The following is a 121,471-nucleotide window of genomic DNA, read 5'->3' as shown; positions in this document are numbered from 1 at the left end:
CAAACTGGAAGTCGTCTAATTTTTCCATTATGAGAGGCCCCTTTTCGTGGTTGGCATTGCTGCCCCACATATTTATACCATCAAATACAGTTCCTCTTTCTTTCTCCCCCCACCCTGTCCTCCTCCTCATCCCATCCTAGTAACATGTCCTGAGTGGAACAAATGAAACAAGAGCATTTCAAAAAAGAGCAACTTGCATCTTTGCCTTTGCAAATATCCAAGTCTTGCTCAGAGTTACCCAAGTCTGAGTATTACCTCCTTCTATTGCTTAGTTTCTGCTTTTTTTTTTTGGGGGGGGGGGTTGGGGTGTTAGATGTTTTTTTGTTTGTTTGTTTGGGGGTTTTGTTGGGGGTTTTGTTTGTTTAGTTGTTGGTTGCTTTTTTTTTTTTTGCTTTGAGTTTCACAGGCAATTTTCAGCTCTTCTAAATGAAAAATAGGGGCAAATGTCCCAAGAAAATATGAACAGCAGTGACTTTCAGTAACACAGAATCATAGAATGGTTTAAGTTGGAAGGGACCTTGAAGATCATGGAGATCCCACCCCCCTGCCATAGGCAGGGACACCTCCCACTAGACTAGCTTGCCCAAGGCCACATCCACCCTGGTCTTAAACACCTCCAGGGATGGGGCCTCAACAACTTCTCTGGGCAACCTGTTCCAGTGCCTTACCACCCTCAAAGTGAAAAATTTCTTCCTAATGTTTAATCTAAACCTGCTCTCTTCCAGTTTAAAGCCATTCCCCCTCATCCCATCACTACATGCCCTAGTAAAAAGTCCCTCCCCAGCTCTCCTGTAGGCCCCCTTTAGGTACTGGAAAGCCGCAATAAGATCTCCTCGAAGCCTTCTCTTCTCCAGGCTGAACAGCCCCAACTCTCTCAGCCTCTCCTCATAGGAGAGGTGCTGCAGCCCTCAGATCATCCTCATGGCCCTCTTCTGGATGCGCTCCAACAGGTCCATGTCCTTCTTATGCTGGGGACTCCAGAGCTGGATGCAGTACTCCAGGTGGGGTCTCACAAGAGTGGGGGCAGAATCACCTCCTTTGACCTGCTGGCCACACTTCTTCTGATGCAGCCAAGGATGTGGTTGGCCTTCTGGGCTGCGATCGCACGTTGCTGGCTCACATTGAACTTCTCGTCGATCAGCACACCCAGGTCCTCCTCAGGGCTGCTCTCCAGCCAATCCCTGCCAAGGCTTATTTGTGCTTGGGATTGCCCTGACCCAGATGTAGGACCTTGCACTTGGCCTTGTTGAACTTCATGAGGTTGGCATGGGCCCACCTTTCCAGCCTGTCCAGGTCCCTCTGGATGGCATCCCTCCCCTCCAGTGTGTCTACCTCGCCAAACAGCTTGGTATCATCGGCAAACTCGCTGAGGGTGCACTCGACCCCACTGTCCATGTCACCGACAAAGGTGTTGAACAGTACGGGTCCCAGTACTGACCCCTCAGGAATGCCACTCATCACTGGTCTCCGCTTGGACATCGAGCCATTGACCTCAACTCTTTGAGTGTGACTGTCCAGCCAGTTCTTTATCCACCGAGTGGTCCATTTGTCGAATCCATGTCTCTCCAATTTAGAGACCAGGATATCGTGTGGGACGGTGTCAAACGCTTTGCACAAGTCCATGTAGATCACATCAGTTGCTCTTCCCTTGTCCACTGCTGCTGTAACCTCTTTGTAGAAGGCCACCAAATTTGTGAGGCATGACTTGCCCTTGGTGAAGCCATGCTGGCTGTCACCAATCACCATCTTATTTTCCATGTGCCTTAGCAGTTTCCAGGAGGATCTTCTCCATGACCTTGCCAGGCACAGAGGTGAGACTGACTGGCCTGTAGTTCCCTGGGTCTTCCTTTTTTCCCTTTTTGAAAATAGGCGTTATGTTTCCCCTTTTCCAGCTGGCAGGAACCTCACCAGACCACCACAACTTCTCAAAAATGATGGCTAGTGGCTTAGCAACTTCATCTGCCAGTTCCCTCAGGACCCACGAATGTATCTCATCAGGTCCCATGGACTTGTGCACCTTTAGGTTCCTCGGGTGGTCTCGTACTTGATCTTCAACTACAGTGGGTGGTTCTTCATTTTCCCAGTCCTCACCTTTGCATTCTGCATCATGGATAGTGTGGCTGCAGTCCTTGCCAGTGAAGACTGAGGCAAAAAAGTCATTGAGTACCTCAGCTCTGACTCTGTACCAGGTAACCAGTTCTTGCGTTTCCTTCCGGAGAGGGCCCACGTCTTCCCTAGTCTTTCTTTTCTCGATGACATACTTAAAGAAGGATTTTTTGTTTGTCTTAATGTCCCTGGCCAGATGTAGTTCTATCTGGGCTTTAGCTTGTCTAACCTGATCCCTGCCTGCTTGAACAATTCCTCTGTGTTCCTCCCAGGCTACCCGCCCCTGTTTCCACCTCCTATAGGCCTTTTTGCTTTTGATCATGTCGAGGAGCTCCTTGTTCATCCATGCAAGTCTCCTGGCTTTTCTGCCTGCCTTCCTCTTTGTAGGGATGCATTGCTTCTGAGCTTGGAGGAGGTGATCCTTGAATATTAACCAACTTTCTTGGGCCCTTCTTCCCTCCAGCGCTTCATCCCATGGCACCATACCAAGCAGATTCTTCAAGAGGCCAAAGTCAGCTCTCCCAAAGTCCAGGGTGATCAGATCAGTTTGCTGTGCACTTTCCTCGCTGCCTCAAGGATCTCGAACTCGACCATTTCATGGCCTGTTATTTCTTGAGCTATGACTTTGTGTCTCCAAACTTGTGTAAATGGACAGTGTGAAGGGACAGAATCAGGCCACAGCTGCCAGACACGGTAATTTCAACTGGGAAACCCTATTTAACCCTCATTTCACTCTACTGACTCCCAAGTAGTGACAAAAGAAAAGGGTTTGTTTCAAGAGATCCTAGAGCAAGTTGCTAACCTACCAGTCCTGACCTACAGAAACATGTTACTTAGGCTGTTTGTGTTTGCGAAAAACATCTGAACTGCCAGGTGAAAATAATAAACCCAATTCTGTGTAGCTGCTAGTGCTCAAAAAGGTACATTTCTGGAGTATCTTCTGTATCAACAGCTTCACCAGGAGTACCCTGGTGGACTTGGCAGTGTTAGCTTTATAGTTGGACTCAATGATCCTGAAGTTGTTTTCCAACATAAATTATTCATAAATCATTCTATGATTCTGTGATATTCAAGCAGCACCTATAGGAACTTCAGCCATAAGCTGGAATTTTATGTGCCAGTTTCTCTATTCATCTCAAAGCCCCGTGACAGAAGCAGGACGAGGGGTCCAGCTTCAGATGACAGTGATTTACTAGACAGTACATGAGATATCTAAGTAAAACATTCACCTTCCAGTAATCCAGCGAACACACCACATAACAGGCCATTTCTTTTGCCTACTTTGCTGCTGTGTCCAAGCTCTGTTGTGTCGATGAGTACCCATCAATGCTGCTTCTGATCCATGTTCAGTATGTCTGTTTCTAGGTAAATCTGCCCCTGCAGAAGCTGTTTCTCCAGCAAGAGAACACAAACAACTGGACAGCACATCTGTCTCCTACATTGCTCATGAGGGCCCAAAGTGTAGAAAGGAGGAGAGCACAGGCCCACACCTCAGTATCTCCTCTTCCTGCTTTTGTCTGCAGTTTCTTAACCAAAGGACCTACACATTTTTAACTTTCTGTGTGTGCTTCTTGAACTTTTTCATATTAAATCAAAACCTTTTCCTGCAGCTTGACATGACGTAATGCCTTGTCCCCATGAGGATTCTCATACATTTTACAAAACAGCCATCTCTTGCATCCTTTCCCTCAATAAAAAAGGCTAACTTGGTCTTTCTTACCTACCGAGGCATGCATTTGCATGACATTTGTAGGAATATTATCTTCACACCTCTGTCATAGATGGCCATATCTGGTGAGTTCATTTCATATGTTGAGGTTGTCTAACATACAGACACACTGAAGTGGTAGTATGTCTTGCTTACATAGAAATTTGGACAAAATAAACTCAAAACAAGATGCTGCTTTTTTTCTGGATTTATTGGTGGTTTTTTTTTTTTACAATCTTCTTTTATAACTAATGGCGTTGAAGGCCTGAGCTAGTTCCCTGCGATTGAGTTTTTATTCTTGTGAATGTCATGAGACCATAGGAAGCTCTAGAGGAAAATGGACATGGGGCAGGAGCTTTTTGAGACAGTACCAAAATTTTATCTAGCATCTTCTTTCTTCTTTGTAAAGGGAATCAAGATGGGCAAATACATTTCTTTCTGTGTGCAGCGATCCTCTTTTATACATAGTGCTTGAGGTGTATATACATAGAGATATATATATGGAGGCCTGTCCAGGTGGGGAATCACTCCCCTTCACTCATGGGACCCTCGTCCACTATTTCTGTCCTCTCTTTGGCTCCTCTTCCTAATCCTCAAATCGGTTGCCTTTCTTTTTTCCTCCATTCAGTGGAACTGCAAATCTCATGGAAAGATTTTTGCAGAGAATGTACATGGACTCGGATTAGTTGCTCATCCCCTCTGTATCTGACCTGCATACTGTTATTGCTGCTCACAGAACACACTATGTACTGAACATTTAAAAATTGAGAGAGGGGAAATGGAGGAAGATGAAGAGTAGAAAGAAAGAAAGAAGAAAAAATGGCTAGATTTTCTGCTCTCCTCTATGACTCTGTATAGATTTTGAAGTAAGGGAGTCAGTCAGGCACGGGTGGCTACCTCCCCTTGTAGACTTAAATGTGATTTATGTTTAGTTGTTACTTTGTAAACTCTGTAGCTGCTCCTTTTTTTTATGTCTGAGTTGTAACTCCCAATAAAATGTAATCTCCTAGTTTTATATCACATGCATACATCTGCAACAGCTTTATGGGACTGCTCTTGTTCTCTGGAAAACAGCTACTGTAGTTTCTTTGTGTCTGTCTGCAATTGCATCCACCCTTCATGTGATTCTGAGATTATACAGTGGGTCTTGTTTTCTAAATATGTGAAGAGAACCAAAAACAGGGCCAAGATTGTTAAGTGCTTAGTGAAAATAATGAATCTTGGTTTTCAAATAATTGTAAGCACGCAGTTGATAACCCTAGTATTTTCACTGACTACAAACAGAAGGATGGATTTTATGCTCTTTTGTATTTGCCATTTTCTGAAATTCTTGCTTCCTAACTCAATTCGTACAATGCATTTTTGTATTCCTACCCCCAACAGGCACACCCCTGCTCCTCTGAGGTTCAAGGCTGTAATTCTGCTGTTTGCCTTACTGACTTCTCTCAGCACCTTAAGTGCCACAGACTTGTAGTCCCTGCAGACAAGGCTGCCTCCAGCCTTCTCATTTTCATCCAGTTCTGCCCCATGTTTGAGTACAGGGTCCAAAAGAGCATCTCCCCTAGCTGGTTCATTCACCACCCTCATCATGAAATTGCCTTCAAACCATTCCAGAAACCTTTTGTGGTGGTCATGCCCAGAGACACTGCTCTCCTAGCAGATAGTGAGGTGGCTAAATCTACTCATGAGTACTCAGGTCTGTGGCTGCAAGGATTTCTCCAAGTGCCTAAAGAAAACTTAATCCATCTCCTCTTCTTCATCAGGTGGTCTGCAGCAGACACCTACTACAACATCAACTGTGCTGATCCACCCCCCGAACCCTCACCACCCTTTGTGTGGACACTAGGTGCAGGCACAGCTGGCTCTGAGACATTCCTGGCAGGTCTTGCTCATCCTCACCAGTGCCCAGGAGAAGACATCTATTAAACAAAAGAAGAAAAAACATTTGTTTTTCTAGATTAACCCAGGTCATGTACGTGAGCAACAGCCCCCACTGTGTTTGACATTCTTCAATTGTGGTAAAATGAGACACAAAGGGGAAACTTTCTGAAGAAAAAAGCAAATGTTCATTTGATACCATATTTTAGCAGCATTTCCTGGGATTTAAGCCATTAAAGCCAACTGCTCCAGGATGTTTAGAGAGTCATCATGAACACACAAGTGCAATCTGAGGCTTTGCATACTTTTTCTTATTTTAATATTCTGGTGTTAACCTTTAAGTCCCCTACGCTATTGCAGTTCTTATTTACTTAGCTCCCTGATTTTATACACAGCATTTGCGTGCTTGTAAATTGTTGTTTGCTAACACATAGGAGGTACTGTTTGGAGTTTCTAGAATTTTATTTTAAACAGCCACAAGGATTTCCCAATCTACAGCATTATTGAAACCTTGCCAGATGCAGGCCCATGTCTGTGACCTTGTGTTTTTTCACTAGAGCTCAAGATCCTTAGAGGATGATGACATCCCAGAGATGCTACATTGTTTAGATGATACATTGGTGGGAAAAGGAGCGGCCAGAAATGGAGGTGGTGGTTCCCTATCTTCCAGCTGGTCCCACGCAACACAGACTGCAGAGAAGCTTAGAGGAGCCACCCTTAATGCCACCAGCAGGGCATTAGCATGATGCAGCATGCTTTTGTTGGTAGGCCGAGGGCCAGTTTTTATTCTGCTCTGCACAGCAGAGGTTTTGTAGAGAAAGACCACCCAAGGGAACAGTGTGCTCCTGATGCTCTGTCCCAGCTGCAGGTTACTCCTCACCAAGGCTTTGCTCCTAGAGCCAGGCATGAGCCTGCTTCCCCAACATTTCTAATAATCCTCCCAAAGTGTTAGTTTAGATCTCACTGGTGCACAGACCCTTGCTCCAAGTTTTATTTCCCCTCTGCTCAAGATCTCCCTTCCTAGGACAAGTTTGAGCATGCTGGCCTGAAGAAACAGCAGGTATACCCCAGGGGTCCTGTGCCAAACTGATCTGGCTGCACAATTTCTTTGGGTCTTTGAAGTTTGCCCTTTCGAAATGGAGGCCATACTTACGAACTTGTTAATATTTTACCTTCAGTTGCTCAGTGGAGGCTTATTGTCTAGTGAGCTTTTCTACAGTGCCCTGAGAGTTCACCACTTCTTGAGATGCTCCGTCCCAACAGGGTGAAAGCCCAGGGCTTCCAGCTGACCATTTCTGGGACTCCTTGCCACCGTGCAGTGGGTGGAAGAACCATCTCAGGCTTTTCAATACCAGGGGAAGTGAAGGTGCCCAGGACTCTCCCAGAGGTGCCAGGTAGTAGCAACACAAGATTCTAAGCGAACCCAGCAAGCAAAAAATGGGTGGACAGAGAGGAGACTGAGTAGGGAAAGGATGGACTGAAACCCTTTCTCCCAGAATACTTCCCCTTTTGCCAGTTTCACAATCCTCGCTTTTTGTGTCTTTCATTTCTTGCAGCACATTTTTTCCATGAAGCCAGTCAAGACAGCTGAGTCCCAAACCTCGTTGACTCATTGGGAAGAGCCTTTGCATAGTGAAGCAATTGCATTCCAGCTCCCTGGCAAGGCAGGACCCTGGAGAGGCAGCTGATGCCTCTGTGATCTGCAGTACATGCTGGATAATCCTGAGCTATTTTTGTGGAGATTTCAAACCATCTTTAGTTTCGTAGCCCGGGGTCGGGAAAGAGTTAAAACACACAGTTTGTGTCTTTGGAGCTTCGTGGTGAAATACAGCAAGAGCAGAATGACCCAGCTGCATTTGTTTTATTTTCTTGTCACCAGAGAAACGAGAAGGAAAAACTTGCAGTGGTGTTTCCACGAAATTAAGAGAAAAAAACCACATAGTTTATAGAGGAAACCTCATTCCTCTCCCCAGCCTTATACCAGTGATGGTTCAAAAAAATGTACATTTTTTAACTTAGTCACATCCCGCCGCACCCAAGGTCCTTAACGCCATGTACAGACCTAAGAAAGAGATTTCAGTTTCCTTCTTTTGCTGATGATCTTCTATCTAAACATTTGGTTTTTCACTGCTGGAGCCTTTTCCACTGCCTCCCCATGAAATGACTACACTGACTAAGGTTACAAAAAAAATAACGACTTTCTCTGTTAGATTTCAGCTAACTATGAATAATATTCCCTCAAGACATACTCATTATATTGAACCATAAATCTACTGGGGGACACTTTTGCAATGACTAATGGGTATAAATAGAAAGGAAAGGAATTAATTAGTGCCTTATCCTGGGAAAAGAGGGGGCTGAAAGGGATCAGATAGGGAAAATAAGCCTTTCCTCTGAATGTGGGGTACAGCAGTGTGGGCTGCTGGGGTGGGAGGAGGCTGGCCCTGGTTGGAGTGACTTCCCGCAGGAGTCTGGTGGCCTGGCAAGGATGCATTAGGGCTCAGCAATTGACCTGATTTATTTGAAATGCTAATCTTGTCTTTAATCCCAGCTTTGTCTCTCTGTAACCACACTGTTCTCCTGCTCTTGAGTCTTAAACAAATGTTTCCAACATCAGCCCTTGTATAGAGCTGAATCCTTGAGACAGATTATGTGTAATTCCCATTCCACAGGACCAGTAAAAAGGAATTAGAGAGAAAATATAAGAAAACCCAAAACATTGAAGCCAATGAGAGGCTTTTTACTGGCTTTAGGGACCTCTGATTCAGGTCCCAAATAATGATCTGTGATTTCAAGCTTGCAACTTGTAACTAAAGATGCTCACCAAGAGAAAACATTAAGTTTAGTTTCTTGAAAAGCCCTAACCCTCACAACCCCCCAGGTGCTGAGAAATGAGCTTGGGATGCTTTAGCACACAGGTGCAATAGTGTAGCGGTCAAATATGAGCCCAGGTTAACACTGAAGGCAGCAGGTAAGGTCTGCCAACATATCACCATGCTGGCACATTGGCAGCAGTACTTCCAACGCCGCCTGAAAGAGATTTGCGTTGCCTTCCAGGAGCACAAAGCCACTGAAAAGCCTTCTCTTGAGTCTCTCCCTAGCTACACAGTAAGCTTTTAATTTTTATCTTATTGAGGTTAAAGGAAAATATAACCCCCCTCTTTTCAAACCACAGGACCTTTTGGCTGCAGGCAGCAAGGAGGCCAACAAGGGTCTAGAAGAGCATCTGATTGATGCTTGCATGAATCAATGGATTGACGGGCAAAAGGCACTGCACAGGTAAAGGACTGAAGTAAGTTCAGCAAGTAAGACTGAACAGTAGTATCTTCTGGATTTTCTGCAGTGGTAAAGAACTGTATCTAGCTATTCACTAACAACATTGCCCATCAACTCTGTGGAAGATGAGTGTAGTCCTGGAGCAAGGGATTCCGCCATGACCCTTTTCATGACCTGAATACAGGGCCAAATTTGTCACAGGTTAAACTAACAAGAGTTTGCAAAAACTTTGCACAAATTTGCAATCATTATCATTTGCAAAATAATTTGCAAAACCAAAATTTTGCAGCTAATTCAAGTATTGCTAAAAGTGTATGCCACGTGCATACAGATGTGCCTCTGAACTGGAGTGACAGAGATCTCCAAAATTTGTGCCCACTTCAGCCACCATGTCATGAAGCAAAAGCCCAACATGTCTCCAGCCCTGCTGGGACTTGCTTTCCTCCACTGGGTTAGAGGCTGCAGGGTGCTGCCCTGCTCTCCACACATCCCTGTCCCAGGGAGTATGGTGAGCAGCCACCCAGCTGCTGTTCCTTGGGTTGCTTGATGGCTGCTGCTTTTCACATATTTGATGTGAATCCAGGGAACCCTGTGCAGCTCTTCGGCCCAGCTCCCCGGGTCACGTACAGCAGAGCACTGCTTGTCTGCTTTTGGCACGATGCTAAACACCTCTCTTTCCCTTATCCATATGCTCAAAATTTTGCTTAAACACAAAACGTTTGTGCCCCTCATTTCATTTGTAGTTATAGATTGACATTCAAGAAATTCATAATTCTGTAAGGAAATGTCCTCCTGGCCAAATACAACATCTCAATAAAATTCCCCTCTAACATCAGGCAAACTTGCTCCTACTGATAACAAAAATGCTAGTGGCACTGAGTGTCATAAAAATTTGAACAGGAGTTTTATGCATGTAAGAAATATAAAATAATTAGATACATAATCAGTGTTAAGAAAAAGATTCTTATACGAGTTGGTTTCAAAGGTTCTCCTGCAAAGTAAAAAAAAGCAAGCAAACAAACAACCCAAACCCCCAAAATATGCTGCATTATTAACTTGCAATTCTCTGAGACAAAACAAGCAAATACTCTGCAGAGCAAGTCAGCAATACAGAGGTACAGAAGGAGAGCAATATTCCATCCTTCCTTGGATTCTTTTTTGATGATACCTTAAATCATCCCAAGAGATCAGGGTCACAAGGAAGTTAAAATAGTTGTGCCAGGGATGTGACATATCCTTTTACCAGGGTAACTGAATGTCTGTGCTCTACATTTAAGCTTTAATGTGAGCCCAACCTCCAACATCAAATGAAATAATTTTGATCACATGTACACAATAAATAATATCTTATGTTTATACTACTTTTCCTTAAGACTGCCAGTGGAACTAGAATGCTTATTTCCAGTCCAAAGAGGCTTGAGATTTTCCAACTTCAGTGTGTAATAAACAAAATTAACAGTGGTGACGTGACAGTGCAGGCATGTACTCACTGTCTTTTACATACAGTTCTTCTTTTACATACAGTTCTTCTTGCTCCCTTCTGTCCCTCATCCATCCAGACTCTGACAGCCTCCATCTACAAACATAAAAATATAAAGAGAGAAGCAGAAATGAACAAGAAATAATGCATTATTTGTTTCTTTTATAATTATCTTCTTGGGCACAGCAAGCAGATTTTCATCTTACATTGAGATTTCCCCTGCATCACTCTGGCAGTCTAAACGTTCCTGAAATTTTTGGCATTACCTACCCAAGTACCTCTTCACACCACAGCATAACTAGTGTAATCACATTAAAAATGCCATGAAGTCACAAAGTAAATTCTTTGTGCCTATCCTAAACTCATGGTAGTGATTGTGGCAGGCTCGCCAATCTCCTCACAGGAGAAGCTTCAAGGCTTAACAACTGAACCGTGTATGAGATCAGGCAAAAGTGAGCATCCTTAAAAGCAGCCTGCTCATGTATGCACACCTTGCTGCCTTGTGAATGCAGAATCAACGTCCTGTCTGCTTAGCACATGTCTGTCAGACATTAAAAAGTGAAAGGTGTATCTGTGACCAAGATATGATCTAGCATAGCCCACCCTCAGGGAGGCACAAGGACAAGCACAGGGAGAAAGGGTGAAGGATGCTGGACAAGGGAAATAGGGAAGGAAGGACTTGCAGGGAGCTTCTGGAAACCCTGTGGGGAAATCAGCCTCCCACATCCCTTCTGGAGAATCCAGATAATTGAAGGCTGTAGGAGTGCTTGATTGAAAACCCCAGACCAGGGACAATTAAGTTCTCCAGGCCTCTCATCAAGAACACATGGATCCCATCGAGAGACCGCAGATATCTCCCTGGGCGAGGACTGGGGGCTGGCAGCATCTGGCAACAGGACACAGCAGGCAGCATTTTTTTTTTGCAAAGCCTCTGTCATGTTTTGTCTGTGCGAGCAAACAGCAAGCTTGCCTCTGGTCTGGGATTTTGCTCTTGAAACCTTTGGGAAGAGGCAAGGGAGCACTGGATGTGCCAGGTCTATGTTTACCCCTCTGCAGCCTTGATTCTAGATGTTGCAGCCACCACAGAAACCTGTGTGGGCTCCCTGCCCGCCAGCAGAAAGAGCAGGGTCTGGTGCTGGCTGGTATGGAGCACGCTGGAGAGGACCCGAACCAGAAATGCCAGTAAGGATTACAGGCTGGGTTTGCTACCTGTCCTGGTTTGAGGTAAAACAGGACCAATTTTGTTCAGTAACTTTGCTTCTCAAGCTGGGCCTCTTCTAACTACTGAAATTAACAGCATAATGTGCAGACAGTGCTCACTCTCTCAGAGTGATAAGACCAATTGTTTATAGCTGATGCCCAGGCATGGTATGCAGAGAGGCTCCTGCTTACACTTATTGCTATAACACTCAAGGCCAAACAACTTTGTTATTTGCCACGTTGGAGGGTCGGAAGCGGAAAAGCATAGTGGGGTCCCACCTGCAGGGAGGAGCGGACAGGACAGGTGACCCAAAACTGACCAACAGGGTATTCCATCCCATCTGCCTCATGCTCAGTATAAAAGCTGAGGGATCAAAAGGTCAGCTCTCTCTTCCTTCAATGGCTGACGTCTGAGGAGGACTCTGTTCGTCTGCCTGTGATCCCGATCCTGAATGCAGATCCTGAATCCAGTTCCCATCCGTCACTGAGTCCAGCCTGGGACTGCCCCAGTGTCAGCCGGTGACAAGATTGTCATCTCGGGAGCTTGATACAGTTTAGTATATTTTTCATGATTTCTTTTTATTTTATTATTAATATTTCATTAAAGTAGTTTAGTTCCTTCTAAACTCATACGTCTCTTTTTCCCTCCTCTGCCTCTCTCTTTGAAGAGAGGTAGAAGGGAGCACCTGTTGGTCCCATCTGGTGTCCCCCAGGTCCCCAGTATTGTATTTGGCCTAAACCATGACAGATTAATTGGTGCCCAACGTGGGGCAGAAGCAGTGCTTGACCAGAGCTGTGATAAATTGCCTGAATAGTTTGAATTCCAGCTTGCTCAGAGATTAGAACAAACAGTTTACATCATGTCATTCTTAAACAAAGTATTATATCATGCCTTTAAACAGCTTTGTTTGAACTTAATTCAGTCAACTCTGTTTAACCTGCCAAATGCGTTACAAAGTTTATTTATTATTACAAAGATATGTGAAGGTTTAAATGTGCTGTTTTGGTGTGGTTCGTAATTCACAGAATCACAGAATCACAGAATTATCAGAGTTGGAAGGGACCTCTAGAGATCATCTAGTCCAACTCTCCTGCTAAAGCAGGATTGCCTAGAGCACATTACTCAGGACTGCATCCAGGCGGGTCTTGAAAATCTCCAGGGAAGGGGACTCCACAACCTCCCTGGGCAGCCTGTTCCAGTGCTCTGTCACCCTCACCGTAAAGAACTGTTTCCGTGTATTTGAACGGAACTTCCTGTGTTCTAACTTGTGCCCATTGCCCCTCGTCCTGTCACTTGGAACCAATGAAAAGAGCCTGGCTCCATCCTTCTTCAACCCACCCTTTAGATACTTGTATGCCATAATAAGGTCTCCCCTCAGCCTTCTCTTCTCCAGGCTAAAGAGTCCCAGCTCTCTCAGCCTTTCCTCATAAGGGAGGTGCTCCAAGCCCTTAATCATCTTAGTTGCCCTTCGCTGGACTCGCTCCAGCAGTTCCCTGTCCCTCTTGAACTGGGGAGCCCAAAACTGGACACAGTATTCCAGTTGTGGCCTCACCAGTGCCGAGTAGAGGGGGAGAATGACCTCCCTTGACCTACTGGCCACACTCTTCCCTATGCAGCCCAGGATTCCATTGGCCTTTTTGGCGACAAGGGCACATTGCTGGGCCATGGATAATTTACTGTCTACCACAACCCCCAGATCCTTCTCCTCCAAGCTATCTCCCAGCAGGTCAGCCCCTAACCTGTACTGGTGCCTAGCATTCTTCCTCCCCAGGTGCAGGACCTTGCACTTGCTTTTGTTGAACCTCATTAGGTTCTTCTCTGCCCAGCTCTCCAGCCTGTCCAGGTCACGCTGGATGGCAGCACAGCCCTCTGGGGTGTCAGCCACCCCACCCAGTTTGGTATCATCAGCAAACTTGCTGAGGATACACTCTGTCCCCTCATCCAGGTCATTAATGAATATATTAAACAAAATAGGACCAAGTATTGACCCCTGGGGGACACCACTGGTTACAGGCCTCCAACTAGACTCTGTGCCGCTGATCACAACCCTCTGAGTCCTGTCCCGCAGCCAACTCTCAATCCACCTCACTGTCACCTCATCTAGCCCATACTTCCTCAGCTTCCTAATGAGGATGTCATGGGAGACAGTGTCAAAAGCCTTGCTAAAGTCAAGGTAGATGACATCCACGACTTTCCCCTCATCCAGCCAACCAGTTATAACATCATAGAAAGCTATCAGATTGGTCAAGCACGATTTACCCTTGGTAAATCCATGTTGACCACTTCCAATAACTTCCTGTTCCTCAACGTGATTGGAGATGACATCCAGAATGAGTCGCTCCAATACCTTCCCAGGGACAGAGGTGAGACTAACCGGTCTGTAGTTCCCTGGGTCCTCCTTCTTGCCTTTTTTGAAGATTGGAGTGATGTCGGCCTTCCTCCAGTCCTCAGGCACCTCTCCTGTTCTCCATGACCGTTCAAAGACGATGGAGAGTGGTCTAGCAATAACATCCGCCAGCTCTCTCAGCACTCGCGGATGCATGCCATCAGGGCCCATGGACTTATGAATGTCCAGCTTGGCCAAGTGGTCTCTGACCCGGTCCTCCTCAACTGAGGGAAAATCTTCCACTCTCCAGACCTCCCCCTTTGCCTTCAGAGGGTGGGATTCATGAGGGACAGCTTTAGCAGTGAAGACCGAAGAAAAGAAGGCATTCAGTAACTCTGCCTTCTCTGCGTCCTCCACCACTAGGGCACCTGTCTCATTCACCAGCGGGCCTACATTTTCCCTAGTCTTCCTTTTTCTATTGATATATTCAAAGAACCTTTTCTTATTGTCTTTGACTGCAGTGGCCAAGCTGAGTTCTGATTGAGCTTTGGCCCTTCTCATTTTCCCCCTACATAGCTTTGTTATATCTTGATAATCCTCATAAGTTGCCAACCCCCTTTTCCAGAGAATGTAAACTTTTCTTTTTTTCCTGAGGTCCAGCCAAAGTTCTCTATTTAGCCAGGCTGGTCGTCTTCCCCGTCTGCTCGTTTTTCGAGACAAGGGGATGGCCTTCTCCTGAGCTTTTAAGAGCACCTGTTCAGATGTATAACATGATGAGTTGGGTAACGGCTCTACCTGTGTATCTTGGGCATCATGTGATGGATTCTGTTATTAATTGCATGTTCGGTTCTACCTTGAGAAAGTTTACTTTGCCCTTTGATAATTATACTAACGCAACACCACAGGAGCTCGGGCATGGAAACCTCCTGGGCTGTGACGATAGGGATTGTTACCTTCTTAAGATCGTGATTTTGTTGTTGGTGCTCCTGAATGTGTTGCAGGGGTGGTTTCATGTGAAATATCGGTGCAGGGGGAGCTGTAGGGTACCGCATGCTGCCGCTGCTCAGACCCGTGCAGCCGCTCCGCCACCTGCAGCGGTGCAAACCATGGCCCTGCCCGGCCCGGCTGCAGCCGCCCCCCCCACCTCAACGGCACTGGCACCACCATCAGCTGCCCCCCCCACTGCCACAACACCGGCCCCTCCACCGCCTGGCCCAGCACAAGCTACTCAAACTCCATCCAAATTGGTACAAGCTGCCCCGGTAACCAGGAAGAAGAGAAAGAAGTCTGCTCGCTCTCCTGTCGCTTACGACAAGGATCAGCTCAAGCCAGACAGCTTGGGAGAGAGTTCTGAGGGAGACCCAGGAGAAGGCCCTTCTAGATTAGATCCAGGAGAGGGTCCTTCAAGACCAGACAAATGAAAGAGGCCTTTTAAAACAAATAAAGGAGAGAATCCTTCTAGATCAGATCCTGGTGAGGGTCCTTCTCGGGCAGCCTCACCTCAGGAGGAGTCAGATGTAGAGGTAGTTGTTAAATTCTTCTCTATGAAAGATCTGAGAAATATTAGGAAGGACTTTAGTCGTCATGAAGGTGAAACCCTTATCTCCTGGTTGCTCCAATGCTGGGATAGTGGGGCAGATACCATAGACTTAGATGGCAGAGAAGCTAGGCAATTGGGAAACCTGGCCAGGGATGGAGATATTGATAATGGAATTGGGAGAAAGACAAGCACTCTCAGTCTCTGGAGGTGACAGGTGCCAGCCATAAAGCACAGGTATCCCTTTAAGGACGATACCGAATGCCGTCCAAGTAAATGGACAAACATGGGAAAATGGTATTAAGTACCTGAGAGAATTGGTTGTGTGAGAAGTGATTTATAGTGATTGCAGACCCTGATGAAATGCTATGCAAATCATCTATGCTAAATAGTTTGTACAAAGTACACCATCAACATATTCCCACACATTGTCAACAATGGTCTGGGGAGGATCTGATACCGACACACCAACTGTAAATGAAGTGGTTAATAAGGTACAACAGTATGAAGACAGTCTCTCTTGTCCCTTCTCTGTGGCAGCCGTGGAAAAGCTGGCTGTGATAACCATGAGCAGCATCAGCCCCAGTTTCAGTAGCATCATGGTGACTTAAGAGTCCTGCTTTCAGGGAAAAGATGTTTCCAGAAGAACTTTGGGCTTTGGGAACATATTTAAGAGAAGTCATTTGAATATACATTCATTACAAAGTCTTTGAACATCATCACAGCCTTAACATACATGTGCTACAAACTCTACCTTTCTTTCCAGACAATTCAGATGGACATGATAATGCTGTGTCCATGTGCTCAGCAACAACCCCCCTCACCCTACAAAACACCAAAACAAAGAAGTTTAAACACATATACATTATTATCTCCACTACTTGCCCCTATGGAGCAGGATACAGAGTTTACATTGTAATAAATGATATCCCTTGCCTGTGCAGAACAGACATCCCAGAACATGACAGCTGCTTAAATATTCACCTGTTGAAGACTCCACATGCTGACCCTCCGTGGGGGTATCCCCTTTGCAGGAACAGCAGGATTGATCTGCTGCTCCACATATCCATTCACTAGTCCCTCCCCTGCACAGGACACCATGGGTCCCAGCAGCCTGGTCTCATGAGACATCAGCTGCATCCCACCAGCTCCAGTGTCCCAGCATCCACTGTAGCCACTGCAGGAGCACTTCCCCATTTCCCTGTCCCAAGTGTTGGGGTCTCCCTTCTGGGGGGGTTGCTACCCCCCTCTCTGTTTGCTCCTGCAGCAGCTCTGGGGGCAGCTCCAGTGCTGACTCCCAACCAGGACCCCCCACTAATGCCCCTGTTAGCAGCTCATTGCACGCCCTAAGGCCATCGGTTGGACTCTCTGGCCCTGCCAAGCAGCCCTGTCTGGCTGGGGCAAGCCCCGGGCTCCCCCACAGCAAAGCAGCAGATGTTTCCTCACTCAGCACAGCCCTGCTGGAGCTCCCGGGCTGGTGCCTCTGGATCCTGCATACGGTGATGGTCCCAGGTCCAAGCCACTGGGGTAGGAGCTTGGAGCAGGACCCATTCCAGGTCTGGCTTCCCAGGAGAGCACTATGGGGTCTCCCACATCACTGAGCTTCTCTCCCATTCTCCTCTCTACTCAGGTGAAGAAAGGACTGGGTAGGACTCGAGCTTTTGAGAATGGGATAGTGCACATACTCTCTGCACCATGAGACATGGGGTGAGGGATGCTACATGACATGATGGTTTTAAATGGCTCCTGTCTTCTTTTCTTGAAGTCTTGTCATAACACAGGCAAGAAAGCCAAGAGCTGTAGACAGGACTTCATCAGCAGGGCCAGGCAATAACAACACGTTTGTTCTTCCCACGGCGGCTCCCAGTTCACAGGAGCTGAATGCTCTGATTGTAGAGGAATTGGCTCTGGCAAAGATTAGGCTTTTTTGGTTGGAAAAATTGATGGTCTGTTTTCAAAAGATTTCTCCAGAAAACACAGGTTTCTACAGAATATGCAGAACTGAGCCAAACATTTGAAAGGAAACAATTCAGACATGGAGAGGTTATCCATAAACTGATGAAGAGGCAGCTGCCAAGTCAGTGCTCCAGTTTTTGCACCCTTTCTGCCTTGCTGGGGGAAGGAAGGGGAGCCCCACTCCTCCTGCAGTCAGCTCTGGCCGGTCAGTCCAGGTTTCACTGAGGCACGTGCTTAATTTCCACAAAAGTACTTGGAGCAGGAGCAAAAAGCACAGGGTTTTCAGTGCCTTGCTGAAATCTGTCCTTAAATGAAAGATCAGTTATTTTTCCAATCTAGTGTCCTGGGTGAGAAAAATGATATTTTTTTTCTCAGTTGTTGTAAGCCCGCTGCTCCACATTAGCCATGTGAGCAGGGAACGGAGCATGGGATGGAGAACTGGCAAGCGAGACAAGGTGTGAGAGCAAGATGGGGGTGCCACATCCTAGTGCTGTTCCTCCAGAGGCTCCAGCCCCAGCCACCACAATAAGCACACAGCAGGCACATCCCTTTTCCAGCTCAGGTCACGACTCTGCTTCATCTGCCCTAAAGATCTTCATAAGCTGGGAATACTTTTTTTCCACAGGCTTGCTGGAGCACACTGCATCATAAACCTGCACATCTGTAACGTATGGAGGAAATGTGGATCCCACATGCTGTCTCTCTCTCTAACTGGATCCTCTCTTCCTGGAGGCCAGCAAGGACTATTCAGGAGCTATGGCTCTGGGAAGAGGTTGGGCACAGCCCTGAGGATCTCCAGCACAGCTGTCCCTTCTCCAGTGTTCCTGGCAGGACCAGGCACAGCACCCAGCTGCTGGCAGGGACAACCAGGTCAAATGGCTGCAACTTTCTCCTTCACAGCATATCTGAGCTGTGGGCAAGGAAAATATTGACAACCACAATGACATCTGTGCTCCTGCCACCAGACAGGCACAGCACCTGCTTCTGGCCAAAATGATCGCTAATGAATCCCTTGAACATCCTGGGTGGTGTGCTTCTGTAAGAGATATACTTGAAATGCAAGGGATGAATACTCACAGCTGGTTTCTTGCAACGTAAACTTATGGTCTCCTCTTTTGGAGGCTTTTCATCTGTGTGGTGATTGGAGGCAAAGGGAAATAAAAATCCCAGCCATAAATGGAAACATTTGCGAAGGAAAAGGGGTAAGACCAGCTGCCAAGTTGCAGTTGCTGCAGCATGACTAAGCAGCAAAATCAGCACAAGACACTGTACTTTCTGTAAGCTGATGCTCTTTCACACAGACAAAACCCATGCAGCTCCCCCCTGCCACTCCTCCACTATCCCCAGCTAGAGCTTGGTAACCAGAAACACAAAGACAGTGAGAGCTAGTAAGCAACATGGTGCCTGGCTCCTGAAGCCGGGCTCTGGATGCTCTGCAGCAGGGGCAGTCCCAAATCCAGCAAGATTACCTTGAAATAAGAAGTCAATAAGAATCATTTCAGAGTTTATAAATCTTAACCCCCACTTTCTGAATCCCTTCTGAGCTAAGCTGATGCACTAAAGAGGGGCAGAGATCTCTTTAATTTTCCTCTGCCTCATGTAATGCCTTAGGATTGTGGGATGCTTTTTTTCTAAAATCCTTATTAGCTCAGGGACCTGCAGGGAGGCACAGCAGATGACTGTTGCCTCTGGTAAAATGGGGACCAGCAGAATCACAGCTGAATGGCTGAAGCTGGCAGTCACCTCTGCAGGTCATCCAGTCCAACCCCCAGGCTCGAGCAGGGTCAGCTAGAGCTGGCTGCCCAGGACAGTGCCCAGCTGGGTTTTGAGTATCTTCACAGCTGGAGACTACACAACCTCTCTGGACAACTGGTTCCAGCGTCTGAAAACCCTCACATTAAAAAAAGTGTTTCCTTGTGTTCAGGTTGAGTTTCATGTGTTTCATTTTGTGCCTGTTGCCTCTTGTTCTTTCACTGGGCACCACTTCTTCATTACTTCCTATCAGGTGTTTAAACGCATGGATAACATCCCCCCAAGTCTGAATAGTCCCAGCACCCTCAGCCTCTACTCTTTAGGAGAGATGCTCCAATCCCTTCATTATCTTGCTGGCCCTTTGTTGGGCCTTCTCCAGTATGTCCATCTCTCTCTTGTCCTGGGGAGCCTGACACTGGACCCAGCACTGCAGTGCTGAGCAGAGGTGAAGGTTCTCCTGCCAGCAGCAATCCTAATGCAGACCGAGATGCTGCAAGGCTTTCTTGGCTGCAAAGGCATATTGCTGGCTCATGTTCAGTTACAGAACTCATCCCATCATGTTGGGCAACTATAAAGTCAGAACTGGTATATATTTAATGACATAGACCTAATTCTGGTAGAAACCATCCAGATTGGGAAAGAAGATGAACAAAAATATTCAGTTAGAAATATTGTCTTCAATTCTGCAGTGAGTTCCTTACAAAATCCTATTAAAAGCACTTGTTTACTAAATTTCTTCTAAGGTACCAGTAAGAACTGTCAGGCCCCCATTAATTGAATTATTATTAAACATATAAGACAATTTCAAGTGTTTTAATAGAATTAAAGGGACTTTTTGGACTGTTTTGATGCAAATTTCCTGGAAAAAAAATGTGCAAAGTAATAAATCTGTTTTTACTAATGCAGCACATATGTTCTCTCCAGTGGCTAACAAGCAACCATTCATTTAAGTGCAATAAGAAAATAGTGTTTGTGGGTCAACTGAGTACTTTGGTTCTAATTTCGCAACTGCACAGTGAACACATGTTTTTAATTTGGCTATCAAAATCAATGGAGTGTAAAAACCCTGGAGATACAGTGGCTGCAGATTTGATTCAACTATCTGAGTTTATGAAAAATTGTACAAAAACAGGTAACACTGCACAAGAGCTGAAAGGTAGTGTCTACTCCTGGGATCATAAGTAGCCATGTACTTCTGAAACAGCCACCATGACCCCCTTTGTAACCGGTGGAGAGAAATGGCACTTGTATTGACCAGTTTATCACCCTCTGATCTGTCTGATAGGGTTCTCATTAGTTTTACTTCAGACAGGTTTATTTCTGGTCCCTGCTACGAAGAGGTCCTAAATCATTAGCTTAGACTAAGGTGTCTTCACTGAAGGTAGCTGAAGCTATAGGAAATGAATACCTCCCAAAAAGACCTATAAAAGAAGGCATCTGGCCTGACAGTGATATACAGGATTCACCCAGTATAGGCATCTCAGTAGGGTGCTTCTATGCTCCATGCACAATGGAGAGAGAGCAGAAATCATTAAGCAGAAGTGTGTCTGAACAGGAGATTAACTTTTTTGTGCACCACTGCCTTTGCCTTGTGTCCCCTGTGCACTCAGGATGGTTTTCACAGAATCTCTTGCACATGGGAATCAAGGGAGAGAGGTTCAGTTCCCATATCTCACACAGATTTGGTCTTGGGCAAACTCTTAATTTCTTTGTTTTGCAACACCCCACCAACAAAATAGCCCCCAAAATATTTTTCTAGCTCTTGTCTTTACCTAATAACCCACCAGACATCACAAGCAACAAATATTATGCAAACATCTTTGTTAACCACCTTGTTCAAAGTATCTTCTGGCATTGCCTGTAGAACAGGCACAAGACTGTCAGAAACTGATCTTCTGATGTCAAAGCAGAAGCGTTTGAATTGTGCAGTGCCTCCCTGAGCCCATACAGATATGACATGGTCATATGTGTTTTTGCTATGCAAGCCAGACACTGCTGTGTTGCAGTTTCTCACACTAAATTGCCTTCTCTTGAGAATTCCCTTCCCTACACCAAAGAGGACACAGAAAAGCTTCCCAGACAGCACACTTTCTGCCTTCCATGCTTGAGTGGTACCTGTCTAGGAGCCAGACTGAGTCTACCAGAAAGTCCACACAACAGCCTGTCATCAACTGGATGAGACAGCTCCTGGGATGTGGCAATGCCTATATTCTGTGTAAAGAACGCCACAGTTGACTCACCATTTAGTCACACAGCATCTACCAGCAAACTATTTCTTGGCCACGTCTTGACATATGCATGAGGGGCTTCTCATGTGAACCCAAGGGACCCTGAATTCGCAGGAAATCCAAAATCCCCTTGTGACTATTAATAGTGGAGCGACTCAATCTGGGTTTGATACCACTAAATTCCCAGTGCCCACCCACTTGCAAATGAGTGGACAAGACAGCCAGCTTGCATAGCAAAAGGGACAGCATAGGCTAGATGATGAGACATCGACCGAAACTGGAAACCGCAGGACCCTGACATCCTTGGCCAGATTGCACAAGCTTGAAGCACATGTGGCCTCAGAGCAATATTGCCATCTTTGCATGCAGCCCTCCTCCTGCAACCATGGGGAGCATGTGGTCTTCCAACACCCAGTGTGGGTTTTCCCATGGGATGCGACCTGTGAGACCCAGGGATGTTGCAGAGGGAAATTTATGCAAGGCTAGTCTGCTCCTGTCTTGCTTTACAAAGGAGTAAATGAGACTTTCAGCAAGACCCCACTGCACTCCAGGGACGGCGTTCTGGTCGCATCCCGAGCTGCTGTTGGGACGGCTGGTTTTGAGTGTAGTAATCTGCCACATATTCTCATTTCCTCCGCACGCCAGACCCCTTTTGACACACTTTTCAAAGGAGCTGCGGAGCTCCAGATGGGACTCATCCAGCCGCCCTCGGCTGTGTCTCGTTAAGTACGTGCCCAGAGCTTCCACGTTAGGCTCTTGGAGCCAGAAAAAACTGCAGTCTGCTGCTCATGGCCTGAGTTTTATCTGGGACAGGCTTGCCCTAGAAAAGCAACATGCTGGTTTTACAAGCTGCCTTTGAAAAATCTCAACTACTTCAGGTCGCATGGAAAATACTGTATGTAACTATGTTTAGCTCTCACATTAACCAAGACATAATTTTATATGCAGGGATAATTTTATAGCCAGAGGTACTATCAGAAATCCAAAGCCTTCAGAAACATTCCAGGATGAATTTTCCATTGATGTAGAAATAAGCACAACTCAGATGAAGGAGCGAATGCTTTGTGGCTCCTGAGCGTTTGGATTCTTTTGGGGCAAGAGGGATTTGCAGGGATTTCAGAAGCTATAGACAAGCACTTTGAGCTAATATCCGTGTTTATGAAGGTTTGAACTGCTTTCTAGAATTGAGCCAGGAAAGAAACACCAGCCAGGGTCTGACAGATACACCTTTTCTTTGTGCTTTCAGAGCAGTGAAAAACTGTGGGATCTAGGTGCTGACCATGAGTGCTTATTCCTGCCCTGTTTGCTTTCTCTTAAGCCATGAAAAATGCTGGTTGAGGGGCATGAGATTTGGTTGTTGGGGCAGAAGAAAAGAGACAGAGAAAAACTTTAAGGGCAACCTTAGGATCATGTTTAGGATCACATGACACCAGATTTGTGCAAAGTAGAAAAGCCTGCTTTCAAAATGGGGTGCTCCACACCCACACTGCCTGCAGTCTGTCCTTCCACTGCCTCTCCCCATCGGCTGTCTCAGGCCAGGACCAGGAAAGTAGCACACAGGTGAAAGGGGCTGCAGGCTCCTTGCTTGCCTGTAATACCTGTTGCAAGACATATCTTGAAACTGCTGTCTGACCTCCAAGGGCAAGGACCTCCTGCTGCCAGGGCTAGTCAGTGTCTGCAATGGATATGCCTTGAACGTGCCACGCAATGCAGGACTAGGCATCTGATATCTCATTTGGCTCAGTCTGACTACAAGAGATGCATTTGTGACATGCAGAAATCCCTTTCTGGCTTACAGTAGCATTTGAGGTTTAATACGCCAGTAGGACTTAATCCCCCAGTCCTAACATGAGAAAAGCTTGTTTCTGGAAAGCTGGAAGAACATCAAAGAGCCATTACTGCCCATGGCCCTCCAGCAGGGCAAGGAGGGATTAACAACAAACTAGTGATTTTCAGCCCAGCAGCCAACAGGGAGGCATCCTCAGCAAAAGGAAAATACACGGTAGCAGGGTTGATCATGAGATCAACTCAAGAAAGGATAGGGTCTTTCAGGGAGGGAGCTTGAAAGACAAGGTTTGGTAAGATGGGAGGCCTTGCCCTCCCAGCAGAGATGCTGGATGAGGCCAGGGTACCAATGCTTGTCCCAGCCAGTCTATGAAACACATAATTCTGCTCTGGTATTTCATTTCATGTCTCCCTGAGGGGTCAGAATGAAAACTGGTGTGCTTAGGAAGGACAAGTTCTGGTAAGTGCCTGAAATTACTGTGAGGCTTTGGGGGCTCTCACATGCTGATGTAAAAACTGTTGTAGGCATGTTTATTTTGTTCCATTTCATGCAGAGTTTATCCTCTTTGCAGAGGCTTTTGGGGCCACTGGCAGTGATGCTCCATGCTGTAGCAGCCTGCAGTCCTTCCCCCATGGGACACAACCACAGCAGGAAATCACACCCTGATACGTAGGAGAGGAAGCATTGGCAGACCCAGGTCATTGGAAAGCTGAAACATCAGGCTGGCCACTTTGAAACTAAGCGATTCAGGAAGCACAAAGTCCACTGATGGCTTTCGATCCTTGGCTTCTGGGCTCCACTGTCCCTGGTGCGTTGCTGCAGCAGCCAGACTCACCACGGTGCACATCTGAGGGATGTGGGTAGGTCTGGCAAACTGCCTCTCCTCCTCAGTTTGAACCCGCAGAAGGATGCTATTTATTTCTTTTTGTCAAGCATCTCCTGGCCTTGCCTCTGTGACTGGGAGCTCTCTGAGGGCCTTATTTTCCAGGATAACAGGTCAGATTTCAAATTTCAACTTCAGAAATTATTTGCTGCTGGCTGGCATAAGCTTGTTACTGAAGACAGCTAGCTCTGAGCATGTTCTACTGATCCATATGTAAACCAGAGGTTACCTTCCACAAAGGTTGTTTCAAAGCTACAGACAATTTGTGCCTTAATCCCTTCCTAAGAGACTAGGAAGAGACTAGGACAACTGTGCAAAACAAATGTCTGGAGGTTCTCTTGCCAGAATTATAGTCTGGTTTATTAATCTGTTCCACAGGTGCTCAGAAAGGCTTTGCCCTGTCCCTACAATACCTTAATGATGCGTAGAGGTCTCCATATTAAATAATCATTGTGTTACTAACCCACGGGCCAAGTGGAAAATGAAGGTTGGCCATGCAGACTGTTCAATAACATATGGAAACAACTCCAAACAGACCCAGGACCAAGGAGTTAGGGGACTCCCACTGCCATCAGACCCCTTACCAGTTTTGAGAAGTTTATCCAGATTGCTGCTGTGATGACCATGTCTGCTATGAGGACCTTCTCCATAGGTGCCATGGGTGGGAACAGGCTTCTGGACTTTTTGCCATAGCCTTACCTTCAAGTGCTCCCGCAGGCTTCTGGCACTGGGTGTCCAGGTCTTGAGAGGAAAAACAAAACACAAATAAGAGCTCTCAGCTGATAAATGAATCTGTAAGGGAAGGAGGAATGTGATCTCTGTGTCCACAGTGCAGATGACAAGAAGTAACAGGCTTAATGGCAGCACTTAGGCTGGACACTAGGACATGTTCTCCAGAAGTAGCCCCAGCTCCCCTATTTGCAGCACTGTAAATAGCAGCAGTGATTTGCACTAAAACAGACTGTCTGCAGACGTGGCAAAGCTTCCATGTTCAGAGCTTTTTAAGATTTAAAGGGAACAAATATGCAGCCTGTGGGGTAAAACATACTGTTTAAGGTGGAAAACAGGCTTAATGACTTCTTCATGCCTTATTTCTCAGTGCTTCAGTGACTAAAGAAACTTAAGTTTGATGAGGCAGTATCTTCTATTCACAGATTGTGGGGAAAAAAAAATGAAGTTTTTAGGCAGAGGCTTTAGTCATTGGCTATGCGGGGACTTGTACAGTGTATGCTTTGTGCAGTCAAATCAGATGATGTTGTGAAAATAGATGGCCCACAAAGTTTCTTGCATGACTTTTCTCCACTGGAAAACTCTTCTCATTTCAAGAAACAGTTTATCTCCCAAAACCTTTGGAGTCACCCAGAACAAAGTGCCATAACCATAAGTGAAGAAAAAGGAACAAAAAAAATGTCTCCAGAAGCATGATAGATAGGATGGTGTAGGATCCGTCTGCATTGTTTCCAGCTTCTGTTATTTCATTCTTTTTTCCCTTTTAATATATTATCATCAAGAAGAGATACCCCAGCTGCATTTTCATTTGGTTCAGTGTTTTGAACATTAAACTAACATTTTCACAGGGATGACAAAGATGGGAAGTGTTTCCTGTGGGTGTCTGCAGCAATGGATGGGACCGAGTGCTGCTCTGCTGAGATGGTGGGCAGGTGGAAGGGCTGCAGTGATACTTCACGGGGATAAGTCACTCCACACATTCCAAGTCCTCACTGGAAATGCCATGTCATTGTCTCAGGGTTCTCCTGTGAGCACCTCTGTAGTTTCCATGTCTGACAGGGATGACCTCATGTGTAAGAAACTGTTTAAATGAAACAAGAAAAACAAAAAAATAGAAATTAAAGACCATCGATTGCTCAGTTCAGCAGTATATCAGCAGTCCTCTCAATTTCTTGATGAGGCAACTGCTGGGCCACCTGGCTGCAGCTTTCCTCCTACCATACATCCTCCAGAGCTCTCTGCTGCCACAGGTCCCAGGAGCTCTGCCAAAACCTGCCACAGGCAACCCAAGGAATTGGGCTGATGCAGTGTATGATTTCTGCAGAAAAACATGGAAAGCAGGCCCTCTGGGCCCAGCCCCATCTCCTGACAGACAGTGAGGAGAAATTTTGAAAGGAAAGACCCTAGCAGAGCATGCTTGTTGTGTGTGGGCTTAGATAAGGGGAGCCAAAGAAGCCACTGTTAAGTGTAGATCTAAAAATTCATTGTTTGTCTAATTAACATTTTAGCCTAACCAGAATACAACTACTTATTTAGTCTGGTTATTATATAGGTACCTATAATTCAAATGACTTAATTATTGATAGGAATTAGCAAAACCTAAAATTGTTATATACGTGTCTCCCAGAGCTGCACCATGCTTTGGTGATGTTCCCCTGTCCTATGCAACATTATGGGAGGCCATCAGCTTCTCAGATCCTTTACCTGGAGAAGTATGATGATGATAGTCTGTGTTGGGGGAGGAGGGGATCGTCTTTCTCCATGGTTTGCTCAGAATTTCTTCTGTGCGTCAACCCTGTATTTCTTAATGGGTTACAGTCTTTCCTCTGCCTTTTGCCCACAAGTTTATGGACACCATGATTCTTTCTCCTTATACAATAGGATTTCTTTTAAGGAGGAGATCCATGCAATTGGACAAAATAGTGCAAAACTTAAACTAAACCACATTTGGGAATGATAGAGTTAAAACAAACCCCAAAGCCTAGGATAGTGAGAGGCATTTGAACATTCAGTTACTATGCTGTTACAGCTAGGAGAGGCTAGACAATGGACCTCTGCTCCTTGGGAAATCCATAGGCACAGGAAAGGCTCTTAAATAATTTTGAAAATGCAATTCAAAATCATCCTAGAGCATCTATTTAATGTTATATAGCTTGAGGTCTAGCGCTACCACCATCAACAGCAATTTGGCTGGGCTACAGGGCTGTAAGATGGGGGAAGCATTGCCCTGACAGCCCTGTGGTCTCCAGCAGTCCTGTGCTGTCCAGGGCACTGCCTCTGGGGAATGGGGCTGCCCAGGAGTATGGAAATAGTGTTCTCGATGCTACCGTGCCTTCCCATCAGTGGTGGGAGCAAGCACTGACCACAGTACAGGGAAAAGACTTGGACCTCAGGGTTGAGTACACTACATGGTACCGGGCAGGCCCTCATGCCATACTTGATGCCCATGGAGACACAATGACCAGGGCAATCAGCTAATCTGCAGGCCTGCTCCAGAGCTGCAGTCACAAAGCTGGGTCGGTCTGGACAGATGATCAGTGCCAGTGGGTGGGTGTAGCTGAGCCTCTTGCAGCTTCCCAAGTACAAGCAGTCGTATATTCTCATTTACAAGAGCTAAATGGGTAGGATATTTATCTCTCACTTACCAGTTTACCTCTTTTACATCACTTTTTGCTCTGCCCTTTAGGATTGCAATCCCACAGTACTGTCCCAGCCTGTTGTGTTGGTTTTTTGCATTGCTTGTTCTAGATGTCCTAGCACATCGGTAAAATGGCCTCAGTGATCCCCTCCTTACCCAGCCATTCCTTCCATGAAGGGTTGTAAATCAGTGTTGCCTCAAATGAGGAGAATTTAGTCAGAGGAAAACAGAGAAATGTGGCCCAAATTCTGCTGTTGTTACATAAACACCCCTGCTGAACATCTGGAGAACATCTGAAGTTTAACAAAGCAGGCCCGCAGGCAGAGCATTTTTGACCTTCTGTGTAATGGAAGCATAAAAATCGAGACTGAAAAGAGGGGAATAAATATAACCAGAAATGGAAGACAAAATGCATCCAGCATATCAGCTCCTACTTTGGCCCGAACACCCAAGGGCTCCTGTGATCCTACCTGGACAGTGCACAAGCATGGGTAGAGACAAGGCAAACACACCTAAACACAAGGCATTGGGCACTGATGAAAAATCCCTGCTGGTCCCTGTCTTCTGGGGAAGACAGCTCTTCACCAGGCTTTGTCTAAATCTGTGTTTCTTCTGGGCAAACTGGAATTTAAAGGGAACATTTAGATTTTTCTCGTGGCTAAAACTGAAAAACACTCCAAAACTGAGGCTTGGAAACCAAAAATATTTTCTGGTCTGGGATTTTGCTCCCCTTCCAGTAAAGGGAAAAAGGAAGGGCATGGTTGGGAGGGGCAGGGGGAAAACACATGGAAGCAGGAAAAATCCCTCCTGCCACCTGCTTTTTTAGCAAAAATTTGTAAACCAGCTAAAGGTCAGAAAGAGCTTTCTCCAGGTGTCTTTTGCATCCCTGCATTTGACATGGCCCAGCTGGAGTCTGAGGGGGGCATACCCCCAGGAGGGTGCAAGAGCTGTGCAGGATTGGGCAGCCACTTTTTCCCACGCCGCCTTGCTGGCAGCAGTGCATGCTGCTGGCTGGGCAGCCCTAGCAGTAGGTGTGTAACCCAGGCACTTGTCCATATCATCTTCCCTTCCTTCATGGATGACTCATGCCAAGGACTGCAGTGGACCATTAAGAAATATTTCCTTAGCTGTAACAATAACCATCTTTATTAGGGCAGATGTGAAGGCATTTTTTCCTAACTTTCTGTGGAGAGGAGAGTGGGACATCTGATACAAACTGTAGCCACTGGCAGAGCCTCCCCAGAGGTGCTCCTCAGACTTTCCAGTGGTGAGTGAAGTGTCCCTGGCACTGCAGGGCAGCCGGAGAGCACAACAAGCATCTTAGCTGAGACGCTTGGCCAGGAGGGAGCATGACTAAGAGGAGGACATGAGACAAGGGGGAGCAAGGTAGTGCTTCTCCATTACAGAAACAGGACATGAATGTGGTCCAGTCTGGGGAGCAAGTGACTGTGCATGCATCCACAGTGAAAGGCTTCAACAAGCCCCTGGGACATACAGGTATTGCCTGGGAGCTTCCCTAAAGACAGGCACCGTTTAGAGCTCTCTTAGGATGTAAAACAAATGTTTGGGGAGCACTGAGCCTGGCAAAGTTGGATGAGATGTTTGATATCTCCACCAGTAGTGCTGTCTGCAGAGCAGTTATCCCCACATGCCCAGGAAATAAGGTACTAAGGAGAGATGCTGAACACAAGCAGAAGGCAAACGCAGCTTACCTCTGCACCTAGTCTTCTGGAAACAACAGTACCTACCTGTATGGGGGCTTTGTCTTGTTGTTTGCTTGTTTGTTTTTTTTTCAACCAAAAGGCAAATGGAAGCTGCATAGGCATTTCCCATTCTTTGAGAACTCAGTGCTCTTCTCATAATTTTTTTTTTATGCACTACTTAATAGATGAAGAGAATTCAGAGTATTTCTCAAATCCATGGCATTCAGTAATAGTCAGATTTGCAATGTAAAAGCAGTAGATCTCTTCTCTTCTACCCCTTGCAATTTTATGTGAGAAGTTCTGCTGGAGTCCTCCCAGACCCCAGCAACCTCTATTTTACCAAGTGACTTTTTGAACATTTGGACCCCTTGAAATTCAAGTCAGACAAACTTCCAATGAGATTGTGGAAAACAATTTATTTGGCAGATTTCTGAAGTGGACAATTTTAGTAAAACACAGACGTAAAATAAAACTAACTCGTACACTGGGTTTTTGGATACAAAGTAAAGAGTTAGGGATGCCGATACCTGGCAATCACTGTTGCTATCTCAGAAGTGTGTGAATTCATAGCAAGAGCACCAATGGAAGCGCTGAAATGAAATCTTACCCAGCCAAACCACGTCTTCAGTGTGGTCCTGGAAACAACTGTGTAAACATCAAGCGCCTGCAACACCCATGTAGTGATAGCACCTTTGTCAGTATATCTGTAGGGTGTGAGTCAAAGACCCTGGCAGATAAAGGCAGCCTTTCCCTTGACTTTGCTGGGCTGTGGATGAGGCCCTCATTCAATGTATAGTACAGTTAGCAGGTTTCCCTAGAGCCCAGGTGCCTAACTCCTAGATGGTCCTATAGAAACTGTACTCACAGAGAGCTCACCAGGAATTAGACAGCTTGGCACCTTTGAAAAAATAAAAATAAAAAAAAATCCCACTAACTGGGCTCAGAGAGATTTTCCAGAATGGAGCTTGGACCATAACACAAGTCATCAGGTTATTCATGAGGTTCCTGGTTTCACTGTAGGACCATGACATTAGTTAGTGAAGGAGTGCAGTTATGTAGCTTCTTCTAGGGTTTCCCCCCTCCCCAATGGCTGCTGTCCATCTTTCATTTGGTTGGTGCCTAGCCTCCCTGCCCTGGATGGGAGTGTCAGTGCTGAGGGATGCTACACCATCCACCTCCACCCCAGCCCTGGGAAGGCAGTGCCCCATCCCATGGCACGGAAGGCCAGAGATGCTTCTACCCGGCTTGGGTAATGCAGTCCAGCCGTCCCCCCCAGGCATGGGTGATATGAACCAAACTCGTCAGCCATGACAATGATCCCCTCTCAAAGCTTGCTGAAGCTTTGAACATTTCACTTGAAGTTGGGTTAGGACCATTGTGAGCTGGGCAAGTGCTCAGCTGATGAATGAAAGAAAGAAGCAAATTAACAAAAAACCCTGTATCTGAAAAGAGCATAATAAGCCTTATGACATCAGGCTAGTCCTTAGTGGTAAAAAATCTGATTCTTTCTTGGCAAAAAACAGTGGGATGAGGTTGCTATTGGTGTTCTGGCAGCTTATTGCTAGGTGTGCTTGTGTTTGCCTGCTGTGGGGAGGGAGAGGCAGTCATGGGCAGGGAGGGAAGTTTGAGGCTAACAGAGTAGAGATGCAGATGATGAAGCAGGGGGAGAAGGAAGGAGACTATGCACAGCCCGGCTGTGGCACTATGGCTATCTGCATAGATGCAAATTCCTCAGGTTGGTCAAGAATACTGTTAATTTTTTTGTTTTGCTTTGTTGGTTTTCATTTTCAGGTGAGACAGAAGCAGGCATGGCCTTGGCAGAAATCCACCCAGACACTCAGTCAACAGCTATCTTCCTGGAGACGGTTTGGTAGAAGACACCGCGCAGCAGAGAGGTATAATCAGGCACACGGAAGAGGTGGCGCTCTCCATAGACCACATCATAATCTGCGCTCTTCCCCGTGACCAGGACACGGATGTTGGGCTCGTTGGCTTGGCTGCCCACTGCCAGCACATAGATCTCGATGCCAGCCTGTTGAGCTTCCTGCACAGCCCTCTCAATGGCCCTCGCAGTAATCCCTTGAGAGTTGCCATCAGAAAACACCAGCACCCTCTTCTTCGCCCCAGCACGGGAGGACTGCTGGTACAGCCCTGTGACATACCGCAGTGCGGCGTTCACGTCTGTGGCATCGTTAATGAATTCCATGTTGTCGATGGCTTTGGCAACGACCGTGTAGTTGTACTGGAACTGAGCTTCCACTTTCTGCTGGTTCCTGCCGCTGTACTGGACCACTGAGACACGCACAGAATCATCGGCAGGCTTGCCGGCCTCCAGGAACCGCTCCGCCAGCCGCTTCACGAACTTCTTGGTGGTCTCGAAATTCTTGCTCCCCACACTGGTGGAGCTGTCCACCAGCAGCGTGATATCCGCCAGCCCAGCAAAGGTGACTGCAAGGGGAAAGGCCCAGGGCTTGTTACGCTGCGTTTCTTCTCATGCCTCTTCCATGGAAAGTCGGTGAAGTCACCGGCTGTCTCTCAGGCTTCCGGCCTTGTCAGACTTGGGAAATCCCCACTCTCTGGGTATTTGCTAGCTTGGTTTACCCTACCCCAGTGCTATTCTACACTTGTCCTTTTACCCTTTCATTCCTTCTTTTATTTGATTTATGAAAGCCTGCATGGATAATCATTAGATAATCTAGTGACATTTGTTGCTTAAATACAGTGCTGTCCTTGCATGTCTGGGGAACCACTTCCTCTCCCGATCTGGCTTCCTTCCATGATGAGTCTGAGGATTGCATACCCTTCTAACTTGGATGTTTACCCCACTAAATTCCTCCCTGTACTCACTTTTCAAGCACCTTTCTCAAATATCCCTGCCACAGAGCTGATTTTTCCTCGTGCTCCCACTACCACATAGCAATTGATCTCATTACCTGCCTCAGCTAAAGCCTGTGAGGGCTAAAATCTGGCACAGCCTCCTCTCTAGGTTTGAAGTCCCAGAAAAGCAACTGTCTAGGATTTTCCCCTGGATGCTTTGGGCTGGCATGTGTGTGAGAGACCCTGCAAGTGTCTGACAAGGCTTGCTCACTTCTCCAGCCCAGGAGCCTCCCTGTTGCAAGACGTCTCCAAGCTATGCATTCCCACGAACACAAACTCCCACTTCCCCCACCACAGCACCCACAACCCCTTGGTGTGACATGAGGAGTCAATACTCACTTGGGCAGGTGTAGTCCGGACATTTCTTCTCTGTTAAGAAAATTAGAAAGAGTAACATCACCAGCTCACCCAGGAAAACCGCTTCTCCTATAGCTTCCCATGGAGCCAGAGAAGGCAAGAACACTCACCTCGGTCACAGTCACATTTTGCAAGGCACTGTGCAAAGGTTATAAATGTGCACCCTAAAGCACAGAGGTGCATGCTTGAAAAATGCTGTGAACAGAGATGTCATGCAGCAGGACAGGACCTGGACCTGGCTGCAAAGTGTTCTGAGACATGAGATGTCCTTGTCCCTTATTTAACTAAACCTTGAATGCCATTCTCTTTCCTCAACAACTGCCTAAGAGCATGACTGGAGCACTACTGGCAAGGTAGGGTAGCCTGCATCCCTCACCCTTTGGCTGAGGTAATCCTCACTAACTTCCTTATTGCCTCCAGCCACAACCTTTCACCCACCTTGGCAAATGTACGAGGTGATGTTCTGCAAGAAACTGTCATCCAGGAGCTCAGCGTAGTTGTCCCTTTGAATGGACAGTCCTGGCCTGGTTGGTCTACTTAAACAAGCGATGTCATTCAGGTGATCTGGATTTGGAGGGTTCCGGAAAATGTCGCCTATCCCAAGGGAAACCACCTGCAGGGAAGTTAGAGTCCCTCACCGGATGCATTCATCATCTAATGCATTCATAAACTTGAACGCCGGTTACTTTGTGAGAGTGCTCCTAGTGACAGGCATCCCCCCTGCCCTAGCCTTGAGTAGCAAAGACACAGAGTCCCCCAGAACACCTGCACTACTCTAATGCACAGCTGCTGTGTTGTGGTTCCCTGCAGACAAGGTGCTTCCCCTGTGCCCTTACTGGGGTGACATCGCACAGAGAGTTGAGTGGGGTAGGGTCCCGCAGCGTGTCAGAGCGTCCGTCCGTGATGACGATGGCAACGCGCTTGTCAGAGGTGAATCTCCGCAGTAGGTTATCTTTGGTGAACTGCAAGGCTTCTCCAGTGTAGGTGCCCCCAGCTATCCATTTCAGGTTCTTCACTGCCCTGCAAGCACAGACACCAGTGAGCCTGCAAGCCCTGCCCCATGGATACTGAAGGAGCCCCTGGAAACACGCATCTCTGACATGCTTGCGAGGCAGGGCAACATTCCTGCACAAGGCTTTGGGTGGAAAATTGGCAAGTTCCTTGGCCTCAGCACTACCCACTGCTCCTTTCCACTAAAGAACACTTAGCATCCTTGCAGTTGCAGGAGCTGCTGGCCTGGAGATGGAGGACAGGAGGTGAGTAGGTGTCCCTGGGTCAGGTCTCTGCACAATGTGCCAAGACCCCACAGACTCACTGTTTGAGCGCCCCAATGTTGTCTATGTTGGCATCCCCCATGGCCACCAGCTCCTGTGTGTTGTCATGGCTGTACTGCACAACGCCCACACGGGACTCCCCAGCTTCAAACTGTTGGGAAAAACAGAAGCCAGTTAGGTTCAGATACCCTGGAGAGCTCAGAAATCCTGCTGGTGGTTTGTACTGAATGCCTTCATGGCAGGCTCTGCAACTCTCCTCTGCGTTATTCCAGGCAGAAGGAGCCCCAACAGGAGTGTATGCACACGAGGACCAATTCGGTGAGCCAGTCAGTGAAACAAGACCCAGACCCAGGTTTCCTGGCTCAGTGGTCTCAACACAAGCCATTGGCCACGCTGGGTGGCTGGGAATAGATCTTTTTTCAAAACTTATATTTTTCTTCCAACACAGTAGTTTTGCTGCCCAGCTCTAGCCTTTCTGCTTGTTATTGGCTCCTTGCCAGCCAAAGAGACCCATGCATGCCCACACAAGTGTCCAATGGCAGGTTGTTGTGGCTTTACAGCCTATGTGCTACAGATGTGTCTAGTTATACCTTAAGGAAAGACTGGATCCCAAACATCTCTTCCAAATCACACAGGTAAACATAATTTCCCATGCACAACATGTTACCAGGGAAGAGCCAGGAAAGTAAGTGTTTCACGGAATCACGGAATCTTCAGAGTTGGAAGGGACCTCTAGAGATCATCTAGTCCAACTCCCCTGCTAAAGCAGGATTGCCTAGAGCACATTACTCAGGACTGCCTCCAGGCGGGTCTTGAAAATCTCCAGAGAAGGGGACTCCACAACCTCCCTGGGCAGCCTGTTCCAGTGCTCTGTCACCCTCACCGTAAAGAAGTTTTTCCGTGTATTTGAACAGAACTTCCTATGTTCCAAGTCGGGCCCATTGCCCCTTGTCTTGTCTCTGGGAACCACTGAAAAGATCCTGGCTCCATCCTCCTTCAACCCACCCTTTAGATACTTGTATGCCATAATAAGGTCTCCCCTCAGCCTTCTCTTCTCCAGGCTAAAATTTGTGTTCCACTTCAGACTGAAATACTCACTACTTGGGACAGTATTGCTATTTTGGGCTGCAAAGGTCCTTTTTAGTAGTGTGCTTGACTGGTAACCTAAACCCAAGCTTGGGGGCAGACAAAGGTGCCTGGAGGGCTGGCCATCAGGGAGCTAGGGGAAGTCACAACACACCTCATGTGTTGTCTACTCCAGGCACCTGAAATGCTCATCAGGACAGGGAATAGACTGAGAGACTGATTGAATGCTTTATGAGCCATCTGCTCTGGGACATGAAGGAAGAATTCTCATCCATAGCAGGCGGACTCCTTTTGCCCAGAAAGAGTGAAATGTCTATGTTTTGGGACAACAAGCTGCTGTCTCATCTCCATCATGTTATGAATCTGGGAGGAATCAAGACCCACACCGGTTACACACTTGAAGCTAAGCCTTGTGGAGGCTCTTTGGAGTGGAGGCATCTCCCTATTTTTCTGGTTGTGGTGAAAAATAAGTGAGTGCACAAAAGTGTATCCTGGCACTCCGTGGAAATCTCACCTTCACACGCTCATCCTTGCTCAGGCGGTCGATGACTTTGATGATGAAGTCCTTGGCAATCTGGAAGTTCTGCAGGCCAATGCTCTCCGAGCTGTCCAACACAAAGAGGAGGTCGACAGGACCGCAGGTGCACTCTACAGTAAGGCATAGGAGTGGAGGGGCTTGTGTTTTCTCTTTGAGCAGGTTGCTCAGAGCAGCACGTTTTGCAGGAAGGCATACCAAAACAAGCTGTTAGTCCTGGCCAGGTGGGTGCCTGTGCTCTACCTACCCGCAAAGCATGGTGTGAAATAAAGTGGCAAAATAGCTGCATAGGAGACTTGAGAGGCAATTTGCTAATTTTTCCATTTGCAGTTTGCTCAGCGCCCCTTATAAGACATGTAGCATTTCCAAGCTGTGAGTACCCTTAAAACACACAGTAATTATCTACACCCCATTTCCTCATAAGTTTTCTCATTTCTACCATTCACCCAGCTCAGGAGGACAGAGGTAGGCTAGAGGATACTGGCTCAGCTTGCTCCCCCCTTTCCCATGGCTGAAGGACATCATGTGCCCTTGGCTCTTCAATCAAGCTTTTGGACTGCAAACCCAACCCATTGGGACAGCATTAGAGAAAAAAAGCCAGCACATTTCTCTGCAGACCTGCACAGGATTTGGGAGGAGGAGCACAGAGCTGGATTCACAGTGTGCCCTGAACTGACATCCCTTTCAACTCCAAAAAGGGTAGAGAAAATCCACCTGCAGTTTACTGGCACAGGGCACCTTGACGACAGTTTTCCAGTTGTAGGACCCAGCTACAGCAGCCTCAGAATCTGTGCAGCACCCTCAGGGACAGCTCGCTGCCCTCCCCTCATGCTCGGTCCTCCCTCGCAGCCTCTCACCATGTTTCCATAGCAGAAGGCAAGGTGCAGGGAAAGGGAGGGGTGCAAGCAAGGAGCATGGCTAGCAAATGTTTGCAGAGAAACTTTTCCAAGTAACACTCACCGCAGCAAGCTAGAGGAGAAGGGAGAGAAAGAGAGAACATTAAAATGCTTGATAAGAGAGTTTTTCACACACTAATGCAGACTGAAGGTTTGTGTTTCTGCAAACCTAAAGACACCTGGTCTGGACAACTGAAGCTCATGGAGGTTTCCCTCCTGTTTGAAATATCCAGACCTCTCTCCTCTTTCAGATTGTGTTGCCCCAACCCAGAGCACTGCATGCAGCAGAGCTCTGTTTCTGCTCATGCTGATGCACTCTTATTTAAATAAAAATAAAAGTTAATCCGGGAGGGATTAAGTAAATCACCAGAGTACGGAGCTCAAATTCAGTTTCCTAAGTACCCTGTGTCCTTCCAGCACTTCATTACTGCCTGTGGGCCAGAAACCCTTTGCAGCACATGTGTACTCCTGCTCCCCATGGCAGGACACTCCAGAACAGGCCTCCCTTTCCCAAGGCAGAAAGTCAGGCCCTGCTATTTAAGAAAAATATATTGTAAAATGCTCCACACAAAGATTTTACATAACTTTGCTCATATTTTCCGTGAAGGATAATTGTGTACGTACAGAGCCACAGAGACAGCAAACCAGCCTGCAGTAAGCATAAGTGAAACACAGTTGCGTGACCTACTCTAGAGATCAAGCTGGAAGTCCCTGCGTCACGAGATGGGACAGCAACTTGCAAAAAGATTTCCCTCTTTTGGGTTGCTGTCCCAGCTGCAGGGAGGACCTCTCATCTCTCCCCCAGCTTGTTGACTTAATTGTGACTCGTGGAGGGGGAGTGATGCCCATGACATCCCTCTGCATGCTGCCTGGGGATGGCCCTGCTCCCTGGGGGCCAGAGAAAAAGCAGCTACCTCCCGCTCAGCAAGGAGTCGAGCAGGGTGGGAGGAGCGGTACAGGGATACTCACAGCACATCTTCATGATGATGTCCAAGATTTCACATTCCTGAAAACAGAAGTAAAGAAACATCTGATTAACAGTGAAAGCAGCTTCCTGGCTCCCAGGTGCTGCCCACCCCCCACCCCCACCCCCGCTGCTGCTTTGTACACGCAAAGCAAATGAGTGACATGCAAGTGGGGCACACTACAGAGGGGACTGGCTGTTGATGGGGTGGCATGAAAGAAATCTGGCCAGTGAGACTTGCTGGGACAGTAATGGGGGGCAGCCACCACCCAGCCTGGGAGCACAAGACTCCCCCAGCAGTAACCCCCTCCCAGGAGCCATCAGGCGGGGCAGGGGAGGCACAGACCAAGCAAGCAAGCAGCGCCCTGATCCTCTCCCACTCACATCTGGTCCTGGAGGCCCCACAGGTCCTGGTGGTCCCTGTCAAACAGAAGTGTGGAGAGAGCAGTTAGAACAGCAGCTAGTCCTATCTGCAGTGTACTCTGCTGATACCTTGCTAAGCAATGTGGAGTCTAGAAAAATCTCTTGGCTTCCCAGTTGCTGGCCCCTGCACTAGGCTTTGAGCAGGTACATCTGCTTGCTTGTACAATGCCCTGGGGCTGCATGGGGGTGGGAGGAAGGAGACCCGCTTCCACTTGTACCATGCACACTGAGGTGGGAAGGCAAGTTCTTGCTGCAGGCAGCAAGCACACACACCATGTGTGACATGACTTGGCATTGCCCCCACAGCACCCAAGGGATGGATGGATGGATGCCATTTGCTTGAAAGGTGCCTCTCCTGTAGCCTCCAGGCCAACGTGAGGCAGCGCAAGCAAGTGGCGACTTAACACAAACACTTTCATGTTCAGGTTGGCCACTCCAAAAGGCTGCTTGCCTGATCATATGAGAATGCTTTGCTCATGAAAAAGCATTAAGTGTCTGTATTTTCTGCCCTGATTTGGGATGAACGTGATTTCAGAGACCCATGTACCAGGCTGCAGCAGTGGATTTTCAAACTGCCTTGCTCCGGCTGTGAGCAAGGCCAAGCACAGCAAGTCTGTGGCGAGGAGCCCTGCTGTTGGCAGCTCTGTCAGCCTGGCACACTGCTCTCATCAGTGCAAACCCTGCCAGGGTCCTTGCTTACCGGGAGGCCTTCAGGTCCCCTGTGGCCCTTCGCTCCTTTGGTGCCCCTGGGGCCAGGGTTTGGGTTCTGGAATGAAAACAAAAACAAAACCCACAAATCTGTGTGTGTCAGGGTGCAGCACCTTCCCCTCCAGATGTCTGCTGAGCCCTGTTTAACCGCAAAAATGTTATCTGAGATTTCTGTACCCAACCAAATGAGCTAGGACTTTGCAGGGTTGGGATGGACACTGGGAAAACCTCCCTCCACAGGACAATGGTGCAGCGTAAGTGCAACCATTGGTGCTACCTGGAAGCACACAAAATCTTGCAGAGATGATATGAACTCAATGTAACAGATCTGGAGGTTTACCAGTCATAAGCTATAGGACACAAAATGAACATCTGGAGAGATCTGGAGAGCTCCCCTTGCCACCAGACACCAGAGGCAAGTGCTTGTAGACTTACAAAGCCTGATAGGCTCTGATGCACAGGCAAGGTAGTGTCACAGATTCAGCCCAAAGCTCTTGCACTGTGTTCACAGAGAAAGATGATTCAGCTTTACACAGATTACTCACATCATTTCCAGGGTCTCCAGCTTCTCCTTCATCACCTTTAGGACCAACATAGCCTTTTGTTCCCTGAAAAATAGCACAGAAGTGATTTCTGTATGGACAGCTGTTGTTAGCGTGAAGTTCGTGCTGACATGCAGTGACCTTGTGAGAGCTGGTTTGGGGGGCGGTGTGGGGTATGAAAAGCGGCATATAGGCTCCCTAGCAACAAACTGCAGTGCTATTGAGGGACAGAGCTTCTTAGGTGGCTTTCACTGCTATAGCACCATCCAGTTTCCGCTGGGTGGCATTCCCAACCCCAAACTCTGGCTCCAGGGCTGTATCAGAGAGCACCCATCCCAGGTTGTGGCCCTTGGGTGTTACTACCAGTGCACCAAGGCAGGACACTTCCACCAGAAGCATCCACTGCAGGGTGAGATGGGCAGAAGGAAAAGAGGGCTTTGGAGGAGCAGGCTGCTTCAGGGAGCCTATTTCACCAGGCAGCTGATGAAGAGGCTCTAGGTGCCAAACCACCAGCTAGGGCAATTTCTGTCGGGTGTATGAGAAACCAGCACACTTACATTAATGCCAGGGTCACCTCTGTCTCCTGGCTGCCCCTGGGGATGAAGGAACGGAAGCACATTAAGTCGGATGAGCAGAAATAATGGTTTTACAGTTTCAAAGCAACACAAGCAACTTACCGGGGCGCCTAGGAATCCAGTTGTGCCATTCCCAGGAGGGCCATCCTCCCCCTGGAAAGCAAAGGAGAAATAGATGAGATAATGAAAAGCAGACCCCTTAGATAGCACAGTAGCAGGATTCTGCCCTCCTTGGAGAGTTTATCTCCACAGCAAAATGTCTGTGCAAAAAATATGCAACTGGTGGTTTGGACACTGGTGCAGGCAGATGAAAAGCCTACCTTGCTTGCCTGTGACCTGCACAACCACTGTCCCTGTCAGAGACTGGGGATATGGCCACAGGCTGGGAACAGACTGAGAAGTATCAGGTCTCTGTTGCTGGGAAGTATATCCCAAAATATGGCTCTTTAAGTCTGCAGATGTGGTGCATATTCAAAATCAGGCTGCTTGCAAATTTTCCCAGCATCTCAGCTGTATGCGAATGCAATTTCTTTTCTCCCCGAGTTGGATCATGCTGTGTGGAACCAGCCTGTTGTACATCCTTTCCACATGGCACACAGTCCCCCCCAGACAAATACCACTCACCCTTTCTCCCATCAGGCCAGGGTCTCCAGGCAGCCCAGGTGCTCCAGGCAATCCCTTTGGGCCCTGGAAGGAGCAGAAGCAGCAGTCAAGCACTGCACACCATCCTTTGAGCTGGGAAGACAATGTCTTCTGAGGCAACCAGCTACCGTCACAAGCTCATCATGGGAGGTATTTTGCTCATACAAGAGCAATCCAAAGCCCACAACTGGGCTTGGGATTCAGCTTGCTTCCTGCCCTGGGGATCAAACCTGCTGGCAGATTCAGGTGGCTGCCCTCGGAGAGCATGTTCCCCAGCTTCTGTGATGGGAAGCCACGTGACTTGTGGCTATACTCTCTCCACAACAAGGCCTCTCGGAGGTAGGGAAAAAGGCAGCCATGGCCTTAAGGACCCATGAAAAATGCCTCGATGTGTCTGCCAGGAGGCTAACGCCTGGGTTTGTACCTACAAAAATTTTCCAAGAGCCACAGGATTTGGGGACAGCCCTAACAGGCAGCATCTTCTGGTCTTCCCTTCATTCCCTCCCCCCAGAAGATGCGGTGATGAACAGCACTGACCTCATTGCCACGGGGGCCGTCATCTCCTCTGTAACCCTTGGGTCCTGGAGGTCCAGCCTCGCCCTAGGAAAACACAAAGAGCTCTCACAACAAGGATTTTCTCTTGGTGCTGCTCCTGCCCTGAAGGGCCAGTCTTGTCATTTTGTGATGTGGTGGGTGGGGGCATCTGCCTCATGCCTTGCACCCATCAGTGAGTCACCTCTGCCTCTGCCAGCCTCACAAGAAAGGACCTATTGACCGGGGTTAAAGCAGGTGGAGAGATGCTTCAGGAGTTGTGCCTGGCTCCCCTTGTGCTCCCCTGCCTGCACAGGCTGCAGCTCCCCACACTTCCTTATGCCCTGCTTCCTCTGCAAAGCCCCATCAGAGCCCTGGCCAGATCACTGCTGAGTGCAAGCAAAAACTAGAAGCTTTCTGGGCCAAGGTGTGACACTGCAGGCATGGGTTGAACACTATTTGCTTTCAGTGGAAGCTGGGCTGTGGGAGAGAGCAGCCTTCAAGCAGAGCCTCCAAGGCCCTAAAAGCCATCCATCTCCTCCACACCTCAGCCCAGTAATGGAGGACCTGGTGGGGAAGAGGACCAGGGAGGCAGGGATGATGCTTTCTAGCAGCAAAGCACAGCTGGGTTGCACAGTGACATCTCATGGGCTGTGACAGGGGTGCCCCAGGGGCAGAGAAGGGTCCTTGGTGGAGCACATCACCCTAAAGGAGACACAGACCTCCATCCACAAAGACCCTCCCCATGCCTCAGGGCTCGGACATGTCTGAGTCATAGCCAGGCTGGCAGAGGTCCTTTTGTGGCTCTAGGGAGTTTCTGTCCTCAGGAGGCTGCAGAGCTCTGGCAGTGTGCGCTGGAACAGACCAAAGCTGTCAGTCTGCCATATCCCATCTGGGCAGCTGCAGCTCCCTCTGTGAGCTGCAGGGTTGACCAGAGACAGCCAGGGACAAGAGAGGAGGTGGGGGGAGTTTTTTTTCTCCGAGAGCTTCAATAGATGTCCAAGGGAACTCCTCCACCTTCTGCTTCGTGCCAACAGCCCTTCATGGGGTTTACTAGCCAGAAGATTGGTAATGATGGTGGGTAGCAATTGGGTAACGATGCTTTTGCCCACAGCTCCAAATGCTTGAGCAAGGTAGCATCTCATGCAAAGCCAGGTGTGCAGCTGGTCCCTGGGTGATGGAGATGACAGGGCTGGGCAGAGGGAAGGCAGAGAGCAAGCTGTGGTGGGAGCAAGTGATGGCTCATCAGTTGGCCTTTCCAGCACCGCTGCTGCAGGCAGTGGTCATGGCAGTTCAAGACTCCTGGCCTCTGAAATGCTTCCTGCGATGAGACACGTGACTGTAGACTCCTGGCAGGCAGAAAGCAGCAATCACTCGATGATACCTGAGCTTCAGCATCACAGCAACATGTGCCCAAGAGCTTCCTTTGTATTTTCAGTGCATCATCAGTACCTCTGAGCTTTTGGGGAGCTGCCTCATCGTGGTGGCTCAGCCTAGCCCAGCTTTACAGTGGCTCTCTTGCCGCTCAAGAGCTGAGAAAGCTGAAATCCTTTCATGCTGTCATCTCTGCTCCTCTTCACATGACAGCGGCTGGGAGAAACTTTTGCCAAACATCCATACATGCCATAAACACCCTTTTTTCAGGGAAAGGTGTACAGGTGGGGGCAGAGGACTTAAAATTACACAGTGCAGAGCACTAAACTGCTCAAAGGCATGTGATCTTATTTCTGCATAAAAGCCCAGAAGAGAGAAAGCTGGGAAGGAGGGACAGGAACTCGTGATCATTCAAACATCAGCCAAAGCTGGATCCACGGCACCCTTGGCTCACACTGGCTGTACACAGCCTCACTGTAGCACACAGCGCAAATCCCTCACAGCCCTGGAGGAGTTTATGAAAATGCAGGATTTCGGATTGGGAAATCTTTAACACCTCCCTGTCCATTACCTTTCTGGGTGCAACAAGAATTGCAGTAGGGATGGGCACCAAGGAAAAGAGAGGGATCACCAAACCTGCCTGTGAGGATCAGGGAAAGAGCGTGCTGACCTTTAGATTCTCTCGGATAGAAAGAGGATGAAAAGGAGTCACAGGTTAGTGGGAGCACTTTCCCATTGCCAAGAGAAATATGCTGCAAGAGCCAGAGCTTGCAGATAACATGGCTTGAAAAACACTTGTTTGCCAAAGTCCTTCTCTTGCCCAAGCCCAGTTACTCATTTATTTTTAATTTGGCCAAGCAAAAGCATTCTTCCTCAGCTTATGGAAAAAAAGTCCTCGCTTTGCAACTGCTTTTGAAATCTCCCTGGAGCAGTGGAGGGGCTGGGGCAGTCTCTAGTCTGGGGAGGCATCGGAGCTGCTTCTGTAATGCTTCGCTCTCTGACAGGGGTTTGACTCAAGTTCAGTGCTCACCAGAAGGGAAGACTGGTATCCCACTGTCACGGCTGTCACGGCTCAGTGACAGCAGGGAGACCATTCTTGCTCTTTTCTCCTCCTCCTCCCCACCAGTGAAGGCTGGCTGGAGGCAGGATCTACCCCAGCCTGGCTCCCCACTATGCTTGCACGGCTTCAGCTCCCAGGCTTACATCAAATCTCCACCTTAACTTTTGTCTTCTTCTGCACAGTAATCCTCCTGCTTGGAATAAGCCTCTGCCACACAGAGAGTAGCTTCAGTCCTTCCTCCTTCGCTGGTGTCAGCCTGCAGCTCCAGTCCATTACACACACACCCCCTAAGAGCTGCTCTCTTACCAGGGACACCTCCTGAAACCTCACCTCTCACCACAGCAGTGCCCAGCAAGCTGGAGGCTGCCAGACACTCTTTGGTTGTGGCAGGAGCTCAGATCAGCTACAGACAGTAGGATCTGGACAATTTGGTGCTCTTCACTAGCATGAGACAGGCTCAAGGGAAGCCCAACTCTAGGCAAACACAACCATGACACAAGCACATCTTCTCCCCAGGCTGTGGCATGGTGCAGGTCTGCCGTAGGGGTCACCCATGATGGTAATAATGGGAATGCAACAGTGGCCCCTTCATGGCTGTCCTGCGCTCCAGATCTTCAGGGCTTTTCAACACTTGGTTGGCGATAAAGCAGTTCAAAAGCTGTATCATCTTTGTCCACACATTGGTCTCCATGTTTCACCCCTTGGGGAAGACCTGTTCCACCAGTGCAACATTTATCTCAGTACTTCCCTGTATCCTGGGCTCAATCAAAACTCTGATGGTATGGGTAGGAGGGGAGTTTTCCCATAGAGCCCCGTCCAAGGGTGATGTCAAATAATGCTTGCTCAGTTGGAAAGATCCCGTTGGCCATTGCAATCAGTGCGATCGCCGTGAAGGATTAACCCAGCAACACCTTCAGACCCAGAGTTACCAACTGGGAGCAGAGCATGTCTTTGGGAAGAAATGCCTTTAATTGTGCAGAGGACAGAAGCCTTCTTCAGGCTGGGGTACCCAGCTTTACTCCCCAGAAAGGCAATGGGGTCTGAGATCTGTTCCTTGAGGCACAAAAGGACAAGCAGAAGGGCCAGACCTTGCAGTGAGCAGACCTGAGGAATGCTGGCTTTGGGACAGACCATATCTGCAGATGTCAAGGGTGTCAGGGACACCACTGGGGCCTCATCAGGCTATCCTTGCTGACACAAGATGTCTCATTGACTCCCTTAACTGAAGTCACTGGCATCTGTCCCCAGGCCTGAACATTTTGTGCGATGCTACAGCTCGCACTTGCCAGTTTCCAAATCTGTCAGACGTGTTGACATCTGTTTCCATGGGATTGGGAAATGGCGTGGAGGTTGCTCTGTCTCCAACCCAGCAGCCAAGTTTCCATTTTTTTAGCCCTGTTCATCAGAATATGATGTCCTAGAAATCCCTGCCCTTCTTCACCAGCTTTGCTATTCAGCCTGGAAGGTGCTGAGAACTTGCCCCAAGATACTGTGGCATCAGTTACATACCCCACTCTTCCCACTGCCCCAGCCAGTTCCACCTAGGATCCAGAAAGTTAAACCAACCTCTTACCTGATCACCAGGTGGTCCGAGGGGTCCTTCCCGTCCTTGGTCACCAGGTGGTCCAGGCTCTCCCTGAAAATGCACACAAAAGGTGTGAAAAACTCAAAGTGGGACAAGCATAGAGTGCAAAGGGCCCTGCGTGCAACAGGGAGCAGGGATGCAGCACCAATAGCACATGCTGGATAGGAAGACAGCAATCCAAACAGGGATGTTTTCGAGGCAGATTCAGGAGCTGAGTAGGAAAATATCAGAGATATGGGGAGAGAGAGATGGGCTAGTGTGGCCATCTTAAAGCCAAGAGGAAGACCTGAAGGATGGGAGTGTCTGCCTCTGGGTGATATGTTTCAGCCCATTTTGTGCCAGAAAAGCAAATGCCTGGAGAGATCAATCTTGCAGTGATTCTGCAGATACACAGATCTGGCCCTGGCCCCAAAGCCATGTAGTGGTTCTTCCCAGCCACGGTCTGCAACCACAGCTGATTTCTAGAGCAGCTCCTGCCCTGGGCAGTCTGCTTGGAGAGGAGATGCTGTCCCCATGCATGGACAGAGACTCCAGGCTAGCAGCCTCCTTCCTCCATGCCCGCTTCCTCCAGCCTGCCGTCCCTGTGGAGCTAAGGGGATTTCCAAGGGAATGAGGCAGCAGATGGGAAGGGACTTCCTCACATCTCCCTCTTGATGGTCTCCCCTCTCCTTTGCTAAAACTCAGCACCCTGAGCTGGGTTAGCGCTCTTTGCAGAGAACTGACATCCCAGGAGAGCCTGGAAAACCTGAGCCAGCATGTTTTTGCATTCCAGCAGCTGCAACAGAAGGAAATGACTGAGGGCTGGACATGGCTTAGTTCCACTTTCACTTAACCAGCGTGGACAGGGACAGCCTTCCACCAGTCCAGCAGAGCTGTGTCCCAACAGGGCAGTGTGTCTGCCAGACCCAGGCTGGCTCCAGGACACCCTCCCCATCTAGACCCATGGCCAGAAGTGAGCAAGCTGGAGAGGCAAAAGGAGAGCCAGGAGGCATGGCCCCCAATCTCTGCAGCCCAAGGGCTTACAGCAAGTTCTTGGCAATTCAGCAGAAAGCTTTCCCCTTTGCAAATTGGACCATTACCCCTTACATCAGCCCTTCAGGGCTGAATGACAGCTAAGCACAGAGCTTTGCACCTTACAGCCAAGCCAACCCCGAGATCAGCCAGCATCACAAGCTGCAAGATGAGCATCTTTGCACAAGGTGCTGCTCTGCCTGCAGCCCTGGGATGTGGGGCCAGTCAGCCCCCAGCCTGCAGGGAAGAGAGGCAATCAGAAACTTCTCGTGACAGTCACACCTGACTTAAAACTTTGAGGAAAGTGGTTGAAAGCTTGGCGACTTAAAAGTGGTGTTTGCAAGCTTGAAGCCTCCAGATACCTAAGCCAAACAGTAAATATAAAACACAACTTCCAAAGGGCCCTGAGCACCAGTGGAGACGTTTCTGGCGAGGTTATGCAGCCTCGTGCTCAGACTAAAACTTGGAAGAAAGCAGCCCATGGTCTGCTGAACAATTTAATTCCAGGACACTGGTGTGCCTTCATCTCCCGTGCACATCTGCCCCGCACACCACGTGTGGCAACATGGCTGCTCCCCGACCAGTAAACAGGAAAGGGGGACACTGCCAGCAGCCCCTTGCCAGAGCTTCCCCCTTCCCTAGGCAGACCTCTGCCCCTGCCTCGGAGCTGGTGGTGGGTACTGGCTGTCCTCACGGCAGGGACAGGGGAAGATTGGTGCAGTAGTGGCCGCCCATCAGTGCCAGGACACAGCTGGCCACCCATCAGGATGCTGCTGCTAGGAATGGTGTTCCCCCTCCCATTCGCCCCCATGCACACTGCCCTGCCGCTAATGGCACCTGTGCCCTCCTTCCCAAGTCACTGGCACACCATGTAGCCCCCCAGCATCCAGAGGAGGACACCTTCCCTCTTTGCTGTCCATCAACTGGTTTTGCAGCCATGAGGCGGGGGCTGACGCCTTTCCGCCTGCTCTTGGCTTGTTGGGCATGCTCTCCTCTGAGTTTTGGCTGTTTGGTGACTAGCTGCCAGCATAAATGGGTGACTGCTGTGTGACAGTGGCAGGTCCCCCCAGGCTGGCAGGTAAAGGCACTGAGCTTGCCTGCTGGCCCACAGGCTGGCAGAGTTAGCCACTGGAGTTAGCCAGACCCTGGCTGCCAACATGACCCTGTTTGCAAGCAGACACTGAAAATTGCCCTGCAAAGGCAGTTACCGGCTCTCCTCTTGGCCCACGGTCGCCTGGTGAGCCTGGGGGGCCTCTTTCTCCATTGCTGCCCTGCAAAGAGATGGTGGAAACACAAAATAAGGACGTGCTCCCAGCAGGAGCAAAGCCCTCCCTCATTTCCCACCTCTGAGCAGGCTCACCCCCAGCCCTCCTCCTCCTGTACAGGATACCAGCCCCTGCCCATGCCCTGCCAGTGCAGTGCCCGGCACCAGTGCCTTCAAGTACCCGTTCTCCAGGAGGACCATCTGCACCCGGAGCACCCTGTGGAGAAACAACAGGGGTGGTCAGGTGGTGGGGATGGTGGTCAAGCATGCACGGGGGGCGTCGCGGACATGGGCAGAGGACTCACCTCATCACCCATCTCTCCTGCTGGTCCAGGCTCACCCCGGTTTCCAGGCGCACCCTGTGGGAGCAAGCCACAGGGGTGCAAATGAGAAAAGTCAGTAGGTTTCAGAGCAAAAACTTGTGCACTTGCAGGGCCTTGCACAAGCTCTGCTTCAAAACCAAGGCTGGATCAGGGGACCTCTCCCACTCACAGAGGGAAGACGGTGCTCGTGCACAGGCATTTCACCCACCTTTTCTCCAGGACTGCCGGGAATCCCCTGTCGGCCAGGTTTTCCATCGTCCCCAGGCTCCCCCTTCATAAGGACACAAGGCACTGTCAAGACCGCATCCAGTGCCCAGTGGTGGATTTCAGCTCCTACAGTGCAGAGGCCCTAAGGAGCCCCAGTGCACCCCAAGCCCCTTTTTGTTCTGTGGTCTCTACCTAGGGAGCTCCCCATCCCCAGTAGATCCCTCCTACTCCACCTGCCCAGTACAAGCCACCTTTTCACAGCAGCACCCCAATATCTCAGGGATGCTTGTGCCAGGCTTGTGGGCACCCGCTAACCTTGGGCATGCGGGGAGTCACACCATCCAGGTCTTACTGTGGGTGATGGACAGCATCCTCTAGCGTAGGCTTGCCCCCAGGCAGTGCAAGGGCGCTAGCGATGGGTCAATCGCCACCTCTCCCTCTTGCAATAGAGAGGTCCAGCATCCCTTCTTCCACGTGAGGCTGGGCAGAGTGGCTCACCTTTCCTCCCTTGGGTCCATAAGCACCGGGGTCTCCCTTTGGTCCAGGTGGGCCTTGAGCTCCCTGTCGAAAATAAAGGCAGCATCACTGAAAACCAAGCCAGTATCATTATCTGCGGGAAACTGGGCATGGACTGAGCATCCCAGCAGCCTGGCCTGCAGCTCCCCAGTGGGATGGACAAGAGGGACATATACTCAGGAGCAATGCAGGGATGACATGGTACTCTTGTACCATGGAGCCATGCAAGCAATGCTGCGGCCACGTTGCTGAAACATTGCAAAACTGAGTGTTTTTCTGCATGGCAGAAAAGGTGGTTATTGGGCTGCTGTGGCTGGACCACAGTGATACTGGTGACACCACAGATGTGTCATCCTGGGAGCACAGAAATAAGCAGGGAAACCGGAGAAATGCAATGTCAGAATAATGTTTTCCAGAGCCCTCTGGAAAACCCAGCATTTTCGGAGTGGCTGGTCAAAGCAGGCTGAAATTGGTTAATCCTTGGCTTGCCTATCTGGAACTGAGTTCTTCTTTGCTGAGTTCTCTGTGCTGAACATTCTCCAGCCAACACTCCCCCAGCATGCATCTTCCCAGGCAGCCCTGTGCAATGGGGGACAGCTTCCAGGCAAGGACAAGGCAAACTGCCCTGGGGATACCCCCAAGTTGCCATGCCTGGGATGAGCAACTGCATATCTAGAGGCATATTTCCAAGAGCAGCAACTCCCTCCCCTTCTTGGGGGGATCCCCGTTTCCATGCGCCATCATGGCAGACGTGCTGCACTGGTTCCTTTGCATGCAAGAGGCACCCACAGGGTACATACATCGAATCCAGGTGAGCCTTTGCATCCAGGTAGACCAGGGTATCCAGCTTCACCCTGTCAGATAGACAAAGCAGGAGTCTCTATGAGTGGTGCCCTTGGGAAGACACCATCCATCATCCCAGAGCCCTGAAAGGAACATCCCAGCCCTGTCCCTGGCTGACAGGTGGACAGCCCTGCAGGGAGGGAGCCCCACTGCCCCGCCTGGGACACTGGCTTTATTCCTGGACCCCACAATGCTTTTGGAGGGGCAAACACCAGGGTCCTCAGACTGAGCAAAGTGTCCCAGAGCAGAGATTTACCTTCATGCCGTCGATGCCATCAATTCCACGCCTGCCCTTCTCACCCTGAAACAGAGAATAGGCACCATGAAGAAGTGATTTCCAATGACCCTTTTTCCCCCAGGCATCAACCAGAAAGAATAAATGGTGCAAAAGCAGAGGCTGACCTTGGCTCCTTTGGCTCCTCTTGAGCCCTGCAAAGGGAAGGAGAGAGATGTTAGGCCGCTATGCAGAGAAGATCCGTGCCCCCAGCATGCTGTGGTCCCCATGCCAGCTGAGACCGAGGGTGTAGGCATTCACCATGCCCCTGCACACCACCAATCTCTCACGTTCTGCCTGACTGTGCTCACTGCATGGTACTTGTCTGATACCCAAGGCTGTGTCAGCTGCAAACTGGCTGATCCTATCGGATCCCCGCTCCTGACATGGGCAGTGCCGACAGGATGGACAGATGTACGGGCATGTACCAGACCACAACACCACACAGGTTCAGGAGCAGCCCAGGGTAACCAAGCAGGGGAACACAGAGATCTCCCGCAACATCCTTGATGTCCTCACCTTTTCTCCTCGACTTCCTTTGTCACCCTAGAGATGAAAGGAGAGAGGAAAACAGGAGAATGAAAACTCTTGCAGCACAAAGCCTGTGACTCATCTAGGAACCATGCCAGTGATCCTGCAGCCCCACGTACCTTCATTCCTTGGTAGCCAACAGGTCCCATGTCCCCTGGTCTGCCCTAGAGGACAGAAACATGGTGTTATGGAGGCAGATACTGTCACCACCATCACCATGGGGCAGTTTCCCCCAGGCTCTCGATGTGAGGCTCAGGCCCCAGCTGCCATACCCTCCTGCAGGAAGCTCTCCCATAACTCCGCTCCTCATTTGCCCTTTCTGGGAGCACGGGATCATTGTGGAGGGCAGAGGGGACATGCCTTCACGTCCACCATCTCCAGCCCTTCCTGAGGGTGAGGGGAACTGGGCGCTTAGGGACACATCATCTGTGATGAAAGGGAAGGGCAGAAAACCCTTGGGAAGGAAAAATGCATGGCATGGGGTTTCCAAATTGAGAATGTACAAGATGAGCAACTGCACACTCATATGTGTGGGAGAAACACACCTCACAAAAATAAGTGTACCTAGTAAAAAAATAAAAAAAAGGAGTAGGAGGGAAATAGTTTCCTCATGCTATTAGCTTATTATTTACCAAAGGTTTCCCTGTAACACTGCTGTGCTTGTTGTGTCAGAGGACGCGGGAGGGAGCCTAGAGTCCACCCCTGGCTGGCATACATGAGTCAGAGATGTGTCCTCCAGGAGGAATGGATATTTTGGTTGAGGAACAAGGAAGCCTTGTAACAACAGAGGTGGGGGCCACCCCCCTGCTCACCAGGAGCCACTCCTTGGCACGGTGGCTGTGGAGGGGGACAGCTGGCACCGACCCCACTGACTACCCCATGGAAACAGGGTGATGCAAGGGCAATGGCTGGTAAGGATGCGTCCAAGAGGTCTGGCCAGAAGTGGCCAAAAAATAGCCCATGTGCAGAGTCACTAGGGCTGGTCCTTTACTTACTGGGTCTCCAGCCTCTCCTTTCTGTCCAGGAAGACCTGGCTTGCCTCTTTCTCCCTGCAATATAGAACAGGAATAAAGTTAGCTTATTATCCCCAGGAACAGAACGAAGACCTGTTGAAAGGAGAGCAGGGAGGATGGTAGCAGCTATGCTCCATGGATGTGGGGAGCAGATGATGTGTCCATGGTGTGGGTCATCATCCACCTCTCCATGGGGATGGGTGGGGTGCTGAGGACCCTTGCCCCACTGGTCTTTGAGCATCCCCAACAAGGCTGTCCCACCATCAAGGTCCCACAGCATGGCCACAGCCAGTCCCTCACCTCATTGCCTGGGTCGCCAGGAGGTCCGAGGGGCCCTCGGGGAGGCTGCGAAAGAGAAGTATGGGTTAGACCAGCCACTGAGGCAGAGCCTGGGGCCATGGGGATGTGAGGGAAGGGCACAGGGGGTCTCAAAAGCCCAACTCACCTGGCACTCAAAGGAGCAGCACTGCCCAGAGAGAAGGAGAAAACAGCATTAGAGGCAGCAGGCAGCACCAGGGCCAGGCTGCACCCTGCTTGAGGGGAGATCCCCAGGCTGGCAGGAGCCAGGCAGGGGCTCCCTGCAGGACAGGGTTGCGCCACTGAGACCGCACTTGGCTGTGGGTGACCCACAGAGTGTGGGCTCAGGCACAGGAAGAGGGAGGAGCAGGGTTCTGGGGGACACTCACTGATTGCTCCGTGTTAACTTTCTGCAAGACAAGAAAGCAAAGAGAGAGGGTTTGAGAGGGATGGGTGAGCCTGGGGAGGGGGTGGACTGGGGAAGGGGCAGGTGGTGCTTACAATCATGTCAATGATGGTGTTGATGGTATCTTCCACATCAAGCTCCCGGGTTGGCTTCAGGCTGGTGGCAGTGAAGTTGCGGCGGTAGGCATGGTCCGTGGCAATGATGTTGAGCCGCTGGTCCTACAGTTGGGGGATAAACAGGGCAGAGTGAGACCTGCAGGCACCTGTGCAGAACCCGCTCCCAGAGGCCACCCTGGAGACCCACATCCTCGCTCTGGGCAGGGGCTCTGAAGGGCACTCAAAGCCTCCTGCACCATGCTCGGGGTCCTGTGGCCCCACTTGGGACACCTACAGGGAGCATCCCCAGCATGTGGTCCATACCAGGTGGTTGGGGGAGATAGCAACGGAGAACACTTTGATCCCTAAATGTTTGGCTTCATTGGCAGCATCATCCAGGCCTCCACAGGGCTCCTTGTACCCTTCCAAGGGGTGTCCATCGGTCACCACGATAAGGTATTTATTCTCCTTGTGATGCGAGCCACTGCGAGGGTTTAAGCACAGGATTTAACGTTACCAGGACTTAACAGATTTAGCTGGAGAGCTTGGGCACCTCTGAACACTGACCCCAGGCAGTGCCCCAGCCTATGGTCAGGGCACACATCATCCCAGCAAAGCCAGAGCACTAGCAACCTGCCACCCCTGTGCCTATTTTGTGCCTAGGTGACCTCTTCTCCCACCCTGGGGACAGCTCTGCACAATGCCCAGGGACATCCTAACCTAGAAACTCCCAATTTCCATTCATCATGGCCATACTACCAGCATCACCCTCTCCACCCACCCCAGCCCCTTGCCTTACCTGATGAGCAGCTCCTCAATGCCACGCTTTATGGCGCAGTCAGTGTAAGTGCCCTTCCCAATGTAGTTCACAGCTGAGACACGGTTCTTCAGCTCATTCCGGCCGCTAGGCATCGAGGTGAGGCTCTTGATGAGCACGACTTCATCACTGTAGTGTAGTGCCCCAGCATTCCACACCAGGTTGCGGTCACAGCGGTAGTACCTGCACGGACACACCAGGACACATGCTTTCAACACAGCTCCCACGTTCGCTTCACTTGCGCCAGCCGCCATGCAAAATGCAAACCCTCTGACAAATACTGTGATGCTTTGCAAGGGCTTCCTGATTTCTTGCAGGTCTGGAACATGCTTCACACACAAAGCCCAGCCATTGGAGCAGGGATGTTTTTCCAGCAGGTGGAATGGCAAAGGAGTGCAGCTGGTGGCTATCCACAGGGGTCAGATAGTTTGGCAGAGAGGCTTTCTGAAGAGGTACCAGGCTTCAGTGGCTGGAGCTGAGCAGGAGATGCTGAGCCAGACAGTCAGGTGTGTGTGTGCAAAGCAGGTAACCACCAAAACACCCCACACAGGACTGCGGTGAGTTTTCCACTGCTGGATGAGTTAAAATCAGAGGGATGCTTCCCTCTGAAGGATGCTTTGACTTGGAGATGGATGACTGTGTGTATTGAAGCCCTGTCCTGTGCGCTGACACAGCCTGCACCTGTGACTCCCTGGGACAGAGGCATCACGACTACCTGTGCTTTGGCCAGTGCCCCAGAAAGGGTCTTTTTAGTATGCAGGGGCCAATCCCAAAGGGATGGGGTTGCACAGCTTCCTCATTTCCTCAAGTTCATCTTCTCTTTGCCCAGCAGGATATTTCCCAAAGCCACCTGACCATTGCCCACTGCTGTCCCCTCCACCCCACTGCTGCCATTTGCCTCGTCATCACCTGTGCTGACCACGCCATGCACACTCTGGGTGCCTGGCAGCATAGGGTGCACGGTCACGGCTTGCAGAGCCAAAGCAGGTAGAGAGGGGCCGGACGGGCACAGGGGTGTTTGAGGTGGGCTTGGGAGGTCCATCTGTCTCTCTGCATGCAGCAGGGGCTCTGGACAAAGCCCAGAGTCTGGCTTAGAGAGAGTCATGCTGCATTGATGGAGGCCTGGCAGGTTGCTCCAAAGAACAAGTCTTCTGGTCACTCAATGCCTTGTAAGGTAGCTCTCCTGCCTGGGCAACAGGCAGGTGAGTTGCTAACCCCCTTGCACCCGTCTTGAGATGGGGCCCAGCTTGTGCAACACTGGGACATCCCCTCCAGGCACCAGCACACATCTGCTGTCCCAAGGGGCTCAGCAAGGTCCATGTGCCTCCAGGACTTGTGGTGCTCCCGTGCATCCCTGGATCTCCTGCCAGCAGGTGAGCCATGGCCTTTGCCTGCAGCTGTTCCCAGCATCACCCCCCTCCGGGTTCTGGGAGCTTTGGTGCTACTGGGCATTCCTGGGTCACCTCACCCTGGGAAAGCCAGGGTGAGACCTTGGTTGGTGGCTTGCAAGGGTGAGTGAGGAAAAGACAGATAAAGAGTTGAGCGGTGGGGTGGATAAGGGGCACCCAAAGCTGGGTTCAGTGTTGCAGGTTGTCCTGGGGTATGCCAGTTGCAAGGGAGGGATTTCTCTGCTGGGTTGCCTATGAGTGCTGGGTTTAATATCAGAGATGCCCTGCTGCCACCCAAGCACCTGGGTTGTTCTGGGCCTGAGCAGCCGGTGGTAAGGGGATCAGCATTGCTTCAGCAAGAATAACCACCGGGCTAGCCAGAGGTGGTGGGGCTGGGACGCAGCGTCTGCCGCTCCGGGAAGCCCTTGTTTTCCTGAGGGCGGGCTAAGGCAGCCCTGCTAAAGGCACGCTGCTGCCCTCAGAGCGGACGGAGCAACAACCGCGGACCCGGAGAGGGAGATGTTCCCACTCCCCACTTTCCCCTCCCCAGCATCCCTGCTTTCTTCCTCTCCCTCTGCGGATGAGGGTGCAGGGCGGTCTCAGTATCCCACACAGCACCAGGACCCATCCCTAAAGCCGCCTGGACAAAACCCCAGGAGATGTACCTGTTTGTCAGCTTATCAATGAACCGGTTGGTGAAATCTTTCACTTGGGCAACCAGGTCCCCAAAGGGCTTCACCCTCAAGGCAACGCTCTCTGAGGTGTCCAGTACAAAGAACAGGTCCACGGGGCAGTCTGGGAAGAAGCGGAGAGGCAGGAGTCGAGAGACGGCCTCGCTGCATGGCCTCCCCCTCCCCGGGCTCCCTGCCACCGCCGGCACACACGGCTGCAGCCCAGCTCCCCTCCCGGCAAGCTCTTTCGCATCCTCACCCCACACAAAACACGCAAGCACACATGCACGGGTGAGGTTGCTTATTTCTGTTTTGGCATCAAGGGTAAGCTGTACTGAGCATATATTCAGAAAACTTTGGTTTGTGGCATTTAACAGCTTCCTGTGCATTTTTTTTCCATTTACATTAAGAGAGTGTCTTTGCAAGACCAGTACTATTTTACATAATAATAAGAAATAACATGCAGCTGCAGCAACCACTTAAAAAATAAAACCAATACGTGATAGCAATTAATACAGTGGAAAAGTAATGATTTTCTGACACGCCCTAGCACAAATATCATTGCAGAGGAGAGCAAAGGCTCCTTAACAGACAGTGCCAAACCAGTATCTTTCAGAAAGCTAAACTGGTATCAGCTGCTATGCACTCCCCTACTCCCCCCTTGCCCCCACCCCCCCATCACATTGCTACTGGTAACAGCTGACAACACAGAGCCAAGGAAAAAAAAAGCATTAAAAGTGAATACGTCTTGCAGATCCTCTCTAATCCTACATCATTTTCCTCAGCAAACACAACTCTTCCCCCAAATGTCCCAAAAAAGCTGTGGCAGAGGAGACTGCAGAGAGAACCACCCAGGAGGGAAACAGCAGCCCGACTTCTCTGCTGATCTTGGGGAGGAAAAACATCCCGGGAAGCAGCCCGGGCTTACCTTCTGCGTTTGCAACCCGGGTGGTGATTTCTGGGCGCTGAGCCCATGAGCCCCCCCCCAGGAAGACGGCCGGGAGCAGCAAAGTGAGTAGAAAGCCTCGCAACCTCATTTTGCTTGGTTCAGATCACCATTGAGCTGGACTGAAGATAAAAGCAGGGAAGGAGAACCCGGCAGACGAGAGAGGCCGCGGTCTGGAGGCAGGAGTTGCTGAAGATATTTTTTTGCCGCTTTCCCCTTGGTTTCCGTGGGAGGAAGAGCAGGCAGAAGGGTAGGGGTGAGGAGGAGACTTCTCCAGCCCGAGGACGACGGAGGGAGGGATCAGGGGCTGTCAGCTGTGAGTCAGAAATGAATGAGGCATTTCTTCTTACACTTTTTCTGTACCTGCAATGGTACCCTGGCCACCAGTGCCTGGGATTTCTGCAAGCCTTACAGGGAGCCCTGGCATGGTCAGTGCCCAGCATCAGCATCCCCCTTGGGGGTCAGCCTGCTTTGTGGGGTGGGGCACTCAGGGCACCTGCCAGATTGCTCGCTCCTGGGCCAAGAAAGCTGGGCCGGGGGGCCAGGCATTCCCATCGCATCCTCACCTGCATGACAGTTTGCCTGTGTTGTCTTGCTGACCAGGGGATTCCCCACCACAAGGCAGAGCTGGAGCTGTCCCATGGCCACCCAAGGATGGGGGCACAGTGAAGGCACCACATTTTTGGAGAAGCACCTTCCTCCCTGACTTTCAGGGCTTTCTACTCAACCCAGCTAGGAACCTGAGGGGCAAGCTGAGAAAAACCCCACAGGATTCCCCACAGACTGGGAATGACACCCCTGAGCCATGCTCAGGGCAGGAAGCAGGGATGGGGTCAAAGCTGTAGAGCCCAAGAGGTAGAAGCAGGAGCCCCAAGCCCTTAGGGGTGCCTGGATATGAGCATCTTCCCATGCTGCAGGATGGTAGGAGAGCCTGAGGACCTGCAGCAGCAGGGAGCTGGACCCCCACAGCAAGGCACCCCAAGGTGTTGTAGACTATCTGTTCTCCATGGCCAGCACTGGAGATGAGTCCTGTGCTGCTGAACTCAGACCCAGAAGCGGGTACTGCCAAACCCCTCATCACAGTGGGAGCATTAATTGCTATTGGGGAGAGAGGTGAAATGCCTGAAGGCTGATCCTGCGACAGCTGCAGCTGTAACCTGCTCCCCCAAGTACAGGAGGAAGCTAAAGGCTGTCATTAAATAGCAAAATGATGGGTTGTCCAGGCCAAGGAGGCACCTTGCCTTTGAAAGCTGAAATGAAGAAAGGCTTGATCCGGGCCAGCCAGAGCATCCTATGGAAGCACATAGGGCCAGGACAGCAATAAGAGGCAAAGAGTCCACAGCATGAACCCAGCCAGTACAAATGGTTCACGCACAAGTTGGTTGCACGAAAGCATCAGGAGACCTGCTGCGCTGCTTTGTGGGACCACACAGGGCTGCCTCCTCCATTACCCTGCCTTTCATGCACAACTACTCATCTTTGTGTGAACGATCAGGAGAAAAAATTGTAGGCTTGGCTGTAGGAACTTGTTTGAAGTTGAGACAACTGAAAAAAAAGCTGTAGCTCCACTGATTACAAATTACATCAGTGGAGGAGCCTGTCCACACTATCGAGGCAGATGCATCAAATAATGACTCTTTGGAAAAACAACATCCAAAGTCAGTGGCAAAAAAACCCACAGACTGTGCTGAACTGAAACCTTGTAAATGCAAGAGCACAAGAGGCACTGTTTTTCACACCAACACAAATTTAGGTGCATCTGTGGAAGCTGATGTTAAAACAAAAGAGGAGAAACTGGTGGTCTCAAGGAGGGGCAGGACTGCTGCTGGGCTTTGCTCCACCCTGTCCCTGCAGCTCCTCCAGGTCTTTGGAGAGCCTCAGGGTGCCATATGCTTTCGCTGAGGGTCAGCCAGACCAGCAGGGCTCCTTCTTGGAGAGATGTTGGGCAGTGTTAGGGGGTGACACCAAAATGTGAAACAAAACTCTGTGTGCATTGGGGGTAGAAAGAGACACCCCAGACCCAAAAGAGCCAGGTGTTTGTTGTGCTAAAGAAAGCATTCTCTCCCTCCTCCACCCCCCCCCTCCCCCCCAAAAAACTTTAGTACCAGCATGAACCTGTAAATAACCACTGAGGTACAGAGATGGGTCGGCTTTGCAGAGCTGTGCTGGTGGCACCAGGAGATGAGGACACCAAAAGGCAAATTTTAAAGGCATCTCAAACCTGCTGAAGATACACTCCAATAGATCAAGCCTGTCCAGGGACAAATCCTCCTGCATCACAGTTCACTGGAGGGTCAGACCTGATCTAGCTCTCCAGCATGCTTCCTCGGGGCTCCCATTCTGAGTTTTGAAAAACAGCCAGAGGCTCCCAGGAAGGAGGGTGCTGGGAAGGGGCGTATCTTCATGTATCAGCTCAGCAGAGGCATCCTGTGAATCCACACACCAGAAACATTTCCTTTTTGCTTTATCCCTTCCTCTCTCCCCATCCCTCCCAAGCAATTACCCTGAGCAGCAGAAGAGCTGACATCGACCCCCTCTTACAGGAAGGGAAAAGCACATCCATCTCAGGAACAGTCCAGCCACTCCTCAGAGCATTGCAAGCTGGACGCCAGTTGACTACGCCAGCAAAGACTTAATGATAATGGTATGGCTTGTGCAAGGCGCCTGCTGACCGTATATGGCTTTGTGCAGCTGCAGCCTGTCAGACCCCGTGCACCCTTGCACAGGGAGCTGGCAAGGCTTCCCTCACCCCGCTGGGGACCCTGGTCCCTGCCCAGCACCCAGCTGCCAGCCCCAGGGGCTTTTATCAGGTGTGATGTCCCAGATGCATCCTCTCTGCTGTCCAACCAGACCACTGGCTTGGATCCATGTTCAACTTCAAAAGCATTTTAAAGCATTGCCTTTGCCAGGTCTGTGGTGCTAAACCAGGGCCAGCAGCCAGCAGTGTTCCCAGAGCATTGAATGGCCATTTCCTTGGAAAAGTATGGACTAGTTTTGCAGAAATCCATCTGATCCATTGGTAGCAGCGGTTTGCAGGCTGACCCCAGGGGTGGTTCAATCACCGGGCCCAGCAGCATGCCATCATGTCTCAAAATCTAAAGACACATACCTGTGAAGGATGATCCCTTTCCCTTCTTCGAACAAGGCCAGGAAAGCTGAGCCCAATGGCTCTGCCACACTGGGTCCTCCAGGAGTGGGGGACCCCCTCCATCTACTTGTGTGGAGCTGGCATCCCTGCAGAGAGCCATGCGGATGGGCAAGTGGAGCCCCTCCATGGTGCCTATACGCCCCAGGGGATGAGCATTCCCCATCCCAAGTCCTAGCCCACATCACTGTATTGCACAGCAAGCAGTAAACTTTTAGTCCAATTCCAGACCAAACTGGGGTGCAGAAAAAAGAAGTACAATTGGGACAGAATTTTTGCTTTTTCTCCTCCCAGAGATTGAGAAAATAATGAGTTTACTCCATTTTTCTGCTATTAACTCTTTCATGCAGCATTTCTTTCCCTTTAATCAAGTCCACTTAGAAATGGAACATGCTCCTTCCATAGGAAATAAGGAAATGAGCTGAAATTAATTCCCCTAGGAAAAAACAGGGTTGAACCTGCCAGCACACTCATAACCAAAGGGTGCTTTGGAAAGCAGGGAAGGATCGAGTGCCAGGTTTTCAGCTCCATCTTCTGCAACTGGGGCTACTTTGTCATCTCACACAGTCCTGGGAGATGCCACAATTAACAAGCACTGAAATTTCCCTGTTTGCAACCACATGAAGCACACCAGCACCCTGCCAGCTGGCTGTTGTCACCTTCCCCCCACTCCTGGGGACGTGAGTGCCCAAGACTTGCTAAGTGTTTGGGATGGTGAAAGCATTTGCTAGGAGAGGTTTCCATGTGCTCTGGTTAACACAGGCTGCACCTCCCCACACTGGCTGTAGGATCCCGGCGCCTCAAGATGAATGACCCACCTTGCCCATGGCTCAGCCACATCCCTACTGGATCCCCATCTCCATGCTCAGACCTGCACAATGGGAGCAGCCAAGGTCTGGGACAAGCACTGTGCCAACCAAAACCCTGCTGGAAGGTGTGGCTTATGGTGTTGCTGCACATGATAATTTAGCTTCCCACAGAGGATCTCTGCAGGAGGCGGCAGCAGAGAAAGCCCCTCCAAGTAGGAAAGTATCACCTCTCCCAGCACAGGCAGGTAGTGCCTTGCAAGCATCCTACCAGGGTCATAGAGCAGGCTCAGCAGCACCAGAGGAGGGTCTCACACTCATCCACACACCTGCAAAAAGGCACAGTGGAAGAGCCAGCCCATGCCATGCAGCATCTTCCAAATCCCTTGACATCCCTACTCAAAGTGGCACCTTGGCACCTTTACTTTAGCTGGTGCTCTTATTGACCCTGCAAGAGGCAGGACAGCCAGGACGTGGCGCTTATCCTCCACTTGAATTGCTGGCTCATCTGACCTGGTGTGAACTTCCCGGTTGTGCAGTTTGCCAGTTGGGCTTTTCTCCTACCAGTTTGAGCTGGCCTGGGGGGGGGGAGCTTTCCCTCCCTTCCAGCACCGTTTAGGGACATGCTCTTCCCTTCCCCATCAAAGCCTTCCCAAGCCACTCCACAGGGCTGCTGCTGGTCTAAGGGCCAATCCAGCACGCATGGGGTGCAAGTGTGTGTTCCCCCCACTCCTCCCTCCCCCACAGACCCCTTGCATGCTGGCACAGCCAGGGCATGGCACAGCTTCACGAGCAAAGCCACAATCCCATGCCCAGGCTGGTGCGGGGTGGGTTAATATTTTCCCCGTTACCTCACGCTGGCCTTGAGTCCTATGGAAAAAACAAACCATCTGGTAATAATATTTCTCTAATAGCTGTCTGGTTCTGTGGGAAAACTTGGCTCGGCTTCTTAGGAAAGAAGAACGAGTTGAGCAAGAGGGGAGGTTGTGGATGCGGCGTGGGAGCTGGAAGAGAGGAGATAACGCTTTCAGGCTCCTTTTTCTGCCCCCTCCCAGCTCCCACAGGGGTGCTTTACTCTTGGAGGTGCCTCAGGATGCCAGGACGTCACGTATTCGGGATACTGGGAAGGTCCTCCACGCACTATCCTGTGAACCAGAGCCTCACCGTGGAGGCTTGAAGGTGAACAAAGCAAAACTCACTTTCAAGGCTCCTTTTTTCCTTTTCTGTAGGGAAAACATGCACTTTTCTCTCAGAAAATGGAAGCAGCCCAAAGCTCAGCAACACCTGCAATGTCCTCCTGTTCTTGGAGAGAACAAAAGTGGGGTGGGGGTGGGGTGTGTGTGTGTCTGGTTTTCTGACAAAGCTCTAGAAGAAACAACGGGAGGTCTTGATGCTTGAGGGTCATTGCTCGATAGCTCCTGGCCAAGCCCTTGGCAGGCAACTGTGCTTGCCTCAGCCAGCCCACGTGTTGTCAGCAGCACCCCAGGACATGCCACCCCCAGCCTGGGGACACCGCTGCCAGGGCAGGGGACAGAGCACCCACCTCTCCCACACAGCCTCTCATGGAACATGTCCATCAGGCACAGCATGAAAACTGGGTGGAAAAACATGCACTGAGCCCTCCGCAGTTGGGCGGAGAACATTTTCCATTTCTATGCAATAAAACATGTCGCTTGGGCAATTCCCAGGGAGCGGAACGTGCTCGCCGGGCTGGGCAGGACACATCTTCCTGGGGAAAGGAGGCACTGAGTGCTCGAGGAACAGCCAAGCAGCTGCCAGACACAGCCCTGGCTCCAGCCGGGGGGGAATGGAAGCGCTAACTCCCACCCAGCCCCACACCATGGGACAGCACAGGGCTCCCCTGCCTTGTGGTTTGCAGAAGCCGAGCCAGCCTGCATCACCGACCTGCAAAGAGACAAGTTACGCAGGCAGAAAACCTGGTTTTCCCCTGCAACGGGTTACAGCACCACTTCCAAAGCACCTTCTCTGCATCCGTGTGGATACTTGGCAGCTCACCGGTGCACAACAGTGCCCAAGACTGGTGGCACAAGGCTGGCAGCACTCCCCATCCTCTTGTGAAACCACACAGCAAAACCCGTGATGCCCACATGGTGCCATGCTTCTCCTTTCATCCCACACCCATTTTCCACCAGCTTGTCTTGTCCTGCAAGCTGCAGTGGTGCTATAGCACAGCTCATCTCTTCTCCCATGCAGCCAAAAGACCACCCCTAATTGCTTTTCATTTCATTTCTGCCTTCTCTCAAGTGCCCTCCACTCCCCTAAACATGCTTTCATTTTCCCTGGGCATTGGCAGAGAGCCCCAAAGCCCTAGGAAGCACAGAGGTCTATCTTGCTCATTGGATACCCTCCAGATAATGTACCTCAGCCGGCTTCATGGGACAGTGCAGCACAGAGCCAATCCAACCCCTTTCCATGATTTTCAGGGGGATGATCCACCCCTACCCAGGAGTTTGAACATGTCTGGCAGACTCCCCAAGGTCCCTGTTAGTCCATGCCCAGACTGTTTCTGCTCCCAGTTTTTTCAGTATGCACTGTTTATACTCGTTATTTTTGTCACTCCAGTAGCCATCACAGCTTCTGGGATGGCTGTGCCCTTTGAGAGCAGTCCTAGGATGCAGCAAGGCTTGCAGCAGAGCTCTCTTTACACCAGAGCCAGAGCCAGATGCAGCCTGCAGCCTTCTCCTAGAAGTATAAAACAAGTCAACTACCCTTCCTGGCAGGGACACCTTCCCAGCCCACTCTGACCACTGCCAAGCATCCTCTTCAGATCTTCTGCAGACAACAAAGAGCAAATGTAAACCATCCATCCATTTTGCTGTCCTCAAGGCTATTTCCCCTACTCTGTGTTTAGCCATGGCTGAAACTGCAGCAACAATGCTGAGCTAGAGGAGAAGCAGGGAGGACAGCTGTCCTTCAGGGTCACCACTGAGGAGGAGCAGCAGCAGTCTTTGACTGCGGGACAGCCCTTGGTTCTGTGGGCAGGCACCCCACCACGGAGGTCTCTAGCACAACCCCCCTGCAAAGGGACAGGAGTAGCCACCTTTTAAAAGACACCTGACCACCAAGCAGGCCAGGGAACTGGCACACAGTGCACACAAGGAGGGGCTGAGCTACTCCATCCTGGAGCAGGAGCAGGGGTTAAAGAGGAGATGGCAGACCAGAGGCCCCAGAGCAAGCTGCAGCAAGGGAAATCCCAGCAGGTCATGAAGATAAGCATGTCTCCTTCACTGCTTTATTTTTTCAGAGGAAGAGCCAAAAGTAAATATGCTGTTTCAAATCTCCAAACACTCACCCTCTCTGGAGGAAGCCACCTAGCTCTGCAACCAGCTGCCCTGCTGCAGCAGGCCAGAGGCAATGAGGAGGGGTGTAGGGTGTCCTGCATCCTTTAATACCTTCACAGGGGCACAGATACTTTGTGTTTCAGCTGACATATCTTGCAGATGAAAAGCCAGTGCATGCAGATGAAGGACATGGGTGGTTAACATTCCTCCACATTCCACCCTCCAGCCCGAGCAGGGATTCAAGCCCTGTGGGTAGGCAGCAATATTTGGGGCATGTGTTTGCACTCACAGCTCCATCAGCTCCTTCCCTAAGACTGTTCCCAGTCCCAGCTGTCTCTACCTCTGGCAGTGTCTCCAATCACTGCGCGAGGGTGTACGGCCATGTAAGGTGCTTGTGGATGGCCCATTGCTTGCAGGGAGGTGGGAAAGGAGTGCTCAGCCAGGCTGGCCCATGTTTCCCAGAGCATCGTTCTCAGTTGGTGACAGCTTTGGGAGGGTCTCCACAGTGCTGCTGCTCTGAAGAATAGGACAGGAGTGGAGACAGGGATTTTTCTCTAAGCCAAAGCATTTGTCTAGCTGCTGGGGCAGGAGAAATCCAGAAAACCTGTTTTTAGTGAAAAGTGGATGCCAGGCCTGGAGCTACATGTTGGAGGTGGCTTTGTGGCTTGCCTGAGCCAGGCACCAAGCCGGGCTGGCTGCTGGCACCCCAGACACTGAGAGACCACAGGAACCAGCACAGGTAGCAGTATGCATCTTCAGCCTCTAGCAAGTGGTGCCTTTGTTGTGTCACCTCATCCAAAATAGATTTGTGAAGGAGAGCAGGAGCAAAATGATTTTTTCTAGGCAAATTCCCATCTCAGGCAAGACGACAGCATGCTTTTAAGGATGGCACCAGTTGACTTTTTACTGTGGAAGCTCCCTGGCTTTCTGCAGGCCGTCAAGGGTGGCTTTTTCTCCTGGAGATGCTCTTGAATACAGATGCTGGAATGGGTTGGGAATGAGCACCTTTTTCGCCCATGGTCCCATAATGCTGACTATGAGCTGACCAAGACCTCCCCAGATGGTGCCACTGGCTGACACCAGTGCAGTCAGACGTGGGACTGGGTCCCCAGCAAAGGGGATGTCAGGGGTGGCACAGATGAGGGGAGGATGACTTCCCACTTGGAGGCATTTGGGGCAAGCACCAGCACCCATACAGATTTGGGGCTAGTGCTCCCTGGGGAGCAGGGGTGAAAAGCAGCCTCCAGCAGAAGCACTTGAGCTCAGCCAGCTGCTGAAACCCAGAGGGGCTGTCTGCCTGCCAGCAGCCCTTTCACATGGCCAAACCGGAGCAGGGGTGACGGACACTGGGGAAAATAAAACTCCAAATGGAGAAAAAGGTCGAAATGGACATTTTTGCCTTCGTTTCTCCACAAGGCAGAGGTCCAGGTAGGCAGTGCTGGCTTCTCCTGGCTGCCTTGCTGTGTTTCAGCCCTGGGGCTGGACCAGCTGGGGATGGACACCCCCCAGCTGCATCAGGTTGCTAGGCAGGATAGGGGGGTTAACTGGCAGATCCATTTCTGATCATCACGGGGCGATATGCCCTGCTCAGAGCCAGCTTTACCCAAGGGCATGAGCACGAGTGGGCATGGGTGGGCATGGAGGGGCACTGGTGGGGCTTGCCGTGTGGCAGGGAGGAGCAGCGCTCTGGCATCGCTTCTCAAGTGGGAAATGAAGCATCCCGGAAAAAACACATGCCCCGATGCAGCCCAAAATAGTGCTGAGACTGCTTTAAGGCCCAGGGCTAGTGCATGGTGGCCCGGGGGGGCTAGCTGGAGACCTGCCATTGTGTGGGGCTGGATGGGCAGCTGTACCCTGTCCTAATTTCTGGCGGCCCCTGCTTTGGGCTGCTCCCATCCAGGGGCCCGGCAGTGACTCATGCTTGCTATAAACACATCTCTTGACGGATAATGAATCCCGGCCGTCACTGCCTTTGGGGAAAGCTCTGAATTTTCTTTGCAGTGCTCCCCCTGTCCCGCTCCCCCTCCCGTCCTGGCAGCCCCCTCCCGCGCAGGATCGTTTCCTGATGCAGAGCAGAGCCAGGGCTGTGAGGCCCTTTTTCCAGCCGGCTGTGGTTTGCTTCACTGGCTGTGTGGGCTGAGTTTCCCCATTAACCCTTCCGAGGTGACAGAGGCTTCTGCGCTGCTGGGCGGCCCCACAGCATCCCACCACCCTCCGTGTGGGTGCCCCGCTGCCCAAGCCATGGCTGTGCCCACTGAGCAGCCTAAGCACCTACTGGGGACCCCCCTTTTTGCTCTCATCCCAGCCTCCTCCCGCTAACCATGGAGGGTACCTCAAGCAACAAAAGCTTTATTGCAATTGCACAAATAAGCCGCGAAATACATTGAAAAGTGGCAGGGGAGTGAGAGATGATAAAGAAGCGCGGAGAGGGGCAATGGGGAAATACTGGCTTGCAGAAGAAGGTACTGCTGCATGGTGGCTGCAAGCTGCTGTCCCTCTGAGAGCTGTTGCTCAAGCCCCCCGGTCCTACCACTGCCCCATACCACAGCCAAGAAGAGCAGGGTCTGTGCAGCCATGTGCAGGGGACTTTAGGCAGCTGCCCAAAGGGTGCCACGGAGGAGAGGGAGAAGCTCACAGGAAGCTGGCAGCATCTTCAGGGGGAACTCAAGCGTCAGCCACTGGCACCACGTCTGCTGAGGTGCTCCGGTCAAGCGGTGAAGGTGTTCCTCCCGTGTGGATCAGGGTCTGGAGAGCTAGGGCATCAATCAAGGGAGATGATCAGGGCTCAGCCGAGGCTCCAACACCAATGCCTCCCCCTCCCATCCCCAGTCACGCCTTGGGCTACGTGGACACGTGGCCCCGCACAACACCCTGATCAACTCTCCAGCATGATGCTGAAATCACCCGCACCCTGAATCCTGGGGTGAGCCGTGCCCAAGCTGAGCTCTGCTACACCAACACAAACATGCCTTTGCCACTGGCGCTCGCATCCAAACCCATCCTACATGAGCACCCTGAGCTGCCAGGAGAGACGAGGTGGTCACTCGCTGTGCTGTGGGTTTGCCTTGTGTGCTCTTACTGGGTGCTGAGAATGGCTTTTTGGGAGCTCCAGAGGAGCCATCCAAACGTATCAGGGCCACAGGCTTTGTACAGGGAAAATGCCGCAACCCCACACTGCGTGCTGTGGGCTGTCCCGGGGCTGAACATTGCCCCTGCGAACCTGCCTGCCTCTCTCTGTCCTGCAAATGTGGCTGCAAGGACAGTGACTGAGGAGAGCTGGTGCTGCTGGCCCCCATAAGGCCAGGCAGCAAGGTTTGTGGGTGATGGCCAGGGTAAGTGCATCAGGGGGCTGGGGGTGATGGGCAGGAGCCAGCAGCCGGGATAGGAGCACTGGGGAAGGGTGCACAGCCCTGCCGCACCTCTGCCTGTGAACAGCAAAAAGCCTGTGAGTCGGTTTTATACTTGGTGTTGCACTAAGGGAAAAAAAAGCACATACTGCCCATGTTCTGGGTAACAAGGAGCTGGGGTCACGCAGCTCCAGGCTTTCCCAGCACAGCAGGGACAAGCATCACAGGCTGAATTTTGCACTCCAGGTACACAATAACATGCACATAAGCAAATGCTTTTTTCAGTTAAAAAAAACCCTCTGAGCGTTGCTCTATTTAAAGATGTGCTGCACCGTACAGTGCATCTTGAAATCATTGCATTTCAGCCTGAAATATTTGGAGGAGAAATCTACTTGAGGCAAGAAAATAAATATTAGTATGCAACTGAAAGTTTGTTTTAAACACAGAGATGGCGGTTTCTCTGGAGTGTCACGTTTGCATCTTTAACTGTTTTTTTATAAGCAGTGAGAAGCAGTGCACTGTTCCTCTGCATCACTCCCATAAGAAATTTGGGAGCATGGCTGTGTGCTGAGTAGCACACAGCAACATCCCTTGGGAAAAACACAGCACCGGCTGCAACAGTAGCCCCCGGTTATGTCATTGCAGTGTCTGGGTGGGAGCTCTTCCCCGAAGAACCCCACCAAAAAAAAAACCCCACTGCTAAATGAGAGCTTCAAGCTAAGCACGTCATGAAACTGTCTTGCTCTCCTTTGCACTGGGAAATCCTGTTGGATTTCCATTGTGGTTTGACCCTACACCATGCATGCAACCCTGAATTCAGGAGTAATGTTGCTCCATCCCTCCAGCCCACTGTCCCTGAGCTCTTCATGGTTAGCCTAGCCATGCTGCCAGCTGACTGGTGGCCCGCCACCAGCACACCACTATGCATGCGCTTCCCTGGAGCATCCCGCACCCCAGAGTCTCATCTGAAGTATCAAAACCTGGAGATGCTCCAGAGTCAAGCATTGCTCGTCCCCTTTTTGGTCCAGATGCATATGCTCTTAACACAGGACTTCCTCTAAGAATAAATAATGCCACTAAGATGCTGCCCGCAGGGAACCAGAATACAGCACTCCGGGAGTGCTTCAAATACTCGAGTCCTCATGCACATCCCGGCTTTCCTTTTCGGGATCAAAGCAGTTCCTTCTAGAAACAGCACGCATGTTTTAAATCAGCAACAGGCCACGGTTCAGCATGGGTCTCAGAAACCAAGCCTCCTTCTGCCACTTCATTTTTATCTCTCTCATCTCCTAGCTGGTTTTGCTCCTCATGTGCAGAGCCAGCGCAAGCATCGTTTCTGGGAAAAGACATCTCTGCAGTTAAACTGCCTAAACAGGGACGTGGGAATCCAGAGCCAGTCTGGTTTTACACTTGGCTAGATTTAGTCTGCGGGATGCTTTCTGAGCAATCCGGTCTCTCCTGTTCCTCTTTGCAGGACAACTGTGCTGAGGCAGAGCGGTAGGGGGGCTGCACATCTGGAGTTGAAGGAGTTGCACATCTGGTACATTCAGTACTTCCTAAAAGTCACTGCCACGTTACCCTTTGGATGGAGGCCTGGGACTCGATGAGTAGCACAGTGGATTAGGATCCACAGCTGCACTTTTTTTGAAGGAAAGCAAAAATAACACTCTCAGAGGAGCCCTAGCTCCCCATGATATCCAACATGGGAGCAGGGGAATTGCAGCAAGACTGTGACCTTTCTGCAAGTCATTCCACCCTGTGCTCACACCAGCTGCAGACACTCCTGCCGTGAGCTGAGGCACAGCACTCTGCCTGTACACGCCAACCTCCCTGGGGACAGAGAGGACTGGAGATCTCCAGCAAAATCTTGTCCTTCTCTTACGAAATGCCAGGCTAGTGAGACCAAATAGGTTTGGGCCAGCATAAGGTGGAAGTTTAGTGCCACCAACCTCATCCCTTGGTGCAACTGGTATAACCAGAGAGCATGGGGACATGATTGGCCAAGGGAGCTGCTAGCCATGACTGCTTGCCCAGATGGGCTAGGGTGTCTCCATGAAGGTCCCAGCATTCATGGACCCTCCCTGCAGTGGGACACAGTGCCAGCTGCCTGCTAGGTGGATGTCGCCGCTGGTCACGGGTGAGGGGGACACAAATACCCACTCCTTTCTCACGTCCAGCAGCGTGGCACGTCTTCTGCAAGCGCAGCGGAGGCTGGAAGCACCCAACATTCAAATGCTGCCCACGCCCTGATTGGAGCAGGCTGCATGCAAAAAGCTGGTCAAGGGGGACACCTAGTGACCAGCCTGAGGGTGCCTCCCCGGGGCTGGGGGCTGCAGCTAGGCAGGGGGCTGCAGCCAGGCAGGGTTAGGAGAGATGGGCTGCTGGGCTCTCATCTTCTGCAAACGGCATGAAAAATGTGTCAGAAAGGGTTTGTGCCAAGCACACACCATCCTTCTACCCCTGTGGCCAAGGAGAAAATGAAATTAAAGATTCATCCCCCCACAGCACAGAGAAATCCCCCAGAAACCCTACCTCTGCCAGCACTGGAGGGGTGAAATTACCCTTGCTAATGGACCATAAGCTTGAAATTAGCATAATGAAAAGTGACTAGCATGAATACATAAAGAAAACCTGAATTACAACTAAAAGAGAGTATTAAATTTAAAGAGTCTCCTTGATGAAAGTCACTTTCCCTTAGGGGAAGCAATCTTTTTTTTTTTCAACCCCATTATGTACTAGATTTGCAAATACAGTCTAGGGAAAAAATGTACATAACAATACATGGGAGCATGACCTGGGAAGGATATGAGGGGGAGTGGAGACCTTCAGCGGAAACCCAAGGGGCCAAGCGCAGACCTCAGCCAGTCCCTCTCTGATGGAAAGCCACTGTGCTCTGGGGGCAGGGGGAGGCATCAGACCAATACTTTCCTGCCAAAGTAACAATTTCCCACAAAATAATGCATTCCCAAAGAGTTTAACTGAGTAATTCTGGGTCGGTTCAACAGAAATGTTGAATCATTCTGTCGGGATAAAATGCGTTGCTTTGTGAGAGAAAAGGAATGCATTAAAGCTATTCTGTTGATTAACTAGGACTTTCACCTTATGTTGAATATTTACTCCAATATTAGAGATGTGCATATATTTTTCCCAGTGGCATGGATGTGGATGCATTACTGAAGCATTTTAAGTTCATGTAAAATGCAAACCCAAGACATATCACAAGTAAAATCAAAACATTGAGGCTCCTTCCAAAGAAAACAGCAGATCTCCTTTTAAGCCATACCAAAGATATCAAAGCCAAGTTTGATACATTCCTTGTGATTTTGTTGTTATCATTGTTGTCACCAACATGATCCTGGGAAATGCTGCAATTACTTAAACACCTCTTTTTCCAGGCTTCACTCAAGCCCAGATGATGATGGATAAGCTGCTAGATGCCCACATAACACTGCAGTTTCGTTTCTTTTTTTTCTTTTCATTTGCAAAATAACCTGAGAAATGTGATCCCAAAGAGAAGCCACAAAGTCAAAGGTAATCTCAGAAGTACGGATGCATCGTCCACGCCAGTGCAACTGCATCCTTCACTGCACCCCCTCCTGCAGCATCCCACCTCATGCTTTCCACAGGCTCCCCACTCTCGAGCCCTACAGTGAAGGGCTCAACTCCTTCCCACTCCCTCTAAAACATAAATGCACAGGGGGGAGAGGAAACAGGCCAGGCTGTATCTCTCCCTTCGCTGAGGATGGGTTTCCTGAGCAATGAGAGGTGAATAAGAATTTGCTTTGTAGGGGCCTGGCATAGATTTATCATTTTTTGCATGCCCAGTTTGAGAAACCCCCGGCTTTGTTTGCAGGAGGGCTGGCATTTCCCAGCTAGAGTTGCTCAAGTGTCTTTTTCTATTAGAAATGGTCTCCAGAGAGCTAAAAGATAAAAGCATCCTGTATCAGAGCAAAAAGCAGAATTATGATCAGTTTGGTACATCAAGGCTCCTTTGCCTGCTCAAATCCCTTGGACATACCTCAAGATTTAGCGATCAAACAAACAGACATCATTTGGATAAAGCAAGCTGAAATGCCACAGAGAGAAGGCAAAACCCAGGCCCATGCTCTGACCTCCAGGATGGCACATTTCAGCAGCAGTCGAGACTGCAAGGATGCAGCGTTGCTGTAAGGTGGCCGCTACTGCTGGGACGGTCCCTTGCTCCCCTGTGGCCCTGTGCACCATTCCCCGGAGCCATGGGGAATGGCTTCCCATGAACCCAGGTCCTTGCTGCAGCATGTGGCTTTACAGGCAGCTCGGATACCTGCCTGATGCCAGAATAATGCTCATATCTGACCCCCCCCTCCTTCACCATCAATTCCTGCGGTGGCTTTACTGGCAGGCACAGTCTCGCTGGGAGACAGACACATTGCAGCGGGCTGGGATGGGGATGGTACCCAGAGGGGCATGTTATCTGCAGGTTCAGTGGCAATGGAGACGGGTGTAGAGGTATTGCTGCAGTCTGCTCCTCCTCTCTAGTAGCTGCTGAGCTCAGTTGCATCTGGCAGACCAATCTGGCATTTGCTATTTTGGGAAGTGCTGTCTCAGTGGAGGTAGGGAATAGTGTGGGGAGCACAGCATGGACACAGCAAAGAAATTCAGGGCAGCTGCAATCTGCAGAAACTGCAGGTCTCTGTGCAAAGCCATTTCCACATTCATTGCAATTAGAACACTATTAAGGTCCCCTGCCTTTCTCAGGGCATAAGCGCCTAACAGATGTACGAAACCCACAAATGCGTTGGCTTGTGATGGACTTCTTAGTCTTGGTTGACATGCTGCTGATCATGATTTCTGGCTGCACCCTGTGTGCCAGAACTTCAAAGTTCTCCTGCGTGACAAGCAAGCAGTGCAAAAGAGGCAGGCTGCTCCTGCCATGCACCTTGGTTGCTTTCCATGTGCCTCCATCAACTACAAGATCTCATGCTATGGTTTGTGCTACAGCCCCATGGGAGAGCTGAACCACGGTGGGATGGGCTGGCTCTCTCTAGGTACCATCTGTCTTTGAGGGTGGCATAACCCCAGGCCACTGGCTGCCATCACTTTGCTTTGAGGGTGGTGGCAGTGGGATGTGGAGTTTTTGCTGGCTGTCAGGTGCGCCAGACTCAGCACCCAGGCTGCTGGGGTGGCTTTGGCAGGCTGACGGGTGGTTATTTTCATACTGGGTCTCACACACAGATATTTTGCTGTTTCAACAAGAAAAATACTTGTGCTAGACCAGAGTAAGGAACAGGAGAGGAGGAGTAGTGCCAGTTGCCCACAGCTGACTTACCACCTTGGCAGGTGGCTCTGTGCTTGCTCTGGCCAGTCAGCAACTTGAGGTAGGCAACCTTTGGTGCCTGGGCTAGCCCCCTCCTCCAGCATCAGCACGAATAAAAGGAGGGGCTGCTGCCAGGGGAGGTTACTGCCTCCACCTGAACCCCCATAGCACTGCCCAAAGCATCTGTGCTGCCCTGGATGGGGAGTTAAGGGAATGTGCTTGAGCATGTTTGGCTACTGCACCACTTGAAAGGCACAGCTGAATTCAAACTGTCTGGGAGAGCAGCAGGAGATGGCAGCCACATCCACCTTTCTGGAACTTTGCCAACAGTGGGCTCCTGGGCTAGGGGAATGGATCTCTATGGGATGGTGATGCTGCCTGATACACGCAGATAGCAGGCACGGGATGTCTTGCTCAAGCAAACTCACTCCCTTTGCCCTCTCTGAGCCATGCTATCATCCCTGCCAGCTGCCGAGCTGGAGACCATAACTCCCTACCCATCCCTGGCTCCACTGATGCGGTGGCATCACCCAGAGTCCCCATCGTAGCCTTGTGTGAGTGCTGAGCAGTCAGTGCTGCTGACAAGAGGAGAAGCGGTCCAGCATCCCAGAGCTGCCAGTGGTGCCTGCCGGCACTAGGGGCGGAAGAGAGGGAAAGGCCATAAAGTCTTGGGGCTCACCTGGAAAAACAATATATTTCCCGTGTGCTACAGAGCAGCATGTACATGTATACATACACATGTATCGTGTGGCTGCTTTAGCTGCTTGGGGACATGGTGCATCATGATTCCTTCATTTGCAATATGAGAAAAACATGTACCATACGGAAATTCACAGATGGAAAATATATTTGTTTCCCTGTTTGAGAGGTAGGAGAGAGAAGTAAAGCCTGGAGGGAGAAGGCAGGGCTGGGCATAGAGGGTCTTGGGGAAGGGTGTGGGACACAGACATGGCAGATCTGCCCAGACAAGGGGACAGTGATAGATGTTTGTTGTCACACCATAACTTGTAAATTAATCTTAGGGAAAACCAAAGCATTATGCAAGCCAAGTACCTTCCCTTTTAAAAAAAGAAAGCTTAGAATCATTCAGGAAGTGCATCGGTCATGGGGACCTTCTCTAAATAAAATGAAAAATTATGCTGATGCTGATGATGCTGATGGTGCTGATGATGCTGATAATAATAATAATAATAATAATAATAATAATAATAATAATAATAATAATAATAATGAAGTTTTGTATACAACCCCCATTTCCCTCCAAGCAGCCAAAAAGGTGTGGAAGGATGCAGAGGGAAGGATGGGGCTGGAGATGGCGGGGCCACCCAGGAGAAGAACAGTCGGAGCCCATTGGTAGCAGAGCTGCACAGACATTTATTGAACACAAACAATGACAAACACAGCCGGCTCACAGAGCTTCCTGAGCTATCGTCCAAAGGTTTTGCTCATGGGGATTGTCAAAAGAGTGCTTTCAAAGGCCCCTGGGGGTGTGAATCCCGTACAGCTAAATTCTTCCCACTTTCAGTTGCTCATAAGTTAAAAAAGAGGACCATTTGTGTGTGTGTGTGTGTGTGTGTGAAAGAGAGCGAGAGATTCCCTTCATTTAGTATGAAAAATGGCTTGTCTGGACCCTGCCATGTTGCAAAGAGAGAAGTCTGCAAGTGAACCCGTGCAGGCATGTTGGTTTGGCTCCTGCACGTTCTGCTTCCCACATAACACGGGGTGAAAACTACGCTTTACCATGAGGACAGGGAAGTTGCAAAGGTGAGCCAGGACAAGCAAAGGAACAAAGAGGGAGCATCAAAGGAAGAAGGGTGGCCAAAGTAAGTACTCTGAAGCACGCACAGCTCTGGGTGGCGTCATATGTCCATAGGCTACAGCAAGTACTGCCAATGTCAATTCAAACGTGTAAGTAGCTACGCTAGACTGACACTAGAGACCCTGTCATCTTCTGAAGTCTCGCCAGTGGAAAAATCCCAACCCCCCTCCCTGTCCCCTGAAAAGCAGATGAAGTAATAACACCGTACGCTGAAAACAAGGACCATAACCAAAGAGTTTGGGAGCAGCCTCAGGAGCACAGTAAAGAGCTTGTAAAGAAATGTTCCAGTGTGTGTATATGCGTATTTATAGATATATATATATTCGTTAGTAAAGAAAAGAGTATCTGTGGAGGCAAAGGGAAGACGGTAAATGTACAGGCAGTACAGGCTGGGTGGAGTGCCGGTGGCTGGAGAGGGTCGGGTGGTGCGGAGTGGAGGATGGTGGGTGGAAATTAGAGTGCGCCCATTCCAGTGACCTCAGACGTCAGCCTAGAATAGACAGGGGCAGAGAGAGGGGTGGGGGAAGACAAAAACAAGCACTTAATAACTGGAGCAGAAAAGAAAACGAAGACCCTGCAGGGCAGCACTTCTCTTCTTGCCTACACCCCACTCTGGGCGCAGAGCATCCCCGAATGGCTTGGGCGTATGGGCCTTGGAGGTCCCCGTGGAGGGCACAGGGAGCTGGAGCACAGAGCCAGCTCAATGCCCGGCTGCCTTGCCTTCTCCTTGCTGCTGCTGGGTAATGCCCATCCCTGGCACCGCATTGTGTCAGAGGTGCCACCCACCAGGTGTGCTGGCAGGAGACATCCCATCACACGGCTTCACTTCTACCAGCATCCCTCTCACAGAGGTGAGGCGGATGTCCCAGCTCCCCTGGCTTCTTCGTTTTGCTCTGGTTTTTGAAACCATGGGAGAAGCTGAGCTGTGCCCTATCCTGCCTGCTGCCAGGTCATCTCTGCCTCTGCCACAGCACAGGCTGCAGCTCAGCCAGCCCTTCCCAGTAATGAAGAGCTGCTCGTTTTTCTTTTCTTTCTCTGTTGTCTCAAGAGGTGGGGGGGATTGGCAAGGAGCTGCAGGGAAAGACGTGTGGCCGTGCCCACAGGTGTGGGGCCGGCCCCGTCCCTCTCCTGAGCGGCTGGAGAGGTGCCATGGGTGTGGGCAGAGGGGCAACAGGGCAGGATGGGATGGTGGAGGTCTGTTGCGGGTTGGGGCTGAGGTGGGTTGGGTGCAAGGAGGAGAAAGCACATACAGACCTCACCGATGCTCCCAGCCCACTTGCCAACAAACGTCGGAGTCGCCGTCAACAGCCCCCTGTCCTCAGGACCCTGTCAGCAGCCGTTGGTGCGGCACCAACTCTGCCCACGACGGAGGGCACAGATGGGTGGATGGCCTCAGCTTGCACGGATGTGCCAGGCAGGCGCGAAGCCAGCAAAAGGCCCTGCCTCCCCTTAAGGTCCCCGTGCATGAGTCCATAGGCGCAGGCAAACAGGTCTGTGTGAGCATCGTGGACACGGCTCACCGCTGGCACGGAGCAGGTCCCCAACCCCTCTCCAGCTACACCTCCCCTGTACGTTCCCCTTGCAGTCCCTTGCCCAACCTCCGCCCCCCCCATGCACAGGCAGCATCACCCCCTGGACAGAGGTGGTGTTGGGAGCGCTCTGCCCCTGCAAAGTCCTGCTGCGCCAAACTTTTTAGCATGAAAAGGAAGCAATCAGGCCATTCCCATGTCTTGCGTTTATTGGACTGATTATTTTCATTGGATGGAGGAAAGCCTTTGAGAAGCCTGGAAGCACATGGAAGAGGCTCTGAGGTGGCAGTAAGAGATGCTGGGATCCCAGCGAGCAGGTCCCAAGTGATGCCTTCCCACCACTGGCTCAGCTCCGTCCCCGTCCCCGTTCCCATCCCCTGCCTCATCCACAGGGAAAGACGGTGGTGATTTTGCCCACCCGCAGGCAAAATCCACAAGCGAGGGTGGCTGATGGGCAGGCGACCGGCGCAACCCGCGACCGCTCCACCGGCAGTGAAGCAGCTCCCAGTTCCCAGCCAAAGTGCCAGCTGGGGGGAGAGGTCCTGCTGGTGACATCTGGTCCCCGGTCAGAGGTCTCAGCAAGCCACCATCCATCCCAGATGGCCTCAAGAAGCCCCTCCTGGCCTGCAGTGCCAGGAGCGAGTGCTGCTCCCACCATGCCAGCAGGATGGGTTTGACTGTGGCAGGAGGCGGCGGAGGTTGGCGGGGGGTCTCACCTGGCGTTGATGAGGTACTGAGCAAGGCTGATGTTTGCAGGGGTTCCTGTGATGGTAATTTGGCGCTCCGATGACCCTTCCGTGGCGCTGGCGATTTTGATCTGTGCTCCTGACATCTGCCGAATTTCATTGATTTTGGTCCCTTGGCGTCCAATTATGCAGCCTATTAGCTAGAAAAAAAGCACGGAGGGAACGTCTGAGAAGTGAGAGCTGTGGCAGTCACTGGTGGGACGTGAGCACAACTGCATGGCTCCGGCCAGAAGCCTTCCTCCCTCTGCCCTGGGGCGTGAGTGACCTTAATGCTCATGAGAACAGGAGAGGGACAGCCCAGGGGTGAATCCCGCTTGCATGTGAGCACAGTCCTCCCAGGACGTGTCCAGCAGCTTGCCCTGCCCTCCTCATTGGGGGGCAAATTGCAAATTTCAATTATCTGCACACGATGCCCAGCATCTCAGAGGGCTTCAAAAAGGGCGAGGTGTTATAACGGGCTCATTTTGATAATTATAATTTTCATGGTCTAATAATTGGTCAATGTTTTGCAAGGATGGGAATAAGTCATGTTTCAGACTGTGCTCCTCACTTATCCCTTTGCCAATCACAGCGAACCTGATGGTGGTTATACAGGATGTGTTACCAGAAGAAAACAAGCCCGCCACCTTTCCCAGGGACAGCCCAACCCCAAGAGCCCCCTCATCAGCTGGTGCAGCCACACACCATTGATAGCTTCACATTGCTCACCCCATCCCACGCTGCTTCTACCCTGCTGGGACACCCTCACTGCCTCTGTTACCCACTTCAGCTCTTTCAGTGCAAAGCAAGGGCTTGCTGGCATGCGCATCATTGACAGGAGAGCACCACATGGCTGCGGCACCAGCAGAAGAGAATCCTACTTAAAAATATGTCGTTCACACTCTTGTGAAGAAACATGAACCAGCTGGAGGCTTGAATTTCCTCAGTTGCCCACCCCTTGAATTTTCTCAGTGGCTTGAATTTCCTCAACGGTCTTCATCTTCACTCTCGTTCATTTGTGCATCAAACTATGGTTCCCCCAAGCACCTCCGCAGCTTGGCAACACATGCCAAGATGTCCAGCTTTACAAACACAGGCATGAGGTGTTTCCGCATGCCCTTCTTGGCCATCAGCATTTAAGTTCCTTTCCAAGGTCGCACCTGGGAATTTTATATGTGGGATGTTCATCTTGGCATCTGCTGGATTTCCGTCATTGTAGAAGTGGAGACTAGAAGTGGATACAACTACTCCTCCAAATGTTCCCTGGTCCTGTTGTCAGACCATGGGATTTTTCCCATATGGACCTGAATATACACCCCACTGCACCACTGGAAGGGTATCAGCTATCTCAGGGGCTGCAGTGGGATGTTCAGCCCAATGGTCACCCATCCCGGTCTTCACAGTGCAGAAATAACTCAGACGTGTTTCAGCACATGAAAATCCCTTACATCCAGGAAACTGCTGGAGAAACCCAGGGAGCCAAAGCTATTTGGAGAGATGTTCAGCAACATCTAAGCATCTCTGCACAGCATTCAAGTTTCTCCTGTCAGTCAGAGGAGCGATAGGATGGATATAATCCGATTTCCTTGAACTGCAGTGCAACCACAAGCTGATGTAAACCACTAAAACAAACCTGTAGACCCTTTGCTTTAAGAAACCCAAACCTGTCCTCCACTTCCAGGGAAGGTGGCAGTGAGTGTTTAAGAGCCTTCAAAACAACAGGAGGCAGAGCTAAGGAGGCATTTTTCAGCAGGTAGAAAGATGTGGGTGATGACATTTAATGTTGCGCAGGTCTGATGAGAGCTGATCTCTGAGTGCTCCCAGGTCCCGTGGCAGGTCCTTCAACACATTAAAGGGGAGGAAAGGCCCCTTTGCAAGGGGTCACTTGATAATCCTGAAGATGCTATCATTGCTGCCAGGGCCATGGCCCCCCATGCTTGACAGATGTGGCTGTTCCAACCTCAGGAGCGCTTGCAGAGCTCCCTGCAGCCTCCTGGAGGGGGTCCCTTGCTGGACTGATAGAAGGAGGCCCACAATCAGCCCTGCCGCCATCTCCCACGGGGTCCTCTGCAGAGCCCTCCCATAGGGGTTGGCCCTGGGGTGAAGCGTCTCCAAGGGTTTCATCCAGCAGATGCTCAGAAGCTGTTTTACTGCCATGTCTCTTGGGTAGAAGGAGGCCTGGGTATGCATCCCGGAGGAGCGGAGGTGCCCAGCAGCTGCAACCAGGCTCGCTGTCCCTCCCTTGCGTTGCTGTGCGTTAGTGAACAGCAGGAAGAAGTGGCAACAGCCGCCAGACCCAATTCAGAAACTCCTGATGAGGATGGGCTGAAGGTGCTTGTAGGTGATGGAGGCAGGGACAGAGACCGGAAGTCATGTGGCCGCTTGCCCTGATCCTGATTTGAGCGCAGGCTGGCTATCAACGCATGGAACCAGTGGGCCAGTCCAGAAGCAAGTGAGACCCTTGGATCCAGGTGCCAGCTGTGTTGGGCTCTCCATCCCTCCTCCTCCCACCTGAGCATCCCCAAGCACTCTCCTCGCATCACCCAGTGCCCGGAGTGACTCCAGCCTCCTCCCAGCAAATATCCCAGTCCAACATCCACTTTACCACAATGCCTCCTTCAGTAAGACCCAAAAGCTGCCTGCCACCAGTACTAAGATGAGACGCACCACCCTTCAGACGCTTGTGTGGCACTTTGTGGTATCAGAAACAGTATTTGCTTACCTTCTCTTCAACCCTCCCTCCCGCCCAGTAACTACACTTGAGCTGAAACATCATTTCAGATCTGTCAGTGCTAGGCTAAGCTATTATAGTTTAATCAGGGCTGGCTCGGGAGCTCTCTCCCCTTCCCAGTGCTGTCAACTAGGTGTGTTTCATGAGCACTGAGTTCACTTGGAAAGGGAAAAGGATCATTAAGGAGGATTGTACCTAGGAAAGCTACCGATGGGGTAAAGTCCAAGGAGTGCTTTATGCTGCAGGCTGATCTCCAACAGACTGCACAAAGCATGAGTGAACCTGGTGAAGGGGCATCTCTAAACATATTTAACAGTCATATGCCCGCAACTTAAATATATATATATATATATACACATACACATACCGAGGAAGCACTTGGATTTACTTACATCATTGGGAATGGTGAGTTCATGAGTACTGGCCGGGGGACTGGCATCCAAACCTGGGCATATGCAAGGGAAAATGGTTATAGCTTGCAGAGGCAGCGTGGTGGAGCTCTGCTGCTTTCCCGCAACAGTCAACACTGCAAAGGCTGCATCCTGCTCCAGGGCTGGGAGGGGAAGGGGATCACACACTCTGGTACAAGGAGGAGGAAGATGGTTGCTACCTGATTCTGCTGGAGCTGGGTGCCAGCTTTCCCTGCATTCCTCAAGCCGGCTTCGCAGGTGCCCCCCATGAATTCCTCGCTTTCCACCCTCCATCCTTCCACTGGGAATGGCTTCAGAGGAGGGTGCGTTACAGCGCAAGGTTGCAGCATCGCTGGGGAGGGTCTGACAGAAGTGGGAAAAGCACCTTGCCTCCTCCACACAGCAGCAACCAGCTTGCTGCCTGGGAAACCCAACCCTAGAGGCAGACAGCCTGCCAGTGGAAGGGCTGTCCACACTCCCTCCATCCCTCTCTGGACACAGCAGCACAGAGCCACTTAGCTACGACAGCAGCTTGGCGCCACAAAACTGGTTTCCCCGGGGGATCCAGCAGTGCTAGCACTGAGCAGCCCGCAAAGTACTTTGCAAGTTAAAGCCTCACAGACTTAACACACTGAGTTTAAGCCAGACTGCTAAGATGTGCATGGTACCTGGGCCCAGGACTGATGGTGCCTCTTACTCCTAATGGAAAGCACAGCAAACAGTATGGAGCTTTAGAGCCTGCTTCCCTACAAAATTACACGGCAAAGAGTGAAGGCAACAATATGCTTCTTCCCAGCCTCTCCTGCACCAGGGAGGGCACTCCATGGTGGGAAAGGCTGGAGCCAGCAGGCTACCCTGTATATGCAGCTCCAGAGGTAAGAGGAAAGCATGCCGTAACACTCCTAGGCCAGGTCAAAGCCTGCCTCTCCCACAGGTTTCCATATCAAATCACCTCAGTCCTGAAGCAGGGATGTCCTATTGCAAATCTGCAAGACAGGCGTCTTGCAGATGTCTGCAGTCTGGTGGCTAACAGGAATTTGCAGTAATCACAAAAAAAAAAACCCTTATTCATATGATATGAACTACCGAGGAAGGCTTTTAAGAGCAGTGTGTGAGAGAGTCCAAGACACTTGTGCAGAATAAGAGGGTGCAGAGAAAAGAAGTACAAGAAGACTGGAAGTGCTGGGCTGCTACAACACAAGACAGCAGCAGCACTGAATTCCTAGTCACCCAATACAGCAGAGCTTCCTCATGCTGCATGCCACTATGCCACTGCCTTGACCACGCTGAGCAACTCCTCCAAGCAATGGCCAAGTTTCGCTGGTCTGCATTCCATCAAGGCCCTCTACACCACGGAAGAGGAGCTCCCATCCAGTTTTGCCAGCAACAGCCACATAAGTTTTAAAACCCAGCAGGTCTGAACTGATGTCTGTCTGGGTACCAGCACTGTCAAAGCAAGATTTCTAAAATACTAAAGTGAAGATTTATGTTGCAATCCCATTTCAGCATCACCCCTGGAAAGAAGAACATCAGGTATCTCCAATGCACTCTTGCATGATTCCTATGCTTTCCGAAATGCAGCTTCCCAGCTGCACCTGCCTTACAGAGACGCAACACCTGGGTACATCATGCAGGCATCTGCTTGCAGGAGGTCTCTTTACCACATTTTTCACTTGGGAGCACACAGAAGAGGGGAAATGCAGCAGATGGGGATGTAAATCCTCCACTCAGCATCCCTTCACCCTCCTTCACCTCTGCTGGGTATACTAATGCCAAAGCCTGCACAAAGCCATGCTTAATGCTGACTTTACAGCACACTGCACTGGAAGAGACATTTCACCAGCCCGGGACCATCTTTCATGCCAAGCCTTCTCAAAGTCTAGGGACAGATGGACTGCACCTAACGCAAAGACATGTCCCCCAGGGCACAGGTATCCCAACCTCTGCTGCTGAAAGCCGTGGCACTGCATCACCCTATGCATCACGATGGCCATACAGAAATGGCTGCATCCTTCTCCATTACCTGGAGATTGTTTATTTTAGCATACGAGATCCTCCCCCTCTGATACGCACATGCAGTCCGATGGCTGTAATGGGAGGAATCCATGTGCTCAGCCAGGGAAGGATTAGTGCCATGGGTAACCGCTAAAGGCAAAACAGGGCATGCAGAAAAAAAGGATGTGCAGGTTGGTATAATGAAATCTATTTTTGCTATAGTCTTGTGGGGTCTATTTACTTGGGCTACATTTGCTTTCACAGTGAGGTGATGTCTCGAGACTCTTTCGAGGCATGCACGTGATGCACTCTGGCTGGCCACAGAGCACCAGGGGAGGTCTGACTCACATCACCTGTGAGCCACCAGGTCTCACGATAACTCCTCTAAACAACAGTAGGTTATAAAATATAAGCACATTTGGCACATGTGGATGAATGTGCATGTAACCATACAGGTTAGGGGCTGGCCTGCTGGAGAGCAGCTCTGTGGAAAGGGACCTGGGAGTCCTGGTGGGCAACAGGATGACCATGAGCCGGCAATGTGCCCTTGTGGCCAAGAAGGCCAATGGCATCCTGGGGTGCATCAAGAAGAGCGTGGCCAGCAGGTCGAGGGAGGTCATCCTTCCCCTCTACTCTGCCCTGGTGAGGCCACATTTGGAGTATTGTGTCCAGTTCTGGGCTCCCCAGTTCAAGGACAGGGAACTGCTGGAGAGGGTGCAACAAAGGGCTACAAAGATGATTAGGGGACTGGAACATCTTTCTTACGAGGAAAGGCTGAGGTACTTGGGTCTTTTTAGTCTGGAGAAAAGAAGACTGAGGGAGGATCTTATCAATACTTAAAAATACTTAAAGGGAGAGTACCAGGGGGATGGGAACAGTCTTTTTCAGTGGTGCCCAGTGATAGGACAAGAGGTAACGGGCATAAACTTGAATATAGGAAGTTCCATCTTAGCATGAGGAGGAACTTCTTTACTTTGAGGGTAGCAGAGCACTGGAACAGGTTGCCCAGAGAGGTGGAGTCTCTGACTCTGGAGACATTCAAACCCCGCCCGGATGCCGTCCTGTGCAACCTGCTGTAGGTGAACCTGCTCTGGCAGGGGGGTTGGACTAGATGATCTCCAGAGATCCCTTCCAACCCTGACCATTCCGTGATTCTGTGGTTCTCTGATATTTGACATCAAAATTTCTCCAAGATTACAGCCATGCTTTGGCTCCTTAGGGTCCTGTCCCACTAAAAATGCAGCTCACCCCAAATGGCTTGGAGATGGCTAAAACTGTGTCTTGTTTCTGTTCCCACAGGCATTTTTCTCCTGTTTCTGAGAAAAGTTTATGCAAAATTAAGTGAAAAAATAAGAGTGATGACTCTAATGTCTTTCCATTACACGGATGGCACTTATACACAAACAAAAAAACTAGGCAATAAACTCCAGGCACTTTTCTTTTGACATGCTGTACAAAGGAGGATGGCAGGCACAGTGCTGCTTGGTCTCTCCCTGCCCACCAAGAAAACCTGCAGTCTTCTCCACAAATACCACAGTTTATCTAGGAGCACAATAACGGCACAGTCCTATTTAAGAAATATATTTCAACAGAAGCCTGCTTATTTCCCTGTAGCTTTGTGTTTTACCTGATGATTGGCCCATCAGATTTTGAGCTTCTTCGGAGGAATGTAAGGGCAGCTTTTCTCCTGAAGAGCAAAGAAGAAACAGATTTAATGCTTTTGCCTTCGAGGAGATAAGCAATGTCACTTCATCTAGAAGCTCAAAATATGATGAACATACTGTCAGAAAAGGCATTTCCAACCGGCACTTTGACGACCAAGTAAACAAAAGTACTTTAAGTATCTCCATCCCCTGTGTTCTATCTGCTTCCCAGGTCACCGTGAAAACACCAGCCTTGGGGACGAGGCTGCTGAGCCATGCCATGTCTGGCTGTCCTCCCGTCCACACAACTCCCTGCGGCCGCAGCTCCTTCCCATCGCTCTCCCCAGCACAGGGGTAGCATCCTGCCCGGCTCAGCGCTGCTCCTCGCAGACATTGTTGCAGCATCCCTGGCTGGCGCCAAGATGTTCCCCCTGGGAAAGTGGGGATGTACCACCAGGGTCTGGATCAGCCTATGGCAGGGGATGCTACCTCCTCTGAGCAGGGAAGGATGGGACTGGCACTCATCGCTTCTGGTGGGAAAGCCAGCAAAGCTGGGAGCAAGGTAAGCGTGGCTTCACAGAAGCAGTCCAGGCGTACATGGTTAACAGCTGAGAGCTCGCCTGTGAGGACCATAACCCCCAAAACATCTGTCCTGTCTCCCTGTTAGCCTCTCCCCGTGGACATTGCAACTTCAATTTTACTTGTCCTGCTTGTTTCCATTAAATAGCATGAGTTTAGAAAGAGAGAGAAACTCTACAGGTAAGAAGAGAAGGATATCTAGAAAGGGCGTGTGGGTACGTACCAGGGAAAGCGGGGGTGGTCTGTCCAAGGGGAGTAAAGGGGGTTTGCTGCATAGCCAACTGGTGGAGCTTGGTCAACTGCTGAGGGGTAGGAGGGACATTAGAGCTAAGAAGGTTATTGTCATAGAGTACAACAAGTCACACCAAAAATCAAGAACAAAATTATAACGGAAGGAAAAAAAGAAAATAAACTAAAAAAAAAAACAAACCAGGAAGCCATGATGAGACATGGCAAAAACATTTGCAGAAGGACTTGGCCTGGGTAAAATGCAATAAAGCCCAAATCTTTTGCAGAAGTGCTTGGTCAGGGTCTGAAGTACGATACCAGCAAGAAGCCCATTCTTAGTTTCCACCCCTCGTCAGACAGTTCAGCTCCTTCACCGTGAGCGAGCGGCCGCCTCAGCGCATGGCTGGCTCCTGCAGCAGTGGCAGGGCTGCTGCCTACGGCATTTCCAGCCGCTGCCTTCTCCCCTGGGGCTTTGCAACCTGTGACCAGAGGCTGCTGCTCGCTTCATGGTAGCTTTAGAGTAGAGGAGCGATCTCAAAGGCACTGTCAGGCTGGTGGCCATCATGTGCCAGCAGCCAGAAGACCCTCTTTGAGCTGCTGGAGCTGCATCACGACCACTTGCCCCTGCAGCAAATGTTCTCGTGCTGAGCCTCTGATGGGAAACACCTCTGGGAGACAGACAAACTGCGCCTCTTAACATCAGCTCGTTATGAGCGCCAGCCCCTTAGCAGTACAGGGAAATACGGGCTTCAGCCATGACCAGTAGGTATTTCAGATCCTTGTATCCCTTCTTGTGCTGGGTAGGTATTTATGCCCCATCAAGAAGCAGTTGCATAGAGAGGAGTTTGTTTGGAATACATTTTGTGCTCTGTTTTACTGCTCCAAAGTAAAAAATAAAAACAACAATAAAACAAAAGAAAACAAATCAAACTGGGCTGAAGTCTAGCAGGGAGCAGGAGGGAGGGTCTTTATCACCTCCCACTCAGCGATTTCACGGTTGCTCAGAGGGTTGCCAGAATCGCATCATCCCCTAAATGCAAACCGCTCAATGCACCCATCCCCTCCCCAGTGAGGAAGAGGCAGGAGTTACGATTTCCACATTTTGGGGAAAACAATACTCAAAAACCTCCTTGCTCCTGCAGCATGGCTGGGGAAGGAGCATGGGGAGGTCTGGCCAGCAGCAGTGAGGGGAAAGCGCTGGAGAGAGCAGACCCAAGGGGCTGAGCACATTGGGGGAGAGACTGAAGGAAGGTAGCGGGGAGGTGAAATATCTGCAAGTCCTTGGAGAGGTACCTGAGGGAGCCCTGCCCTGGCAGAGATGTGAGGACTTCCAGCCTCCGCTGGCTTGGGAGAGAGGCCTCACCACCCCATGAGAAGAGGCATGTGCACATCTCTCCCTGTGCAGCATTGAAAATAAGTTGAGGGCGTGCTATGATGGGTTCCTGACAAAACACAATCAGGTCCAGACAGGACCGGGCATGCCACTGGTTTTTAATTTAAGAACTTTCCTGTTTTCTACCAAATTAAACCCAGAAATGCCCTGTTTGAGGAGCTCCTAGTTACAACACATCCCACCGGCAGGACTCCAGAAGAAACCTCCTGCCTCTTTGCCAGCACTGCTGAGGAGCACTAACCGTGCCCTGGGAGAGGGGTCCTGCTTTCACACGATGGGGAAAATACCAAAATCCTTTCTAATTCTAATCTAGCATATTTTTAAAACATAGTTAGGATAATGTTATTTAGTAAACACCCATAATAACAGCAATGAAAAAAGCCTGCAAGAGGAGAGGATGGCGACGCCTAGGCGTGAAAAGTGAAAACTGCTACGTGAATGCTTTCAGTGCAAAAAATGCCTTCTCTCCCATTTTCTGGAAAAGCCTTGAGACCATTTCTTCAAACTCTGTTTGTCCCCACAGACCAGAGGGGAGTTGTCCCACTGGCACTGCTAGGAGGGACAGGACAGGACAGGACTGGGACCAGTGTACAGCCATGCTGAGCACCACTAGGCACCCACACCAGTGCCCAGTTACATTTTGTTGGCTGCCAGCCTGATGCATATCCAGGAGTGATGCTCTGGTTTGAGAGCATTCCTGTGCTTGACATTTATTTCACTGCCAAATGTCCCTGACTCCTGGATGTCATGGCCATCCTTTTATCTCCCACCATAGCTACATATCACATCCCGAATGGCTTACGAGTACACGGGCAATGCTGAAGCACTTTCTGAGCCAAAACTCTCACTGACCTGTTTTGGTTTTGTTTGTTTTGTTTTGTTTTGTTTTGTTTTGTTTTGTTTTGTTTTGTTTTGTTTTGTTTTGTTTTTCCCAGGGAATAAAATCAAGGCATGAGCTCACATTTTAGCTTTGGCATGCAAAATTCTGCCCACTCTGGAGCCATGGGTCTGCAAAAGGCATCCACTAAACACAGACACCTGTGAGAGCAGGGGCAATGTCCTAAAATCATGTTCAGGACTGGTTTCTGCACTGAGCATTGTTTAAAATGATCAATCCTTGTGAGACAGCTACGACAGTAAGGATGTAAGCATGGACCCTGTATGAACAACTTTTTCCAGGTCTCAGCAAATCTGCTGGGAATAGGCTAGAGCGCAGCCAGCAAATGTATTAAATATATTTTATTCCTGTCAATCAGAGGAATATAATAAAAAGGAAAACACTAAGCTGTTGCCACCACTTGCAAAGCAAAACTGGGACAAAGAATATATTGATCTACCCTCGCTAAATATGCAGGTGTATTTATTTATATCCTTCTTAGGGAGCAAAAGTGAAGCACACACAATTAAGAATATTTCCAAGCAACCACCACAGCAGGCTATTCACAGTACAGGTGTCCCATGGAAAGCCAAAGCCTGGACTCCACTAAATGGGGTGAAAGCACTGCTCCTAAGATCAAAATCCAGCCTACAGGTCCTAACCATTCCCACAGGAAGCGTGCATTCGTGGTATCAAACAGCCTTGCCCTGTTCTTAATCATACAAAAAGTAATACCCAACACACCCATCAGAAAGAGGAACAATGACCTACATCATACTCTTCCCATGTGTGGGATAGCTGGAGAAGGCTTTCTACCCAGACCACACCACTTACAATTAAGCTGCATCCCCAGAGCGGCACTTTGTGGTCAGCCCCCACTGTGGACCCCTGACTCACAGGTGTGCCAGCAAGAAGAGGCCTCTGCAGTGGGACTCATCAGGTACTTTATCCACTCTGAAACACATTTAGAAAATCCCAGCTTTTTCCAAGAGCTCCCCAGCACACATCAGCCATGATGACCCCTGAAGCCGAGCTGCTGTCTGCTGCCACCAAGGAGCTGCTGGCATTGCAGTGCTTCACTGCTGCTTTTCATAGAGAATTTAAAATAGACTAATTTTCTACTTCTGTTTGTACTTTCACATGCAGACATGCCGGCAGCCATTCCCTACATGTCCCCCCAGCAAATGTGCTGTGGCTCCCTGACCATCCCCAGGCATGGGAGCCCAGCGTGAGCAGGGAGGACCCAAGCATCAGCAAAACCCATCTGTGCTGCAAGTCTGAGTGGCACCTGTCTCCACACCAAGGGGCGTGAAATGAAGCAGGGACCGTGCCTGCGATGCTACCCCTGGGCGATAGAGAGCCAAACCCAGTGAGACAGCTGTCAAACCCAGGGTGACTGCTTCAGTCTGGGGTCCACCTCCCCCAAGGAGGCACAGAGCCCTTGGCAAGGTAAGATCCAGCAGCATGGAGGGCGACCGTCCATCGTCTCCATCCCTCCAGGGGAGCACAGGTGGCATTTTGCCCAGATTCAGCACCTGCTTCTGAGTCACTTGGAGGAGGACACCCAAAAAGGCATGTCCCCCTGGCCAGGCTTCAAGCAGGAAAACACGCACCGCTGGAGTTCTGTCTTCTTCCCACCCCAACAAGGCACTCAGCACCTATATAAGCCCTTGGCTTACCAACATTTTAAGGACAAGGGGAAATAGAGGGGAAAGTCTTTTTTTTTCCCTTTTTTTGCTTATTTTGATCATTTTGAGGCACAAAATGCATACGCTATAGTTTCTCTCAGAACAAAGGGATAGCACTGAACAACGCAAACAATTTAGCATCAGGCCAAGTCCTCAGAATTAATGAAGTTTAGCACTAACAGGTTAAAAGGCTATTCAAGGTATTACAGAAACTGCACATGGCCAGTTACTTTGAAAATATGTTATTAATATTATTGTCTAATATTAATATTATGTGAATTAACGGTAGCATGCAGGTGACATAAAAGGGTATAAGAAAAATTAGGGTAAAACTCACATCCGGGTGTGGAATAGCGTATTGTCCCTGAATTGTATAGGCCTGCAAAAGAAAAAAAACACGTTATTAGGGCTGGCAGGAGGTGGCAGAAAAGCCCCATGCCTCTCCGCAGGGACTGCTGTCCCCAGGGTTTGCTCCTTTCTGCCTGACGTGGGATAAATGCTGTTAATGCAGAGCCTAAAGAGGAGCTCAGCCCCCACCCTGCCCTGCCCAGGACCATGCGCTACCCCCAGATAACTGAGCATGGGGAGCTGAGCATTATGCCACTGGCATACCTCTCCCTGCGCTCCACTGCTGGTGAAAGCAAGGTGTGGGAATTTGAATTTTGACTTAACCGGCTTGGTTTTGAGGCTGGAGGGGACGAGGGAAGCACTTTCCGCACAACAAGCAGTTGCCCCTGGCTAGCCCAGGAGAAGAGCCTCCCTGTGCTGCGTTAAATTCGCTGGGGCAGTAAATACTTGGGAGACCGAGGGAGATGCATCCCTCCAATCAAAGCCAGAGCACACTGGGCCACCTAACTTGAAGGGCTTGGCGTCAGGTTGGCATTTCCAAAAGGAAGGAAATGGCCCTTTAAAGGTGACAGAATTGCATGGAGCAGGAAGACTGGTACAAAAGATACTCATCAAACCAGAATTATCTGTGTAGCAGATGCATGGTAACATCACTACTGCCCTTCGCACCTAAGTGTGATCCTAGGAAGCAAGCCAGTGCAATGAGTCTCTCCATATTTTCAGGTGCACAACTCAACACTCTTTACACTACCCAGTATATCCCAGTGCTTTGTTGGGGTTAAAGGCATTGCCGTGCAGAAAGCCAGCTGGGCAGTGTGGTGTTGATGTCTCACCAAGTGAGGAGAGGGCTCAGGGACAGGCTGCCTGCATTACAATGCCTTTCACCAGCTATAATTGACAAATACATGCAGATGTCTGTCAGGCAAATTATTTAGTGTTTTTAACATTGTTTGTAGCAATCCTGTCTTTTTGTAAAGAACCTGAAAACAAGCACCACTGTGGGTAAAGAGCCAGACACTGGAGAGCCCAATATTTAAGACTTAACCAGCTAGCAAAATATATCCCACTGGTTGACACATTATTCAGATGATTCTGAAAGAAATGACAAAAGAGATGGATAACATTTTAAAAAGGGAGAGTAAAGATAGCCAAGAAAAAGGAAAAAACCTCTCTGAAACTCCTGCAATTTTTCCGCATTGTTTGCAAACAGCAAAGTGCTTTGTGTGAGGAAAATCCCCAAAATCCTGTAGGAGGAAGGAGGCAAAGCTCCACACATAGAAATGGCAGTCCCAGTGGCTGCCGGCATCCTGGCACAATGAGGACTGGTGTGCCCATGGGGACATGGCAGAGCCTGCTCTAAAAAGTTCACTCTTTGTGGTAGTATCATTTGGTCATTGTTTTTTGATTAGAACAATTGATTAGAAAAATCTAATTAGAGGCAGGAAGGTGTCTTGGACAGATGCAACCCAACTCTGACAGCACCCGCCTGTGTGACCCCTGGCTTTCTGCAGAGGCTGACATTGCACACAAACAACGGGGCTGATCCCTTTGGCAGCTGCCATCAGCCACCGTGTCCCTCAGCTTACCGACCTACTGCAGGTTCAACCCACCCCAAAGCATCTCGCAGCACCGCTGTCACCTCCTGTCCTCTGCCCACGTGCCCTGTGCCACTCCTCGGGTAGAGCCCAGGGGCTTGCCAGCGCTCTTTCAGGGGCGGCAGGGAAGAGGTCTCATTTGAGATGGTCGCTTCTTCCCACAGTGTCACTTCTGTGCAAGACACCAACCGTTCACCAGCAGGAGAAAGGCGACCTCAGTATTACTCTCCCTTTTGAGAAGATAAGTTCACCAAGAAGCTGGACTCAAAGCTCTTTTTCAGGACGGCTGCTCGGACCAAATGTTATGCTCCTCCCTATGCTGGCAATGACTAAGAGATGCTAATTCAGCACACTGCCTGAAATAGCCTGTGCTTTGGGCTTTGCTCCCAGCCTTAGTTTGCCCTTCTGCTATTTATTATGGTTGGGGAGAAACCAAATAACTTGTGTGGTGCCGCTCTGGATGGCATTAGCTGTAACTTCGTGGTGCTGGCTCTACCCATGTGCTGGGAGCTCCTGGGAAAGTACTTCTCCTGCTAATACTGGTGCACCACAACATGATGAGATCTACAAGCAGGTCCTCAATCACCCAGTGAGGTGAGTAGATGAGGTGGAAAAAGCAAGGGTTCAAGTCCCCTCTTTGAAAACAGCCACATGCTCAACTGCTGGTTTCATAAATCACATGCTGCGGGAGCCGATTTTTGTTTGCAGAACAACCACCAGCTCCCATGGTATGTGTGTGCAACGGCTATCTTGCAAAGAAAAAATCTTCCCAAGGATGGCTAGAAATATCACATCATGACTGCAAGCCTACAGACCAAGCACTGCACAATGTCACTGAAGGCAATGCAATGCAGACTCTCCTGTGGGCAGAGCTGAGACCCAGCTTTGCAGCAGGGGTTATGGCCTTTTTTAGGGAAGCAGCACCCGAACTCGCTGAGCACCAGTGATGCGGATGACCCTTTCACGGAGGCTGCCCTGAACAGAGGCTCAGCACGGTCCTGGAGTGGCTAGGACGAGCCCTTCTTATCTCAGATCAATCACAACTATGTAGAGTTATTTTTAATTGGAAAATAAACACTTGCAGCCGCTGTGAGAGCACGGTCACAGCCTCTTGTTCAATGAGGCTTTACTCATTTTCTCCTTCACAGTGGTAACTGTTGGCAAATACTGAATTTGGGTCTAATGAAGCAAACTCCACCTTGTTCTTGGTGCACAAGTGCCCAGCAGAGCTAACACCCTGTCTCCTGGGGCTGGCCCTTTCCTTATCCTTCAGCAGCCAGCACAGGAGCTAAGCTGGCTGCCCAGGTTTGCAAACTGCCAGTGGTTCTGCAAAGAGCTTTCAGTCCACCTGCCGTGGCACGCAATGGATGGGATGACACCATGCAAGTCAGAAGGCAAGAAACCTGAGTGCACTAACGGGCAGCGGCTGGTGCTGCAGTAAAAGGCTGAGGTTGGCAGTGGAGGCTGCAAGCGGGTCGGCTCTTACCTGACCACCTGCAAAAATGACAGGGGTGGAGGCGGGCTTTGGGCGGTAGGGAATGGTGGCACCTTTTGGTGGGGACTAGGAAAAGGGACAAGGAGAGGGAGAGAGAACATTAGAACAGCTTTCCTGAAACGGCGGCAAAAAGAGCGTTAGAAAGCACCCGACAGAGCACGGCCCCCGGGGCCGCCGCCAGCAACACCCGTACCAGGCAAACCGCGTTTCTGGACAGGAGAACACAGGGGGTGTTTAATGGACAACGAGGACAACCTCGGGTACAGGAGATCCCCTGGCAAGGCACGGCCCCCTGAATTGCTTCCCAGACCTCTGATGCCTCCCTTTGCCTTTGTTCTGCTCTCCACAAACTGTGTTGCCTGGTCTAGACTCAAGCCTGACGCCGGAATGCAGTGCCCTCCTCGAAACACCCCAAGGAGACCCTCAAGGTGCAGTGAGATGGGGAAGTACACCCACAGACCAGGCTTTTCATCCCTGGATGCCATAAGCCTCCTCGTGCGGTGGCTTTCTTTGCAGCCTGAGAGCTCTTGCATGTCAACAGCCCACCCCAGAGTCATACCAGCCCTGCTGAACACAAGGAGCTGCGGCATGGCATTGTGAGCACGGGCATCAGGAGGAGTGAGCAGCCTGTCTGAGAGACCCAGCATGATGCTTAAGGTCTTTTACTCCTCTCTCATCTTTCTCACTGCTGGAAAAAGGTCACCTTCAGGACTTGGTTTAGTCTATCACCATCCAAGCTGGGACATGGATGGCTGTTCAGCAGATGCTGCAAGGCACCAACCATCATTGTGGTCAAGACCTCCCATGCTCTAGTGGGACAAGTGGCAGCAATCACTTTGGCCAGGGTGCTGAACTCCGGAGGAGCCAGAGGCTGGAAACCCCTCTCAGATGGCAACACCAGCATTTTCAGAGATCTTATCCTGGAGTTGCATGGTGGTAGCAGTCCGTGTGAGCAGCCAGACAGATGCCAGCAGCAGAGGCACCGACCCATATGCACTCTCAGCGCTCCTCCTGGGGCAGTGTGACCTGGGGCAGCCCCACTCCAGATGGTCAGGACATCTCGCTCTTCCCTGCTGTGGCCTGACCAGTACCTGCGTAGGTCTGAGCAGGAGCTGTAGTGATGCACATCAAGCTGTAGTGACGCTTCCTGCTGCACAGTGCACAGGATCTTCTCACCCAAGTTATCTCTGTTGGTTTTCTCTTGAACATAACAGGCCATAAAAGTTTGGAAGTTTCTAGGGATCAGGAGAGATTTCAGATAAAAGCCTCCTGGTTCTACCCAAAGTAAAATGACCCAGTTACTGCTATGTAAAGACAGGCAATATAAATTACACTATCTCATGGAAAATTCTTCATTTTTTCTGTACATTCTTCTAGATGTCCACTTGTAGCCAAGTGGCATATTCAAATCTTCCTGCTAAGCACAGGTCTGCAGGAAAGCTGTACGATCAAAGCACAGCCTCTATAATCACAAAACTGCTTTTTCTTTTATTGTACTACAAATCTTGGGGGGGATGAGCTAGGATTTCTGCAGTAAGATAATTTAAGACTGAAAAGTTATAACGAGCATCTCTGCGAACTGTTAAAGACAGAGGACTTCCCAGATTCCAGACTGCAAAAAAAACTCATGGGTTTTTCCCAGTGCTGAGCCACACAGAGGGGCAGCAAGCCTTGCTTTGGTCGGTGAGAACAGCAGCCACCGAAGACTTTGTAACACACCTGCAAGCATCACCTGGGGCTCACCTCTGCTGCAGTCCGGAGAATAACCTGGGGTTACCATGTGGCTAAAATCACACTCCTCTGGCAGCAGTGTAACTGCCTGAGCATCACTACCAGCAGCTGTGGGTAATGTAGCTCATGGCAACTCCTTAGCCATGCCGATGCTGAATTGAAGTTGCATGTGTTTGGTTTTGCTTCACCTCCATTGGGCCTTGTCATGCTCATCTGAAGCTCTTGCAGTGGCAAACACACTCCTCCCTGTCTTGAAAGGCCAGTGGTCTGTGGGCTGTGCAGCAAGGCAGAGGGGCCTGTCATAGGTCTGTGCCTGTCCACCTCTGGGTGGCACCACGAGAAGAGGATGTCACTGTCCGAGGGGTTTCCTCAGGGAGCTTTTCGCCCCTGAAGTGGCAGGTGTGGATGTGGTGCACGTACCTGCAGTCATCCCTGGCAATAAGCCATCAGTGCAGCAGCATCTCTCCAGAGATCTTCGAAGTCTGTTCATCAGCATTTCTCCCAGAAAAAGCCCACTCTGGACACCCATCTATGTGCCCTATGGGCCCTACTCTCCACCATTCTTCCTCACTACCTGTTCTACTGCACCTTGCTGGAGCCTGGCTTTGAGCCCCCAGCCCTGGGTACTGCAGTGCAGGTGATGCAATTGGCCTCCTTCTCCCAGCCGTGGTCCTCACAGGACACCACAAGCCCCATGCAGAGGAGGCCAGGTGATTGGTGGAGTGGCTGCAGCTCCCATCCCCTTCCAACAATGCTGCTGGGACACCAGGTTATGGCTGTCCCAGCCCACCTGGCCTCCTCTGGCACCCCTCTCTCCAGAAGCCACCCTGTGCTATGACACAAACCATGTCCTTTGGGGCACCCGACCAGACAGGTTTCCAGTGTGGGACTCTAGAAACAACACACAAAGATGGTGGGGAAAATACACTGGGTGGGTTTCAAATGGAGGTACCAGGAAATGAGTGGTCCGACAACACATGGTGAAGGGTACGAGAGACACGCTCCACAGCTCCCAGCACTGTTGTGGTACCAGCTGGGCTTTTTTTCCTATGTACTTTACCCCCTTTGTCACAGACTGTACCTCCAGCATCACCACACAGATCTGTTTGACACACTGGATAATTGCATCGGGTGTCCCCGAGATTGTCACCGCCCGCTCCGTGGAGTTGGGCAGCATGTCCCCTGCCACTTGAACCTGAGCACCTGTTGACTGGAGACAGAAAGAGAGAGGAGGAGAAATCCCACAGCTGAATGCCTTTCCTTGCAGTCAGCTCCAGCTCCAATGCCACGCACATCCCAAGAGCTGCGCTGCCCCATGCGAGCTCAGATGCAGCGCCCTGCCTGCATCTGCAGCAGCACACCAGCAAGGTCCCATAGGATGCTGCTCCTAGGTCCGCAGGACCATCCTGGGAAGCAACATGGTGCATGATGCTAGCAGCATAAGGATCCCCCTTTCCAAGACAGCTCCCCCCTTGGTCACAGATCAGCTCTGAGGAGGTGTGATTACATGCAATAATGAAATCAAGTCTGACTTACCTCCCTGATTTCCTTGATCTTGGAGCCTCCTTTGCCGATCAGCGAGCCACACTGACTCGCCGGCACGACCAGTCTCAGTGTCACTGGAGGTTTGCTGGTAGCAGTGCTGTTGCTCATTGAGTTGGTTATGTCCTTGGGAAGGAAGAGTGGAACGCATCAGGCCTTGGTACCCAACCAGACGCCTGCCATCCAGGCCAACCCAAATGCCCTGGGCCAGAAAAGAGGGGTCATGTCCCCCAGACTGTGGCTGGTCTCTGTCTGCAGCTGCATCACTGAGCATCCCTGCAGTTAATTAACTGCAAGACCTCTGAAGCTCACTGAAGCTCAGTTCTTGCATAGTTAGAGATGACCAGAAGGCTTTCTGCCATGGGTTGGAGGTACCTGGGCCCATTTGCACTGCTGGCCTCAGCAGTGGGCACACTGGAGCTCTGCTTGGCTGGTGGGCCACCCAAGGGTCTGGATGCTGACCCTTTTACTCTGCCCTCCTGGGGGAAAGGGCTTATGTTGCTCACCTCCTCAAATTTGTAGGCGATCATGGCAAAAGCCTTGAAGATGGCATCGGTGGGGCCGGTGATGGTCACGATTCGCTCGGGGCAGTTTCCCTCCGAGATGTTGATCCTCGCCCCGCTCTGGAAAGAGAAGGGCATCCCTGGAATAGCCACAGCCAAGCAACCCACACAGATGTGCTGGAGGTGCAGCCTTTCCTCTCAGTCAGGTCCTGCCCCAGCCCTGGTCCCTCATCATCCTCTGTGCCAGCCTCTTGACATCTCATCTAACCTTAAAAACTCCCATGCCTGCCCTCCCGTGGTGCTTCCAGTGCTGCCTTACCCTGACCCTCACAGTGAGTTTCCAAGCATCCACTTTGTGTCTTTTGCTGCAATGCAAACCCACACAATCAAGGCAAGAACAGCTCGTGGGGTCATTGCTTTTAAAAAGACGAGTGTTGCTTACTGATCTGATAACTCCTTAGTAGCTGCAGGCACATAGACCTTGAACAAACTCAAGCATCTTACAAGCGACTTAATTTCAGTGTTTCACTAAGAGCAAATTATTGCCTCTGGAAAATTTCCATTAAATGTGATAGGAATTTGAGTACAGAGTGAGAAAACTGGATCGAAGAGCTCTGGGCACAGCCAGCTGTCATGTCCTGAGCCTGGGAGTTACCGCATGTATCACACAGGGCAATGGGCAGCTCTGGCCACTGTGCTGCATGCTGCTGGGCGGGACAGCCCAACAGCCCTTCCCACTCCTCTCCCCTCCTCCTACAAATCCTTCTACAGAGCAGGGTTGCTAACCTCCTCACGCATCTTCTTCACGGTCTCTCCTTTCTGAAAGAATAAGAAGAAACACAGGCTATTACTAAAAATTTGAGATTTCCATCTTCAAAACAACCCTTCCAAACATGCATCTCTGTAATACGTGGCAACACATAGCCAAACATTTGGGCAGCTCTGTGATGCCTGTCCCTCCATCCCCATGCAATGGTCAGCTGAAGAGCTGAGGGTGTAAGCCATGGTAGCTCTGCTCCCCGTGTCTTTATTACGTGACAGACAGAACAGCTACTAATGCACAACTGCAGCCTCCGCCTCCCTTTCTATGTCTCCCATTTGGAGGAAAACAGCATGGAAAAAGCTCAGAAACTGGTCCAAAGCTGAGAAAAGCTAGCATTTCAGAGTGGCTTCAAAGAGCAGTTTCTGATCTAGTATCTATAGAGAGATCTAATATCTTTATACCCAGATATAACGCAGGTACAGATGTGATTCTTTCCAGGGCTGGACAGGCTGATGGAAAAAAAAAGGCACAAGTATATAGAAGAAAGATGTTCATGTTGCAAGTCTTTGCCACCATAAACCTGCCTTTTAAAAACACCAAAAAAACAATCCTGTGTACCTAGGACTTTCCAAACCACCGTGGCAAGCACCGTAGAGCAGAGCACATCGTGAAGCTTTTATGCACAAACTAAATAGTGTCCTGTGGCCTCAGAGACAAGTGTTGCAGAATTTAAATGGGTCTGCATGACAGTTTTAAATCTCTCTTAATGAAGCTATTTGATTAAAATATCAGGGCAACATGATCATAAACACCTATTCATCACCCCAGTGAAGCAGCTGGAAACAGCATTAGGTAAGTTTGGTGGTTTGGTTTTTTTAGGGGAATGGCCTTTGAGACCTCTGTGGGGGTGTCATAATTTCTGCCTCACAAATGCAGCAACAAGCTCATGCACACGAAACGTTTAAGGATATCACAGGGAAGATGTGGCTGGCATCTATCACACCACAAAAAGCAAATGGTGCAGACAATAGCATTAAATACACATTTAAAATATCTCCTTACCTTCCCGATGATGCTTCCAACTTCCTACAAAAAAGAATCCAAACGCAAAGGAATCGGCATTACAAAAGGTGAAGACAATCTAGCCCAACCCCATAATGAAGCAAAGACCTGGTGCACACTGTCCCCAGCAGAAGGACAGGGTGGTGGGCAAGCATGAGAGGGGCCAGGAGCACCATGCCACCATGCCACCATTCCCTCATCAGCATGAGGAGGACACTGGGTCCTGGCAGCCTGGGGCTGGGGAGGCGGCACATGAGGCTGGCCAGACTCAGGCACAAACAGAGCAGAGGCGGCAGAGGGAGCTGTGAGGAAACCCCCTCACCAGGAGCCCCTTACCTTGCCGTGCATCAGCAGCCGGATGGTGAGGGTGACGTTCAGACCGCCTTCGGAGACTTTTGACTCCATTTCCTACCAGGGGATGGGAGACGTGCGTTAGCTGGGAGGGCAGCCCTGGCACAGGAGAAGACAGCACCACGGCTGTATCACCTGGGAACAGAGAGGGGAAAGGATTTCTCTCAAAACAGTCACGTTCCTCAATATGGGACGGGCCCTACAGAGCAGCAGGGCATGGGAAAACCATGGCTGGAGAAGCTGTGGGGAGATGTCATGGGCTGAGCCCCTTAGTGGGTGCAGATCGGGCTAGCAGGATCACTGGAAGGACTGCGCTGGGTGCAAGCCTGGGAACAGCCCACAGCTCTGCTGTGGCTTTTCCGCCAGCTTTATGCAAAAGCCATTGCAGGAGCAAAGATTTGAGCATCCAAGGTGGCACAGGCAGATGGCTAGCCCACACCTGGGTGAGCTGAAAAGCAGCTGTGCCCAGCTGAGCACGTGGACACAAGATCAGGGAGTCGGCAGAGCAGCTAACAAAAAATCACCATTTCAAGTGTGAATGGGCACTCAGAAAATCAAAAGCCAGTTTTTCAATAACCAGGAAAAATCTATCTGACTCCAGGAGCACAGAGCAGGAAGGATGGAGCTGCTGTCCTGATTGCTACATCTGCGTTTTTATCCTGACCTGTGAGCACCCTAGCTGGGCACTGCATCTCAGGACCACGCCATTTCCAGCCATTCATGATTTGCGTGTATCTAACGAAACCACTGTGAGTTTTTCCCAGTGCTGTCATGTTCCTTTCCCTTCCTATTTATTCTCTCTCTTTCCTCCTCTGCCCTCTAGAGGGAAAAACGCCACTGATGTTTTGAAGGCAGGGAAAAAAACCCACAGAATGGCAACAGTTCCTTTTCTTTCCTGACGGCTTCTTAGTAGCACCTCTGCATGAGGACCGGGCATTTGAAATGTCTCTGCAGCCTACTGCATGGGGAGACTAGTCCTGTCTCAGAGGGACGTGCCAGCATCCTTCCATGTGCAATGCAGTGAGATTTACAGCAATTTCCCCCCACATTATTTAATCCTTCAGTATATATCAGATGGGAGATTTTTCATCCTGGTCATGAGCATCTGGCATTTTCTTTTGCTCAGACAGGGACTTATGTGACCAAAAAATGGGGTGTAAACCCATTCTCAAGTATTACTTTAATGCCAAGAGGCAGTTGTGATGAATAAACATGCGGCAATGCACAAATCATGGCTGGGAGATGGGTTAGATGTAAAACCTCTTCCAAAAGGTTATTATGAAACCCAAAATGGATAAAACCCATGTGGTTAGCAGGGAGATGGTGTTCCCAGTGAGCTAACAGGAGACCAGTTCACTGGGCATGAGGTTGCTTATAACTTATTTGCAAATACTAATCTTGAGGCCGCTGGATGTTTCAATTGAAAAAAAGTAAAATCTCACAAGAAGGATAAGAAATGAAATGTGTTGAAGATGTCAAGCCAAAAGGCGCTGATAAGGGTGGGGAGGAGGAGAATATTTCAGAGAAAGAAGGTGATGGTGCTGGGGACCAGAGTAATGGGAATGGACTGACACACAGTAGCCCAACACACAACTTGCGAGACCGAGCCTGCTGCAGGTAAACAATAAAGGAACACAAATAACTGGTTATATTGGTTAACCCCGTGCTGATTTCTGCGCATGGGAAGCAACGCTGAAAAGGATGAGTGTGCTGATTTGTGGAAGTCAGCATTGCTGGTGCTCCTGATGTGCCAGGAGTGCCTGCATGGAGAGCTGCCCCCGCCACACAGGGGGACAGCCACCCCCAGGGACGTCCCAGGAGCAATCTAGCCCTTCTGCAGGGAAAGAAACAAAGCCACGACACCACTTCAACCACCCATGATACTGGTGCGTGCCAATGCAGTTCCCATTCTCAGGTGGTGAGCATCCTCTACCAGCAGATCCAGAGGAAGGCAGAGGCTGTTCACAGCTGATGGTAAAGACATATCCTCAGGCAGTGGCTTTCGCAACTTGCAGAGGCAGAATTTGAAAGCCATCCTGGCCTGCACACCACCCCGAGGGCTTTCTTTTCCAAGCTACAGCCCAGGGTGCCAGCCCCACAGCTAGGAGCTGGCAGGCGAGGGTGGGACCCTGGAGCAGTCTGGGCTTTACCATCAGGGTGATGGACCACAAAGCCCAGCTGAGGTGCTTTAAACCCAGGCGCATCCTTGCAGCAGCAAGAGAGCTGGCAGTCCCAGGAAAGTGGGTCACAACTTGCCAGCGAAGGACTGGCCAAATTTGCCATTTTGCTTTCACCAAATGCCCTACAGTGAAGTCCTCACCGCTGGGGTGTCTGCCTTCCCCTGCTCCACATCTCTCACAGGAGGAATCCTGCATCAGGCCGTTATGTAAATGTTTCCAATTGATTGAAAAAGTGGGTCATGTGTTAGCCAAATGCTCCTGGCTTTAAGATTTATCAGCATTATTAAATTAAACACGCTTCATGCTCCAGTGAGCGGGAAAGCTACATTGGCCTTTTCTTAATCATACTAGTGAAAGGTAAGTCTTTTATATGGGGGTTCATAAGCTCAATGGAAATGATGGAAACAATAGAGCCGAGGCATTTACCCTGGGCGCGTGCCTCCCTTCGCAGCCCTCATTCTTCGCGGACAAAGGGCTGGGAAAAATTATCCCCCAAACGCCATTTTAAGCATTTTGGAGCATTCCCTGACTGAAGAGAGAGCCATCTCGGACTCTTCCTCTTCACTGTCGTATTCTGCCTAGTTCACAGCAGCTTTGAAATGGCTTCTTTGTCCATCTACTTGAAAGCCCCGAGGACACCATTACATCCAGTCCGATGGATAGAGTAGATACAGACCCCAAGTCCGACCCAGTGCAAAGCAGGTCAAAGGCGCAGCATTAGGAGACAGCAGTGTTGGGTTTGGCCCCAAAATGGAAGTTGCACAGCGAGTCAAGCAAGACTGCCAAACATCATGCCTGGGCAGGCAGAGGATCAGAGCAGCATCCTCCCACACACGGCCATAGCAGCAAGCTGCCACATGTTTTTGCACCGCAGTAAGGGGGAGTTCTGCAGGGTGGGGATGCGGTGCTCAGTGTTGATCTGCCCCAAAACAGCCAGGTAACATCTTTCCAAAGGATGATCCTGTCGCAGAGTAAAATAGACCTTTTAAATGCAACTGCCTTCTGGGACAGTGCTCAGAAGAGGCTTTTTCAGTACTCAGAGCAATTCGGTTCTTCCCTCTCCCTTGATTTTGAGATTAAATATACTAAATTCTGCGAAATTTCTTTAATCTATCAAGAATTTCCTGTGTCTGAAAAAGCAGCTCAGGCACCAGTGACTGAGGAGAAGAAGAAGAGGAAGGAAAATGGAAACCCAGAACAGCAGAAAGACTCCTGTTCCCCATGTGCAAACATACACACTCTGATTTTTCTCCTTTCCATTTTTTCAGAGGTTGGAGTGATTGCCTAAGCTGGTGCTCTTGCCTTTATGCTAGCTGATACCTCACAAATACTGACACTCTCCTAAAATTTGAACAATTAGGGGAATTCTAATTAGGGGAATTCTGAACACTGTGTATTAAATTAATTTAATGATCATCTCCCAGAGGGGAGATAGCACATGAAGCAGAATAGGTGGAGGGAGACCAAGCTCTAGGCTGGACTTTGTTCTCCAGCCTGGTTTGCAAATGGGAGCTGGAAAAGCGGATGCTGGGATCCCTGCAGCCTTCTCCAGCCAGGTGATAGCAGGGGCTCGGCTCAGATTGGGCAGAGCCTGTGTCCCTGCAGGGGCTGAGAGACGTCGCTGGCTCCGCGCTTGCTGATGCCAGCCCTCCTCCTCCTTTTCCTCTCCCATGAATCCACTTGGGCTCCCCAGGCACGTTAGCCACGCATGAGCAAGTCCTGTGGTGTAGCTCCAGCAAATGCTGCCTACGCCTCCTCTGCAAATACCCAGCGGACAGCCAAGGCATCTGCTGCCATACTGGGGGGCAGCTGCCCCAAGACAGCCCCCGCTACCCCGGGACATAGCAGCAGCAGCAGTCTGCATTTTGGAGCAAGCGGTTGAGGCGCTCATAAAAAAACTCCATCACAAAACTGTTCCTCTTGCTTTGGTGCTAGCATGACTACTGCCTGCAGACCCCAATGCCAGGGGGAGGGTCTCTCTTATCTGCACTAAAGTCACCCTGGTACCTCCAGGATGGACAATCCTGCCAGAAGATAGACACACAAGGTACACAGTCTCTTTGGTAGTTCTCATCATGGAATATTGTGATCAGCATTACAGAGACCAAAATTCATGGCTTTAACTAGGTATTTGTTTTGGGGGACAATGTCTTGTTCAAGCTGCCTGAAAACAGAGAGGACAACTCAGTGCAAAAATGTTCCACAATCTGCCCACTCCCTGAAAGGTTTGGATGGAAAGTTCACAGGCACTGCCAAAAAAACCCAAAGAAGAAAGTGTCTGTCACCCCCCCTGCCCATCACACAGCTTCCAGAAAATCACACGTTCTTGACAGATTTTGGTCAGTGCAGGCTGATAAACTCCAGCACCTCGGAGCCCTGTTGACCAAGAGTCCTTGCCGGCCTGTGCAGGTAAAGAGCAGGGTAGCCGGGGCACCAGTCTGTATGGGGATGCCACCTGCCCAGAGGACCACCCCCAAGACCCTACCCTGGTGGCTGCTCAATGGCAATGACACCCTGAAAAACATCCAACATGCTTCCCAGGCTCTTTGGTGTTTCAGGAGCCCCACCAGCAGAAAGTCAGTGTCCTTCAGCACACTGCAATACATTATGGCACAGCCTAGATTTCTAACGTGTCTGGCAGACTTTCATGTTGGGGATTAACATCTTGGCCAGAAAGTCCATCACTCAAGACATCGTTTTCCACTGCAAGGAAGAGGTTTAAACACCTCTGACTTTTCAATATCCCCTTCACAAAACTCAGGCCAGCATTTTCTCACCCTTTGAAAAGGAAAGACATTTTAAATGTAGAGAAAAGTAGGGGGAGCCAGGAAAGAAGCTGCTTTTCTGACATTTTATGCTTTCTAGCTTGCTTTCCCAAGGAGCACTGCCTGTCCACCTGCGTAAGCAGGAGCTTTCTCCCCGCTCATCTCCCGGCAGCTTGATCCTGCCATTAAGACCTAATCCGGCGATTTTCAGCATTGCATTTTAGCGGCTGGGAAGCACTGTGATGCAGCCAGCTCAGGATTATGACGACAACACAGTCTGGCCAGGTCAGGACGGGGGTGAATGAGCAAGGACTAAAAAACAAAGTCAAGCATTCCCTTAAAACCAGTCTCCAAATGGAAACACATCAGCCACTGGCAGGCTTCAGCTGTCAGAAGATGAAGCTGTGAGAGGACAATTAGCACCATCTACGAGTGACACCAAATGCTGTTTTGCAGTAAAGCTGCATTTCCAGCTGCTGCCATTTTCCACAAACTGTAGTCATCTCGATTCACCTTTCCTCTGCTCACTCTCCAGCTCCGGTGGATTTTTTTTAGAAATCTCAAACCAAAAAAAAAAAAAGAAAAAAAGATGCCTCCATGACATCTTGATACACCAACCAGCATTATAACCCTGCTTCTCACCTGTGCTTGATCTTTCCAGCAGTCACGGGAGACAAATATCCTTGCTCTTGCCCTCATAGCAGGCATCTCTGGAGGCTTCATTCTTGGTCACCTGCTCCCATTTCCCTGCTCTCCTCTGGGTGAGATGTCTCCACTCATGGCCCAGGATGCCACTCACTGGCTGCTGACAAGCAATTATAACCTGCCTTCCCCTCCTTCCCCATGTGCACCAGACGGTTCTTCCAGTCTTGTTCACCTCTATGCCAGTTAGCCCAATTACTATTGCGGGGGTGCAAATGCACCTTCCTCTGGACCCTCTGCTCCCTCCCTTCCCCACTCTGCTCTGCTGGCTCCTCTGCCCACAAATTCAGTGCCAGGACCACCTCCTGCTGCCTCATTTGCTACCTCCATGCTTCAGGTGGTCTTCTAACTCCTGCTTCTCCCATCAACCTCTTTGCTGAGTGCAGCTCTTGTGAGCTCTTCTCTATTTCTAAACAATAATTTCCTACCACCTTCATGTCAGCATAGCTTTCTCCCCAGATCCTTTGCCCTCTACAGAGCAGGCTTGTTTTTTTACACTGGGTGGCCCTCCAGGGAGAGAAATTGCCTCTAAATATTGGTCTTAGCCAGACTTCAGGAGCAACTGGTACAATGGCCCATAGCTCCAGCCCTGTCACACTGTGGTGGGCTCAGTCACATCCCAGCCAGATGCACACCTCTGCTCTCAGAACAGCCCAAAGCTGTGCTGAGCCTGCTCTCCCCTCCAGGAAATTCCCTGCTGCTTTCCTAGGTTTCTACGTTATCTGGTGCACCCAGAAGCTGATACAAGGCTGTGCATTCTGTTTTGGGTGCTGACTGTACCAGCTTCATTTGCCTCTGCTGAACCCACCTTACATTTGTAGGTTTTCAGTGGGTTTTCACGCATTTCAGAGTGATTTCTAACCTGACTGATAAACCAAGAGGAATAGAAATACAGTATCACATACCTCCATCACATACCTGTCCCAGAGGGTGAGGAAAGCTGGCAAGTCTCTACAACAAAGAGTAGAATAAACCCCTGGTTCCAGCCCATGGACACTGTAAACCCAGGGATGGATGTCTAGTAAGAGTCCCTGCTCATTTGCTAAGCACTTCATCGCAACCTACTACACCTCAACAGTTAACCAAGACCAGCACTAGCCGCCCACAGAAGTGCAACCCTGGCATGGCTGGTGCATGGATGTACAATCATGCGTGAAATCAGAATCGGGCCCCGCATGTCAGATGGTGTTAGTCTCCACCGTCTCTAAGGCAAGCCTGGTGTGAGGAGAACGACTGGTTTGGTCGCAAAGGCAGTGCCATCACTGAGATCTTTTGTGTGAAGGCTAACAAACAAAGCTGCAGCTTTTCCCTACCGATCACCCCAGGATAAAGGTCTTGCTTGCAATAACTTCATCACACGTGACAGGCCAGCACAATGCTAGCACCTACCTCTTGCCTTGATACATATGCAGAAGACATAAACCTTGGAGGCTTATGCTAATTACCAGCTTTAGGGGAAATTTAGGAAGCTGTACCTGAGACATGTATCTGCTGAGATCTAGAGGATGCAGAATTTCCATTCATTCACATAAGCCTCTGCTTATGTTGCAAGCAGAGGTTGGACACATGGCAGTGAGGGAAATTCAGTTTAGTGGGAGCAGGCTATTAGATGTCCTTGCGCAACCCAGAAAACCCTGTCTGGGCTGGTTTCAGGGCTCATTGATTGTGGGACCCTGAGCAAAATCAGTGAGCTGAATTTGTTAAACCACCATCTCGACAAGCTGAGATAACCCTGCTTGAAATAATAATAGGTCTTCATTGAATTTATTTAATTTTGTAGTGAACTAAAGCTGCTTTTGGAAGGCTGGGGTGAGCAGGTGAGTAGGAACAACACACTTTAATTCAGCCACTTCCAATTCACCCTGCTAGTTACCTTTGGAACAATTTGCCGGTAAAAGCAGTATTTTCAGTGAATGTCAAACTGCTTAAGTACATCAGAAATTTCACCCCATGAGGTGATGAGAGCCAATGCTCTTTGCACTACTCAGTTGGGTCCATTACAATTCAGTGACCAAGAGCATGCTCAGATTCTGGACTTGATGATCTCAAAGGTCCTTTCCAACCTAGACAGTTCTATGTCTATGAGCTTTTAGTAAGTGCTGGGTGGACTGAAGAACCTATGTGCTGAGAAAATAACATTTCCTGGGATAAGGAAGGTCACTCTGTCTCCTCAATCACAGCTTTTTCCTCTGTAAGCAGATTAAAGAACAGATAAAAATGATCCATTAAAGTATTTTCCGGAAATACTGGCTGTCCCTCCAGGCCCAGTCCAACTTTTTGGAGACGCTGGGAGCAAGGTCCCCAGACGAGCTGCTGATGGACCAGCGAGGACCAAGTGTTGGCTCGGTCTCTGCCCAGTGCAGGTTCCGCAGGAAGACAGAGCCGGCAGCACTGCATTGCACCCCCAGCCTGGACCTTGCCACGGGGCTCAGCACTGCAGAGAGGGGAAGATTCTGTTATGGCAACCAAGAGGCAGAAAAGAATTCCAAAGCTTTCATGAATTAGCTGAAACAGGACTGCTTTGCACTGCAGAGGCCGGATGCCATACTTCAGTGCCACACTCCACATCTGTGCCCCTGAACATGTGGTGGGACACAAGAAACACCACTAGCAGTGCCACAGAGGGCGGTTGGACCAAGCTGCTGGAGAACGGAGAAACTTGTGTGACATGAAGGGAGCCAGGGCAGCTCATCCAGCGTTTCTGCAAAAACTGACAATAAACACCCCCTGGGACGAGCCTTCACAGAGGGGGGAAATGCCTTAACTGGTAGTACAGTGGTGGCAGTAATGAAGCTGTTCATACTGTCCTATGTGGCATTGTCCTGAAAGAACCAGGGAAGCCTGGGGCTGATGAAACAATTTGAAGATGGCTGGGAAATGCTCTAACCCCCCCCCAAACATTTATCAGTGGCACTCCTGTTGAACAGCTTATCCAAGTCAGGGAAGCCAATCTGCTTGACAGCAGAACAAGAAGCCAAAACGAGCTTGGCAAAGGGCAGAAAATAAGACATAGTTCAGCAAGGCAAAGTACTGAGCTTGGCTGTGTGCAATTAAGCACACAGAAACAGAGGAAGAGCTCCCCATCCACCCAAAAAAGGGCTGGGAGCAACAACTCAACCTGCAAGTTCAGGATCTGCAGAAGGAAATCAAGAATTACAAGGTGGATCTTCACTGGAGATCCACCCAGCAGAGAGCAACCCCAGATCTCTGGGGCCAGCAAACATGGTCCACAGGGAAGGGCTGGAGGAACCAAAGCTCTGCAGGACAGGGAGCTGGGGAGAGACAGGGCAACGGTCTTGAGTGAGGGGCTTAAACCACAATGAGGAATATCCAGGTCAGGCATGGGAAAAGACCTTCCCTACAGCTATGTGCTGTCAGTGACAATGTCATTCTGCCAGTCATCATTGTTTCAATCTTAGGAACATTTGCATATTTGCAAATAAAGCTCATCTCTTTTGGACAACTGCACTTATAACCTTGACATTGTACAATGCCCAGGGTCGGTCATGCTTCAGGGATGCACCCAATTTAGCCTTTTTTTTCCTAGCCAGAGGCTAAGGAACAGGACCCAGAAGATGCCGCCTCGCACCGGGAGATGCCTCAACAGATGCCCCAGAGATGCTCTGGCAGGGCCATGCGTCAGCCCTAAAGGACCCCTGTCTTGCCCAAAGGACACCAGCGCAGCCAGCATTGGAAACGTATCCCTCTAGACATCAAGGGATGACAAAATCAGATAGCAGTCCCCTATGTGCCAGTTTTTACATGCCATTTTTCAGAAGGCCAAAGGACACCCAAAAAAAGGATGCTCATGGCCATAGATCCATACCAGCTGCTCATAAAAGAGAAGAGACCACAGGGAGCTGTGCGGACCTCAGAGGACAAGCAGCTTGTCCTTCAGCAGCCTGGAAACAAGAGAGCACAGCTCTGCAAAGAGCTCCATGCACACTTCTGGGATCATTTTAACTGGGGGAGCAGCTGAAAGGAGAGCACCTCTGGGGCCTTGGGAAAGCAGAAAGCAATGGGCATGTTTATTCCACTGCCATGCCAGAGACTGCACAGCCTTAACCATAACCTCGAGGGGGTAACTCAATCCTCACCTAAAACGGACTTAAACAGCACAAGATTTTGCCCGTGATGTTTCTAGGCCACTGCTGCAGCTGCATGGATGCATGCATGGCTGCAACACCTGCAAAGCAGGCGCCAAACTCCACCACCACTACTGTTCTTGATCCGGTCACCAGGGATGTGGCCTCCTGTCCCCTAATGCCTCTATCCACCTTGACCCATCATACTGCACACCCTTTCAGGCATCCTGGAGAGCTGAGGCCAGAGGGCATCTGCTTCCAGTGCATCCTCTGAAACTGATGAGGATGCAGCCAGGAGCATCTCCCTGCAGCCTGGAGCAGCAGGCATCCTGTGCCCCTCCCCCCCCCCCCCATCCATGACCCCCCTCATTCTCCTCTGCCAGAGCCTGCTGGCTGCCCTGGCTTTAATCCTGCAGGCAACATCATCCCAATAATTTCCCTCCGTTTTCAATCTACTGATCTGGGGGCAGTCCACAAATCCCTTCATCCTGAGAGCAAAGCAATCTACTGCCTCATCTCACCCCATCCCCATTTCTCTCTCTAATCCCTGGAAACGGGGACGAGGCTTGCAGTGCATGGGCTGCCCTGGAGGGGTCTGTCCATGCACCAGTGGACAGACAGACCGACCGACCTGGAGCACATGGGGGCAAACAGGAGCTGCCAGGTCAAGACAGACAAGGAGCATGTCATTTTGACCACGCTCAGTCTCTACAAAACCCAACTGATTTAGCTGATGATTTATTTTATATAAAAAAAGAAGTAGGTGGCAGCCCAATACCAGGTTGTGCAAGATGAAAGATGAGGGGTTTGGGGCTTCTCTCATGAATGTCACTGAATTTCTCAAAGCATCTGGGGCAGATCCTAGTCTCTCCCGATTCAGGGATGGGGGAACAGGCAGGTCTTCCCATTTCCCCCCCAGGGTTGGGGACTGGTCCCCTCTACATTCTGCTGGTCCCCTCCACATTTAGGAAAATGCTTGGGGACCAAGTGAGACCGATAGGGAAGCCACAACCAGCCTGGCCCCATAAATCCCAGCTCCTCCAGGCTCTGGGCTGGATCCAGTGCTCTACCTATGCCGTTTCTCCACAAGCCTAAACCCATGACTTTCACTCCAGCCAGAAATGCTCTCTGGGAATGGGAGACTGATGGGAGACGTGAAGGGAGACCCTTGGGGTCTCTCCCTGCCCTGGAGAAGCAATCCAGCATCGCTTGGTCAGGACAGAGCGGATCGGTTGGGATGCAGCATTAATGCCATCCTTCCTTTTTCAAGCATCCATTTGCACAGGGCTGGAGAAGGCGGGGGTGAGTCCATGCTCAGTGGCCACCACAAGGCCATGTCCTGCCTGATGCTGCCTCCAGCTGAAAGCACTGTGAGGAAGGAGGATGCAGGGGCAGCGCGTGACAAAGCCGTCCGGCGGCTGTGCCGGCGGTGGAACTGGGCTGCACGGCCCCCGTCCTGCGCTCAGCGGTGGCGGCTCTCCCTGGCTTTGGCAAGCAAGGAGGAGGACGGGGGCCCTCGGTGGCTGGGGGTGGATCGCTGCTGTGCCATGCTCAGACCCTGACAGCAGGCTCCAAAACTGTCACTCCCGATCTGTTTTCACTTCAGCTAAACCTCAACCCCGATTAAAATCAAGGAGAGCCGCCTTCTCCTCTCTCCTTCTCCCCGTGGTATGTCCTCTGCAACCTCGGGTCTAAACACTGAGCAAAATGCACCAGTGAGGAAATTGGTGAATTTGCTTGGCTGGGAATTGGGGCTGCTGGGGAAGGGGCCACAGCCACTCTTGTCCCCAAACCTGGCCCTGGCTGTGAGGGCACAGCCGCTGCAGTGGTCTTATTCCCCCAGGGCTGCAGGTCCCCGCTGCAATCCAGGGTGGGATGAGCCACCGACACCCCAAGCTGCCTCTGCTGGGGGCGGGTGGTACCCCAGCACCTCCGGCAGACAGCGCATCCATGGGGTGGAGGAGGTCTGGTGTCAGAGGGGTGCCCTGTGCTGGTACCCACTGCCCGCTACCAGCTCATTTAGCAATGCCTGAATAAAATAAATGGCAGCACCAGAACAAATGCATTCAGCGAGAAGCTTAAAAAAGCTCACTACAGGGATGGGGACAGCCCTCACCCACTGGGGTAGCGTTTAAATTCACTTTCCATTTCAGCTGGCCAGAAAGCAGCTGAAGAGGTCTGGCAAACTCAAACCATGCAGACTGCCACCCACCCTCATGCGGCAGCAACAGGGGCTCCATGCCAGAGGTGCCACCTCACGCAGTATGTCCCAGGGCTGGGAAAGCATCCTCTGCCTCACCAAAAGCAGACACATCGCTTCGTTACAGATCGGAGCTGAGGCTGCAAGTGCTCCACTGCTGGCGGGATCAAGCTCGACCCTGTGTGCTGGGCGTGAGCCCCTCTGCTGCAGGCAGCCACGGTGGCTAGCACCATGCCACCAATAAGGTGCCCGTTCCCCTTGTCGCACAGACAGTGCCTGTTTCCCAAGCGGGTGTGTGACTTGGAGGAAAAAAAATTTCATCGCCTGAGAAAAGCGGACCTGGGACCACCTAGAAGAGCATCCTGCAAGGTGGCGAGCAGCCCACCGTGCAAGCACCCAGGACCCCTCTGCTTCCACCTCAAATCAGTGCTGGCCACCATTGGAGGCGGTTTGCTAGGTCCGCTCTACCACCAGCATTCACATTTTCTGATCCTTTGCACTGAAATCCCACAGCTTCTCTAATGCATTTTGAAGGCAGAATTTGCACCTATTGCAATATGAACATTAAAATAATATTGAAACCATTTAAAGCGTTTTTTTTTTTTCCCTTGGTCTTCATCAGTAGCCTTTTTTCCCGCACCCCAAAATGATTGCTTTTCTTCAGAAGGAAATGTCCTGTTAATTCAGCAAGATTAAAAGAACATTTTTTACAGTTATTTCTCAGGAAGAAAGAATTTCAAATTTGCTTTTGTGTCTGAGAATACTAAATACTTTTATATAAATTAATCCATAAAGGAGGTGGAAAGTCTGAGATTAAGACCTTCAGAAATATCACTGAATTATTTTGGAATTCTACATTAAAGTCAAACCCCCAGATATAAGGAAAAACTGCCGTTTTTCAGGGTTTAGTTTCTGTATCAAAATGCAGGCTAGTATCTGTCTTTGCATCTGTCAAAACAAAGGTCAATCATTTTATGGAAACTTATACACAACACCCTTGATCCACTGTTTCTGGTTTATTTTTAAGCCAGACTTGACTTCCTACTAATAAAATAAGATTTTCTAATACGGTTCACATTAAAATTACATTATTCCAGAAAACTGAGATTACAAGAAAAATACATCCGAGAACATTTTCCCTTTAAAATAAGGAGATGATATTTTGGCATTGATTTCAACAGTATTTAAGTCCTCCCTAACTTTTGCAACTAAAATTTCACTTTTCTGCTTATAAAGCAATGGTGCAACAAAAGAAAATGCAACAGAAACGCAACAGTATCAGAAAGAATTTATCCACCCTGAGTAAAATGGGTATCTGAAGGCAAACTGGAAAGAATACAAAGTGAGCCTCATAATAAAAATATATTCCTCTCTCCAAATCAAATTTCCCCAGCACAAGGAAAAAAAATTAATGGAAATAGAACCCAAAGTTAAAAATTAAATCAAATAGGGTCAGGGGGTTTATTGCGTTGCCAGACGAAGACGTGATTAACTTCTACGTTATTTTAGTATCAATTTCTTTAAGACAATTTGATTTCTGCTATTCCCACCCGAAGTGCATACATAAATGACACAGTCCAAAGCCTACACTGTAAATCACACAAATTAGGAATGGCTGAATATTCTGGTTAACGCGGAGATGGACGCTTCTCTACCCAGGGATATGATCTTTAGCATTAGCCGCAAGACAGGGGTAAAATTGAATTTTAGTAAAATAAAGCACACAGTATAACAGAGAAAAACAATCTTGCAAAACAATTTTGCAAAATTATTTTGCAAAACAATTTTGCAAAAATATTTTTGCAAATATTTTATAGGCAAGACTTGAGGAGCAGCCGTTAACTTAAGCTAACCCCCTTGCTCACGCACCTAGTTCTCCCATAATCCCACCTCCCTCCAACACAGACTTAAATTTCCTCTACAAGAGATTCATTTAAAACGGCTCTTAAGCATTCAAACCTCTTTTAACCCACACTGGAGCCCCAGACCTCATTTCATGATTCTTCCCTGATTTTCATCTGTAGGAAAAGTTGCACACGGCAGGTGGTCTTCCACCAACACAACCTTTTAAATCTTCTTACCTTCCCCAAAGAGCCGCTTTAGTGCCGATTTGGCGTAAGGGGGTCCAGACAGATGGCCAGTCTTTTCACGTTTGGAAAGGATGAAAAATGCTATGGGGGGAATAAAATCCCAGTGATTTTTTTTTGCTGTACGGCGCAGAGGGCTCCAAACCTCATTGGCCATGGGAGAGCCACCACGTGGCACAGGATGAAGAGCACGTGACCCATTTTCTCCCAAATCCCTCTGTTTGCTGGAAAGGGGGATGCACCCACTGCTGATGTTCTTGTCATTTCAGTGGGCTTTTATTTTTTTTATATTTTTTTAAAGGCCACTGAGCAAATCAGGTTGCCTTGAGGCAATGAGGGCAAACCAGCCAACGCTCTCAACATGAAGGAGAAAGGAGCTCGGGAACGAGACAAGCACCAGGGCACTGTCTGTGTGCACAAGGAAATTTGGAGGTGATTTACCAGGGTACTGGCAGTGTTTGCCCACCCACTCTGAGGATGGAGCCTCTGGGAGGGAGAGGAGGGTGTACAGCGACACACATTTGGCTGCTGCTGATGGGCTGTGCTAAATCGTCCATCTCAGAGGCAGGCAGCAGCGGAGGGAAGGACCAGGCTGAAGCCCTGACTGCAGACCCCAGAGCTCAGCTGGCTCCCCGAGCCTTGGAGGAAGAGGATGTTACAACTGCTCCGTCACTAAAAAAAGATTATCTCATGCCCCTACATTGCTCCTGACTTCCCCCCCAGGCTGATTCCATCCTCTGCTGCCCTCCCAGCTAATGCACGGTGGTTGCACCAACCAAATGCCCCAAGAGATAAGAAGTCTCCTGCTTTGGAGGCAGAGGGTCAGCTTTCCTGGAAGAAAGACCAAGTGCAGTGGAGGAAGCATGGCACGCTCCAGGTGGGCATCACTTGCTCCCACCATCACATAGTGACACAAGGCTCACAGGGCATTTCAAAGTGTCCCCCCACAGACAGCCACCAAACCTAAAAAGCAGAACAATTCTGGCGATATTCTGCCCTGGAAGAGTCGCCAAGGCCCTGTGGAGCAAGGCAAGACAAGCCACAGCTGCCAGCATCTGGCTGCTGGGGATCCCTCCTTGCCCCAGCTCTGTATTTCCCAGGGAGCAGCAGCTCTGAGCCACCATATCCCAGCCAGTCATGGTCCACAGACCAAGCAGCTCCTGCCCTTCCCTCAGTAACTGCAGGTACCAGCCCATCAGTGTGAGGACACTCAGTTTGCGGAGGGAAAAGGAATTTTTGGAGCCAAAGACATCCTCTTGTTTTTCCCATCAAAGCTCAAGCCCATAGTCAGAAGCTGTATTTTTCTGGCAACCTGAGTCTCCACCTGGAAAATCCCTCGACTGTGCCATCTTCTTATGCCAGTGATACGCCTGTTCATCACCCCTGCCAATGGACAGCCCCAGGTGAATCTACATCTGGCATCTGCACTTGAATTTCAGTGATGTTACTTCTGCAGAGCAGCTGTCCCCAGCCATCGTCTCACCCAAGGGCTTGAGCCCTTCTTATCTAAGGGTAACACCAAAGGCTCCTTGAAGAACCAGCTGGGCTGGTTTGGTGAGAAAGCACAGCTCTGGCCACCTCCATGCCTTCTTGGCATCACCACCACCACATCCTGACGCAGCACTCAGCCTGGCTGGTGGCTCTCCATCACAGCTGTTCTTCGGCACACAACTCTGCACAGGGACAGGAGGCAACAGGACCACAGTCCCTATTTCCAGGTTTTTCCTGAGGCCAGACTGCCTCACCACGCTGTTATCAAAGACAGAAGTTCAGGCATAAAATGCCCCAAACCATGTAGAGAAGTGCAAGGTTTCACCTAAAATCCTCTCTGGCTTGGAGGGCCACAGTTCTCCTGCCACCAGCCAGCCAATGGGTCATGTTATTCCAACAAATACAAGCCGAGGGAGAAATTTGCCATACTCAAATGCAAACTATGGAAACAGTCAAATGCGCTCAGCCCACTGCTTTCCCCTCCCGTGTTTTGAGATGGCCAACGTGCTAAGGGAGAGAAGAAAGCCCCCCACCTTCCAGCCCCGCGGGTCCCCGTTGACAGCCCCCTCATCCTTCCCCAGCGATACCCAGCTAAATCTGGCTCCCGAGTAATCTTCTGAATAATTATATAATAGAGAGGCAGGCAGAGAAATAATTTTAGGCTGCTCTCTCGATAGAAAGCAAGCTGGATTAAAAGATCAGAACAAGCAATACTTAGATTAAAATGGTTTGTTATTTTCAGCTGCAGAAAATCTGTGGCTAAAGCGCAGAAGATGTTGAGGGAAGGCACATCATTCTTTTCCCAAAAAAGAGCTTTCTACATATTAGCCAAGACAAGTTCTAGGTTTCCAACCTATGCTCAGGTTTTGCTTCCCAACAGGTCAAAGAAATATAAGTTGTCAGTTTGTATGGCATTTTATCTAAAGACTTATGAGCAGTGTAGAGATCCTTCAAGTTATGTTTTGCTTTTCAAGTCTAGTCTGAATTAAACACCATCAATGCATTGCTGCTTGTTAAGATTTCAGACCCCTTGAAGAATTGGCATGTGGCCTGTCAGACAACTTTATTACCTATGAGAAATGGGCCTCCTGGCACACAGCTTGGGTTTTATCAGTGCCAACGCCTTTGCCTTTAGCACGTGTCTCCCTGCATCCCTGAACTGATGGCAGGCAGATGCCAGGCTTACCAGCGGCAGAGAGGTGACTGCAGCTGGGAGGAGCCCAGCAGACAGTGGGACAGCTCTCTTCAGGCACCTATATGGTGTCCCCTTGGCCCCCAGCAAGGTCAGCGGTACAGGGTGCCATGCCCGCTCTGACTGATCACTTTGGAAAGGCGTGAAGGGGAGGCAGGAAAAAAATGGTGAGAAAGGGACCCAACACTGGGGGCCAAGCTCTCCGCAGGGCACAGTGCTCATCAGCAGCATCCAGGATCGATGCCACTAGCTTTGCTCGTTCACCTTCAAGTTCAGATTAAGCAGAAGGGTCAAACTGGGAAATCGTTTGCCACTGGCAGGCACATCCCCCTCACCACCTCACAGCCGCATGTCGCACCGTGGCCAGCTTTTTCCCTTGCCGACATGGACACTTCCCACCCAGGTACCTTGTTTGCCCTGCAGCATCTCCAGCCTCCAGCATCAGCAGTGACCACTCATTGCATTGCCTGGATGCGAGATGGAGCAACAGCAGTTTTCCAGTGCCAAGTCGTTTCCAAAACCAGAGTCCTTTTCCAGGTGCCCCTCACACCTGTAGTTTTTCTATAAAATAGTCATGGTACTACACACATATGATCAGCTCTGAGTTCAAAGGATGAAATCCCCTCTTGCCAGAAGTCCAGCACACAGCCTTGAAGGGGGCTTAGCATTTAAAATTAAAACCATACCTTGCTTTGCATTTTGACCCAGAAGCTGCTGGCTTGCACAGAGCTGGGCACCGGGCTCCTCTCCTGCCTGCAGATGTGGGAGAGGGGCCAGGGCATGGGCCTGGGAGAAGGGATGGGATGTTGGACAGGGAGCATGGGAAGGCAGAAAAATGAGGTCAGAGATCTTCCTGGAGGGAGGTGGGAGCTGCAGGATGCCGTGATGTTCATCCAAAAAGTCCTTTAATAACCATTTACTGCAGAAAAGTGTCTTCACTGAAGCCAGAGAATAATATGCACTTGCTGGGCAGATTTGGTTTATGAGCACTTACGGGAGGACAGTCTAGGGACTTGGTCCTAGGCTGGATGCTCAGTGCCCTCAGGAAGGCCATGCCTCGGTTTTCCTGGAGTTGGCTGTGGGGAGCCTTTCCCCAAGACTTGCCGTGCTCAGGGGAATGCCAGCAAGTGGGGAAAAGGAAGAGCCCTCCTGGGATGCTCTCTCAAATGCGTCCTTCCTTCAGCTCGTGGCCTCCAAGCTACCAGCAGGAAAGCCAAAGCCACCCTCCACCCCCCCAAAAAACCCTCAATAGATGGATGTATTTGTAAGAGGCTGCCCATAGCACACAGGAGCTGCAGACGGTGACAGCAGAGACCTCAGATGATGCATGCTCAATATGAGGTACAACTGGTACCCACCACATCGCCAATGACCTTGGACAAGCCTCCTCGCAGATTTTTGAGCAAGTTCTACCCTTTGTGCTCTTTACTGGGTCACCTGCAGCTCCTCTGAGAAACCCTCCATCCCCATATTTGAAATGCACCATCTTCTCACAGGTATAGCATGTTGCTCTGGCTGGTCTCTCCCCAGGCTTTAGGTGCAGAAAACAAGGATTAGTGAGACTTTTAAAAGGAAAGGGAGAGAAGAGAGGTGGGTTTGTCTGTCGCTACAACATTTCTGCTTTATGGAGCTATCTTCTCACTCGGAGACACATGTCCTTCTCTTCGCTAATGGAAAATGTTGCCCTGCCATCCATTTGCAATAGTCAATGCCTGGGACAACATGATGGCCCCAGGCCAAAGCAGATCTATTTTAGTAACAAAAGTGGAGTGGCTGATGGAAATGTCCCCATCTATGCACTTCCCATCTTAGCTCTTTAGCTGGTTTTAATGGACCCATGTGACCAATGTGGTGGAAAGCAGGTGGACAAGTGCAAGGAAGGCAGAGGCAGCAGGGCAGGAGACCTGCATGGATGCAGGACCACACCAGCCCCTTTGCAGAAAGAGGCTCCAGCATCAAAACATGTCTTTCATAGAAGCCCTGCTAGCAGGATTGCACCATGCAGGAAGCAAAACCTGCTTCCCTTTTTTTGCTCACACCACAGCGTTGTCCCTCACATGGAGCCAGGTCCCTGCAGCACAGCAGTACCTCCATCTGCAGAGTCCAACCACGTCCTCCCTGGAGACCACGGTGCAGCTGCAAAGACACCCCAGGATTTGGAAAGTGACTGAGCTCGCCTTACCTTACCCTGCAGGCTGGCCTCAAGCTCCAGAGCGATTCCTCAGAGCGTCCAGTTGCACCAGAAAAGGGCATGCTGAGCACAGGGCGGAAACCAGGTCCGCGGCACGAGCCTGCAGACCAGGACACAGCAGAGATTAGTCACAGCGTGGAGGAAGGACACCCAATGGTTGCTTACCATCCAGGAAAAGTGAATTTCAGAGAGAAATAAAACATGGGTTGGGTTGGGGAGGACAAAATGATCAGGAGCATCACCTCCAGGCTGTTCATGAGGCAGGTAGCAAAGCCCTGTCTATCCTTTTCTCTACATTCAGAACAGGTATGGGCAGGTTCTGCCCCAGTATCTACTGACCAAGGGAAGTCATCCAAAGAGCGGGGCTGTAGAGGAGGGGGTCCCCAGGACATGACCCCAGCAAGACCCCCTAGGTGACTACAGCCCAGCAGTCTGGCCACAGAAACTGCCCCCACAGGGGGAGCACAAGCCAGGCGTCTACTTCATCCGGAAATCACACCACCACAGCAATGGAAATAATCCAGCACGTTCCCATGACATGAGCGCTGGGTTATTTTTATTGCTTTATTTTTGCTGCTGCTCCCAATAAGTTAACTGGGGCATGCATTACCCGTCAATAAAATCAATCGAGCAGCCTGAGCAGTTAATAAGCTGAGTGCCAGAGGGCAGAAAAAAAACTCTCCATCGCCCAAAATATTCTTCAGGCAGTGGGATGGGCAAGGTGCAGGCCCCACTCATCGCTTGGACTTGGTGTTGCTCTTGACATGCCAGGGCAGCTTGTGTGTTACAAGGGGAAACCCTTCCTCTTCCCAGTGACTCAGCAGCCACAGCGCTCATCCCCAGCGACCTGGGCACGAGTGGCTGATGTTACTGCCATGGGAATGAGCCCACTGGAGGGAGGGTAGTCCATGGGACCCCCAAGGTCAGTCTTCAGTCCCGCCTGCTGCTCATAGCAGCATGAGCACTAAGATCAGACCAGGGTGCCCAGGGTTTTATCCCTTTGGGGCTTGAAAACCTTCCAGGATGGAGACTACACAGCCTCTCTCAGCGATCAGCGATCCTCAGAATTGATGTTTTTTTCCCCCATGATATCTTATATGTCTCTCTGAACAGCAGCCATGTCTTCCAAGGTAGTGACTGCATCCCCAGCTGGTGTCACCAGCAAGCAGGAGAGGTCCCAAACAAATTGCAAAAAAAAATTTGAAAGGATGGAAAACCCAAACTATGACTCACCGTTGGAGGAGCAGCAGGGGAAGGTCAGGAAAGCCGTGGGGCAGAGGGCTGGGGGTCAGTAGTGGAGGCAGCAGGGGAGAACCTGGAAGATAGCACAATTCCTTGGTACCCTGGGGTGCCCGGCCACCCCCCTGACCTGAGAACTTGCAAAGGGCATCCTCCCAGCGCCACCACCGTGGCCAAGGGCAACCTAAGGGATGGGGAAGTGCATGGGTAAAACAGCTCCAAGCAGAGGAATCCTTGCTAAATTTTTAATGCTGATATCGGCAAAAACTTCTGGTCACTAATTCCAGTATCGAGAAAAAGAAGGAAAAGCCCCGACCCAAGCACATGCTTCATCAAAATACGTGTGAACAAGGGGGCTCAGACAAGGATTCAGGATGCTGGAAGGACAAGGGGTTGCAAGGAAACTCCACATCCTGCTCCCCAGTGCCAGCACAAGCCCCTCTGTCCCAGCCCCAGGGGTGCATCCTGCCTCCCCACTGCCCACGCAGGCATAGAGCAGCAACCCACAGCAACACAGCCTGTGAATTCACAAGGAAAGAAACTTTTATTTGCCTCTCAGGTCATAGGTTTGAGTTTATCCCAAGACAAGGCTTAGCATTCAGGAAATGTGTCATTATAGAATTTGTCAGCAGTTTTCTTAATCAAATATTGGTCCATCTCTCAGCAGCTCTGCTTCTTGTTATGTTACAACCCTTCTGCTCTTACAGGAACACGCTGTGTGGTAAAACCCCAACCACAACCCCATAGTCTTGCACTGTGCACCATGTGCATGCTCATGCACAGAAACTCCTGCTTCCAGCATAGCTTTTCCCTCTAAATGTTTGGTGCAGATAGAATTGTAAACCAGTCTCAAAAACCGCTATTTCTATGTCTTTCAGCTCCCTGAGATACACAGCAGCAGGTTAGTCAAACTGCATGCTCATTGAGCCACCTAACTCGTGTTCTCTGCGATTAAGGTGCAGGTCACCTCCAGGTACGGGCATGCCTGCATTTCCCAGAGGACTGATGCCATGCTGGGGGCAAACCTCAGTTCCAGCATGGGTACGAGTGCACCACAAGTAATCCAAAAGCTGTCTCCACCTCAGCACTGCAAAGTATGTCTTGACCACAGCTGCTTTAAGCATACCCCAACACCTCCTGTGAGGGTGCTTCCAGAAGACCTTTGCCATGCATAGCCATCCAGCAGCACCACCATGGCCAAAGAGGCACTGACTGTGGCAACTGCCTGTGTCCCCACATCACACAACAGCAGGGTCTTGCTCATCAGTGACCAATGCAAGGCAGTCAGGAGTTGTCTTAAAAGGCAGCATCACAAGCTTATGGACAAGCAACTTTTTGATCTGTTGGTAGACTATCATCTTGGCCATCATCTCCCAAATCCTCTCTCCAGCACAGCTAAAGCCCCTGCACCTTGTGTCTGCTCTAGCAGTACAAACAATTTTTATTTTTTCTGGTTGTTTCTTTCCAGTGAAACAAGCATTGATGCTGTGAGAAAGACACCAGCAAGCTTATCACACCAAAAGTTTTCTATTTCCTGATCCATGGCAGTGGAGAGCATGACTCCACCCCTGCATGGCCAGCTTGCCTGCTAGTTCTCATGGACTAGGTCCCATTAGCAAATATTGTCAGCAATGTTCACGAGGGGTCACCCAAGATGCTGAAGGAGTCATTTGTGATGAGCAGAGCAGCAGGGCTGTCCTGATCCCAGCAAAATCACACCTATTGCTCCCTGATAAAAGCACCTGAGGATGCAATGAATGTGGCACCAAAGTGGCCCAAAAGTTAACCTTTGTACACTATCACATTTCAACATCCTTAACTCCTCCCAGAGAGGCACCAAGCACCCTAAGCAGCATGGACCCCATGCAGGACAACAAGCCTCAGGGGCTGGGCAGCACCCTCAGCTTGATGCCACCCGTGCACACTGGAGGACTCCAAGGGGAGTGTGTGTGGCTTCTCACGCTTGCCCAGCCTCAGAGGTGAGTTGACAGGTACTTCCACATGGAGCAGGTCCTGTGACTGGTCTCACGGGGCTGTGACAACTCCCCTGCTTTTGCTCAGGCTGAGCATGCTGGTAAGCACTGCTCTTGCAGACACCTGTGGGCATCCAAAGCAGCACCGAGGCATGGGGGCTACCCCTGGCACTGCCTTGGTGGATGTCCGGGACACCTCAGCTCACATGCTGCCCTGCTGCCCAGCCCAACTCAGCAGATCACACAATTTTTAAGGGTCCCCCAAAGCAAAGCTTGCTCAGGCAAAACTGGATTTTCAGCAGCCTTGCACAGAGTCTCCCCACCTCTGCACCTACTCTGGGCTGGCGTGGAGAAGCAGCCCCCTCAGGACCCTGGCATGTTGCCCTGTCCCACCATCCCAAATACCAGCGGGTCCTCCTGTATCCCCTACAACATACCAACCCCACCCCCAAAAAAAGCCTGCTCCAACACCCAGCCTGTTCCAACACCCAGCCTGCCTCTCCTGTAAACTCAGCGAGCCAAGCTGGACTTCCATCTTCCCCTCAACTGTGAGTATTTGGTTCTTTGTGTGTCTTTGGCATCTTGCTTGGCCTTGTGTTTGGGATTGTGGGGCACCTGAGTGAGGTCCAAGGTCTGCAGAGAGCACGGAGAACTTGCAGATGCCCTCTTGCTTTGCTGCAGTCCCACAGGGAAAATTCAGCTCCTTGGGTAAACACACCATGCGTCTGGTGAGGGATGCACCGGATGGGATGGGGATGGGAATATTCTCCCACTGTATCACCAAATCCCTGAGCTATAGTACACCTTATAGTCAGGAATCTCAGCAAGACAGCTCCATCTGCATTGCCCCTCCAGGCTGCCAGCCCCCTTCATGTCAGAGAGGAACCCACTTACATCCAGTCAGGGTCCAGCAGCCCCTGCGCTTCTGGGATCCTCTTTGTTCTGCTGCTTGGGGTTTTCGGTGCTGCCACTCATCGTGCTGGGGAGAGAACGATCCTCCCCTGACCTGTGTTCCCATCATCCGCCTTACTGGGTGTTTTACGCAGACAGAGGCAATGATTTTAATGTCCCAGTGAACAAGCTGTCGGGACGCATCAGCCTCAAAGGGCAGGCTTCAGCAACGGCTTCTCCTCCCAGGCACTGCCGGGGCAACGAAAACTGATTCCAGCTCCACACACACACATACACATGCCCCGTGCGTGTGCCACTGGTGCCCGTTATTTTCCAGCCTTCTAATGAAACATCCTTCAAAACCCCAGTCCTCAAGAGGGGGAGGTGATGAACCCAAGGTGGGGGGGCCGTAGGTAAGCCACCGCTGGGATGGCACGGCCGCCGGGCAGGCAGAGCGGGCAGCCCTGCGGGCAGGAGCCCGTATGACGTGATGGGACCTGAGCGCTCTGAAGCCGTCAATAGTCTCGGCAGAGATGAGCTGAGAAAAGCCATGAGCAGAGCTGACATCTGCCCCCTGGGTAGGTACCTAATGAGCAGAGACATTGTCCATTTGGGGAGATGAGGTAAAGTTAAAAGATTTCCGAGCTGACACCTGGCAGCCTCCATTGGTATTCCTGGCAATACAGCAAGGCAAGGTGAATGGAGACAGGGGTCCAAAACCAGTCCCCCCCAAGGCTCTGCAGCTGTGGGTGAGCGGGATGGGGATGGTGCTGACATCTCATCTCTGCTGCCTGGAGCTCCCCTCTATGTGATTTTCTGCCACATTAGAAGATAAATCAGTGCTTTCTGAGAGCTGCCCCACTGGGAGCATCCCCAGGGGGGGTTCCAGTGGGGTCCAACACAGCTCCACGCCTGCCAAAAAGGTAGTAGCATAGGGAGCGCATGTTCCTGGGTCTAGCACCATGCCAGACCTGCTTTTGGCTGAGATCTGGTCATAGGCAAAGGCTCCTGTGTCCTGTGGTCCCCACAGCTTGCGAGCAGGATGGTACTTGGCAAAGCCCCAGCCCCCGGCATCACCCAGCAGCCCCCCTCTGCCACTTCCACAAACCTAGTTCAGTCAGTCCCTATAAACCCAGTGTCTGTAAGCCCACTTGTCATCAGCTTTTCCCTAACTTACCTCCAGCCTCTTTGTTACCCACCACCTTCAAACAGCGCCTGGTGATGAGACAGGAGCGATGGAGCGGGAGAGGGGAGAGCTCTGTATCGTCCTTATCACCTCCCAGTTTTCTCCTCCAGAAAACCTGGCTCTAAAAGCACGTGTGAGCCAGCAAACCTCCTCCTATTTACCCCCAAAGCCCTGGCAGGCACGTCACCTGGGAAAACCCACACCGAGATGCTTTCCTCTCCACCTGCCCACCTACTTCCCCAAAGGCCAAGGGGGTTTTACAGGGCAATCATCTCCTTGGGATCATCCTGGGTGGAGGGGGAGGTCCTCGAGCATCCTCAAGGCTTTCTACCAGTCAACAACAGCTTAAAAAACTTGCCATTGCTCCGCACAATTTTAATCAGCTCCATTGACAATACCCTCAGGTCTAAACCACATCGCAAGCACAATTTTCACCCACATAGTTCTGGGGGGTTTTGCTCCTTTCCAACAGATATAGACAGAAATGCCCAACCCAGGGTGCAAACCCAAGGGTGGCTTTGTCTGGGATGTCCAGGAGCAGGGACAGCGGTTGGGTTCTGGCTGCTCCTCCCCAGCACCCTCTGACCTGCTGGGCTCGAGCAGATGGAGAGGCCTCAAATCCCCCTGTAAGCCAGGGAAGGGGACTAATCTCCTAAAGGACAAATCAGTTGGCGAGGGGGGAAGCTCCACATTTTTTTCTCCTTCTGGCAAACACCAGCAGCATCCAGCATGCCCAGAGGGACACCAGCATCCCTGAGGGTGGAGGAGGCAGTGCCAGGAGCTTGGGTACCTGGTGGAGACCTGGTTTTGGGACAAGCAGGCATACCATTTAGGTCGCAGCAAGCTAAGCCGTAAGTGGCTTACCCAGGGAGACACAGTTGCTGGTGTCTCCGTGGGGAAAACCACATCTGGTGAGTTTTTAAAACTTCCAGAGCACTCCCCAGCCATGAAGGGCTGAGGCTTTGCTTCACACGAGAAGTCCTTGGTGGTCTTAGGAAGCCTTAGCAAACAGTCACTGGGATGAGACAGACCATCCGCAGTGGAATCCCTGGTCCTTTCTCACCTTTGGGGAAGAATGGGGATTAGGTCAATTGGAGTGGATTAGGTCCTCAGGATGGGATTTGGAGAGCCAAACATGCTCTCTTCAAAACCTAGACACCACTAAAAG

General features: G+C 50.3%; 2 protein-coding genes across 10 annotated transcripts; both read right to left on the bottom strand.

Moving 5' to 3' along the window:
• Positions 1 to 29,583: 29,583 nt before the first annotated feature.
• On the bottom strand, positions 29,584 to 55,429 carry COL6A1 (collagen type VI alpha 1 chain). Its single transcript, XM_082484508.1, has 35 exons — positions 55,201 to 55,429; positions 54,267 to 54,396; positions 52,196 to 52,396; positions 51,721 to 51,880; positions 51,397 to 51,519; positions 51,285 to 51,305; positions 51,044 to 51,064; positions 50,899 to 50,943; positions 50,581 to 50,634; positions 49,705 to 49,749; positions 49,574 to 49,600; positions 49,183 to 49,209; positions 49,037 to 49,081; positions 48,738 to 48,791; positions 47,920 to 47,982; positions 47,423 to 47,485; positions 47,197 to 47,250; positions 47,073 to 47,108; positions 46,836 to 46,898; positions 44,605 to 44,667; positions 40,604 to 40,666; positions 40,049 to 40,111; positions 39,527 to 39,577; positions 39,407 to 39,442; positions 38,853 to 38,915; positions 38,300 to 38,365; positions 37,561 to 37,596; positions 37,182 to 37,218; positions 36,277 to 36,285; positions 35,296 to 35,429; positions 33,737 to 33,846; positions 33,258 to 33,441; positions 32,860 to 33,034; positions 32,404 to 32,433; positions 29,584 to 31,635 (listed from the first exon to the last, which is right to left on the bottom strand). Exons 1-35 carry the CDS (start codon positions 55,307 to 55,309, stop codon positions 31,025 to 31,027), a joined length of 3,072 nt encoding a protein of 1,023 aa, XP_082340634.1. The 5' UTR covers positions 55,310 to 55,429; the 3' UTR covers positions 29,584 to 31,024.
• A 17,957-nt stretch (positions 55,430 to 73,386) lies between these two features.
• PCBP3 (poly(rC) binding protein 3) lies at positions 73,387 to 96,178 on the bottom strand (the record flags this gene model as incomplete). Of its 9 annotated transcripts, none has more annotated exons than XM_082484251.1 (13): positions 73,387 to 73,423; positions 75,179 to 75,348; positions 78,311 to 78,363; positions 81,951 to 82,010; positions 82,769 to 82,847; positions 87,069 to 87,110; positions 90,092 to 90,235; positions 92,961 to 93,110; positions 93,437 to 93,568; positions 93,949 to 94,065; positions 94,732 to 94,764; positions 95,771 to 95,794; positions 96,107 to 96,178. In XM_082484251.1, the coding sequence occupies 13 exons, from the start codon at positions 96,173 to 96,175 to the stop codon at positions 73,387 to 73,389; spliced, it is 1,110 nt and encodes a 369-aa protein (XP_082340377.1). The 9 variants fall into 9 exon arrangements, with proteins under 9 accessions (XP_082340377.1, XP_082340379.1, XP_082340380.1 ...); XM_082484253.1 differs by having other exon boundaries at positions 90,161 to 90,235; positions 92,982 to 93,110; XM_082484254.1 differs by having other exon boundaries at positions 92,982 to 93,110; positions 96,107 to 96,175.
• Between the last annotated feature and the right edge of the window lie 25,293 nt (positions 96,179 to 121,471).

The sequence above is a fragment of the Vanellus vanellus genome (assembly GCF_965231255.1).
Source record: "Vanellus vanellus genome assembly, chromosome: 5".
Classification (NCBI taxonomy): Eukaryota; Metazoa; Chordata; class Aves; order Charadriiformes; family Charadriidae; genus Vanellus; species Vanellus vanellus.
Note: the sequence above shows the minus strand (reverse complement) of the source record. Positions and strands in the feature narration are given on the sequence as shown.

Coding starts and splice junctions, on each gene's coding strand:
- COL6A1 (XM_082484508.1), bottom strand. CDS start 55,309: ATGAGGTTGCGAGGCTTTCTACTCACTTTGCTGCTCCCGGCCGTCTTC. Junction 49,210..49,573: donor AAGGAAGTCGAGGAGAAAAG/GTGAGGACATCA, acceptor TTCCCTTTGCAG/GGCTCAAGAGGAGCCAAAGG. Junction 46,899..47,072: donor ATGGTCCTCCTGGAGAACGG/GTACTTGAAGGC, acceptor ATCTCTTTGCAG/GGCAGCAATGGAGAAAGAGG.